General features: G+C 41.8%; 1 protein-coding gene across 1 annotated transcript; it reads right to left on the bottom strand.

The window, feature by feature from the left end:
- Window positions 1-2,390: 2,390 nt before the first annotated feature.
- On the bottom strand, window positions 2,391-114,834 carry iglon5 (IgLON family member 5). The gene is made up of 8 exons (XM_020633524.3): window positions 114,219-114,834; window positions 30,229-30,307; window positions 26,038-26,270; window positions 24,195-24,314; window positions 15,478-15,609; window positions 15,096-15,216; window positions 13,756-13,907; window positions 2,391-10,127 (listed from the first exon to the last, which is right to left on the bottom strand). Exons 1-8 carry the CDS (start codon window positions 114,277-114,279, stop codon window positions 10,024-10,026), a joined length of 1,002 nt encoding a protein of 333 aa, XP_020489180.1. The 5' UTR covers window positions 114,280-114,834; the 3' UTR covers window positions 2,391-10,023.
- Between the last annotated feature and the right edge of the window lie 29,345 nt (window positions 114,835-144,179).

Below are 144,179 nucleotides of genomic sequence, written 5' to 3' on the forward strand. Positions count from 1 at the left end.
GGACAATGGCAGACATAATGGTGATAAATGCAGGTTGTATGGCCGCCCAAATATGTCTTGCGTGGGGCCCCCAAAAGTCTTTAGAATCGCCACTGTTGGGGAGAGAGTATAGTTGACAGTCAGCAACAAGCCAATGAGAACGTCCACCTCTTCACTACAGCATGCTTCAACCAACTTAGCTATACAAATTTGTAGACTTAGTGCTATAAATGCTAAAGGATTAGTGTCAGTTTTCTTAGGAACATGGGCTTTCTCTTTTCTTATACAACTTCAGTAAATACAAAGAAAAAACTTCATGGGAAAAGTCTGCCTCAAATGTGTTGTTCTGAATTTTAAATTTCAAAGGGAGTCAGTGTTAAAAATGCTGTGATTGCATTGACATAAAGTGACATTATGTCACCAATTAGCTTGCCTTATGAAAATTTAATGAGCGATAGATGTGACCCAAGTTGACCAATAGAGACATATTTTTCTGCACATTATAATTTAAATTAAGAGAGTGCAGCAAGAGAGAGTTTGAAAGCCAAATAAGTCAAACCCTGGTGAACTATTGATGACAATACTGCTACTTATCAGTGCTCTTTAATGTTCGACTTTCACATTGTCCTTTAGAAATACAGAAACTCTTTATTATGTGTTTTATTACTGGTGTTTGTCCCCCTTTCAGATCCCCTTTCAGATCCCCATACAAATCCGATGAAAGCACTCAGTGGTGATTTCACTATAGTGTGAATGAGTCCTCAGGAAACCCAAAGTACGCTTACTTAGATATCTAATATTCTTAGTTCAAATGTTCTTCATTTGTTTTACAGGAAGATTTGAAATTTTCTTGAATACAGTATATTACACATGATGCTTACATATTGCCAGTTCAAGCCGTGATAATTACACCCCCTGTCATATCTCGTCTTGAATGTGTAATGTATCCCTTATCAGTGGTGTAGTGGGGCACGAAGAAGAGGGTATACTCTTGCTTTTTTTCCAATATGTTTTTTTTATGTGTCCCATCCTGCAGAGGATAAACAGCCTGTAACATGTACGACTGCTCTTGCATATTTAGTGAGTGTTTACCAGCAAGGAGGAAAAAGGAGGATCATCCCTTTACTGTCCTAGAAAAAGCATACTACTTAATATTGTCAATCAATCAATGGTGTGAATGTAACAGGTGGAAGACATTGTAATTGTGTAATGTTGGAGCCGGAAGGGCTGAACTGAGCTGTGTGTTTGTGTATGTCTAAGTGTGTACATGAAGCTCCTAGGGTTTGTTTAAATGTCCCCTCTTGTTCTTTCGCAACGCTGTAATGCATTGTGAAACCAAACAAAGGGACATCAATTTAACAGTGTTGTGTATGCAGTGTTTAAGTTCAAAGACATAATGTTGCTGTTGCAGATTTGCAATGTGCAAAGGGGCTACAGGAAGTACATTTTCACCTCCCATAAAGACTTGTGCTTCTGGTACCATTTGTCTGTTTGTCAGCAGGTTAACACAAATCTAATCATGTCTTATTCATGAAACTTGGTAAAACGATGAAGCATTGGATAATTAAGAACTCATAAAAATATGGACTGTATCCAGATCAGAATCACCAAGAAATAGAAACAAATCTGACTCACAGAACGATCAAAATATCTTCCTGAACATAAAAGTTTTTTTTACTAAAAAGCTGCCATGTTAACAGTGTTTTTCAGAACATGCATTTCATATTTGTCCGTAATTATATGTTCTTGGTTTTCACAAATTTATGATAAATATGTTGGGTCTTTCCGATAAAAGTACAAAAAATGAAGAGGAACGATTGTGACACTTAATTTGAGCACAACCATGCAAAGAAATGTTCACATTAGCTGATCACTTGTCTAGCCGTTCTTAAAACAATCTCTCTTTACTTTTTTTCTTTTTACTGTAAATTGGAGCTACAGTAAGCTTCCAAAATCAATCATCACTCATTTTGTCAATGAGCATCTTAACATGTGGAGCTGTGTTGAAGCTGAGGATGAGGAGACACAGATGTTTATCATTGACAAGAGGAGGACAAGTGGAAAGTTTCCTGTTGTGTGTATTGGTTCTTATTCCCAGTAATTAACACATTTCACATTAATGAATGGTTATTACTTCAGATCTTTATAAAGTGTTCGCTCATTATAACTCTTCATTTGTTGGAAAATGATTTGATGTGAGCTATTTATTCTGTCAGTGTCTCCTCAAACTAAATATTCACTCATTTAAATAAAAGCCTCGGAGACAAACCTGCAAACACAACAAAAGCAAAAGGCTCTCTACTCAGCAGGAAACAAAGAAAACGCTGAAGCAACTCGCCTGACCTCACGTCCTTTGTAACCACAGGGGCCAACAGAAAGCTGCGCTTTATTAACAAATCGCACACAGTGAGTTTGTTAAAAACAAAACCGATTTTTATTTTTTTGTCTCCCTCCACTTGATGTGATTTTAAACTTGTGGAAACAGACACACTCAGAAATAAAAGCAAAAGTTGACAAGTTCAGCAACTAAACGAATCAAAAAGAAGTACAATCATCGCCTCAGCACTGAACATCTGTCAGAGTGGAAGACAAATGTTTTGATCCTTTCGTTGAATTTCTCTTTGTTGTCTTTTTTTGTGTGTTTACATCGATGAGATCTGGAGAGGTGCCTTTAAATCAAGTCTTCGTTATGAACTCAACAAACACACCTGCACACAAAACCAAACATACACATGTTCTGTTTAATGCCAGTTTATGAAGCCCCTTGAACTTCTCATGCGCATTGTGGAGCTCAGTAGACACTTGCACACAGACGCACACAAAAACACTCGGGCTGTCAGCATTAACTAGTTAATCGTGACAAAGTAAGGTCTGAAATAAATTAATTAATTTTTTTTATCGCAATTAATGGCCTGCTATTTTGAGATTAAAAAATGTAATTGTTTTGACAGCCCTAAGACACAAACACGTACAAACACACTATTAAACACACTATTTCAATCAGCAGACTGGGCGATCCTTAATACTGACGAGCAGGAGGGCATAACATTTTACTGGTAATCTCCACAAAGAGAGTTATGGAGAACAGGGAGAATGAAGCTTAACGTGTGTTTGTAGAGAGGTTACTTGCAAAGGAACGAGAGAGAAGGAGAGAGAGATAGTTTCCATGTTTTACCATATTTACATGGCAGCTTTTTCCCCCTGAATTCAGGATTGGAGGCTAAATGCTGCTGTAACGTTAGTAGTTTATTCCAGATTTTCCTGTTGAAAAGACAATTTATGTTAAAACTCAGCGTCTGTTTGTCGGGAGGTCTAAGGCCTGCCTCAGCTCCAGCAGTCTGTCGTTAGGTTGACCTAAAGTTAGCCTGACCTAAAGTTAGCTTGACCTAAAGTTAGCTTGAGACAGAATGTCTGATATTGTGATCACCATCGATTCAAAATTCCAATTAGTAACAAATGGGTGAAGTATGTCCATTTTCTATACAGTCTATGGCTACAACTCTTGGACTACACATCAGGTTAAAGTACAGTAACTACGGCCTATTCAACACTCTATAGGTAATGTTGGACTGGGTAGGGTTACACCATACAATAAGAAAGACACAAGTCCTACCTCAAAGTAATTTTTAGCAAGAAAATAGTTAAATTCACATGTTAGCTGTTGTTAGCTTAGTTTAAAAAAACAAACATATTCATGCTCATAAGGACAGCTAAGGTAAAGAAGCTAACATCAGCATAGAAACAATTCCTGGCTAACATTAACTGAAGCTAGCTAAAATCCAGAAGGAGTTCATGTTTTCTTTTTATCTTGCAACACTATAAAGTAAGCTAGGAGTTGAATTAGAGGTTGTGACTTATCTGTCAGTTGCTAATGAGTTTGTAAAACAACATATTTCGGAGCTCACGGCAGCTAAGTCAAAACAGCTAATGTCAGCATAGAGACAGTTCTTAGCTTAGACTACCCGGTGCTGGCCAACATCGTAAATTCAGAGTTAATGTATTTTCTCTGAAGCAGTAAAGTTATATCAGGTTCCATTTATCTTTATATGATTAGAACACCTGGAACACATCTGCACAACATAACAATAGCATTGAGCTCCCCACCCTGAGCATGAGGTCAGAGGAAAAGGCAGCTGTGTTACTGCGGTGAATTTAAACGCAAACCTATGCAAACTCGTTCTTCTGTTATACATTGAATGTTCTCATCTGGTTAAAATTGTTTGTTTCATAATGAGACATTTCCATCCATCTGCAGTGAGGATTCCTGCAGTCTCCTCTTATCGCCCTCTTCAGGCACACGCCACGTCACCAATCCCCTATCATACATCCTGTCATGTTGTCTGCCTCCAACACACCGCACACGCTAATAAGACACTTGTTGCCTACATCGGTGACTTCACCACATAGTCTGGCATCCCTACACCCCATAACTGCTATATAAATCAGCACAAAAACACCAGTTAGCACAGTCACTTGAGAAAGACATCCAAGTTCCCCCTGTCAGTCCTCCACTCCACAACCAATATTTACCCCTACGTTGATTGACAGGGAAAATGCCAGGCGTGGGCCGGTGATTCAGCGAGGCCAAGTAATGGGACTCTTTCTATGTTGGAGATGTGAGGTGGGCGACTTAATGACAAGGGGAGAGTTGGTGGGCGAGATCCCTCCATTGTGTTGCCATGGTCCTGTGTGAGCGTGGCTGCTGCTCGTCTGGCGGAAGTGCGGCACGCTGTTAATTAGCCAGACGCCGCTCTTTCTTAGAGGGGTGAGTGATTGACAAGCTGCCATCTGTGGTCGCAGCGAGGGGAGGGTGACACGAGCGGCACTGTGGCCCAACATATTTGCTATATATACAGAACACCTTAAGTGAAGGATATGTTTGAAGAATCTATCTATCTATCCATCTATCTGTCTGATTTATTAAATTTACAAATCTGATGCATCTGAAGTGTTCTCCTGCATACTGTTATGAAGACCTGTCTCACTACAATCCTCGTGTAGCTCGCCGTTTACTAATGCACTCATTAGCTGTAGTAATGGAAAAGTACTGGGCCTTAATAGACTTGCAACATTGACTCTGCCCATGAGGACTGAATGAGCCTGTAGATGGTTGGTAAACAATGGATAATTAGGATAAAATATGGGAATTAGGCGTGCGTTGCTGTAAAGGACGTGAGCGGGGGATTTAGAGCAATGATAAACATTCATGTATATAATTTTCTCTCTGTGTAGCATATATCCTTTTGGTATACTGACTCCTCTGCTGTAGCCTGTGAAATATGTCACATTATTGCATTAAAATATCTTCTTTATAATTTCATACAATTGTATTGCATGCTTGCACCTTATTTTTGGTGTATTTTTACACCCAGACATAAGCCTGTAGATAAACAGAGTCAATAACTGCTGACTCTGGCTACTTGCAAAATGATCCATGTTGCATCTCTATCATTAGGAATGAATATAATGCCATTGCAAAACACACCAAATAATGCATCAAGTAATAAAAAAAAAACATGGAGCATGTAAGGATAACAGTACATTATGAAGCAAAACAATCCAGCCTGGACTGATTTGAGAAGAAAAACAAGTGATTAATTCTTCTCTCTGTGGACGTGGAGCGTAGCTCTGAACACATAGTTTACTGAGCTGACATTACAGCTTGCCCAAATAGTTCCAGAGATGGGCTTAAAATCGATGCGCAATTAGGGGTGTCTTGTATCAGGCATGATGAATTATGCTCTCTGTTCTAAGGCCGCTCTATAGACACTTGATCAATTCAGCTTGCAGGGACCTGGTAGGGCAGGCCGGAGAGAAATTGCTCTATTCTCAAGCCATTCAGTCGAACGTATTGATTAACCATTGCAGTCTGAATTGAAAGTCTATCCGGGATCTGTTCCATGGTTGCAGGAGAGGCTGCAGCCTGAGCCTGCTACATGCTCCACGCTCACTCTACACTTCTTTTTCTATTCTACCAGTCTACCGCATTAAAGCACCATTATTATTTTATTGTATCACAGCATCAGTTCAGAGTTAATGTACTAAGCGTTTTTCTTTAAAGCCTAAGGAGCTTCATTGCAAGAGATCTCTGAACAAAGGCACATTGCTCTGAAACTGTTCAACATATTTTGAGGAAATTTAACAAACCCTGTCATTAAAATCTGTCACAATCCTGAATGTTTACATAGAAAGTGTCGATCATAAACAGCTATATAAATAAGTCTTTACCAGCCATCGCCTTAGTAATTAAATCTATCAGCAAAGAAAGTGCAAAATAATTATATGTACTATAAACTTCTACTGCATGCTAGTTTGTTGAGGTCCAATTTATGACACCTTATAAACAAAGTTTCTGTAAACAGATCATCATAACCTTCAACTGCAGGAGCCAATCAACACTTTCTCATCAGGGCGCACAGAATGTAATTAGGGGCCGAGCAGACGTCTTGTTTATATCTCTGTAAACTCATTGAACCCCAGTCGTGGTGTTATTTATACACTTGAAGTAGGGCAGATTGCGTTTGTGATCAAGGCGGCTATGTTAATGCTATTCATATTACATAGTGCAACCATAAATAGTGTGTGGTACACCTTGCCCCCGGGAAAACACCACAGCGCTCAAGTTTGGAGATGCAATATGAGCGTCTGAGTGTCTTCTGCTACCAAACGTAGGGTTCACTGTCTGGTGAGTGTCATCCCATCTCCCCCTTGGCTCTTAGATTCAGGATCTGCATTGTCAGGGTATCCTCCCACAGGCCCGTCACACCGGGTGCAGCATTCTCATCTACCCTCCAACTGTGCACCCATGGGAGCTGCATGCCTCCTTGCACACACCCTCTCCAGACCTCCTCCACTCTCTCTCTCTCTCGCTCTCTCTCTCTCACGCACCAGATGTGTGACTCATTAACATACATCATGACTCATGAAAAAAAATGTTCTTTAGCTGCTTGTTTATACAAAAATGCCCATATTCTGTCATTTCAAACACCACAGTTTCAAATCATAAAGTCCGATTCCCCTCCATCTGGACCCTCGACCCATAAACCTGAACACAACATACAATGTTTGCTTTTTTTTTCTTTTCTTAATCCACCCATACACCAACATTGACGTGCTTTTTTTTTAAAACCCACATTGAGAAACATGACAGTGTGTTATTTTTTTTATGTGTTTTTTTTTTTCTCTTTTCATGTTTTCTTTCGTTTTTTTCTTGGACAGATTATGTACATACAGATGTTACATGCCACTGACAAACCCAGTGGGGACTCTGACATGGAACATAGTACAGTACAGTGTGTCAGTGTGGGAAACAAAGAAAAAAGAAAAAGACAGAGGATGAAGAAGTGACCTAGAGAGAGAAAAAAAAACCCCCCAGAAGCAGTGACCAAACGACCTGCTCTTGTGCTTGAAATGGAATCCATCATTATTTTTGGAGCAACACAAGATGCATACACAAACAGCGTGTGTTCTGTCACACAGACGGTCTAAATACATCGCAGAGGGCAGGACTAATTGAGTACAACATGTTGTATTTTTCAGATTCGGGCCATTTAAACAGAGTTTCACAATCATTTCAGAGTACTGCACACATTAAAAGTACAACAACAGACTCATTTGATATACTGCGTTAAATTTTTCAGATCTTACACAACAGCTTTAACCATATCTGATACCTCTTGCACAGTAGAGTTAGGGGTTATTGCTGGTTTGAAACAAAATCAAACAAAAAACACATTCAGACAATTTAATATTGAGTAATTCCTCTTTAAGGTCGCAGTATTCTGGGTTCAGCAAGCTCGTCTCTCCGCGCAGGCTCGTTATGGCAAATTTGCATATAGTCCCTGCATGTGAGTGGAACAATGTTTCAGCGGAGAAACGAGTGCCATTGTGGTTGTAATACAGGCTTACCTCCCACTGTTTGTGCTGTGCGGGGGAGGTGGATGGATAATTGTGCCATGGGGGCTTTTTTAGTGCCCATGCCTGCATGTCACAGGTATACACCAGAGGGGGAACAGGCGCTACCCGAGGCGACGTTGTCCTTGAAGAGGATTCCTGTCAGTGGTAGGATTGAGCTTGATTTATGGGGGCCATCACAGGTTGGCAGGGGAGGGACAAACGGGGCCCAGGCTCCTTCACTGAGCCAGCCACAGGTAACAGCTAATTACATCTTTATCTCTCTGCGGTCTGGCCGAACAAGAGCCGCCTCACAGCCACAACCAGAGGCTGGCACGGATCTGAATCATTTATCTAGCTGGTCAAAAAAAACAAACACTTTGATGCATGGACAAATATGCTGAATGTGTGTGTGTGTGTGTGTGTGTGTGTGTGTGTGTGTGTGTGTGTGTGTGTGTGTGTGTGTGTGTGTGTGTGTGTGTGATGCAGTTAACAGCATATGAAAAGGAGTCCAGTAAATAAACTGTTACAAATGATAATTTACATCATCAGTCACTGCTCCTGGACTCAGATGAATTAAATCCTCAGTGATTTGAATGCATTTTTTCAAAAGCCTGTCATGGCAAAATAGAGCACATCACTTCGAAAAAAACTTTACATGTTTTTTTTTTTTGATTGATTTTTCATCCCTCAATGTGTGTGACTTCTCCAAGTTAAGTACAAAAATTATTTTTCCCCACGCACAGCTCATTACCATCATTTTGTTTTCTTTATCTCACATGGAATTACTATTCATAGTTATTCAAATACTTATTAACATCATCATCATCTGTACTATTATTAACACCAAAAAAGTAAAAGCAGGTAACCTTGCAGAGGAGAACAGACACAGTGCAGGGAGGGGGAAAAGGAGGGAGGGGGGGGGGGGGGGAGGTGTGGACTCACAACAGGAACATCTCTAACCGGTACATGCTATCAACAAGCGACAAAGAGGATGGAGCCGCAGCAGCTTTGAAACAGAAGATATTATTGTCACCGGACAGTCTCTAGCTGCTTCACAAAACTGGCGCGAAGTCGAGGCCGATGGGAGATGTTGTTCAGCACCGGGCGAGTTGAGGTCGCCGGCATGGCCTCTATACTGCATATATATTTACACTGGGGGGGAGGGGCGGGGTTGACACGCAGTAGAGAACACTAAAGCGATGCAAGGGGGGGGGGGGGCGACTAGACAGAGCACGTAGAACAGAGAGGGGGTGAAGAGGGTTAAAAAGGTTTGGGTAGTGAGGGTGTCCACATGCGGGACCTTGGTAATAAACCCCCCGAGTTACATAAAGGGGTCTTTGAGACTGACGCCATCACCACCCACCCTTTTTTTTTTTTACATTTTGACATCATTCATAGCAGCTTCACTGCTACACATTTAAAAAAAATCCATACATGTGTGTGTAGGTGTGTGATCAAAGGGTGACACTTCACATGGCCACCAATTCCACAATTTCCAAAAGGTCACAAGACCACCGGTACCACATTAAACCTATAATTTCCATAAATATCCACCATAATATTGTGATCTTATGTATCATTTCCATAAGGCAAACATTGTTGGTCAGTCATTAGTCTGTGTAGAATATTAAATAAATGATCATCCTGTTGTTAGATTACCTATGTTCTCATTGATCACTGACACAATAATCATTAATTTACACTCTCTATCAACATCAGCTGAGTGGTGATAATGAAGGGTGAGGAGGGGAATGTCAAGTCAGACAAATCTGCAAGGCATTCTGGGAGACAAAAAGATCGAGACAGGCTGTGTGTAAGAGAGAGAGGGGGGGGGGGAGGAGATGATGACAATGTTTGACCTCGAAATTGAATTGTGGGTGTTTGTTTTTTTTTTCAAGCGGGGAGTGATGTGGTTGGTGTTCTATGCGATGATTCAATGGCTCCTGGATTAATGCATATTCTTTTTTGTTCACAGTGATGGGTTCGTAATTAAAGAATTTAATTTCCTTCTTCCTTCCGTAGAGTGGGAAGAGCGAGAGGCAGGGAGGGGTGAGGTTTCTGGGGCGGGGGAGGGGAGGGCAGGGGGTGGACGGGGCGGGGCTTTCACAGACGTTGAGGGTTGACTATTCCAGGTGGAGCTTGAATCTTTTACACCTTCAGCAGGAGAACAGCAGAGAGGGAAATCCAAACACACACGGCGACACTCATTCCTGCATGTAAACCGGTCCCTCGCCCCTGTATGGCCCCCGGCCCTGGAAGAAAAAGAAAAACAGAAGGACGAATAGGAGAGAGGAGAGCGGGGGAGAAGGAGAAGTGTGTTATAAACACGTAGAAAGCTTCCACTGCTACGATAAGGAGTGTCTGTTTGTGACAGCGTGTCTACATTTAAAAAAAGAATATGATTAATTAACCAAATTTATACGGCAACCTCGGCTTAATTAGCCTAAACAATTAACACAAATTCTGTGTTTTACAATAGTGATAATGTGGTTTTCAGAAACAGTTTCATTTCCCATATTCAAACAGACTCACACTCTTTGCACCTCATTATAAACATCTGAGCCAATGACTGTATATAAGAACTGACTGCGAGTCTCTGCCTCCCCCTGATGTAAAATAAGAAGTCAAAATACTCCGCCGTAATGACCAATGCCGCCGGGGCTCTTTGTTTAGCTCATTGTGTAAAGCAGGCACACCATATACAGAGGCTAAGGTCCTCGTTGCACTAGCAGGTTCAATCCCTGGTCCTGACGCTGTCTGGCGCATCCCCCACTCTTAATCCCCATATATCCTGTCTCTCTCAAATTGTCCTTTCACAGTAAATGTGCCAAGCAGAGCTCTACAACTCACTTGTGCATTGACATTATTTCATTTTTTCAGGTCTTTGCTAGCATTGCAAGTAAATAGTAGCTGAATTACTGTTGTAGTCAAGACCACACTAACTGAGACCAAGACATACCCGAGACCAGAGTGCTCCGAGACCGAGACAATACCAAGACATTTAGGGATCAAGACCGAGTCAACACCAAGACGTGAAGGTTGCTGCCGTAACCGGAGGATAAAAATCAAACTACAAATAAATTAAAGTAATTTGTTCTTTTAGAAAGGGGCGTTTTCCTTCTAGTCGTAGCAATGACATGAGAAAGAGGCTATCAGTGGTGGTCTTGACCGGTCTTGATTTAAAATCCTGAGTCCGCCCAGTCTGAGGCTGAGACAAGGCAGAGTAAAAATGCTTTCGATTCCGAGACCAGACCGATAGTTTCAAAAAGTGGTCTCAAGACCGAGCGATTTTGAGTACTACAAGAGCACACATGAAGGTCAGCACGAGGTCAAGCATGAAGAGCGTTTTAATGCCACATTGTTTTTTTCAGACTCCACCTATCCATGCTGCATGCGTCCCTGCCCCTTATAACACAAATGAATCACGGATAGAGTCTAATTACCAAAGACTTTTAATACATCTCATCCTTATCAGGCATATTTCAAATACAACCTCAGCTCACCAATAATTAAGTCTCTTCTGATTGAACTTCATATACCGCTTATCATTTTGGTGCCACCCAAGAGAATGAAACAAAGATCCTTGAGCTTTTTTGCTTGAATGTAGTTTATCTCCGAGGAATGATCAATTCTGTGTTTATTTCAACAACATTGAATAACATTTATAGGGGCCATATTCTATTGACATGCATGTGCCAGAAATCTGAATCAGTGAGCCAGCACTAAAAAAATGAAGCAGCCTGCTACTTGAGCTCCAAAATAGAAAGTAACACATGTGTGTGACCTGTCTACATGTCTTTGGCAAGAAAAGTCTTTTAAATAATATCAATAATTACGTTTTATTTTTTTTTAGTTGAAAAACTATGTATATGGGTTATAAGTAGAGCTGTTGATCAATTCAGGTCAAAATCTCGACATTTGAGTCCAATATATATATATTCAACTAATTGTGTTACAAGCAGGCTACATAGCTGCTGCCCTCTAAATGGTAAATAGTATGTACACTTGCGCTTATATAGCACTTTTCTAGTCCTCTGACTACTCAAAGCACTTTTACACCTAGGTCACACATACACATTTTACATCACACAGTGATGGCAGAGGCTGCTTTGTGAAGTGACCATCAGTAGCTAATCCCATTCATACACATGTTTAAATCGCAGAAGAAGCACCAAGAGCAACTTGGGGTTAAGTTTCTTGCCCGAGGTCCACATTGAACATGTGACTGCAGGAGGAGCTGGGGATTGAACCCACGACCAACTCTACCACTGAGCCACTGCTGCCTACAGGTTGAAACCCAGCTGCCACTCTGTAGTTTTCCCATTGGCTGATCTGGAGGCAGGTGACATACTGTAAGTGGTGCCTGCTTTTGTCACCAAACCCTATAAAAACTTTGGCTCACCTACGTCTCTTTTCTCCCTGTGCTAACATTTCAAACTTATTAGGCTCTGCACTGCCATGGTCGTGGCCTACAGGGGACTCTGGAGGAGAACAGTCCTGGACTTCAAACCACACATCTGTCATAAAAATGTTATTGCTCATAATCAAGTTGTCACTCCTGGCTGAATAACCAAGCTAACCAAGCTAAAATTGCTAATCAGTTGGAGTGAGTGGTCTTAGGTCTTCAGCAGGCAGAGCCCTTGAGCAGGACCAGCTCATGTTGGAAAGACATCCACCACGACTATGTGGGATATTACATTTCATCAGGACAAGTGCAAGTGAATCTCGATTGTCCTTCTTTCTTCCTGTTTGGTTTTATTATGCGGTTTTGTACGTTTCTAAAATCTAACTGGGATGCTTTAAATGTGACAGAGCGGAGTAGGAGTAAGCACGGGCCGCCAATGGTCTCAGTAATGGGCTCATTGGTTGAAGGTAATTACAATAAATGTGCCAATTTTGATGTGATAGTGGGTTGCTGTTGTTAAAATGCTGCATGTGGACCCTTTAAACTGCCGAACAAAGGAGGTGCAAAAGCTGGGAAACAAAGTCAAGGGCTGCAGCGGCAGTGAGGGACAGCATATGAATAGAAATGCCACAAAAGTATCCGATTATAGTGCGTTTTTCCGTGCCCGGTCCAGCGCAGGAGGGGGTTTGTTGTGTTCTAATGATGGCAAGAGGAGATTAGGGAGGAAAGAGGAGGCAGAAGGACAGATGATGGAGAGATAGGCTGACAGAAGTGGCAGCAGTGGAGGAAAAAAGAGAGCGGGAAGATGTATGGGTCTGACGGGGGAGTGAGTCATTGAAGGGAGACTGGCCGAGATAATGGGTAAAGGAATGAAAGAAGAAAGGGGGGATAGATGAAGGACTCACTTAAGATGGAAATGCTGAATGCACTAAAGGGGGGGGGGGGGGGGGGAGGGGGGGAGGGTGAGGGGAAATGGAAGGGTAGGAAATCGCTCATTGGGGACGGTTAATGTGAATTGGGCTTGGAGTGAAATGACAACTTCTTGCGTAACGGGACTGAGCTGAGCGACAGAATGTGTGTGTGTGTGTGTGTGTGTGTGTGGAGGGTGAGAGAGTGAATGAAAGAGGGAGAGAGAGAGAGAGAGAGAGAGAGAGAGAGAGAGAGAGGTGGTAATATAGGAAGGCAAAGCTTTAATGGGGCGGAGAATAACGAAAATGGGGAGTAGGAGGGAGGAGAGGGCTGAGAAACTGCTGTACTGTGTGTGCACAGCGAAAAAAAAAGGACAGGATGGGAAAATGTGTGTGTGTCACTGTATGTATCGTTTTCTGGTCGTGTGTCAAGTTTGCTCAAGCTCTTGCACGTCGATTGACAGCCACACCAGATACTAGTGAGCATGTACTTCTGAAAACCCGGGGTTTCCCCAAACATGTGTACGGCGCGGTCGCACCTGCATGTATGTCTGTGCGTTAACTTACGAAACAGCAGCATGCTGGCGTTGGAAGCCCCCAGACGGTTTGAGGCGAAGCAGGTGTAGTTGCCAAAGTGTTTTTCTGTCACATTGGTGAACAGCAACAGCGAGCGTGTCTTCTCGTTTTTGATCCTCAGGGTGTTGTCACTCTCTACGGGCCTGGGTGGTAGTGGTTGGGAGAGCGAAAAAAGAGAACGAGAGAAAAAAAGATGAAAAGAAGAAGAAGAAGAAAAAAAAAGACGTGACAGAAAAAAAAGAGTAAATACAAAATAACATCACACCTAGTGACTCAGCCTGCATAAGAGGCTTTTTTTTTTCTCAACTCTCCAGAGACGTCCAAGCCCCCACTCCCCCCACCCCCCATCCCCCTCCTCCTCCTCCTCCTCACACCTACTCTGCCTCACCTTGTACTAATAGTGAAATCTAACAGTCCATAAATAACAGAGGCCTCCTGCTGGGGCCCATTATACTCTATTAACAGCTCTCTCTGGCTAGCAAAAGCTTGTCTAAGTACTTCTGCGACTTCCTTTGCCTGATGCCAAATCACCCCGACTCTCCGAACGCTCTCTGGGACCTTTTACAAACTTGTAAGGACAGATTATGTGAAGATAATAGAGAGCAACTACGTTTCCAACCAGACAATACGTCTCCAGAGATGACAAAAACACACACAATTATCTCAGACCTAATGTAAAAGGGGTGAAACAGCCAAGTCTGCGTCTACAGTTAGCCGGCTGGATGTGTGAAAATGCTGTGCATGTGTGAAAAATGATTAGCTTTATTGTTTTCCTCGCTCATATGCCATCTCATCTCAGCGATCTATTAACAGTCTAACATCTCTCTCACTGTTCTTTTTTTAACCATGGAAAAATGAAATGCTTGTTAAGTTGGCTTCTAATCGCCTTTTCTGACTCATACCCCACGACATCGTTTAGAGGTAGTGACAAGATCTTCATTTTAATGGTCAATCTTTTCGCTTGGTTAATGTTTTTTAGGGACCCCTTTGGTGGGTCATCAAGAGGCATCAGTATTCATTGCAGTCTGTTTCATAAGTCCTCTCAGGAGCTTTAAGACGCAGCCCAGGCTTGACTGAATTTTGTCACCTTACATCTACAGCCTCAAACTGTGTCAGAGCAGGATTACAACATCATTCAGAGGCTCATTTTTTTTTTTCAAAACAACAGTAAAATGCAAAGCCTGTGTTTTTCTCTCTTGGGCATTTTTCAAAAAGCTGCATTCTGAGTGTAAGAACATGTGCTTAGTGAGGACCAAAGGCCACAGAGAGAAAAAAAAAACATGGAACCGGATTGGTGTGAAAATAAGCGCTGAACTCTTTGGTGGTCTCACCTGTGGTCGTCTCTGTACCACTCGAAGGCAGCTGGTGGGACCGCCATGGCTTCACAGCGCAGGATGGCTGTTTTACCCAAATGAGCCGGCATGTTCTTCATGTCTGTGATCATGGGAGGGTCTGGCGGAGAAAATGAGAGAGGAAAGAGGGAATACAGCAATTAGTTTACATCTGCATCCCGGGAAAGGTCGAGTCAGGTCAACGCGAGGTTGCAAACAACGTTAAAATAACCCCGGAGAGAAGAAAATTAAGATGTATAAATTCATACATAATGATGCATCTAGTGCATTTACATACATTATTAATACACCATTGTGCTATAATATGGGAGGTTGAATTATCACCTCTGGGCTGATGTGTGTTGCGTGGGGGAACACTTACAGTTCACCGTGACTTTGACCTTGCGTTGATCAGGCGGAGCCACTCCATTGTTGGTGATGCATTCGTAGTCCTCGGCCTGCTGCCTCTTGATCTCTGTGATGTCCAGGAACTCCCCGTCACTCACCAGCCCGTCTATCGACATAGTACAGAGGTCAAGGGTCGCTATAAATCTAATGCTAGGTGACTCAGGATGCTGATTTAAGGCCTATTATATGAGAGATACTTCTGCAGGAGGACTGACACACAACTCAAAGCTGAGATGGTTTAAGGGACGTACAGAGACTGAATGAGTGAAATATACTAAAACCACAGTAAATCTATCTGTTGGGGTTTGAATTCCTATTTTGAAGCCTCAAGTTAGGACCTTGCCATCTTGGTTTTTTGGAACTAGAAGTAGCCAATATTTTCATGTTTTGACAGCAGGATGGATAATCATAGCTATTTCCCTGTCCTGTTTGGCAAGCCACTGTTGTAGCAACTTGCCAATCACAGGAAAACCCCATCGTTGCCTGAAGGAAAGTTGCTTCTATTCTAAATGGGACCAGAATTTACAGAATTAACATCATGCTGTATTTAAAGGTGCACTATGGAAATTTGTACCAAAATGTACAGATTGTGGTATATGTTCACAACTCTATACACAAACTGTCCTCAGAGGAAAATGTGGTCCCTGTAACACTGTTTGAAGATAAAATGCTACATGGGAAGTTATGGTGTTGGTGGGCCCGCAACAGTGAAACCGTAACTCTCTTGGTCGCTTTTTAGCTCCAAACAGTGTCCCAGGGACTCATTTTTTTCTTTGAATAAAGTTTGTGTATTTAGTTCAGAAAATATAGCATATAATTGTTTCACTTCTCCAACTTTCAAATTTCACTACCAAATCTACATAGTGCACCTTTAAGAAAACTTAAAAAAGTATTTGAGACCATAAACCCTTTAGAAACTGTTTACTGAGGTTATAAATCAACTGAGAAGTAGAGCCTATTCCTGCCAATAACAGAAAACAAGATTGTGATCACAGCAATTTAAACTGAAACAATTTGTTAACAAAGTTAATTAAACTGGATTATTTCTTAAGTGGAGAGATGTTGAGTTTGTTTTTGAGCATCTCTACAGCCTGTGACGCTACAGTTGTTTCATTGCTCCACAGCCAGTGGCCTTTGGGCTGAATGAATGGTGCCCATATTATCAATAAATCAAGTGGGGTGTGACACCTGTCACTCATTTACACTACATCAGTATCAGTAACAGAAGAAGATGCTCGAGTGCTTGGGCTCTTAAAAATAAGCCAATTTAGAGACATTGAGTGTGTTTCTTGTATCTATTAGTTTTGGTTGCTAATCTAGATTTCACCAAAATGTAAAAGGATCTGTTGTTAGTCATATGAAGAATAGATTTTTCATCCGTATTACGGTATATATGAAAGGAATACAGCCCATTTATAGCAGCCATCCCTGCATACCATTTTTTAAATGCATAGTTAGATACTAATTTGTAAAATATTCTCCAGTACTGTCTTCAGGGCAGGGTGGAACGGTGGAAAAAAAATCATGATATACGACTGAATTTCAGATTTCAATTTAACTTTAAAATGTACATGATTCATATCATAATGCAGATTCACGTTTCTCATTATGTTTATTACTTAGAACAATTAGCATTTTGGTCGTATAAGTTAAGACAACAGAAAACAAAAAAAAAATCCACAAAAAAGTGGGACTCCTGAATGATTGACATCTCATCCTGAAATGTGTAATGAAGATAAACTGATAACACTTCCGTAATCTCCCTCTCATGACCATCACTCTGGGCCTCAGGCTGACTTGTTTGATAAATAATGGGTCAGTTGGTGAATATTTTTATGAATGCAAAGTAAGTAAACATGATTTGGCAGCAGAGACACCATTACTTTACTACTGTCAGGGGAAATTGTAAGCTCTGCTTCCAAGCGGTGGCCTCAGCAGGGGGTGACAGCTATTTCACTACATTACGCGGTGAGAAGAAATATTTGGCTGTTATTTGATGTTGACAAACTCCCAGGTTCCCTGAAAACCAAATTAGCCAGTCTCACACTCTCAGTTTTTCCTCGGGCGACAAACAGCCGCAGAATCTCGTCAGAGGAAAGAGTCGACGGGACAGACTGCAAGTTATTGCTCCTGCATGTGAGGGAATGAATGTTGGGGTGTTATTGGATCGACGGCAGAAAGATTAAAAAAAAACAGCAAGAGAAGAAGAATGAGAGTGAGAATGCCCCCCTCGTCCCCCCCTCTCGCTGCAAGCCTTAGCTGCCAGCTGTCTCACAGCCTCAGAACCATTAGGCCTTTTTTTTCTCTCCCCTTTTTACCCCATTAAAGAAGTCAGACTGTGGAACACGACATAATATATAATCTCACCACTAACAAGGGAATCCAGCTCTTAAATTGCTGCTCACTTTTCCCTTTCAAAGCCCCCCCTCCCTAAACCTACACACAACCGCTGTCAATCAGTGAACCTTCACTTCCCCACAAAAACCCACAAACGGCTCCTGAGCACAACACCGATGCAAACACACACACAAAAAAAAGACACTTTACGCCATGATTATTCCTGTCAGAGATTAGAGCGGCGCTTCTAATTGAAGATTATACTGAAGGATTATTAGTGCGGCTACTGAGCTGGAGACGATTATTTGCAGCTGCAGTGGCAGAAGTTGAGCGGCAAGCGACAACCGCGCTGATGGCTGCTTGTGCCAACCGAGCGAGTGCAGGCAGGGAGGGAGGCAGGCTCCGGTTGATGGGATTGGGTGGTTGCAGTGTAATTCACTCTTTCCATTAGTCTAATAAATACAGCTCTCTTGTGACATCTCTGTCTAGCAGGCAGAAAACCTAACTTTGCCGGGGGGCGACGACACTATGGAGACATAGAGGAGGGAAAAAGGGGAGAAAAAGATACAATCGGACAAGTAGTGCTGGATAAATTATACACAAGCTGTTGTCAGATGACTTCCAAGGAATAAAAAGGACAAATAAAATCAAAAATGAGAGCAATTGAGCGCAAGAACGCACACATAGAGAGTTGTAATTTGCAAGAGATACTGAGCAGGAGAGTGAAAGAGATTCAGAGATATAAAGAGAGCAACCGCAATCAAAAGAAGGAAACGCAGAGATGACAAGTCAGGGTTTTTTGACATGGTTGGTTCATTCATGGACTTTTCATCCCCAGCACCTGTGTGTGATGTAATATGACATCTCTTTCCATTTCCCTCTCCCCACATCCATCCCCTGAGATTTCTGTCCCGGCATCGCACACATTGCTCTACTTTGGTGGGAGATCATATCTGACTTGAGCTGGCCTCTGGCACTCCTACAATGGCCTGTAAAATACAGCTCCATCAACCACTTATGGCTTTTGAAGGAGCCTGACTCCTGACCACTAGAGATAGTTGGATTGCACCTGAGAAGAGAGGGAGGTATGTGAATGAAAGAGAGGGAAGGGGGGGGATCAGGGGTTCTGGTCTGCCCTACAGTAAAAACTGCTGCTCTTTTTCCCCGGCAGCACTTTGAGCCTGACTAGATCATCAGGACACTTGATTTCTCTGCTCCACTTATCCATTTTCATTTAAAAAAAAACACCGTCATGGTGGTGGGGTCAGATGTCGGGGTACAACAGAGATGAGCAGACAGCCTGACAGACGGTAAAAGCTGTCATTTAGTAGAGAGAATGCTGGTAGGTGTTTTGATTGAGCTAAATGATGCTCCTTGCCCATCTCACACACACCTACAATTACTACAATTTAAGGTTTAATCACGATTGAATTATTATTTCCTTGGTCATTGGCGTGAAACTACTGGATTTTTTTAAGGCTGAATCCATACCCATGTTCTTTTATTTACCATTTCTTGTGGTCAAGACATAGCATGAAAAGACGTGAACCACACACCGATCCTCATAACTGTCTCGATTCAGGGAACACCTAATGCGTCACAGTGACGAGTCAAAGGCTGTCCCACTTCCACGACTCCTCAAATGTGGCTGACAAATGCGTCCTACTTATCCCGAGCCACGAAGGATACTGAACGTCCATCCTTCATGGCCAAGCTTGAAATTCATTGATCAACAATTCAAATGAGATGATAGACTTTCAAGAAGACGACGATCAGACTGCCTAATGCCAGAACGTGGTTTCAACTGAGTTAGCGAAGTAAATGTTGAAAATCCAGTGGGGGGTTGAAACAATACATTATCTTACAATAATAGGTTAAGTTACATGAGGTTGGCTATGTAAGTTCTGATGCAGTCAGGTCAAGGTGCTTGAGCTTCGAAGGATGGGTCCTTCTAAGGATGCTCGCCACAGAATTGAGACACAGCAACTGTCTGTGCAGCTCAAGGGTAGTTTATTGCATGTAATTATGTTTCTATAGACCTTCAGTATTGTCCAATAACTATGAGAAACACATCAGTAGTCCGCACCTTTGCACTGGGTGACGTTACATCATTACCTTAAATAACAACAGCTCCTGTAAATACCCACAAATAGTTCTCACAAATAGTACACGTCTGAAAATAGTTCAGGACTACTATATAAACATTTTCTGAATTTGGTACCAGGGTTCTATATTGATGTCTTCAGCATGAATAAATGAACTTTGGGACAAGATGAAGTGGAGGGTGGTTGACTGGACAGACTGTCGCTCTATTGGGTTTGTCCATTTTAAAAAGGATCTTATTGAAAACTTAAATCCAGCCTTAACCTTTAACATAAGCACATAATATTTCACATGAAAACCAAGTTACATTTATTTTAATGTAATTAAATTTATTGAGGTTTAAAATATACAACGCTATCTGGTAACCATACTGACCTTGGCTTTTGGCTTTCTTGCCCTTTTTAGTAATCTGGCCTGCAGACATTCTGTACATCATCCCACCCACTCATACAAATTATAAACGTACCCACACACAAACACTCATCCTCTTCTAGTTTATGTTCCCTGCTGCAGCTTTGGCATTAAATCTCCTTATCCTACCTGTTGATTATTTCTGCCTATTTCTGTTTTTCCCTCCACCTGCCTGCTGTTTGGATTTTACCAAAACCCACAGCTAATCTTTCCCCAACCATTTCTTTCTCACTAGCTCTATTTTTGAGTCAAGCCACACAACACATAAAAGGTTTGAACCCAAAATTCCTTTAAACCAAAAAAAAAAAAAAGCTTCCCTAAAATGTGTCCACACTATGTTCTTATCACCACAATGTTCGCTTATTTTCTAAAAAACACATTCCTCCTCATCCACATCCTTTCCAGCCTCACAACCAACCGTTCATTCATTCAAAGACTGCATGCCTGCGTGTGTTTTAACGGATGGCGTGTCAAACGATAAGGCGCTGATGCGCTGGTGTATTTAACTGAATGAGACAGAAAGCCTGTATGTCTGTGAGCGGGTCAACTGATGGATGCCGCTGAAAGAGAATGGCTGCGACAGATTGTATCTTCTATCTGCTTTGGTGAAGATGAAGGAGGCGGCGCCTGCAGACAACAGTGCCGGGCAGCATCGCTATCTGTTTGAGGTGAAGGACTCTGGGAACTATGTGGGGAAGATACAATGAGGTCTTAGGATTTTAGCAGGTCTCTGTGTCATGCTACTCCTCCTGACACACACACACCCATACACAAACACATTTTTCATGTTCACTCTTCCCCTCCGTGTTTCTTTACGCAGTCTTTGAGTAATGGGGACAGATGGCTGGCAGCTTCTTGCTGTTTCTTTGGGCTCTTCCATCCCTCCTTCTTTCTCCATCGCCCCTGGTCTCCTGCAACTGATGGCTTGGTTGCAAAGACTCCCGTGGAATAGCAATGCAGCCCCTATCTCTCTCTCTCTCTCTCCCTCTCACTCTGCAAGCTGAGGGGTTATGGGGTGGCGGGTGGTGGGAGATAGCGGGGGCGGATGGAGGATTACTGCTGACGGAGAAGAAATGCTATGGGCTTGCTAGTGAGGACAACTGCACAGTTCGTGATGTAAGGTGTGTGTTTGCTGCAGGTGTGCGTTCATGCATGCTTTTCTTGTCTCTCCTCTCCTGCCTGTCCCTGCCTGAGGTACTGTACTGTGTAGGTTCACGAGCTATAACTGTGCAGGGGAGGACAATGCAAGCACAGGGACAAACAAAGGAGGAACATACCTCTGAGCAGGCCTACAGCTGTCTGATACTACGGTAAAACAGTAAAAGCTGTGCATTTATTGGCCTAACAGGATGATTACATCATGTTGAGTAGTTGTTCACACTGACCTATTTATTATTGCCGTCTCGGTGCTGCATTTGATCTGTGTTGTTGATGCTGCTGTTGTAGTAAAGCTGCAACTCAGCCAGTACTGGTGTGTGTGATAAAAATGCTTCAATCAGGATTTTGGTGACATTGAGGCAATGCTAGCCCCATGAGGGGTCTACTGTCTGACTTTCAAAGCACTTACCAACCAAAGCCCCATGCAACTAAAATAAGCAAGAGGCAACAACAACTGAGACAATAAAATAGAACAGAAAAGGAAGTACCAAAAACTGCAGTTCCTTCACTGGCCACTTGAGGCTATCATAAAAAGCAAGTCAATTGCCAGAGGTTTATGTTAAAATGCTAAATTTGACAGCAGAAGTAAACAGGTTCTCAGTGGGGTCCAAAGACTGAGTGAGGTCACTTTATTAAAGTTATCTTTGTATAACTACGCTACACGGGATACAATTTCATGTTAACTCAACCTTGATGGGACAAAGAGTGGCAGGTGAACGAAACAAACCATAATAAAATAACAGCAGCCATACAATAAGCAATATGTCCAATAATTTGACAGAAACATTTCGAAAAGCCACAAATGACAATATTCAAATTGTGGCCATTTTTATCCCCAGCATCACGTTAATGATGAAAGGCTAAAATACTATTACGTCATACTGCTGTGTTTCTTGTTGTGAGTGATTTAAGGTGAGGGTTTTATTAGCCATTAGCCTTTTCCTAGCTAACGGTGATGTTAGCTTATAAAAATGTATTGTTAGATTTTCTAAGATCAAACAACAAAACAACCTAAGGACCCAAGACTGCAACATTACAAAGACATTTGAGCTTCACATGATGTCAGAACACAAATCAGAAGAATATTTCATATGGTAGATTACCACAATCACAGCAGAAATTTAAAATTCAGTGACGAGCATGGTTCACTTAGAAGAAACCTAGCATCCAGAAAGCTTCCACATGACTGTTCGCTAGGAAATACTAACTAACTTCACCTTTACCGAAAACATGAAACACATATGTCATAATAAAAGCATTTTAGCCTCTCAACATGGCTGTGATGTCAGAGGAAAGTGGCCACCATGTGAAAATGGATAGTTGTGGCTTTTTGAAAATTTGTCTTGCAAATATTGGACATTTGGCTATTTATACTGTTTCTCTAACATCGCCCTGGTTTCTTTCAATTACCTGCCACTCTTTGTCCCACCTGAGATGTGTGCAAGATGGCATCAAATCTGCTTCAGTCCACAAGGTCTCTTAGCTTTTAAAGTCTAATTAATGAACAACTCTGGTCAGGTACCAACATGAAGAGAACATCGTTCTGTTGGGAAGCCGTTTGGCTATACATCAAATAAGCCAGCTACTTAATTAGCATTGCGTACAGACTGGATAACTTAGATAATATAGATTCTGATAACCCTTTACTCATCCCAATCTCTGCCTGAGTTTGGTCACATTAGGCCAAAAAAAACAAAGATGGCTGATGCTATATTGCTAAACTTGAGGATTCTTAACAAAACCAATTTATGTCACGCTTATTTCTTATATAAAGTTTATGACACAAGGCCTACTTGTCACTGAGAATTAAACAACTTCTACATCTATGACATTTAGCTCCATGCACATGGATAGCTGCAAGCGTAAAAGCCCCCCCCCCCAGTTCCATTACAAGCCCAAACAACAGAAACAATAAACATTGTGTGAGAGAGCTACATGGGTCAAAAGAGACGAGTATTCTTTGCTGCTTGAATGCCAACAATTACTGTGGTATAAATCACTCGGGAATATTGAGTCAGCTACAGTACATAGCAACTTTTCTTGTGTGCCAAACAAATGAAAAAGCACTACCATTAAAGTTTATATAAAACATTCAATCAAACTATCCCTAGAGGCCAGATGTCCACATTTTGGACATCAGTGATGACAGAGTTGAGAACTGATTGGAAATAAAGGTTGAGCTGATCAAACAAACCGGTTTCGACTGCATCTATCAAGCTGTGTTTTCTGACCACCCTGAACCAGTTTTGATTCATCCCACCAGTGGAGGCTAAAAATAGCTGATATAATGCCAAAAGCGGCTGTTAGCGTCAGTTGGCACCGTGATGCAGGTTGACAGGGTGGATGAAGACAGATGCTGATGATTACAGGTGGCGCGGTGGGGATAATTATGTATAATGTGTGGTTATTTGGGACACAACATTGGGATGTAGGGAAAATACACGGCACTATGAATTTAAGATGGGGACAGACTAAACAGCTGGGTTTAAGAATGATGACACAGGAATGGGGGATAAAGACGAGGACATGAGCCGAATGCTGATAAGGCAGTAGGGTGGAAGGAAAAGAAATAAAGGACTAAACAGTGATGTGGATGACTGTGAAGACAGAGGAGATATAACTGAAGCTTTGAACACGAGATCTGGATCTCTGAAGACAAGCAAAAAAGACAGGGTGGCTTACATTTCTGGTCTTTCCAGGTGACGGTGGGCTCAGGTCGACCGACCGCCAGACAGTAGAGGTTTACATTCTCTCCTTCGTTCACCGACACGTTTCTCGAGATGTTGACGATTCTGGCCGGCACTGGAAAACAAGAACACGCTATTAAAATATGACCTCAAAATCCCCTTTTGATATCATACATTATTGATGAGGTATGGCCTTACAGCCTGTTAAGGTGTTTAAAGTATGATGCAAATCCCTGCTCCTAAGACAGACAGGCAATCAGCTGATTAATGATCTGTGCCCGAGTGCTTACTGAGCTGTGCAGCAATATGCTTGACCGTCTACTTAAAATGCACTGAATTCTAAATGGCTGCAAATGGGCATTTAAATCTCCTTCTCCTGACATCTAATCTAATTTGATCTTATAAAAAAATACAGAAGGACGTGTAGAAGTGGTTGCTGGAATGTTTTACTTCAACTTTTTCAAGTGAATGACTAACCCTGAATATTGTTTTGCCCCAAAACTTTCAGAGTTTGAGTGCTATGCATGTATTTAGTCTGATAACAAGATGACCCTTGAATTTAAATGGCCCATTATCATTGTTTTTAATGAGCTTGGCCCTGAGATTGCTTTTTTTTTCTTTTAAGAAAGCCACACACCGAGGATGGTATTTTTCTCTATCTTGCTGCAGTTGAATACTTGCAGCGATAAGGCACAGATTGGAGTGGCGCTGAAGCTGCCCCTGCTTGATTTACTGACTTGAGGGTGTAATTATTTTGTGTGATATCAAGCTAGGGCTGAAATTGCAGGCAGCTTGGAATTAGGTATATATGGTCAATCTGTGCCAAGCTTTGGACCCTGCAGAAAAGAGTGTTTGTTTGGCTGCAGTGCGATGTGAAAACTCTGTTAGTAAGCTGCTGACATTGTCTCTGCCACCTGTGAGTCGTGAGCCAGGCGTCGTGTTTCCCATTTCAGCAGAATGTACCTAATATATCCTGTTAAAAGTTTTCAGTTCCATTCTGCTGGTGATGCATGACTGCAATCTGCAGCACACAGACTCCAGAATATGCATACAGACTGACAAATGCAGGGGGAAAAGGTCTAAGATCCATCTTCTGGGCACTCCTCTGCCAATACGGGGTGTCACTCAGGATCAGTCAGACTCTCACTCACTTAGTGGCCGACTTGATGACTGAGACCCTGTCCCGGTCCTGCACTGTCAGTTATTTAGTTCGGCAGTTGGACAGCCCCCCTGTGTACCTTGTCTCCTCCAAACACATCCTCATCCATCTGATGTGCCTCACTTTCAGTTTGTTAAGACAAGTAACCCAAACTCACCACATGGAAATTAACAATGGGATGGGACTTTAACAGACGTTCTGCTTATTTTCCACCTGCAGTATGCATGCTCCACTCACATAGGCTAGCTGGACTGTAAAGATTCATTCAAGTCAACACATTTTGATCAACTTGAAATGCTCTAAACTTCATAAAAAAGTTAGCTACTTTATCGTCTATCTACTTTGAGCGTGTTTCATCAGAAAAGCACCGACAAAATGTTACCACATGAAACCTTAATTGCTTCCTCGGATGTCAAACCTCAATCACACCTAATAGACATTGCTGCAATTGGTTGAGTGAAGAAAAATGCATAATTAAGCCTTTTAGAGGATGTGTTTATTCAGCTACTTACAGTACTATTGGTGCACACATATTTTTTTGTTTTTGCAGCCGCAGTGGAAATTAAATCTGCACAGTCTGGATGAATCAGTGAAATGAGCCAGCTCCTAAACTTGATACAGTAAACACCTCAGAGTTACTTCCATCAGACTCCTATTAGGTTTCAACTCAGCTGCTGACCTTGGACGATGAGGTAGACGTGGGCGATGCGGGGCTTGTTGTTGGCCTGGAAGGTGCAGGTGTAAGGCCCCTCGTCGGTTATTTGCACGTTGTCGATGTGAATGGAGAAGTCACTGTTGTTACTGTTGGCCAGCGTCACACGCTTGTCCAGCGACCACTTGTCTGTCCCTGTGAACAGGATGTTGGAGCGGTTCAGCCAGGCCTTGTGGGTCACCTCCTCGTCGATCCGACATCTGTGAAGGGACAGAAAGTGTTCATTCTGTTGAGGACTAACAGTAAATGTTACTGAGGGGTGAGTTACCGTTGATAAGACTGATTGACATATCTCTCAGCCTTTATTATCTGACTGATATGGGTCTGTCAAACAGCAGTATTGGCATATCTTTTTCAGATCTGTGCAGGTTACCACAACCTTTTTACAGAATATATAATACAGAACAAAAGACATTAGGTGACTTTCAAATGATGTCATCATGCAGTTTGCAAAGGGCACTCTGTTTGCATAGTTCACAAAACTCTTAGCATTGCTTAAGAATTTTTTCTTTGTTTAAGAGAGCAGCTTTCTGAGTACTTTTGCAAAATCCTATGAATGCATAATTGCAGCAAAATTGTGCACGACCACAACAAGACTGAAAAGAGACAGAAAAGTACACTGACAAAGGTCTTGTGCTGAAACGCATCCGTTGTTGTTTTGTACGCTGCTGCTCTTAGCTGATAAAAGAAACATTAAGGACATTTAGTGTGCTGACCTTTAAATCTCTTTTTAGAGTCCTAGAGCCACCAAATAAGTTTTTTTTAGAATAAATAAAAAGTAATGAAAAACATTTCCCCCCCCAAAAATACTACATCCTGGGCTTTGATGGTAGTGGCAAGGCCTGTCAATCAAGTCAGCCTAAAATCTCCAATAGTTGTTCAATGATTTGGAAATACAGGCCACAGTTTAATTCAAGTTATGATTCACATCGTGGGAACCCCTTATGCTCTTCACTGTGAGAGCAAAACTGCACTCTTTATTGTTCTGCCCTCATTTATGCTATTTTTTCTTAGTCATCTGTCTGTAACCTCTTGGGTAACACAAATTCTTCATTTCGGTTTCACAGGTGGAATAAAATAGGTCATGTCCTTAAAAAAACACACATTGAGATCAGTTGTAGAAAAGCATGCAAACAAAGCAGCGAATAAGGGTTCATTATAAACCATTATTCCCTTTGATTTCACATGAAAGATTACAGCTAAATGTTAATGAAGGCTTAAGACACTAAAAGTCCGGAGGTATTTCAACAGTCCAACATTTATCCATAAATAGAAATGGAGAAAAATGTGTAGGAAAAAGAAAAATGCTTCCAAACAGGAACTTAAGCCTGAATATGTGGCTTCAGTTCTTGTCTTGGCCACTAGATGTCCTTACCCAGCTTCAGCCAGCTGTGAGTACATGCCTCTGTAGACTTCATGTTTAATTGATATGACCTGGATGTATTTCACTTTTCAGGTACACCTTAGATCACCTGCCAAGTCTGAGGAAGTTACACCACAGTGCATAACAGATACATGCAGGTAAGCCTGGACGTGCTTTACAAATAGGCACTGAGACGCTGGGCTGATATTTGAGCCGACATTGACCTCAGGGCCAAACCACGTAACCACACTCAGAGAAAATTAAACAAAAGAAGAAACAAACATTAGTGTGATTAAGATTTTGTTTGTAGCTGGCGGGTTTATGTGAAGAGGTAAACAAAAAATCCTCTTGTTAAAATGTATTATGTGTGTACAAACAGTACTAATCTATTTTTAAAATTAATCACTTCTTCACTCATGATGCTGCTACAGGATTGCGAGCCCAGAGGAAATGAGCACCATAATAGCATCAAATATGGCTGGTCTTAATGGCCCGCATCAAAGCTAAAACACCAGCATTGTCTCATTCCCAACTCAAGTATTTGTGCCACATGGGCAAAAGTGATTTTACATGAAAATGGAGTTTATTTATAAAGCTCTTCAGTCTTTTGGTTGTCAGCTCTTTTCCTGTCCACACACATTTGACAAAAAAACATCAACATCACATCTCTGCTGATGAGGCCACACTCAATATGCCGTGAAATGAAACTTCTAAAAAAAACAAAGGAGTTACTTTATGTTCAGTCTACAGTAGTGCTCCCAATCTACTGTATAGCTGGAAAACCCAAAGGAGCTGCAAGCTGCACCAGCCCGATGGGTCATGAGCTGGTTCACAGGACCGTAAAGCTGGAAAACATGTGTGCCACAAAAAGACAGGTCTTTGATTTAATCTTTTATTTTTTTTAACTTGTAAGTTACTGGATAATATAAGCCTTTTTGAGCTCTTTTAAAGTGTTCTCATGAAAACAAACTCAGAGGGAATAATTAGCCTTTGGTTGAACCTGTAGACAAAAAGTATTTGGCAGTGTTTGATTTAAGCAACCCAAAAAGTTGTGGAAGGGGATTAGCACTAACATGAAACAGACATAATGTTCTGTACAGCTGTAAATCCAGGAAGCTGGCCTCATTTTTATAGCATTTTTAAGAAAAAACAAGAGACGCTTAGGCCTAATCTAAAAAAAGTCCTAGTTGGGTTTCCCTAAAGCTCCTGGAGCCCTTTTCAGTTTGTGTTGATTTGGCGCCCCTTGTGGTCAAAGATGTCCATCTATCTGACAAAAAAATATAATTCTTCTGTCGTTTAACACACAGTTGCATCACTCATTGTTAATCTTTGCTGTGGTCGTTTTGAATTGTAGCATACTGTTAACCACTACATCTGACAAGCACTAAAAAATACTTCATAATAGTCATTGCTGATGGTCTTGTTTGCTCTTTTAGGTCATGAAAAAGCAGAAGATTGATTTCAGTTTCAAAACCAGCTAAAAGCCCTCACAACACATGCTTGATAATGCCGAGTCATAGAGGGTTGTAGCTCTGAACACCTTTGGTTGCTCACGCTGGACCACTTACATCTTCCTGAATCCTTTGACAGAAAAGATATTATGGTGGGTTTGAATCAATATTTTACTCACATTTGTTTTTTGTGGTGGCATAATCTTAAACTCATATCACTCTCAAAGTAATAGGATAATCAGGGTTGTTTGTATTCTGTAGTTTTTTCTTTACTAGATGCTAAATTACTGGTAAAATGTTAGCTAACAAGCACGCGAGGTAGGCAACCGTTTTAAATATTTGAAATCAATCTGTGGTTGTCTCCTGACTTTACTGTTCAACTGGGTTTACAGTCAGACTTATTTGTATCTTAATATTTTCAGGTATCATAAGGAAACTAGTTAGCTAGTTTTCACTCCAGGCTGCTGTTGTCCCCGTATTCTTCGCTTCCCTTTGCTCTCTCTGCTTTCTCCTGTATTTTTTTCTCTCCTGATGTTACAGAACAGTTCAGCTTTCCTGACACCAAACTGCAAAGGCGACACTCAACATGCAGATTTTAACCCCCCAGGTGCATTCAGTTAAAAGTTTCAAGTGTGAAAACAACCAACTAAACTCTATAGATTTGACCTCACCACAGCATTAATTAAACAGCTTCAGGCTACACATCTTGATGACATTATAGATCCACATCCTTTGGGTCTTTGATTTTCAACTTTGAGACTGGCATGTTGTTGTTAACAAATATTGGCAGAGCTTTACTTGGCGTCACTAATAACATATTTGATTTTAGTTGAAGGTTCACTCTGCTTTCAAGGGACAAAAACAGGGACTTAACGAGGAATTTGCGCAGAGATCCTTAGATGTGTTGGCTTAAAGGTGATGAAGGTAATGTTTACTTGGATTTTTTTCCTTTTCTGTCAAGCCAGGTTGCATTGACGCAAAGGGAAAAAAAAACATGGTTGGCTGTTTTTCTGCTTGATTCTGAGAAAGCTGTGACTGTACTGCTAAAAGTTAGACAGCTGACATCGGTTTGTCCAGGCACCAAACTGACCCCTGCACCGCTATTGTTACATGTAAGCAAAAGGAAATGGTGAACAGACCGGAGGACTGCAGCGTCATCCGACAGGTATTAGCATGTTTAATTAGCTACAAGACAGACAGAGCTGGAAATATGGCACAATGTGGGATGCCTAATTGAAGTTATGTGACAGAGAATTGGCAATTAAAGTGGCAGGACAGGTGGGGGAGGAACACAAACATGTTTTTCATGTAATTAGTAAGTGCAGGTGTAGGATCAACAGTTACCTCAAAGTGACGCTTTCTCCTTCCAACACTGTAATGTTGTCCGGCAGGTGTCCGTATTCTGCTGCGTGCACACTGGACCCTGCCAAGAGAAACAAACCAGAGAAAAGAGCAATGAGTGTCCAATAATGACACCAGACGGTCGGCGGGCGTTCATCAATCTCAGGTCCGGTTCTTGACGTAGACTCCCTCATCAAACAGGGGGATGTGCTCTGCATCCTGCTCACTTATTTCGAAAGGGAAAATAATAAATATACTGAACAAAGGAGTCACAATGTCTGCACTGACCCCCATACTTGAATAATGATTTGGTTTTACCCTGCATTCTGGTGCGCTGCGCGTTCATTGAACAGCACTGATAATGAGCCAAGGGAAGAGGATTCACGCAGAGCTGCCGGAGCGTGAAATGAAGGGACAGCTACGGTAACAGAAGGGATGCTCATCCTGCCTACAAATACACACACACACACACACACACACACACACACACACACACACACAGACACTCACACACACACACACACACACACACACACACACACACACACACACACACACACACAGACACTCACATACTCGGGGGAAAAAGAGGCACATGCTGACAAAATCACAAACACACACAAGTACAGACATCCTAAGAGCCATTAGCTGAAGAGGAAACACAAACTTTGCATCTGTGAGGTGTGATTCACAAACTTTTCATTTATGTGAACCTGCTTGGACTGAAAACAAAGATAACCAAAGACCTTCTATTTTGGCAGTAATCTTTCCTGCCGACGCTCCCCAGTAAGACACCTGGCTCTGTCCATCTCGACTCTGCCAAATCACCGCATGACACCAGATACCTCAGCTTGTGTCCTCTCTTTATCTCCCACAATCTCTGTCTCCCTCCGTCTGCAGGATGACCTCAATATCTCAATAGGCTTCTGCTGTGGTCTAGCCTTAAGGTTTAATAAATGGTGACTTTATGAAACCAAAGCCGCTGCAGCGAGCAGCTAAGAAGCACCTCGAGCTCCGTTAAATAGCCGCACGAAGTGGAAGACACGTTAAGCTTCACTGACTGGTAATCGGCTGAGAGATGAGAGCCAAAAGGACGGTGGTGGCACCGCTAAATGTGCAGGAACTTTGGATTTGAAATTAAAGGGACTATGTGGAATCATGGTCTGATTACAAAGAATAATTAGAGAGGATTCAGAGTTAAAATGCACATCATGGACCGGAAGATTTTCAAACTGCATTGCAGAAAGTTCTGAGGATCGCAAACCACACTACATGCTAATTCATTATCCCTTAACTAAGGACTAATTATGCCTGTTCTCTTTTTCTGCATGTTTGTATACTATAGTATATAGGCTACAGTCATGTTTTTGTATTCATATATTCATGACTGTATGCGTGTGTTGCTTTATAGTTGCATCTATAAGCTGTTACAGAATCTAGGTGTGTGTTGCTCATGGGTGTGAATGTGGATGTTTGTTTACTGACATACCGGTGGAGAACAAGAAAAGAGGACAAACTAATGACGCCTCAAAAGAAAACTGGCCCTGAAAATCTCCCGCTAAAAGCTGTAATCGCATTAATGGGCTCTGCTGCTGCCACTGCTGCTGCTCTGCTATCTAGGCCGGCCAAGGATCCCAGAACTGGTTCCAACTCTTTCTCTCTCTCTCTCTCTCTCTCTCTCTCTCTCTCTCTCTCTCTCTCTGAAAGCCTTGGGGGAGGGGCGTAGCACATTAGCTATTGTGTCCAATGTTCAAAAACTGTCACAGGCCTTCGTTTATCTTTTTTTGTAACAAACAGAGCACTGTTGCAAATAATTTCTGTACTCATGCTTCCTGTCTCAGACTCAGACACTCCTCTGCTCAAGCCTTCAGCTGTTCCCTTTCAAGTGCTCTGTACTCCACACACAAGACTTTATTTAGGTTAATTCAATTCAGTTCCAGGGCTCAGGGCTCGAAAAAGAGTGTGACATGCTGTCATAAATACACTACCTCGCGCACGCAATTACAGACGCACACGCAGAGGAAAGACGCTCCCCATCCCATAATGCAACCAGAGGGACAAACAGGCCTCGCACGCATTTTGATTGAATGAATGATGAATGCCTACGCCGAATGCTGCAAACAACATTGCAAAGGTTACAAAGCAGCGGGGAGCTATTCCCATTTCCCTACTCAATTCCCATTTTCACAGCTCGATTGGCACCTCACATTCTAAAACCTGTATCACCCTGCCTCCGCTCCCAGGCGCCGCACAACATGATAACCAGGTCAACACATTCAGCCCACACTTCCTCTCCCACAATGAATATCACAGACATGCAAGTTAACACAATCGAATGCAAACACCCTCACCGACGAGCCAACAAGCAGGCCGGGATAAAGGCTTGTTCCCCGATTTCATTGCTACAATGAACAAGGCAAAGATTCCCCTGACAAGCAAACACAGGAATGAACAAACAACACACAAATATCTAGCATCATCTCTTTACAATACATGCACGCACACACATGCACACACTACTGTGTGTGTGTTGTGTTGTTTTGACCATTTCTCAGCTTGAAGTGATCGATATAAGTGAAACTATTTAGGAAATGAACAAGTGAGCAGAGCAAACAAACAGGATCAGCGTCTGTAGCTGATAGATAGGCGACCACCTCTGGTGTGAGACTAAAGTGTCCCTTCAGGACGATGCTGTGGTTCATGCTCAGTTCTTGTTGTTGTTTTTTTTGTAAAAGAAATATTGCATGAGAGACAATCTGTTCCGCTTTTTGCTTTTCAGCTGAATTATTGTGTTTTCTCCACACAGATGATTTAAAAAACCTAAAGCAGACCAGGATTTATGCAACCTCAGTCCTCTGGAATGTCAACTGGCTCTATGCCTGAAAGTGCCTGCATATTTATGGTTGATGTACATATTTTTAGAGCTTAGGACCCCATGGACAGCTGTACGAAAGTGTTTTTTCTGAAAATATTATCCAGATGTTCATTCTAGATAAAAAATGTGGACTCACTGACTCATATCGCCATCTTTACTTCCAGTGGAAAGCAAAGAATGTACAATACAAGTAATGACTATAATTTCTCCTTTGTTTTTCTTATTATTTTGGTATAATTATGTGGCTATCCCAAGGCCTGGAAAACAAAACAAACACAAAAAACTGCAGTTTCTTAAGTGGCCACTTGAGGCTGGCATAAAAAGGAGTCACTCTCCATCAGGCCAGATAAATAAAATAAATAGCTTTGGATCATGATCCACTGTCCTATCCTGACTGTAAATTCCTGTTTATTTCAACATCCATGGCAATTAACTGTGACTGTCACCGCCAGAAATGCACTTCTCTTGCAGTTTCATTCATGGCAACTGTTCAAAGTAAGAATTCTGTTGTGAATATACAAAAAATGTTTTGTAAAGTGAAGTACTGTTAAGCAGGCATTGTTGAACAGATGAAGAAACCAAAGATTTTGCATCTGCAGCATATCATTACAGGGATGGTGGAAGAGTAGGGTGTGAGACAACAAAATGTTATCATCATCTGGCTGCAAGACAGCATGTCTCCCTCCCTTTGATGTGATCCACATTATTTATCCCATCAGGCGATTAATACAAATGTTGCCGGCCAAACACAGCGGCCCTGATCAAACAGAACAATAATGAGTCTAGAGTGCAACCAGGCGAGTGCTGTTGCATGGCCAAAACAGAATCTTCAGACATCGCTTTCAAATTCTGGGCTACTTATGGCACTATTGATCTCTATCAGAAATTCTGCTTTTTCTCGGCTCCGTCCTGGGGCCCAGCGTGCAGGCGGATGAACCGCACACACCAGGAGGATTCAGGAGCCGTGCCCATTGACACTCTGGAGAGGAGGGAGCTTGCCAACAGGGGGGAGGCTTTAACCTGCGTCTACCCTGCAGGTTTTGAATTCAGAAAGCACAAAAAACAATGTGACTTCCAAAAAATTAAGCTTTTTTTTTCTACTTCACCACAGAAAAAAATCTAGAACATATTTTAAACGCAACTGGGCTTACATGAATTAATGAACTGAAAAATAAGCATTAATCAGTTAATTTGTTGTGCACTTTTCAGACAAGTAAAAGTCCTTTGCCTCCACATAAACACACGCGCACACACACACAAAGCAAAACATAGATACATTACTCTATAATTAATAAGCACTCAATAACGGCAGCATGCAGTTAGAAAATAGCACTATAAAAAATCAGGAAGTGAGGAAATGGCATCATAAATCTACTAAATGTACATTTTTATTCATCGCTCCCGTGAGTGAGAATACATTCAAACAGTTTTCACATATGCACTTTGAAAAACTGCAAGAAATTTAAGGCAGGCTGTCCCTGAATTTCTCCAGAGTTGCTTGTTCACACATGAATCTCACAGAGGGAGGCTATCCATGTCTGATGGAAGGGGGGAACTCAGGAGGTTAGACATGACTTAAACGCACTAGTGGTGGACGAAGCAACAGAGTCCTACGCTCAATACATGACCTTCCTTAAAAAAAGAGTGGAGAAGAACAATGATCATGTAGTGCCAAGACACATCACCAACACCGCCTGCTGCTTTTCACCTCAGCTCATCATGCCTTAAAATGGATGAGGGGCTTGTAGGAAACAAGTCCAGGACTGGTCAGAGTGAACATTTTTTCGGTTATATGTTCATACACGCAGCATTCCCTGAAAATTTCAGGATGTTATCAGGAGTTTTGTGCAACAGTTTAAGCACCATATGTAATCTTATACCTGCACATATTAGACTTAGAAGTAAATCAGAGTCAAATAAATCAATATGTGGAGAAATTGATGAATAAAACCAGATAAGTAACCAGATTAAAAGGGTAAAATGAAGTAAAAAAAAAAAAAGCTTGCTTAAAAGCAGATTAATAAGTTACATTGATGTACATAAAGCCATGTTTGGCATATTTGGTGGTGAACGCTGCAGTGGCTACTGGTGTTAATGGGGACAATGGCTTACTGAGCCCCTCTGTCCTCACTATTGTGTACAGCAGATACAGTCTATCACGGCCCCCTGTATCTCTTGTCCTTGCTTTGACCTGCTCTTCTGGCACACAAACCGAGCCCCCCCATTTCCAGACTATGCACGCACACTCACAGACACACATACATTCTTGTATGCTGTCCAAAACGACCCCCCCCTCGAGCCCTTGTCTGCACAGTGTATCGAGCCTCTGGTCTGGATTAGTCTGACATTTTTAAGAGAGTAAAATTTTATGGACATGCCTGAGGGACTGCACACAAGAAACCGTGAGCCACATAGCAGACCATTAATTCACCTGCACTTTAGCTCTTCCTTTCAGCTGTTACACGCAGCCTAAAAATGCATAAAACTGTTTTGCTCATCTGTGAATCAGACTTTCACTACTTAAGGCCTACTGTAGGTAGACCCTTGCAAGAATCACTTTACCTATAGTCCAATGTTTTTGTATCTTTACTTTCATCCATTGTATCTTTGCAAGGCTGCCTGCTCAGTGCCCATGAGACATCTATTATGTGATTTGTATTCTCCTGACTTATACATGCGCCTGTTTGTAATTGCACTTGCTGCTGGCAGACACTTATGACTAGAGCTCTACTGAGCTGTACAACTTTAGCCTGCATAGTCCTTGCAAGGCTGTCTTTGTACTGTTCATCTATTGCACATTGCCCTTGACGATCAAATAAACACAGAGAGGGGAGGGGGAAAGGGGGGTGGTGATACTTTTGAAAGCATGATTGGCGTCAGGACGGATAACAGCAGAGGCTATAATGAAACCCATAACAATAATCCGTTTTAACGGAGCCTGCCGCAGTTTTAAAATTGAAAAGAGAAGGAGAGAGGCGTAGCACAAGGTTAGAAGGGAGAGGTGGGAAGAGATAGCACGGGTGAGGTGAGGTCCTGAAGAAAAAAAAAGTCACGGCGAGAAACGTAAGTGGAATCTATAATTACTGGATACTGTGTAGCAGACGAAGCGGTGCTTAAGCAGTTGTAGTAAGAGTATTGTTGGGTGATAATCGCAGTGCTGTACCGAGAAAGGAATAGAAGAGTATCATCAATATAAAGAGAAGAGAAGTGTGAGGACGCAGCCTGTGATGCCGGGGCACAGAGTAAAGCAAAGGAGACACAACCGCATAATTAACACCGGCATGCTGCAGCCAATTAAATATTTACAGAGGCACTTCCCTCCGACACCTTGGTGATGAAGAACGGCAGCCCAAGGATTATCAGATGCTGGGAGCCTCAAGCCGGAGACAAGAGGTTGGTAGTGCGGGATTAAACATTAACCAGCACAGATATCCCTTTCTCTTCCTCGTCTGATCCCATTAACTCTGGATGGCCCGAATCCAACCTTGTGTCCACCTCGCCAAAGCCCCATCTTCTCCCTGCCGCCCTCCCTCTTCTTCCTCTTCACTACCCATTCAGCCGCTCTGCTCCCTATCGATGAAAATCCCTTACTCCCCTCCTGACTCCAGCACCACCTGTCAGGCAGGGAGCAACAGGAGAGCAGGAGGAGAGCGATGGGCGAGGAGTGAGAAACCACCTGGACGCCTCGCTTGCACTGCGCAGCAAGATGGATATGCAGGTCGCCAGCTCTCCACCGTCGCTGGTGAGGCAAAATGAATGTCGATGGGGGTTCCACTTGACAGGAAATCTAAGAAATGTCACATAAGTCACGCTGAATGAATTGTTTTGAATCTGTATGGTCATGTCATTTTTCTTCCCACTCAAGCCAACAATGTTTTTTTGCTATTGGAGGAATGTGCCGGAATGTATAAAATGTGTCTCTTACGTGACTGATGTTTATGCCAGAAATAACTACTCTTGTGAAAAATGTTCTTAAGCATCAAGACAATTGGTTGTGTGTTCAGCTGCTCGACATGTAACGTCATAAAGTGACCTCGGCCCCAACAATTACACAATACAGACAGTTGTTTAACAGCTAATGTTTCATGCAGATTAATGAAGTTCTAACATTTTTACTGATTTAAAAAGCTACATAAAAGTAATGCTTCATCACTCACGAGAAAATATTATTGAGATGATCATGTTTGCAAAAAATGAGCAGCAAATCATTCTCATGATCTCAAAAAGGAGATTGTCTACATCCTTCTGTGCAATTGATTTGCAATGAGAAAAAAACAACAATTAAAAAAGTCTGGATAACAAAATGTTTCATGAAACTCGCTCAAAAATCCATTGTCTATTCTTTAACAAGAACGTGATGTGCGCCAAAACCCAAGCCAGAGACATATTGCAGGACACAACATGGAACACTGAGTCCAACATTTCCAGGGACGATGTGTTAGCATGCATATAAAGAATATCACTGTAGTCAACCACTGATAAAAACATTGCTTGAATGGCTTTTTTCTTCGCAACAAATGAAAAACAGCTTTTGTCTCGGCAGAGGAAACCAAATGTTACCCTTTTTTGTTTGTAAGACACTCAATATGATGATAAAAAGTTGTTTTTTTTCATGTTGCTTTCATGTTGCCATAGTTGCAAGACGGGTAAAAACATCAACCAAATATTCTGTTGTCAGAACCGAGGAATCACGATCCAAGAAGCTCGCCAAGACCTCCTCATGTACAGAAGGACAGAGCATCTCCCTCGAGTGCCTAACTTGGCCTCACCAAAGATATGACATCTGCCCCTCTTTATTGTACAAATGCTGCATCCGCAATTCTGCCTCTGGCCGCTCTGCCCATCCCTCCCCTCATCCAACATCCCCTCCCCTCCCTCCCACTAATCCCTCTTCACACATCAATCAATAGAGCACTGCAGAGTGCACACAGCCATACAGTACTCAATGCAGCAGTTGTACAACTTCAATGGGCAGCCACAGACCTTTACCATCGAATCAAGCGTGGGAGAAAAGCGGAGCGTGCTGAAACCAGGGACGAGCCCCACTCCCTCTTTCTTTTACCCCCCATTTTCTCTGGACTGACGCCTAAACCCCTTAGCACTCTTGAAATCAATACAGTAGTTAAACTGTTACTTCCTCTCCCAGTGAGTACACACACACACACACACATGCGCCCGCCTTACACAAGACCCTGTAGACTCCTCCTAAATACACCCTATGCACTGGTAATTTGACAGATTTGTGGGCAAGTGCTGTCACTGCTTTAAGAGAGAAGCTTTAAATACGGATCCACACCGAGTCGCCCTGCGTGTAGCATCCTCCGACAATAACAGGCTTTATAAGCACAGCTGAGTTGTAAAGTCACATTTTAGAGTTTTATATTAATAAAATCACACAGTTAAGTACAAAACATGGACAGACTAAAGTATTTGCAAGAGATAAATGCCTCAGTGTCACTTTATTCATACATTTTCCACTGGATGTGATGATACAAATCTGTATTACACTGAGCTGGCACTCCAAGTTGTTCCTTGAAATAAATGTTTGCATGCTAAATTGTATTTGCATGCAGTATCTCCTGCCAACTGCAATGTGTGTATTCTTGAGGTCCAATGTAATGTGATTCATTTCATTTTTTAGAGAACATTTGCAAAGGCTGGTTATTGTTTATGAACGTGTATTGTTAACATCTGTGTCTACATGCTAGCAATCATTTCCTTCCTGCATTTTGCTGGTTTGACTACTTGTGCTGTTGAATAGTTTGAAATAAATGGCAGGAAATTCACAAGAAACAGATGCATCGGGTGATTGATCTTCTTTTTTAAATATTATTTTTTGGACAGCTAAGAGAGATAAAATGTGTGGAGAGAGAGTGTTGGCTGACATACACCAACTATTCTCAGACACTGCAACAATGAGTGTTGTCTACATGTCCATAGGGCACCTGCACCATAAACTGAGCTAAACCAGCTCCCTAGGGTGCCTGCTCTGGATAAAATAGGATAACGTTGGATTTATAATAGTCCTGTAATCACAACATTAAGACATATCGACACATTTCCATATCATACATAAAGCATACAAAGTATAAAGCCCTTCAAAACAACTGAATAGAGTCTGAACTGAAATGCCCTACAACATTTTCAGTGGCTTCACTGAAACCTTTTTGTTCAAGTCTTGTAAAGTTTCAAGAAGAAAAATTGCTTGGGTTCTCCAAACATGACCACAATCCTTCACTGACCTTGAATATGTTGACATTTGGTATTAAACCTGGAATGAAAAGCTGCCTCACTGTCTACAATTCTTCTTGGGAAGAGAGATTTGCAAAAACACACAAAGTGAAGGGGTAATTTCATTTTCTCGCTCATCTCTATAAGTTGGATATATCGCCTTCAGATGTGTCTTGAGGATAAAGCGCACGACATAGCTGCACAATTGGTAGCTCTTCTGGCAACTAGGGCCAAAATTTGACATGTTTGGTGGCTCAAAAGAACTACTGGCTATTTCAGCATTGATTTCTTTGCATGTTATCTGAGAAAGAATGTGAAACTACTGGCTAAGCTTGGCCAGAAGGAGTACTCGGCTTTCTTGGAGAATGTAGCACACTGAGAAAATATTTACCCATGTTGACTGAATTTACCATCAACACTGATTGTACATCCCCACAAAACATGGCAGAAATTCCCTTCAATGTTCAAAGTAAAGTCCAATTTTGTGCATAACATTGAGGTGTGTAAAATTTCAACTTAATCAGGTATTGCTTGGATTTACTGATTTGAAAAAAAGGAATAGCTCATCTTTAAGTCTATGACCATCATTTTAAATTAACCAACACCATCTTCCATCCAATATCGATTTCTATTTTTCCCATTCAGGGTCACGGCGAGCTGGGACGGGGTACACCTTGGACTGGTCACCAGTCAATCACAGAGCTGACACACAGACAAAGACAAGCAGCCCCACTCACATTCACACCGACTGGGAATTTAGATGCACAGGAAGAACATGCCACACAGTCCACACAGAAGGGCACCTGCATGGTCAAGGATTCGAACCAGGTACCTTCTTACTGTGAGGCAAGACTGGCAACTGCGCTAACCACTGTGCAGCCCCAAACACTGTCCTTCAATTTCTAAGTAAATAAAATATGTTAAATACAGATGTATGACAGGTGAATTTGTTAAGGATTTACCTATTTCTATTGTTTGTGCTCTGCCTGGTGCTGTGAGACTGAACTAATATTTCCAGCCATGCGGTTAAGCTTCCAGCACAGTGTTGAGGCTTACCCTATAGTTTACACTTGAGCCTCTAAGAGGCTACAATAAAAACAGCAATTACCGGGCGATAGTGACAGGAGACAAAGGAGTATAATAGCATGGGAGCAGTTACTTTCGATAGGACCATTGGCTATAAAGTGGAGTCAAAAAGAATGAGGCATCAAAAAGTCAGCCTAGTGTTGGCCAGTATGTGTGTGTAAAGGATGACCAACCAATACAAGCTGCCAGCGGTCATCTGTGACACTTTAGAAGAGTGGGACTAATGAAAAAAACACAGTTTAACGAGAGTTTCAGAACTGCCACTGTTGTAAATGTGGACATTAACTTACACTGAAAGCGCTGCAATCTTGCAATTTCCATCAAAGACAAAAGATTGATGTGCTGAAAAGGCATTTAGCGAATTTCCAAAAATCTCAATCTGGAATGGAATAAAAGATCTCGTTCGGCTTTTGTTTCGTTTTTTATTTTATTTTCGCATGCATAAGCCTTTAGAGCTCCACCACTGACTTAGCTCATTAATTTTCTCCCCCACCATTCATTTCTGACTGATAATGACACATGTCTGTGGAAAAATGCAAAATATGTAATATACTCAAACAGAGTGATGACCATTTATTGTGAAGAGTGAATGGAGTGCAATTAGCCGCTGTCTGAAGCCGCTAAACTAATGAGCAATCTAAAATAAGTCATTCTCTGTCTGGGCCTTTTTGCAAACCAAGAGGGAGGAACATTTTGGCTCCAGGGGTGCAAGAACATTTTCACAACGACACACTCAATCTCAATAGAAACACAAATAACCGAGAGAACTGCTGGAGTTTGTTGGCTTCTAGTTTAGTCAAAGCACATGAGTGTGTCCATGAATTCATGTATGTGCATATTTGCCAGCATGTGTGTTTGGGTGCACATTTTAAAAGAGAGCTATCTTTGTTATGCCCGTGTGCGTGTGCGCGCGTGTGTGTGTGTGTGTGTGTGTGTGTGTGTGTGTGTGTGTGTGTGTGTGTGTGTGAGAGTGTGTGTGAGTGTGTGTGAGTGTGTGTGGGCTGGTGCAGGCTCAGAACCACTGGGCTTCTCGTCCAGAATTTTTACCTGCACCATGGGGGCAGGTAAGAGAGTGAGGATGAAAGGAGGAGATCCAGTTAGGAAGGGAAGGATGGAGGCTCCAAGGGGGGGAGCAGGGAAAGAGATGGAAGAGAGTTGGGGGCAGGAGTGGGGGGTGGAGAAGGTGAGGGCCAGAGCCCAGGGGTAAGGTGCTGTCAGGATAATTCACAGCAGCAGCACTTGCTGCGGAGAACAAAACAGAGCTACCAGAGGGAATAGAAATCAGCTAACACCTGCTTAGGAGGGAGCTCCTGAGGGAGGGAATTGGAGAAGGAGGTAAAAAAAAAAAAAAAAGAGAGAAGGGAGTTATGCTGCAGTGCTCTAAGATGCTGGCAAGTACAGATGAAGTAAGCATCAGTGTGTGAGAGTGTGAAAATGAAGCTGCATATGTGTATTTGCAAGCGTGTGCAAGACTGTTTGTTGTGTGCGAGTTTGTGAATCCATGTGTGCGTGCATGAGCGGGTGTTTTTGTGCATGTGTTTGCACTCTTCCGTCTGTTTGTGTGCAGTCAGATTCCGTCTGGCTGTGCCCGCGGCCATGCTTACAGCTGCAGTTGGGCTTCATTTGCATTCTGGAATCACAGTAGCTCTTGCCATTGTTGCACCACCGCTGTGACTCGGCACCGCTAGCTCATGCACACATGGCCGCCATGCCAGTTATGTTTGGCTGCAGCTGTGCTGGAGAGCCCGTGGCTGGGAGTCAAACCACCACCACATGCCCAGGCCGTGGTCGTAAAAGTTGGAGAGTTTGGTTGAGGTCATTTGTCCTTTTGTGAATACCTGCTGCTCTCTCATTCAACAAATCCTGGAGCTCCCCTTTCTCTCTCTCCTTCTGCCCTCTCTAACACCAGATGGCAACAGGGTGACACCCAGGCTAGCTTTTTGGCGACGCTGGCAAGCAGCCACTGCTCAATTGCAGAAAAGCACCTTCCCATTCCTTCGACAGCGTGATAGCCTTGCTCTCACGCTCCCTTGCTGCTCTCTTCATCTTGTCAAGAAGAGATGAAGTTAGAAATACACAGAATGTGAACACTTTTCACCCTCCCAACCCCTTCTTTCAGCCTGGGTGATGACATGCTTTCGGTATTTCTTTGGAGAGGCTGGTGCATTAGAAAAGAGCAATCGATAGAAAGCCCATTTAATCTTTGCAGCTGAGCACCGCCGAGATGGGTCTCTTGTATGACATGCAGAAAAAAAAACAGAGAATGAAGGAAGGAGAGCTGAGAAGAGAGGTAAAGGTGAATTAATGTGTCATGGTCTGTTTGAGGAGGAAACAAGCATGCAGCCTGTGACTCCGGGCTAAACTAAGCTGTGCATTTATGTCAGCCCTGGTGGACTGAGCCACTGATGAATCTGCTGGCTCATGTTACTGATGAAGCTGTTTTACCAAAGCCGGAGGCAGTCGAGGAATATGAGGAAATCAGGGGCATAACTAAAGCTGTGACAGAAGTAAAGTGTAATTAAATACATCGCCACTGGCTAATTTGCCTTTCATTTATCTCTACACATCAGTTTCTTGGGTGTTTTGTCATTGTGTTCCCTTGCAGAAAGGATTGTGTAAGTCTTATTGAGGAGGTTATTAATCTTTCAGTGCGCTGTTACAAACATAAACAAATTCCTTAGTCACCATAAGTTATTAAGGGGCCGTCTCCTCGGAGCTGTTTGAATTGGATTAATGCTCCTTCATGTGGAGCACTGAAAATGATCTCTGGCTCTGCTCTCCCTCATGTGTGAATGAGCTGCAAAAACAATTTTACAACTGTGCTACAAGCACAAACGAGCAAAGAGAGACAGCAGACATTCCTCATGCATGTGCAGATACTCCTGTTACAAAATGCTAAAGCAGGTACTTCTTAACACATTCACACAGGTGGGCACAGGTAATGAAAAAAATGAACTTAGTTAACCATTAATCCCTTAATAAAGTTTTTAATTTTGACTGCAGTTAATCAGTTAATTCTGTTATGATAACGGAAGTTATTATAAAATTAAAAATAAATCCGATTTTTGCAATGTCAATAGATTTGAGTTGTAAGAGCCCGTGATGACTCAGGAAACTCTAAATTACACAAGTCTGTATTGAAAATCTACAAATAATGGAAACTTTTTTGCTCCGTCTGTCTCTGCGGAGGTACCTTCATAAAGCAATGTTTCACAAAAAAAGTGACCTTGTCGAAGCGGGCATTTCGGCTCATTATTCAATAAGCTCTCTAATGTTCAGGAGGCGCTATGCTCTTGCATCAGGTTGTCCTCGATCCATCGTGCAGGGAAGATCCGGGTTTGGACGTTAACGGAAACAGAATTCACCAGAAGTCAAAGGTTTTCGAATTGTTTTTCCAAATAAACTTCCACGTTAGAAATCAATAAAAAAAAAATAACTAAAAAGATAGTTAACAAAAAATGGAAATGGGTCCAGCTCTGCATATACACACAAACTCCCTTCTCCCCTGCTTCAACCTTGACAGTGGTAACTCCAGTTTAACACATTAAAAAGTCTACATAATCATTTTTTTTGTTCAAATGTCCTACTGTAAACGTATTCCACTAGAGGAATGAGGCTCAATACTTGGAGAAATAAATGAAAATATTAATAATGAAACAGCTGCAAAGGTATTTTGCAAATGTTAAAGACAGGAAAAAAAAGTGATAACTAATGTTCTGCAGTAAGGAACATTTACCTACAATGGAAAAAAAACAACAACTTTGGAGTTAGTTTTATCCTTTTAAGCTGCATGATCATGTGATTAAACATGTTTTCATAAATCTTGAGTTGTAATATAAACCTCACTTAAGACTATCAGACACCATCTTTAATTAGCATGTCATTTATCACTACTCTTCAGCGAGCAGGCAGGTGAAAGTGTCACAGCAACATCGCTTTCTACCACATCATCTCTAACCTTTTTCATAAGCTGTCTCATTATCTTTTCTCACTCCGTGCTGCAACACCACCGACTTCATCTGCAAATGACCCGACAAAACATGAGCCAGATGTTTGTTCTCTGCGTTTGCACAAGTGTCTGGAGCAAAGGATTAATATCATACCCCCCGACATGCAAGTTAACCACCACCAAGACACGCTTGCGCCTGACTCAGTAAATTCAGGGCCTGATTGAACAAACTGTTTGAACAAAGAGAAGATGATGGAGAAGATTAGGAAGGAATATTTCCAAGGAAAATCCACCCACGGATTCTTTTACACCGCCACATATTTGATCAATTATCTGTGAATTATTTTTGGGGGTGTTTTAACTGTGCTGCAACCAAGCACTAGTTATTTCATGTTGATTCTAGTTTCTCACTGCTCTAGCTAAAGTTAGTTACATTTTTTAAACCTGCTTTGCATTTTGTTCTACTGCTGAGGAGAAGAAATTCGATGTCTTCGTCATAGTCTAATCCATTCTACACTGAATTTCCCCTCTAAGTTTGTTGGATTGAAACCAAAGCTGCAGATTTTTCATACAGTAGAGCTGAAATTAACTTATGCAATGTCACATCAACATTTGTCGAGACAAAAAAAATCAAACTACGAAACGGATAGTGTGCATTTGACAGAATTAATAATGTATTTTTCCTTGAAGAAGAGGAGTATGTGAGCGAATATCTGACAGGAAGATGAGGGATTTAAAAAAAGAGAGTGAGCTGTCAAAGGAGCAGCTCATTCCTGTTTTAAAAAACACCCTTTGTGTCCTTTACACCTCTTACCAGAAGCTCAGTGCCTTTATCGTTGGGTCTTTTCTATTTAAGTCTTTTTTTAAAGTCTCTTTATGGGCTTGGAATTGGAAATATTGGACAAATCTAAATTAATTTGGATGTTTTCCTCTCCCTATATTTGATCTCATATTGTTCTATATGGACTTGTAATTTCCATAGACTTTCACTCTGTGTCTGTATGTGACTGTCAGTCTTCATGTTGTTTGCCAAAGGCTGCAGTTTTGTTTGCACACAATGTTGTGAGCTTGCACGCAGAGGCTATATGTACTTTTGGTAATGCACAGCAATGTCAAACATACATAAATCTGCTGGGTTGACAGATTGTCAAATATCCCTGAACAACGATTGTCAGATAATAACATAGTAACTGTATTTCTCCACATGTTGAAGCAATGGGAAATGCACAGGGTTGTAGTATCAGCAATATTTACATTGCAAAATATTTCAATGTTTTCTTTCTTTTTAGACCTTCTTTAAAAGATAAAATATATTTGGAAACAATAAAAGTCTGTGGGATGCAGTGTTTCCACTACTTAATGGAGTTGATGAATGCTAGACAGATTAGCTCGCTCGGTACAACCGTTTTCTATAGCTTGTCAGTTTGCTAAAGCAAAAGTTTGTGGCTAGAAAAATTGAAGTTCTTCTATCTAAGTCTGTATGAAACCAAAAGCAAATGATTTATCAAAAAAATTACCAAACATTTGAGAGATAAATGGCCATGGTTGTTAAGCTAATCTGGCGTAGCAACTTTAAGAGCTTATTTTGTTGGGCTTTCCAAATACTTTGCTCATCCTCCCTGACAATCCTGACCTCACCTGTCTCCTCTTTTCTCTCTTTCTGCCATCTTCTTTTTCAGCCCCCTTCCCTCTCTCCTCCCTACCTCCTTACTTTCTTATCTTCTCACCTCCTTGCTCATCTCCCCTCGCCTGCAATGCCACAGCTGATCTTCTCCACCCTCTAATTCAGCAGCTTATCTGAGCATACAAGTTCCACAAAGCTGCATGATCCCTGTCACCTCGCGGCCCCCGTGGGAATCATGAGTCAGAGCTGCAGAAAGATGACAGCGCAAGGGCTGAATGTGAGGGGGGGGGGGGGGGGGTCATGTGTGTGTGTGGCGGTGGGGGGGGGGGGGGGGGGGGGGGTTGGATGAAGGAAGGTAGGAGGTTGAGGAGGTGTAAGAGGGGAAAGCGCTGAAGTGGTGAAGCGCAAGAAAGGAAAATGCAATGAAGTGCAGTAAATACGGCAAAGATGATATAAATCTGAGGGATCACAAACAAAATAACGGCTCTAAGATGGAGAGACAAAAGAATGCTGTTAGATTAGCAGGATGAATCCATCCACCCGCTGAGTTTTCAGGATCAGGACCTGTGCTGAATTTAATCTGCTCTCACATACTCCCTGTCACATATCACCGCAGATTACAGCAAATAAAGCATGAAGCATTTAAAAGAGAGGCGAGGGAGAAACAAAAGACGTGGGTAATGGATTCAGATTTAAAAAAAAACAATCACGAGAAAGTGAGTGAGAGACACTACTCCCCTGATAAAGACAGAGACAGACATTGTTAGAGCTTTAGTACAGATGTGTCACACAAATCCTGATCTTTAGTCGGAGCCTGACAAGCACAAAGAACATCTCGCTGCCACACAGGCAACCCCCCCCCCCCGCCGCCCCATGAGTACTGCTACACCTCCTCCCCTAGCCTCCTCCTCTTCATCTCCCCTCTCCTCAGCTCCTCTCTCTGTTGTCATTTCCTCTCCGCCTCACTTCTCCATTTGCTCCACTCCATTCCTCCTGTTTTTCTCTTTAGCTGTGCCTCATCTCTCTTCTGACGTTCTCTCGGAGCAAATCAACCTTCTCGACTCTGTTTTCAAAGTCCCACTCATTCCTTCCACTCTTCCCTCTTTTTTTTATTTATTTATTTATTTTTACTACTTTTCAACATTCTTTTTGAGAGAAGTGTGTCATTAAAACGCTTCAAAAACCTTTTAAAAGTTTCTGGTGCCCCGTCCGTTCTTGCCATCTTGGTCCAAATACTTTCCCACCTTGTCTTTTTCTCTTACTGTGCACCACTCTACCGTTGGATTTTTTTGCTCGTTGTGTCTCTTCACTAATGAATTTTGGGCACTTCGCAGCCACAGATGGTGCAGCAGGCGGCCGCTGGCGGCAGGGCTTTGCTTAGAAAAGGGGGAAAAGGGAGAGAGAAAGAAAGACAGAGCGCTGTAGCTGTAGTCTGCCATCACCTCCTTTAAAAAGTCAGCTCACCCAAACCTCACCTCTTCCACTTCCTTGTTGAATACTGGCATACCAATTCAGCCGTCCACAGCAAGCACACATGCTCACCTACTCTCTTCGAATGTCTCTCCCCTTTTTCTCTTTCCTACTCTCACCACCCATCCCTTTTTCTCACTGCCTCTCTCGATAATTGTGAAACCTTGTTCCTATCGGGCAAGTTTGAAACCTCTTAACTGCAAGGAAGCCAAAAGGCAAGGAAACCAACACCAAAATTATTTCACATCCCTATCTTTTCAACCAGCACCACACCTTTAAAAAAATATATATTTCAATTAAATTCTCACACGTTGCCAAATCCAGTGCTTAATTATGTCTGCCCTTGGTCTCTGGCAACCTTAAAAAAAAAAAAAAGCTCAGAAGACGTCGTAGTGGAAGGCGGCAAAAGGTGAGGGAGGAAGCAAGGTTAGGAAAGATGATGAAAAACATTCCAAGTTCTTAATGAAAAATGGAAATATACGCTTAGAACGGCTCTGAGTTCTTTTCAGGTATTTGTGCATTATTTTTATCATGACTAAACTGAGTTTACAGGAGTTATATCTGACAGGTGGGAACATGGCATTCTATAATTTAATTAGATGATGAACATAGCATTGGTTGGACCCTCGGGGGGGATAGCAAAATATATCTGATGAGTCACACGGTAATGTAAATGATAAAAAAGAGAGGAAAAAGCATCATAAGGGAGCATCATTAGCAAAATGTATTTATGTATTTTTATTAAAAACTGCACTCTTTTGCCTCTTTAATGTTACTAAATGGAACCGTCTAAGAAGAAGACTATTACCTGGTGGCTATAGTCACAGCTCATTGAAATTTCACAAAAGGCTGCAAGATGCAGTGTGATGATGTAACACTTCATCATGAATAGAGAAAGATTGAAGCACATAATTATATTTTTGAGGTCTTGGATAAGCAATACCACTAGCCCCTTGTATCTTGTATTTTCCATAGTCTGTGTAAAATATGGGTCAAGTCTCAGAAGCCCAACAATGGCGTCGGCATTTTGAAAATGCAGGTCTTTTTCAACTTAGGGCGCCCACACACTGGGCCCAGTTGCCCCCTACCATGCTGAAGCACGATTGCCCCGCCTCCCAAATCCCCCCCCCCCCACCCCGGCCTGCACTCACACTGCATCAGGACTAACCGGGCCTGAGCACGGTAACCTCTTGTACATAACGTCGTAAAATACAACAGATGCATGGCTTTATGTGATCATGAAGCGTGCTTAGTTTACAAGACAAGGGGACTAAAAATTATGAAATTATAAAAATGAAAAGGAGAACAACACAGAGAACATGACAGCTACTTTCTGGCTTATTTTGAGCCATTTTAGTCAGATACAGCCATAGCACTCCGGGATTTCTCCATAATGAAGGCAGGGATTGATTATATGTTCTCTTAGTGTAACCGTTCTTCTGCTCTGCATTCAACTACATTGTGCCAAAGGAGACCTCTTCCAACCGTGCCAAGGCCAAGGAAGTGTACTGTGCTACCACAGATTGGATCACTCACTTGTCAAACAAACTGGACTTTGAGGATGCTTAGTGTGAGTACGCCCTTACACACTTTCATGGCTTCATTTTTCAACACCGGAGGTTGCGGCTTTGTATTTTCTTCAGCTATTGTGGATGGAGCATGAAGGTTTCACCTTCACTTTGAGGAAATTGCTGAAGGTTATAGCAGGAAGTATGGCGACCCTTTTATTTCATGAACTTGATTTCCTATATTATTAGCCTTTTTTTCCCCTTTGTCTGTGGGACTCTACTGTGTAGGCAGGTATTCAAACCCATCTCGGCACTCATGTTTTACTAAATCGTTAAACTTATTCTTGCAAAATTACAAGTCATCTTATTTTGGAGTTGCAGTTTATTTTCATGCCAAAATCTGCACATAGTGGTGATGTGAGTGAACTGCTGTGACTGAGTTTGCGAGCACAAATAGTAAGTCACTTTACTCGTGATATTACAAAGGTATGGAAAGGACGTTTGCAGGAGAAACCCGGTGAACGTTTTGTTCTCCACAGCTTTAAGCTTCTGTTGCTGATGGATGGGGAATAAAAATCCCTAAAGAACAAAAAGACAACACAGAGTCAGCCACATTACACAGACATTTTATGAGATCAAAATATAAAAACTGCTAGAAGCCACCGATGTGATAACAAAATCTTAAGGTAAAAGTGAATGTGTGTCTACCAAAATATACGTTTGTGGGCGAGCAGAAGTTTTGATGTCCAAAGCTGAAAATCCCAAATCTTCCACGTTTTTAGGGGAATATCTTAAAAAGTGACCAATTCTCAAAAAGAAATGCCTAAGAAATCAAAAATGACTCATTAAAAAAAGTACTCTCTTGTATAATAATATCCTGAGCTCAGGTGTATTGGCCAGGTGATCATGTTTGCTCCCTTTTACCTTCAGTATGAACATGGTACTGTAAATAGAGGGACATTAGAGAGAAGACTGTGTATCTTGTGTGGGCGTCCCTATATGTCAGCACATCCTGAGGTAACACTGAATGATTTATGAATGGTGGGAGATTTAACACGCTCAAATGGCACTACTCTACACTTTTCTATGTAACCTCTGAAGAGAACTATGTATAGCACCAATGGGTGTATAGGTTAATTGTGCTAACTCAAGGGCATCCCAGCTGTGCTGCCCTTGAGGGTTCCAGCACTTTACATTTTAAGGCAAAGCAATCCTTCCTCCTTTCTCCCACTTTCGCGCTCTTTTTTTACCCTTCATTTTCTCCCCATTGCAAACAAACTGCCTCGTCATCATCACCATCTCCCCTGACAACGCTGGTTGCTTTCACTGCCCCAGGTGAAAGCTGTTCTCCCACGCAAAGGTCACAAGTTCAAGTTCTCTGTCTACTCCCAAACTTTTTTGGGGGGGGGAGGGGGGGGGGGGGAGTGGGCAACATCACCTTGCTGTGCTTTTGTTCTCCTGACATTTTAGACAAAGTTCTTTTGACACAAAAGTGAGAAAAAAACCAAAAAGTTCAACTGAGGCGTTTTCTGGATGTGCAGGGGGGGAAAAAACAGAGAGTTGATGATGTAGGCTTGATGTTGTGTCTGTTCTCTCTGGTGTTACATGATTTCCTGTAAGGCTGCTGCAGTCTTTGAATCTCACACCTCTACTGAAGCTTTACTGGCTGGGTTAAATGCTGAAACATTAACAAACATCTTATATAATAATCTTATAAATATTGCTATTGCACAACATGTTTTGCATCTCTTTAAAGGGAACAAGAGTTAAAATGCTGCAACCAATAATCACAGTTTAAAACCTGAACAGACTGCACAGTGGGCTCTTTGGATGGAAGCCATGTGAAGGGTTTGCCCAAAAGTTCGTTAGAATACATATCTAAGATTAGATGAGTCTAGGCAAGTTTTCGTTGCCTAGTTATAGAAGGAGTTTCACTTGTCCACAGATGTCTTTGAGACATACAGCCTTCCCTGTAAAGATGGTGTCCTTGTGGGTAACATCTGCTTGTGATGTAGGTTGGGGGTTACAGCATTTGTTATGTGAAGCGAGTTTCTCCTGCGTATGTCAAATAAAGCACAAGGATGTTGTGGCTGTACAAAGTGTCCAGGACAGATCTGGTTCAAGAATTGCAGTTTTGAATAGAACTGTGAACTGTGTTTGCAATCTACTTGATACAGTTACCTGTTTACAAAGCTTAACAATGAAGTCTCATGGGATGTACGACATTAGCCAACTAAACTGTGAAATCTCTGGCTATTCGGCACCAACATAAGTAATCTTGTGTCTAAGCTGTACAAACATCCACCACTAGCGGGCTGTAAGTCCGGTTAAATGGGCTGCTCTACTGCCCAGATGTAAACTAGCACATTGAATGGACTGAATTCTAATAAGGGATGTGGCTGAGTCAATAATTGTGCCATTTGGGAGGAAAAGGGCAATAAATTCTTCATCATCAAAGTTAGTGCTAATTAGCTAACATTAGCTAAATGTTACACAAGGACAGGATCGGGATCACTGCCAGTTGTCACTCCCCCTTCCGTGTTCTGTGGCAGTATAACGTTTAAAGAAAGCAGTAATATTTTGCTCAAGTTTACACGATATGTTTCCGGCAGCATTGGGAGAAGCTTGTTAATTTTTTCTCTCGTGGACAGCGGAGCGTCTAAAATTCTGCAATCTCTTGACGCCTCTGTTCACAAGTGTGTCTTATCAACTTATAATCACCTGAAATTAAAAATTGTTGTGGTTTGTGAACTCATTAACATTTTATATCTTCAGACGAGTGCTTTTTGAGTTTTAACACTGAATACCTTTAAATACTACATGCAGGTCTTTAAAAGGGCAAAGGGTTTGGCAAATCTCTAACTAGTTTACAAATCTCTGACACCTCAGGATATCTACTGAACCAAACACTTGTTCTTCTGATAATGAGAGCAGAGAATACCTTTTCTTCATCTCCCCTCTCGCTCATATCAAAACATCATCATCCTCACTCGCTCAAACAGCCCCTGTCCCTCCTGCTGTCTCTCTCCCAGAGGAATAAATAAACCACAAAACAAGTTTGCTCCAACTTTTTTCCCTCCTCCAATTCATCTCTCATCATTGCTCTGTTACTCTTCCTGCCTTTTTCTCCCTCTCTCCATCGTTCCCTGAGGTAGGCGGCGGTGCGGGGGAAACTGACAGCCATCATTGCATCGTTTGTCGACTCCGCTGCTAATCTGCATGGCGTTAATAATTGATTGAAGCCTCCAACCACAGATCTCTGATGGACTTTCTCCCCCCTGCATCTCTCTCCCTCTCGTTCTCATTCGTTCCATCTTTTCTACCCCGCCTCTAAATATACTCCCACTTCACTTCCCCCATGCTATCAAAATGCATTTTTCGAGCATTTTTCTTCATTCTTTCTCTCTCTTGATGAATCTACTGAAGCATCCTAATTCCTTTTCTCACACTCTCAGACTCTCTCGCACATGCACGAACCCACTGTGGGCCCTCCTCTCCCTCGCTGCAGAACCTTAACATCTCCGTCGCAGCTTTTCATCCACCTGTTCAGTTTTTAGATGAAGCCTTTCTAAGTTGTTCAGCTGTCTCTGCCTTGTGAGCCGGCTTTTTGTATTCCTTCTCCGACAAACAACCAATGAACAATGCTGTGTCAAAGGCTCGCCACCTGTCCTACTCTAGGCAGCAACACGTTACACACATACAGAGACGCACACACACACTCACCTTTTTTTTTTTTTTACTTGACAATGTAATCCTGCCATGCTGCTGTCTGTGATTTATGAGACCCAGTTAAAAGGATGTGAGGGTTTTCTCTTCCCTTCACCTCCCTCTCTATCTTTCTTTCTCTTTTTTATATCTCCAAGCAACGTGTGTGTGTGAGCACATTTATGTGCATGTGTGTGTGTGTGTGTGTGTGTGTGTGTGTGTGTGTGTGTGTGTGTGTGTGTGTGTGTTTTTGTCAAGAAGGAGCTGCATCTATATTAGACGCAGGGCGAATCAAGTCACTTGCGCTCCCCCCTGTGATTTCTAACCACAAGCTTTTGCACCAAAGCTCTGCAGTGCTCATCACTCACCGGCCTGGTATGTGTGTGTTTGTACACAAACACACACACACACACACACACACACACACACACACACACACACACACACACACACACACACACATCCAACACTAATGCATATACTGTAAAAAAAAAACACACACACATTATCAACACTACTGTCAAAAAAATACACAACCAATTCACAGAAACAGAAAGATCTGCTGAAGACCATGCATACACAAACACACACACATTTTGCTGTCACTCCAATCTGTCCGACTGATTCCGGTAAACCAAGGTTGCTTCTTATGGATTTAGTCTGGATTAGCCACCAGCTGAAGCAGGAAACCGCCCTCGGGGTTACAGACCCTCAGCAGCCCTGAAGGCCTCAGGTTCAGTGGGGTAATTATTTTCAGGATGAATTGCATACACCAGACAACAAATCTTTGTGACCTCACATGTCCAGCCTGATGCCTGATTACTTGTTGCAGCAGGTGTCATCTTACATACTGAATATTTAAAGCTACTGTGAGGAGTTTTTTTATCAGGTTATGAAAGAGAAACACTGATGTCTCTTTATGCCTCACAGGAGCAAAGGAGACCATCAGTATAAAGATTTACTATTTTTTTCTATTTAGTTCTTTTTCATGTCTGAAACCAGTGACACGGGGTCGGTCTCAAACAGTTTTCTGTTCTGTTTTCAGGGTTTGTTTGGTGTTGTTTGTTATTTGTATTTGGAAGCTTTAGTCCTTTACACTCTGAGTAGGAAACTAAATTAAAGTTGTTTCACTCTGTGATGCTCTTTATAGCTTTAGGAGCTCCAGCGCTTTAATCTTACAGCACAGTGTCATAAAGCAGCCATAAATCAATATCGTGTTTGCTAAATCGGTGACTTGGTATAATCTCGATCCTATTTTTTTTTTCATTTTAGTCCATATATAGCTACAACAAAAACAGTTACAGCTATAATATTCCCCTTTCACAGATGTCCAGTACATGTTGCACTTTAGCACCAGCCTCTCACACCCAAACAACTTTAAATGATTTTGTGACGAAACGCTGCCATTGTGCTACTACCTACTATATAGATATTAACATGCTTTATTGATGTTTAAAGTCTTGCATATACACTTAAAGAGGAAAAAAGGATTACATTTAACGTCTTGGAGTTTCTGTTTACATCTTACCAAATTATTATTATTGATGATATGGTTCCTGATGCGAATGAGTTTTGCAACTCGCGAGGCGTAAAGATCTTTTTTAGTAAGAACACTTTAGGTTTTTTGTGGCCTTATTTAATTAGAAAAAAGAGTTTGTATTCATTAACTGTTTAATTTATTGAGTGTGTGCTATTGTGCACTGATGTTTTTTCTTTTTCTGTTTTCCTGATACCGAGGGGAATTCAAACACTACACAGCAGTATACTTATTAAAGTAAGCCTCACCTTTACAAGCTGCAGAAGTGAGGTAAACATTTATGCATTAATATTTAAAACAGAATAATTTAAGACTAAACATAATGCAGAAAAAGACCCTTCTTATGCTTGGCACTTGGCCTTGCGTTCACTAGAATTTTTTTATTTTTTTATTTACTTATTACTGTGTTTCTTCCAACTTTTAATTCATACACTGAAAAATAATTGTTTCCCTCTCTTTTCAAACAAAACTCTGTCTAACTGTTTTTCTAACTTTATTCTAACACAAGGCGTGTTTCACATTGTACAGTTGAGTATTGTCAAATTACAAACTGAGTGACACAAAGCCAGACCTTGGGCTTGAATCATTTCCTTTTTATTTGCAAAATGGTTAGTTTCTTGGGGGTTTCTTAAAAAAAAAAATGATACAGCCTGTCTGTCATTTAAACTTTACCTGAAGGATATTCAAAGTCAGGAGCTTATTTTTGCTCCTGAGTTCCCCTGCAGGATAATATAGTCCTGGTTTGGCATTTTCCTTGGCGTTACCATACAGTACATGTTCTTGTCCTACTGCATTTGTTTTTCACAGCAGCACAATCCATCTCATCCTTCCACACAGGAGCAGTCCGCACATACATGTTTTCTTTACACACAGAAATCTCTATACCCTAGAGGTACATCAACTCATAATCACGTCTCAAGGCAGCCATCCAGAGCAGCGTAAACACATTTAGAAGAATCTCAACAGTGGGAGACCCAGTGACGTGTGTGTGACTGTGTACGTGCGAGTGGATGTTTGTGTGTTGTGTGGTGTGGCGTGCACGGCGGTTTGGCTGGGGCCGGGTCTTTGTCAATCTGCCCAGGCTGTTAGTCACGACGCCGTGACACCCCCCGCTCCCAGGCACTGCACGGGTCATTAAGGAGCTGCAGCAAAGCCTGAGGATGACCACGCATACACACACAGACACACACAAAGAAACACTGACATACATAAGCACACAAAAAAATATTGTGTTTATGTGCTTCCAGGGTGGTTAAAGGGGACAGAGGGATGGATACAGCACACACATGCAAACCCACTCCCGCTACTTCAACCGCCGTCAACAGGGGGAGCCAGTGAGGCAGAGGACAGCCAAACGAGAATCAAGTATTCAATTACTTAATTAAATCCCGAGCCCCAAAGCTCGCGGGTGACTTGGGAGGCAGCTAATTGAGAGGATGGGATTCTCCGTGTTGCTCTGCTTCCTGACCCCTGCCACTGCATGTAACAGAGGCCAACGGGAAGGAACAGGGACAGGACCCCCGATATGATCTCCAGGCAAGACAGAGTCAAGGCAAAGAGGGTCAGAGCTGGATGAATCAATGAGATAAGTGGATTACAGTTGATTTCTTCTTCCTTGAACTTAACTTTGAACCTGAGGTGTTGTAGCAACAGGATAGATAATCATGAGTAGTTGTTGTAGCCATATTTATCTCCATTCAGACCCCCAGAGACAAGTTGTTTTCCACTGTGGGAGAAAGAAAAGCATTTTATGACCTCCTTTTTGGACTCTAATCGCGCTGATCTATAGGTGTAATAAAAGAAGCTGAGAAATAATCAGTGTCCAAGGGAGTGTTGAGTGGTTCCTCGGCCACCAAAGTGAGATGCTCCCCACCGGTGGGGAAAGTTGTTTCTGTTAAGGGCAGTGAAGGAGGGAGGGAAAAAAGTTAAATGGCTTTTAATTAAATTTTAATCAAGAGATAATTTTCCCTTCTCTAAACCAGTTAGGAGGAGGAGATGGATAGAGCCGAGTAAGAGGCGAAAGGAGAGGGGCACCGCTGCCTTGATGGATTGGATGTTTAAACCCTGCAGAGAGCCCATCACTGGTGCCTTGTTAAAATTTAATCGATCTGTTGATTCTCAATGATCTTAAAAAGGAGAGGGCCACTATAAAGGGTGAAATGCCTTGTCTTTAGAGACCTGAGGATAAATATTCTAACCTTCTCAGGGAAGAAAAGGGAGCCTACAGTTGCTTTTACATCAGGTCAAAATTTCTGAAAATGTAAAACCTATTTATACTCTGAAAATGACTTCAATCATAGTTGACATCCTCTCTGGAACTCAGACATTATTAGTGATAATGCCACAACCTGTCCGTCCAGTGCTTTCACTTGGCCGCCAAAAAATGACCCGACCTTTACGCTAAGCCTGGTGCTCAATACGACTTTATTACTTTATTGACTTGACTGGCTGAGCAGAGACGGTGCTGCACAGTAGACATTTCATCCTGAATGTCAGACAAGTGATGTCATAGTTGCCTAGGAAGCTGGACCACAAAACCACAGAGCCATGTAATCATCTGAACTTCCCTCTCGCTTAGCTCCACGCTCTGCTCTTTATGAGAGGCTTGGTGGGATGGGAGGGTTTGCATCCTGGCCTGCAGCCTGACCACAACGTTGCATTCTCCTCACTGATGTATTGCAATATAAAAAAAACACCAATCATCACATTATTATATTCACGCAGCATCTGAATGCTGTGAATTATAGAGGAGTGCTGACTAGCTACGAGCTGGATGTTGCACTAGATTACATTTCAGATGAGTGTTTCCTGCCGTTATGGCTAGCTATTACTATTATCACTTTTCCTTGCTGGGCAGGATGGGAGCACAGCAGCACATAAAGTGAAAATGTCACAGAGGTTTTAGGAGGTAGACATAGGTTTTTTGAGGGGGGGGGGAATGTGGTAAGAGGCTCTGGTGCACAGGGTAGAGTGTGTTTCTGACATGGTGTGTGACGAGGGGCAGTGCACCGACCCCTGCTCATGAATAAGACATGGGCTGAGGGGGCTGCCGGGGCGCCCGCTGTCCATTTGCCATTTGCACGCTTGGCCAAAGCCATGGAGGACGACTGGTGAGGGAGTGCTGTATGGAGCCGCTCTAGGAATTCAGCATGGAGATACCGAGTACACAGAGGAGACGGCTGCATGCAGCTGCTACATTTGTGGATTGAGGTTTTGAGGTCTACTACACAACCGTAATTAATGACTGGCTCGCCTGATTGCATGGGCATGAACGGCATGTCAATTTGATTGTATTTTTAAGGGAAAGCATCTGGGATTCTGATTTGTATGGCACTGGGTCTCCACATTGCTTCCCTGTATTGGCATCACATATAATAAAATAAAACATATTTCTTTATAGGGTGTTACGACCATGTGACGCCAGATTCAGAGACACAATAAACATAGAGAAATAGCCGCAGGGGAAGATTTAGTAATGCAGTGCAGTACATCCTCACTGCTTACTTTGGATACAGATATTTGCCGTTATCATTGCTAAAGTCGGCCTTGAGCTCACAAATTGATGTCCTTTAACGATTTCCAATAACTACCAGCATCTCATGGTCACAGCATTTGCAAGTTCAATACAATGGAGGACCGCTGAAAATTGCATGGAAATCTGAATGTTGATGTAAACTATGGAATTTAATAGAGCCAAATCGTCATGATTATTTATTTTTTAATCCCTGGCTGGAAAACCAGAAATGGTAAATGGCTTTCATCCTTATCACATCCAACCCATCCCCCCACAGGAGGTCAAGCTAACATCGATCCACTGCTGTCCTCCCCATCTTTCTTCTTCTCCTTCTTTCTTCTTCTCCCTTCCCCCCGACCAGAGCAGATGGGAATCAATAGAAAATCAAGGAAAAGGCTGGAAAACTGGTTGGTTGTAAAATGTTCTAGTGTGAACTTTTACATCAAAGGGAACTCTTGAAACGAGAGAGGGAGATGAACACACCAACCACAAGAACTTTGAAGCCAGGGCCTGGTGGATGTGAAGCAGTAAATTGAGGTGAAGGGTCACAAGGCGGATACTGGCTGCTCAGATGGAAGTTAAGAGGTCAAAAACACTACAGATGAATGGGACAAATAAGTGCTATGCTGTTAACACAACCTGACACCTGTACAGATAGGGTAAGCCTTGTTCAACATGACTGTTTTTGACTATTCTCTGGACAAAGGCCTATCAAAAGGCTTAATGGTTTTCAATAATCAGAAAAGCAGCACAGGTTTTTCCTCTTCTGTGTTTTTCCTGGAGCACTGATTAGAGTCTACACAGCCCTCCTATAAAACAATGTTAAACCTGCCAGCTCTCCTCAAGGCTTTCTCAGATGTAAACAACTCTGGCTGGTTGACACAACCTTTTAACCTCCAAGCCCATGGGTCTCCTCCAGCTTTTAATATACCTTTCAATTGAAAAAATGTGGATTTTGGGAGACAGCCGGATTGTTCATGGGAGCTGTTAACCACTGACCTTGGGGCTCACTGTGCCTGTTAGCAGAGTTACCTGTCTAACCCAACTTCACCAGGCTGCATCTGCCAATAAAAAGGCAGCAGACTGCAATCACCTGCCTGAATACTCCAGCCACAACAGCTTTAGGTTGACATTACATTTCCCATTCTTACCATTCTAGCAGCCCTGTGGAGAAGTTACAGGGCAGCTGGGGAATCATAGAATAATATCTCTATAATGAAGCGCTGAAATGGAAGGGGGGGTCTATTTGTTGGAAAAACACAGGGTTGATTGTAAAACCTGCAGCATGCAAACATGTAAACATGCACTCGCACAAACTCAGAATTGGGATTTGTTGCATAGTTAAACCCCTTTTTTGGAAAGGGAACAAATATGAACATTTGCAAAACTACACGACTACTGAGTGCGTTGGAAAGAAGTATATATTATGGTTGGCAGAAAAATGCAGTCCAATCATAACTAAAATATTATGCTATAAAATAGATATACATTATCTGCTTTGAGGTTTCTCCCTTGAATTAGGCATTTGGGTGAAAGGGTGGCAAAGTCGTTTTTTTTTACTTAGACGACAGTGAATCACAATGTTAGAACACAACAATGATAGAACACACAAAAATACATTGAGGTATAGTAAGATCTGAGTCTTTTTTTTTTTTACAAAGAAAATAAAAATGTACCATATTCCAGCTTTATTTTAGAACACACTAAAAAGAAAAAAAGCTTTTCTAAATGCAAACAGTTGCTTAAAAAAATGCATTATTCAGGCTGGAATTGACTAAGAATGGATTGGAGCCACTCAGAGCTCCGTGAATTGCATTTCACCTGCCCTCGCTCTTTGCTCTTGTGTTAGGTATAGGTTTAATTCGCTTAGCATTTTGCCCTATGATTTTCAAGCGCACATCCCCACAAAGTTGTGTTGCTTTGTGTTTTTTCTGCTCCTAATTTGTGTGTGAAAGTGGAGTAGAGCTGTCAGCATCTCTCCTGCAAAAGCCGCACAACCCTTTTGTGATTCAGAACCTGTGATTTTGCTGAACTCGTAAATATTGCTCTAATGTAAGAAAACATTTGGCAGAAATACCCATTAGAGAGTGATAGGCGTTCATTATGTAACTTATACGTATTTAATGAGATCATACTACATTGCTGTTATACACTCCATGAAGAGGATGCAGAGTCGCAGAAAATGGGTGTTCATATCAGAGAGCCTTTAATTAAAGCTGAGTGGGAAACATTGAGAGGAAAAGGACGCTGGCTCAGCAGGGACTCAGCTTGGACTGGCTCGGCAGGGGGGGGAAATTGAAACAAAAAAAAAAGAAACTGGTGATAATTGCAAACGCGTTGGAGATGGGTAAACTGCTGTTGGAGGATTGATAGAGTAGGTGGAGGTGTTAGACAATCAAGGGTTGTAGCTCTGTAGGAGGGAGAACTTTGGCGCGGTGGGTAATTAAAGGTGATAAAGGCAGACTCTTCTAAGTGCAGCTCCTAAGGGAAGCAGGTATAAATTGAGGCGCAGAGGAGCACAGGTGGGTGTGGAGACAGGTGGCGGGGTTGGTGTTGTGGTGTGGTAATTGGTTGGCGGGCAGCAAAGCTGAGATGATTTCAGCACTCTGTGGTAGTTTTAGGGTGTGTGTGAGTAACTCAGTGAGCCACAAAAAGAAAGAGAGAATTGATCATCAGATTTGTTCATTCCTGTGGAAAGGCTGGAGGCAGGAGAGGGTACCGGGGGTCAGAAGAATTGGGCTTTTCTAAGTCCGATCAAGGGAGATCAAAGGTAAACAAGGGGGACACTGAGCAGGAGAGAGAGAGAGAGAAAAAAGGGAGGTAGTAAGAGATGAAATGTAAGGAGGGGAACCAGCTGAAGGAACATAGAGGGAAAGAGAAACAGTGACTCGTGGGAGGATTAGGAGTCGAATGCAGTGGAGGAAAAATAAGAAAAACTCATTAAAGAAGCCGGTCAGAGGCATCTTCAAAGTTTTTGAGGTATCACAGAATTTCAAGTTTGCCAGCCAGATACTAACTCACCGGAGTCCACTGAGAGCCAGACTTTCAATTCAGGGGGCTCAGACAACAGATGTACATTATGGAGTTGGCAAAATTGTACGTCCAAGACCAATTCACTTCAATCTCTGCTGTCTGAATTAGAACTGTAACTAGTCTAGTGCTGCTTTGACATTTCTTTAACAGAAAAGTCAGGAGATTTTCTGCTTTCTCCCAGATGCACTAAAGAATAACACAGCTGTTTCAGAGCTTACTGAGAGATAAAAATTGAGGTAGGTCTAGAATAAATAAAGCTTTTTCTCCTTCTTAACCTGGCCACATTTCCAGGCAACAATGCTTACATCTGCTGTCAGTGGGCAGCACTATAAAGTGTTGCAAATGTGTGTCTGTGCAAGTAAAATGTCTGAGTCAAACCTTCAGAATCATTGTCAGTTCTCACCTACACAAACTCCACCGTGTGAGCCGGCCGATGAGTGTGCACTCCTGTAAATCCACCAGGAGAAGATGGAAGTGCAAATCTTTTGAATTAAATATCTTTAAACGTGTGTGTGTGTGTGTGTGTGTGTGTGTGTGTGTGTGTGTGTGTGTGTGTGTGTGTGTGTGTGTGTGTGTCTTGATTAACACTAGAACAGCCATGACGGTCATTTTCACTGTTTTGAAATTTAGATTTGCAATAATTTTGTTGAATTAAAAAAATACAATTCTGCTGGAACCTGACTTTTCCTGTGTCTGAATTTTCATTTAAAATGTTTTGTCGCGCGGTTGGAGATGCATCTTGGTTGCTTAGCAACTATCTATGTCTCTTTGTCGCCCGCGGTCTGGAGTGCTAATTTGTTTACAGGTTATTAGAATTGGCTAATCAGTACAAGACATCGAGAAATTGTCTGCATTGTAGTTTACAAGGAGCCTGTCTAAAATAAATAGAATGAAGAGAAACATTACTGCTGCCCAGGCCTTGGAGATGCTTCAGAACTTGGACAGTGGTGATTCTGAAGTAAGAAATGTCCTAATTTGAACGTTAATACAAAGTAGGCCTATTACTAACAATTATTAAAATTTAATTTTAATTTAATTCAAATTAATCAATAGATACAGTCGGCATTGCGTCATAGTTGGGGGGCGGGGCCTCCCATGGGGGAAAAGAATCAAAGAAAAAAAAGAACTGCAAAACGATTACTCAAGTACTCGCTTTAACAATGGGACAGTAATCGATTAGAGAAAATTTTGCATTTCTGTACCCCTAAAATGCATTGATCTCTCAATTGGGTATTTATCATGAGAGGTTATAGTTTGGATTCTAGAGGTCAAAATGACGGCAGTTCTAGTAGTTATGGGATTCCAGCACTTCTAGTGTTAATTAAAAAAAAATAAAAAATCTTCATTTTTAAAAGTCATGTTTCTATGGGATTCCACTCGCATATGCCAATCACAGTTATTTTGAAGTATATAGGCTGAAAGACACGTAGGAAGAAGGAAGGGTAAGGAGCCACCAATGTGTGTGAAAAGGAACAAAAAAAAAGCAGAAAAGTAAAGGTAGAAGAGACCAGAAACCAAATGTGAAGAAACTTTAGGAAAGAAAATTCTCTGATGTTTGTCGCAGTCACATTGCAAATCTCTCCGGAGAGGAGGTGAGATGAAGGGAGAGGAGAGGATGACGATTAGGAGAAAAAATAATATTGCACTAAGTAAAGCAAAACCAAGGTTAGAAAATGGCCTCCAGTTTGTTCGCCAGTTCTTCTGCCAAGCTATCAGCCTGTCCCCTGCAGGCAAAGGCTTCCCAACACAAACAGACACTCACACTCAGGGAAATAAAACAAACTCATAATCAAGCTGTGGTTGCATGGGGCTGCATTTGTAATGTGGTTTTGCATGCTCAGGGTTACAACTCATGACTGGAGGATTCTAAAAGCACTTACACAGCCGTGGTCACTCCGCTGTCAAGATTATAGGTGAGACATTGATAAATCTTCCATGAAACCAGCTCAAAAGCGAGTGGAATAATTCTTTAAACCCACAAAGAGGAGGGGGAAAGAGGCTTGGTGGTGAATTTCAATGGGAGAGAAGGACAGGAAACAGACACACTGCAAGAAATGAGTAACAAGCCTTCTGTGTCAGAGCACTCTTGACCTACATGTCAGGCCTTGAGGCTGAGCTACAAAGCACCCGCACCCATTTGCATTGCAATGAATTTTTGGCAGCAGATGCCTCAACGCCAATCATAAATCTTGATGAATTTCAATAAACTGGTTCAGCTGAAGGAGGAGCAAAAGCCAGGAAGATGGGTAGACAGAAAGCACAAGAGAGACAAACTCTATGGCATGAAAGAAAGGATGGGTGAATAATCAGTTACTATTGAGACCATACACTGAACTAGCAGGCGTCTCCTTCTCAAAACGTGCCCCCACAATGGAGCCAACATCTTCAGCTCCAACTCCCTCTCCAGTACCCCTGACCACCAACCAAGTCCACCAACCATCCCCCTTCCCGCCCCCCTTGAGGCTGCTCATACTTCCTGTAAGTTCCCACTTTTCAGTGCCAGAAACTGGAGCTTGTTGCCATAGAAACAGCCTTGTATAGAAGGGGAGGGGGGGGGGAAAATCTCTGCCGCATTGCTCGACTTGGATGAGTGTTTTGTACGTGTTCATGAGTGTGTGTTTGTTTGTCTGGTAGAGACCTTATGAATGAGTGTGTAATCAGGCACTTGTGGAGACGTGGATGCTGAGTGTGTTTGGTGTATGTGAGTGTGTGTGTGTGTGTGTGTGTGTGTGTGTGTGTATATGTGTGTATATGTGTGTTTGAGAAAAAGAAAAAGAGATAGAGAAACAGTTTGCACAGTTAGCGTTTCAATGTACTTTTAAAGTTAGATCAATCATCAGCCGTCCATCAGCCTACTTTGTATTCCTTGTATGTCTGTGTGGCCGTGCCCAACATTGCACGTCTGAATGTGTGTTACTGATCCAATTTCCTGCTCATTAATGTAAATCATTACTGTAAATGACACAGGATGTTTGATTGGTGACATCACTTACATTTGCTTCATGCATGCTAGCCTCATTACGCACCACAGCCAGTTTAACGCCTCTCAGGATTGCTGTGGTTGAATTGAATCTGTTCAATTTGCTTCTGGATTCCAAAGACCTTAAACGGTTTTTACTGTTGGCAGGCCCCTTCCCCCCCAGCTCCTCTTGCTCAGCCCCTATAGTGACTGAGGTGACATATTGTATTAGACCATCAGAGGAAAGTTACGCAGCCCTGGTCTCCATTCTCATTCAGTCTGAGTCTTGGCCTCCCTTGCCTTTCGAGGCGCTCAGCAGCCTGGCTGGCAGCTCCGGTCCTCTATTGATCCTGCAATCTCATCAAGCACGTTTCCTTGAAGATGCAATTTCCAGCACATCAACACACAGGGCTGGGGCACTTTGTTCTAGCCTCGCCCGTTGTGTCATTGATCTAGTTCGCTGCTTGCTTACTGGCTCCCCATCTCCTCCTCACCTTCCAGACATTATTGCACTGCTGCCATCGGCCCCATCCAGCTGCCAGCAGCCACCCCACCAAAACAGACACTCCCACACCTTCCAACGCCCACTGCAACACACCTCTCCGCCCTCCCTCCACCTGAACAGTCCAACCTGCTGTTCACTTTCCACTGCTGCCCGATGCTTTGACTGAATGGGGTTCGGAGGAGCAATGAACCATAGCACACCAGCAGACACGCACACACAATGCTTATGAACACACAAAATAACACACAAGGGCAGGCATATGCCCCCATCAGAACTGTGGCAGCAAAAGCCATGAGGGACTCAATGGGGAGGTTGATGGGTATCCTGGTGGTGTAAAAAAGAATCCTCCCCTGAAAACTGAGTCACACTCAGTTAAACCTTTACACACAAACATCCGCTCTCACACACTGTATTTATACAGTGCAGCAGACACAACCACCAACATCAACATTCTCTGTATATTTGCTCCATATCCCGCCCTTATTCCCAATTGTCTGTCTATGTTACTCATACATCCACACACTCTGTAGTACATCCACACATGTATGTGCACAATATCCACATATATTCACAAACACACACCTCATCTGCTGGGCTTCAGTGGTGAGGTCATGGCAGTCTAAATCTACACCCCAGGGCCTCCGAGACCTCATCCAATTCCTGCCTCCTCCCACGACTCCCATTTCTCCTCCCTCGCCCCTCTGTAATCCTCTTCCAGTTTTCTTTACGTAATCTTGTCGCGAACGCATTTCAGATATGATGAACACGTCCTCCCGTCCATTCCCCTTTCCATTTCTTACACCCCTTACTCGCCTTCTTTCTTTAATTACCGAGGAAATCATGTTTACCGATTCCCCCCACTATGTGTTTATCCCTCCCCGCAACTGTTTGAATACTGAAAATGCAGTATTTATTTGTCTTCTCTACTTTACATTCTCACAGAAAAGGGAAAATATAAGACGGCATCGTGGGGATTTAATTGAGTGGGTCAGTGGCTTAGGGATGAATTATTAAATGTGCAACTAACATCGCTTACATGCAGCCAGTGGCACAGGCAAAATTGTGATTTAAACACTGCATGCTTGTTTTGCCTCCTCACTCTGCCCCCCCACCCCCCCCTCCTCTCTCTCTCACCTCATCCCCCATATTGGATGTCAGAGCTGTCTGTCACAGTTCTTTTTAGCAGGCAGACAAGGCACAGACTTTGCGGCAAGTGGCCTTTGAGGCACTAATGTCAGTATTTATTTCCCGGTGCCCACAATTATTCTCCTCGACATTTGATGACAGTGTCACCTTGAGTGATGCCATGGAAAGAAGGTGGGACAAACATGAAAGCAGGTGAGAACTCAAATGAATGCTGAATATTTTTAGGTACATAGTAGACATGTGGGTGCAATGCATGTCTACCTGATTTATCTGCTGTCGTTGGACGACTCCTAACTGATGGCCTAGAACTCCAAACCAGACAATAGCTCTCTAGCTCACATATCTACAGTTTTTATAGCCTCTGACAGGATATTTTATAGAAAATACAGTGGGACCAATTATCAATCAGTGTTGTTAAGCAGCAAGAAAGGCATTGCAGGGTGAAATAAAGGAGAAAGACAGTACAGTAGAGATGGCACACACAGAATGACGGTCTATTTAAAGGGTAAAGAATATGACTGCGGCTTTGATGAACTGGAGTCACGTCGCAGCAAGCTGCGTCCGCTCTCTAAATTGAGAATCATCAGCTATGACGCCCGCTTAACCGGACCATCATCAAAGACTGTCTGTTGACACATTTGGCAATCAGCACAGAACCCCTCTGGAGGTTAGTCTGATTATGCCGCAGGGGGGAATGACATTTCTGAGTGTAATTAATCACGTGTCAAGCGTCACTTTCCTTGTCAGATGTGAATCATGCCAGGCATAGGTAGCAGGTCCATTTCAAAGAAGACACCCAGTGACTGCTTTTCCAAGCTCGTGTTCCATTTTTATCAAATTACCGCGTCGTGGATGTGACACGCACAAGTGTGCTTCGTTTCCAAGAATCCATTGACCTTGTTTCTCCTTGCTTATGAAACCGAAATTAGAAAGCCTCCACTGTCTGACCATTCCCTCCAAGTGTCTCGTTGCTGTGCTTCTCTTGGTTTTAATCAGTAAAAGGATGGGACTTGCTGGCCTGTCTGAGGTAATCAACATCAGGGGCCATAAAGCGATGCTAATTGAATGGTCTGCTCATTGTCATGCACAGGGGGTATCTCTCCTCACTCTCTTTCTCTCCCAGTCCCTCCTCTTTCCAGTCTAACTACCCCATCCCCTTTTTCTCTTGTATGCCTCTCATGCAGGTCCCTTGGAGACCCTCCATCGCTGGCGCTGGCTTTCCCACAGAGAGCTCTAAGAAAACAGGCCTTGTTTGAAGTGGATGGAGGAGCTGCTGAGAGAGTTTAGCCCCTGTTTGGGTCCAAATTTAAAGGGAGAGGGAAGTTTGCATTATTCTTTGTTTTTATTTTTGTCTGCTATTAGAATTATTTTTCTGCCTTATGCCCATTTCTGGGAAGCACTTTGTTCAGCCCACAGTCTTTTAAACGTGATAAATTTGACTTGACTTAATTTGACTTGAAGCAACTGAAAAAAATTACATGATAATTCAGAGAAATCCAACAAAGTGGGATGCAGTTGGTGTATGTCAGATATTCACAACAAGTGCTCCTAGTTTTTATAAAGAATAAGAATTCCAAGAAACAGAATTAGTTTTCAACTAACTTCTATTTTAAAGATTTCTGAGAATCTCAGCAGTGTTTTAAGAATTCTACTCTTGCTTTGCTAAAACTGTAAAAACCATTTACTGGTTTAAGCGTTCTCCCCAGAAATGGCCTCTTGCTCCGGACCTACCCTGTGAATAACCATAGAGACAAGCCAGGACCGTGACCGAGCACATTGACTAGAACAAAAGGCCACTGATTTCATATCCAGCCTTGCAGATGAAAGGAATTAGGCTTACATCACGTACCAGGGTATGATGGCACATTGGTGACTCACATTGAAGCAAATAATGTGGGAGGATATGTTTTTTTGCTCCAAACATTGTTCGACAAATCCATGTGGTTGCATAACAAGTCCGCTTAACCTGAACAAATGCTGTTGCTCACACTGAGATCACTGCCTCTTCTGCATATGGAGGCGATCCCCCATTGAGACACTTTTCCTCCAGGCTACCATTGCAGTGGGATGTCATACGGGAAAGCCTGTACCCCACTTCCAAAACCTGGCAGTGTTCTCCAGCGACAGCTCCACAAAGATGAACCATCGACACAGCACCTCCGGTGACAGAGCGGAAACCACGCAGCAGAGACGATGCCTGTGTGAGTGTGTCACACAGCAGCTCAGCAGGCAGACCATAGCATGCTGCAGACAATTGATTTTCTTTAGTTTGTGCCCATTTTCACCTGGAAATGCAACAAAACTGTAATCATCCACACGCTCCCATCTTCCTCCCTTCCCCATCACCACCCACCCTACCGCCCCCCAGGCAGCTGCTGCTCAGGCTGCCATCTGGAGAGAGGCTGACCACCGCTTATCAGCCCCCTGGCTCATCACACAGCTGGCACAGTGGCACAGAGGGAGAGAGAAAGAGAGTAACAGTGAGAAAGTGAGGAGAGAGACAGTGACAAAAGAAAGGAGTTAATGAAAGAGGGAATGATGGTGAAAGAGATGTAGCTGTGGAGAGACAAAGAGGCGACAGAGGGAGATGAAAGGGCAAAGGATGTAGAGGGACAACAATAAAATGACATTAGAAGATGGAGGAGTATTTAAACAGTTTAACTGCCAAATCAGGAGACAAGGCAACCAGATGACAATGAGGGAAATCAGAGGCTGACCTGTGTAAACGCTGGAAAAATTGAATAAAGAGAATCAGACTGGGGAATGTCAGGGGCTTGGGGTGGGTAGTTGGAGCTGAACCGGTTTCTCTGCCCTTTATGCTTCATAAATTGCCTTTCAGAAAATCATTGTCGAGGCTATTGATCTGCAAAAGACAAACACAACCCCCTCAGGGTTGGAGAGATCACTTGTTACCTCTGTCGACAATATTGTTGCTCATTCAGTCTTTCAGTACCCTCCATTCACCACTCAAGCAAAAGAAGAGCGATCTTTACAAAGAACTTCCCCCATTGGCCTCTTAGTATCCTGGCCTATACGCCTCGAGAAATGTTTGGACAATGGGAGGCTCCAGGAATAGCCTCGTGGGCCTCCTCTCTTTCCCTACCTGTAATGAGACTTTGTGTTTCTGTGAGTCACTGTCAGTCAGCTCACCCGTTTGGCAGTGTGTCTGTCAAAAAGCCAGTGTGAATCGGGGAGTGTGTCATGTGGGTTAAATGGTACACAGTCCACTGTATATCCCCACATCAGCTGTCATGACATTGACGAGGATTAAATCAAAGCTGCCTACGCTCCGTTTCCACCTAAGAACCCTCGCCTTGTTTATGAATCCAAGGGCCTCTCTCCATCATCAGGAGGTGGTTGTTGCTTGGTGCTGTGATTTCCCTGGAGGATGGAAAACTTGCCTTGCTCTGCTGTGATCCTCCTCCTTGTTACTCAACACCTATTTACATCAAGGTACTGTTGGAGTGCTCGCAAAGTACATGAAGGCCTAGTTCCTCTCCTGCTATAATTTACGATGAGATCAGTGAGCAGGACTGATGAGAAATATCCATATACCAACGGACGTGGACGTAGTCTTGTTGACATCACAAATTGGTGTTGCGAAGCCCTTCGATGTCAGTCAACTTGGTGTTGAATACATCTTACTTTAAGCTGATTGAGAAGCAGGCAAGAGGAAGAGTTGAGGCAGGCTAAATGTAGGCTCTATCTCTGTTGCTGAAACGTGCCCATCTAGCTAGTATCTTCCAAACGATTAAAATAACAACAAAAAAGGCATCAGTTTAATGCCCAGACCCCACTGCATCATTGTGCACTGTGTTCCATCTGTATTGTGATTTGGCTCCGTCCGAGCAGCTGATTTTCCAAGTTTACATGATCACAGCAGAACTACAAGAAAACGCTTGAATAAAGATAAAAACAGACAACAGGTTACTTTACCTTTTCAGGGTGGATTTGTTCTTCATTCTGTGCCTATTTTGACATTATATAGTATTGGGATATACACTAAGGAATATGTTTACGGTGTATTACTTTGAAATATATAATATATATATATATATATATATATATATATATTATATATATATTATACATAACTCTTAGCCTCAATCATATCAAAATGGAGACGTTATAAAAACACAACAACCCCCGAACAGTTTTTACTGATAAAAATAAAGAGCTATATAGAAAGAATGGTTTTGTAGATGTCTGAAACATCATTATCTCTAATTGCAAAATTGGCATTTTAAGATTGAATCTATGGGGATTCCTTGGTGGATACTTGATACACTGCAGTTTTTTTTTTGCACTTCAGCCATGGCTTTAGTTTTCAACACAGGAGATTGCAGCATGAAAATCACATGTTTCATATGTATTTCAGGTCATATGATTCAACCATCCAACTTAGTTCTAAATTGGTCCTCTGGAGGCGGGATCTCCCACAGTCCGCAGCTGTGGGAGCATGTTGAGACTCCGTGGGCTAGATCCTTTCATTTCATTGGAGGGGCGGGCCAACACCAGGTGGGGTCTTATCGCCTCCTGAGAATCCAACTGGCTTACTCATTCACCTATTCCTTGGCATAATGACCAAACTGAACTGGTCATTTGGATAATAACTCACACTGGCTGTTTCATTCAGTTTTTAAGTCTTAGAGACATGTTCTAATGAGCTGATAATTAAACAGTATCTGAACTTGCCTGCCCCCGAGCCAAGTGACATTATCTTTTCTCTAGGTTACAGTAGATCAGTGTGTTGCTGCCGGAGCTCCCTCCTGTCTTGGGGGCAGGGATAAACTCCAGTAGTTGACAGACAGGCATAGCAACCTGATTAAATTGGGAGATTTATTTTTCTGTGTTGCTCCCTATTGCCTCTTTGTTCCAGTTTGCTTCCTTTCCAGTTGCTTCTGATGGAGATGAGGGGAAACAAAAGGAGCAGCAGTAGAAGCTTCTGCTTCCCTCTAAAGGGATTATAAGAGCTTGTGAAATGACTTCAAGGAAAAGTGCATGGAATTGTCTTTCCTCACTTCATATCAGCCTGCAACCATGAGCTTGAGACGGCTTTCAGTGAGACAAAACGGCTTCAGACATCTGACCACACACGGAGTTACAGCAGACAATGGACCAGGCTTGTCTTAAGGCTGGTTCCCTCGCTACTGGAACCATCTGGATGGTCTAATAGCTTGTTAGCCTGAATCCAGTGGACCAGTCAGCGTGCTTGTGTAGAGAGCAGAGTTCAGAGCTGGTAAAGGCTAAAGGTCAGTGTTGGATAGGACTCCTCCTCTAGGCATCCACAGAGATGATATAGTGATCCCTTTAATTAGTCTGTTCCAGCGTGGTACTGACCCCGCCATGCAGAACAGAGATGACTTATTTCATGCGCACTAGAAAAACAGCACCAATGAACTGCTGGCTTGGATTTACAACATGTTTAGGGCTACTTGATTGTGATGAATATCAAGGACTGTTTAAGACATGGACATAGTCTCGGGGAGATCAAACATCGGTTTCTGAGAGATATTTTGAATCAGAACAATGGACGTCACCATATTGGGAATGAGGACTCTACCAAATTACCGGTCAATCTTGTAACAGACACAGAGATGAAGTTCAGGAGGGTCTCTAGCAGCTGCAATAGCCCGCCTGTCAGCCAAATTAGCCAGGCCCTTATTATTTAATATGATGCAAAACTCATTGGCCCTGTGTCCACCTAGCGTTTTTTTTTAATTCAAAAAAGCTCTTGCTGTGCGCTCGGGAGTGTCCTGTATCTATGACAACAGTCTGTTGACAACAGCCGCTGTCTGACCAACACTGTTGCATTGCTTTCTTGCTGTATGTTTTATATTTGAAATAGTTTTTTTCCCCTCACTTTGAGCATCAAACAGAGGATGCTTGCCCTCCTACTTTGTCTGGATGATGAGTTCAACAATAATGACAGCCCTGGTATCACGGCTCCAATCAGACATCAGACCCGATCTACTATATGATTGGCAGATTGAAAAGAGCGCCAGTGACGTCAACAGTGGACTTCTGAGAAGTTGAAAGATTTCCACGTTGAAGCGTTAGCAGGTGCACAAAAAAGGCAGAGCGCATGGTGGAAAAAAAATGCTAGGTGCTCCGCTTTTACGCAAGACGGCTGCCTACTGCTGCAAACACTAGCTCCTCATTGGGAACAATAGAAAAACAAATGCTGGCGATCAGAAGAAAACAATAGGTGGACACAGGGACTAATCCTAGATATAATAAAAATGGATGAGTTATAAACAGCCCTCCCTTTACAGATTTAAACAGTGATGAAATAAGCCACAGAGACAAAAACAATTCATTTGTACCAGACTTAAAACTGGTATTTAAACATTGACCCTATAGTGGATTCTTTGGTTTTTGGAGCCAAGATTTATTCACTTCCGCAATGTCTTCTTTGAGATTTTTGCCTGGTGATTCCTTCATTTAACACTCTTTTCTACCCTTATTTTCAAATTTTCTTTGAATATGGCCGGACACAGACTTGCCATAATGCAAGAAGTTAGCATTGGCAAGTTTCCAGAGCTCATCAATCATTGCTGGCGTTTCATGATGCCCCCTGCCTCTGATGCTACCCGTTTCCTGGCTGATGCCTGCTACGCCTGAACCACCATCCTAAGGCTCTCCCTTGTGAATTGCTCACCCAATCCAAAGTGACTGATCCAATTCCACATGTGATAAAAAGTCTGGTTCTGTATCGATGTGTGGGCTCTACTCGCTCCAATCTTTGAAAGTCAATTGTATCACTTACTCCCCGTTCCTTCTGTCCTGTGACAGTCATTCCTGCTCGGTGGAAGTTCTAATGAGTTTTTGGCACGGCTTTGGGCTGATGCAGGAGGCACTGATATTGGAGGAGACTTTGATGCCAGGTGGTGAATTGTTCTGTGAGGAAACATTCTTAGTTGTCCCTAGAAGAATCATATCCAGCTGTGTAAATAAATGAAGTTTAATGACTTCTGTTTATTTTGGAATTTTAATTAAATTAGATTGTGGAAATGTTCAAACATATGGCTCTGTGCTTAATTCAAGGAATTATATTGGAGTGGCATCCTCCTTCTCCTGAAGATGACAAGGTTTTTGAGCGTAGAGAAACTCATATTACAATGTTGAATGTTTTCAAGCTAAACCCTTTGCGAATAATCAAATTATGCAAATTTCGAAACAACAGATTATTTAAGCACGGGTCTCCTTGAAATTCATTTTTTTTAAATGTAGAAGCAATCATTTCTGTGTAGACATGTGTATCATACATTTGGAAAAACACGAATATCAGTTACTGATACTATGATATTGGTAATTATTACAGTGGATAATCACCACTTCTCTGTTATAATTAGCTTATTTGTAAGAAACTGAATGGAAGCAAATTTGCTCTGATAAGCAGAGCTATAGTTATATGGTGAATGAGGATTTTCTACTGCAAAGAAATACTTTAGATTTGACATAAATATTTACACAACAACCCGTACGCATGCAGATGAACTCTTGTCAGGATAAGGGGAAGAGGGGATATTTCTAATTACAGTTATTAAATGCATGCCTGTCAGTATCAGCATGCTAGGAGGCCAACATGATGGGCTTACTGACTTACAGAGGGAAACCACTTGATTTGCTAATTATCCGAACAGCCAGGGCCACTCATACTGCGCCATGAAAACACAAGTGCCCGTGTCCATCACTGTCAAAAGACGACCAGAGCTGGTTTTTAGTGCATCTACCATGCTGGGTCATGTCACACTAGTAAACTTTTAAATGTCATCCAGACGGGTATATCAACGCTTGTTTTAGTTTTATGGAGCCATAAAAATACACACTGGCCTGCTGCTTGGTTTGAGAATATAAAAAAGAAGAAGAAAACTGTCAACGTGAGCGACAGCCAGCGAGCCCGAGCCGACGCATGATTGCTTTCCACAAACCACCTTCTGGTGAAGGGGTCAAATGAGACTGGAATCCTGACTGGAATTGTTGAAGACAGCGGCCTCATAACTCATAACTAAGTATAATTTAAGGAAGACAACAAGGGCTGCAGCTGAAAATAGCAACTAATGAAACAGGCCCTGGAGTTGTGTTGTTGAGAGAGTGACAAAGTGATGTTAACTCGATAGGACATGTGATGGGAAGGGAGTTAAAAGAGAAAGCAAGTAGGAGGAAAATGCCACTCGCTTTCCTTCTCTCTCTCTCTCTCTCTCTCTGTCTCGATATCTTTCTCATGCGCACAAGAGAACACTGCTACACACACACAGCACCAGCACATATTGGACAAGTCAAGTAAAGTAGTCCCACTGTTGCCCTGGGTGCTGCCCATCAGAGACAATTAAATGCAGTGATCTGTGACCCTTCTTGCCACTCCATGTCACTGGTTGCCTTCTCAGAGATACACACAGGCTCTTGGGTTCCCCCGACACGCACTGAGGGCCACAGTCAAATCAACGAGAACATAAATATCTGCAGTGGTTCATATGTTGTGTTTTCTCACTCTTCACCTTCCACTGAGAGTCTTGCGAATTCATTTCAATGTCACGAGTGTTCACCTCTTTCAGTGCGAGAGCATATAATTTAAAATCCAACAGGATGAAAAAGAAAGGCATGTTTTATGAGTGTGCTCCAATTAGAAGTCAAGGCAGAAATGCAAGTTAGAGTTGTTAGCGCAGAACATAAAGAAGAAGGGAAAATACTCTGCATAATGATCTTTGGGTTAAGAGTGAACAAGAAACAATGCTGCCATTAGATCATGTCACTGTTGTGGTTGTTTTTTCTGTTGCTCTTTTTATATCTGCTGTCCATCATTCCCCCGGCACCCTAAATGCAGCACCCTGACATGCATGCGAATTGGCTAATTTGTTGCCGGATCTTTTTCCCCCCAGACTCATTTGTGAAGCCTGGCGTCTGCCGAACACGAGCTGGATGCACACCAGCGGGTTCACAGTCAATTAAACAAAACACAATGCTACAATGATGAATGGAGAGCAAATGGATTCGACAATGATTTGTGCCCTTGTAATACCGTTTGTTAAACTTTACTCCAGGAGAGATCTATGACGCCGTCACAACCAAGCAGAGAAAGAAGCAGTAAGAGCAAGAAAAGGACAGATTCCATGGAGCTGCTAGCATCAGCATTCCACTTGTATAACAGCCAGCTAGTTATGAAAAGCCCGGGCGTGCGTGGGTGTTCTGCTTTTAGTCAAGTGCAAACATTTTAGCCTTAAGAGGGAGTCCGCTGCCAATATGAATGCACTATCAACGCCCACTCCATTTCTAGTAACTCAAGTACACGCCTCATACATATGAACAGAGCAAACACACACAGAATGAGCTCTCCACATACATTTACACTCATGTGGTACCACTTCTATTCTCTCATGTGCATTCCCACATACCTCCGTCGTGTATGAACATACCAACAGGCCCATGCACACATTAGGGTAATTAGTGCACAACACACAGAGAAAGAAGTAAATAGTAGAAATTGTTAAATAAGATGCACTTTTTAACCCCCGAAGCAATTTGCAAAAAACCCTAAACCAGACCGTCATAGCATCAGACTTTGTTGCTTCAGAATCGAAGGGGTCGATTTCTGAAGAAAACTTCTGTACTTTTAAATGAGTTTTTCTTCTCACACCCACAACAAACTTTTCAAAAAACATCAACAACTTCTGATTATGTTTGAGCGTTTTGTACTGTGTCAGCTGAATCACCAGCTGCTCTAGCTATGTATAACAATTGTACCAAAAGGCTTCCTGGTTTTGATAAGGGGGCTGGTTTAAAGAGACTGTGATGCCTTTTGTGGTGAAATAAAGCAGTATAAGCGTCTTCATTTTTGACCCATAAGCATAGAGTCTTACAAATACAGGATATGACTTGTTCAAAGGTTGCCTGTGACTTAAAAACAAGTGGAGGATTTACTCCAATGAGGGAACTCTGGACGCCCTAATAGGTCTGATGAGACGATAACACCTGCTGTGTCATTTTTAAGTCAGAGACTTTGAATTTAAAAAAATGAAAGTTTGGCTGCACCTGAAATATAACCTCAAACATTTTTTTTTTATTGAAAAGTCTCTCCTGCTCCGAGATTCTCCCTCCAAGTCAACGCTTCAGGAGGCTCTGTCAGTCAGAACTGTTTGCAGCTCACTGCTGGGAGAGTTTTATCAGGGAGAAATCATCAACGAGGACAGGGAGGAACATAATCTGCATTTTGTACCTAGACTTGTAAAATTATGTATTTTATGTAGGCACTGAGAGAGCCATCACTTTTTACCAAATATGACTCAGGGAACACCATGTGATGAATTTTATTAGTCGATTTGACGGCTCAATTCAAAACGCAAAAGGACGGGATGGAAACGATCCTTTCATGCTCCAAACCTTGTAGCTGACAACACCATCATGCACAGGTCACTTTATAATAAGTACAACAACGAAAGAAATCTCCAGCATATTGCTCAGTAATGAGGCTGATAGTCATTCGGGGCTGTCATGTGCGAGTGTCCGTGGTGCTCCCATCTGTAGCCGTGAAGGTCATCGTGACACGGCGACAGACAGAAGCTGCAAAAACCTCTCACCCAGTCACAGCTACGAGCCGGGGATGCTGCTGGTTCCCATTACAGATCACCTCCTCGCTGATTAATTAAGCTCATTCTGCTAATTGAAAGTCACCCCTCACCCAATGTTCAGCTGTGCGAGGGCAGACTGAGGGAGTGTGAACCGTCCCGCTCTGGAATGGCGATCCACTGAACTGCCATGGTTTATTAAATCAACCACCCTCACAGCCCTTCCTCCCCCTTTGTGTGTGTCATCATTCTGTACAACTCCCCCCTCTTTTAACATTTGTTGAGGCCTCCGATGAATGACAGCCAGCCCACACCGGCCGCCCTGGGAGCAATGGGCGTAATAAGCCAATTAACTAATTAAGTCCTCATTTAGAGGCTTAACGAGGAACACGGACACTCATTTGTGTAAATAAACAGGGACTTTTTTTTTTTTTTTTTTTTTTACTGCATTAGGAGAACTCAAATGTATTCTTGCAGCGAGGTCAATAAATGAAAAACAGAATAACAGACAGTGTACACAGGTTTCTGCCAATCGACGCCTCCTCCTGTACGCGCCAGGCGAAGAAGCAGAGACAGTGCAATATGGTGATTCATTAATTCTAATGATACTGCTGACATCAGCCAAGCAAAGGAGCGGATCAGAGCTGTCTAATCGCAGCAGAGAGAAGGGAAGCTCTTAGCCTTCTGACTGTCAACTCATTGGCAGCCGTTGTATCGGAAAAAGCGTGGCTGCATACCAAACTGTAAACAGACGCGTGCCTGCATAGTTACTGATTCCGCTGTCGTATAGCATCAATCTGCATCAGGAGACATGACGCGCATTGATCTCGCAGCCGGGCGCGGGGCTCTGATGAAATCGCTCTATAAATTAGGACCGTTTGATGGGAAACTAAATGTGTAATATGCTCCCGCCTTGCTTATTGGACAGTGAATATGCAATGCATTGAATCACAGAAGCTCTTTATTAATGCTGCGAAACAGGCGGCCATTATCAGGGGATTTAAAGCTGAGAATCCTTTTAAAATTCCAATAAAACTTCTGATTGGTTTGATTTGGAAAAAAATTGGAACATAGTGACTAATCAATCAGGCAAATTGGTAGGTTTATTCTCAAAAATGTATGTATCACACCTTTTTTTTTTCTTCTTCTCGCAGAGAGGTAAAATGTGAGATATTCTGGGAGCACATGTGCATGCACTGTGCACAGCAGTGGGTTGGCTCTGTGTATCTTTCATGAAAAGAAATTTTGCTCTTTCTCTTTGAAATCTGTGATCGGTTAATATTTGAAGAGTTCTTTTCCAAAGTGTAATCCATTTTGAATGAGGGAATAATTATCTGAAACTCATGATTAAATACCTCTGAAATACCAAGGGTACAGCATGTTAAAGTATCATTGTCTTCACAGAGGCCTTCATTTGTTTCATTCAGTACACCTATGAGAGAAGGATGTCTTTTTCCCTCTCCAATGAGTGATATGTCTTTGTAGTGAGCTTCTCCACAGATTTCATGAACTCGAGTATTTTTGTAACTTGCACCTACTGACTTGAACAATGTGACAGCTGGAGGGTAGCATGCAGGCAAAGACAGATGATGGGATCAGGTAATTGGCACATGACAAAACCTTTTCAGGTTGTTTTATTGGCAGTGCAGAAATGATATTTGATTTACGGGCCCTTTCTTTGCTGAATCTCTTCAAAAAAGAAGACTTGCTCCTTTGAAGCATACAATGGGCAGTCCAGCTTGGTTTTGTAAAGCTGAAATACAGACGTCAGACTCAAGACCCCAACATGTGTGTTATCAAGTGTCTGGCGTAAATCTTAATGCTGCAGATTCAACTGTGGCAACCGCAGCGACTCTGATCAAGTCTGTAGCTAATCCCCTTTGACTGAGCCTCCAATATGGGCTACAAACAGCAGGGGGGGGGAAGACAGAGAGAAATGGATGGATGTTTGATCGTGTGTGTTTGTGTACACAGAGCAGTAGATGTGCAGAGGGAGGCAGAAAGGAGCAGATGCAAAGAGGACCGAATGAAAGATAGATGGGTAGAAATATGAGCTATGGGGAAGGGGAATTGGAAAATTGGATCCTGGGATGGAAAAAAAAGCTGAAGAGGGGAGCAAACACGAGGAGGAGAGTCACAGCTGATATGGGAGGGAGTGTTGTCAGGAGAGAGGAGGGCGAGATGGGAAATGGCATGGTATGATGGTCTGGAAGGAAGAAGGGACCAAAGAGTGCAGGAGTGACCTGTATTGTTGATGGTTGTGATAACGGAGGGGTGAGGTGGGAAGAAAACAGCTGAGGGTTGGCTTTTTTTTTTTTTTTTTTTGTGTCCCTGTATTTTCTGCTGGGAGTCAGCAGGTTTGGGTGTGGACTGCGGGTGAGCGGATCGATGAAAGTTTCTATAGCCAGAATACCCTCCTCCATCTCTGACAAACACCGCGACAGGCTGATAGACCGGTGGGCCGGAGGAGAAGGATGGAGGCAGCAAAAATAACGGAATGGAACAAAAAGATGGGGGGGAGTGAGAAAAATTGTGACGGAGTGCAAAACCATGAAACTCTTAAAATAAATCCACAATTTTCTCGTTTGTTTTGAGTAAAAGGTCATTTCACATTTTTTTCTGCATTCCCTGTCCACTTGAGGGCAAAGTTACACACATTCTTTACTTAACATGTAGAAGTACAGTTAGTTGTGTTAATATATTAATTATTTTTCTGCATACAGAAGTACTGCTTTCAGTTTCTTGCTGAAGTAAAAGGGAAAAACTGAGTAAAAGAGTAAGTAAAGATTTCCCCTTTGATGGAAACTTCTTACAGCTCTTCTGTGGCAAGGATAACTCAAACCCCACATCAACATTAATACACTGATTGAAAGTTAACCATTTTTAATTCAAATATAGTACAGAACATTTTCCTAACATATATGAATTTGCAGCAATGTGCAAACCCATCACCGCTGCGGCAGATGTCTGTTCAACATGAGTCTGGTTCTGCTCGAGATTTCTGCCTGTTAAAAGGACGTTTTTTTCCTCTCCACTGTTACATTTAGCTTAATGTTGTCAAGGGCCATGCTCATGCTGGATTCATGTTGGATCTTTGTAAATAATATGACAAAAAGGTAACAAAGACACCTGCTCTTTTTGTAAAGTGTCTTGAGATAGAGTTTGTTAAGAAATGGCAATGATATACAAATAAAGACTGATTGAATGATTGATTGATTGAAATCAGTTGGATGAGCAAATTTCTTGCTGCTCTGAAGTCATCGGCCTTGTCGGCTGGTTCACTTTCGTCGCTGAATTCCCCTCTTATGTTTCTATTTGTCCTAAAACAGATTTTCCAATTGTTTACCTCGAGTTACGTCTACATGCTTCATATGCACCAATAGCTATATGCCAAAGAACTGCATGTAAAGGTCCAAACTATTAATGTTGGGAAAAAAAGTGACAGAATAATGAATAAATGATTGTTAAATTTCCAACAAATTCTTTAAAAAGCTAACGTTACAAACCTGTTTTGGAAATCTAAAGAGTAGAAAGTACGGATAAGTTTTGGTAATATGTAGGCAGTTAAAGCTCTGTTGAATTTTAGCTGTTTGAAACAGACTGAAATTAATACTGATGCCTTTACAGTGTGTGACCTTCAAACACGACAACACCAGAAGATAAACAGCACGCTAAAGTTAAAGACACTTTTCATGACATAGATTCTGAATAAGGGACAAACTTAAGTGTTAAAAAGCAGGATGAGATTTATGTTAGAAAACACGTCTTACACATGTACAGGACAGGATTAAGACTAAAAGGCACAATTTGTCCACAGGGGGCTCCAAAATTGACAAAAATTCTTAAGAAAATTTGTTTTTTTATTAAGGTAGAGAAACCTGAAAGAGCTGACTGATTTAATAAACCATGTAGACCTCATTACTTCAAACCTTTGACTGCCCATGATACAGTAGATTTTTTTCACCTGTTAATCCACACTCACACTGTTCTAAAAAGAAAGTATAATTGTTACTGTATGTCATTCTCAATACTCACTGTAGAGAAAAGTCTGGCCTTGCCCTGCCAGCCCACGAGTTCACAGGCTGTATTAAATGAGTGAGAGGAGGGTCACCATACAAGGATGAACACGCAAATCAGGACTTAACATAAACAGGCAAAACACTGGTACACACACACATAACCACCTGATAACTCATTATCCCCGTTCTGCCAGCTCCTTTATATGTGATGTTAATGTTAAGCCACGACTCTGTCATTTACTAGATAGCGTTACGCTCAGGCTTAGCTGAGCCACTGAGAGATTTATGTTGGTCTTTATTTCCTTTGCCACCTCACTCTGAGACTCTCCACTCTCGTGCAGTGTGATATACTGTCCAGTCAATAAGAGAGAAAACAAGATATGAAAACAAAAAGCTGTGTTTTGGACAAGAACCAGGCCTTTCAGGACTGCAAATAGGTTCTGAGGCACCCACTGAAGACCGCCAGCGTGAAGTAGCTCTCGCATCCACTTCACACCAGGGGGGGAGAATGAGAGCGTAACATGAAGAGTATAAGATAGAGGATAAGTTTCCAAGATGAGGGAGTGTGTTACAGTGACGATGCCCTTCAGGAAGGTCCTTAACCTGGCCCACTCAGGCAGTACTAACTCACTAATGTGCGCTGTATGAGAAATGTAAGTGGCTTAAATTGCATTAGATTAAGGCAGCCATGAAGCGAATAAGTGACAGAATAAAACAATAAGTCTCAATGGGAGTAGCACCAGCCAGGGGGGGAAAAAAAGAAAAAAAAGTCATGTGGCATGTCGCTTTAGTCCCCGGGCCTTCTGCTCCACGCTGCTGACAGCCGCTTGGACACGCGCCATAGCCAGGTGTAGGGGATTTTATGCTTGTTACCTTGTCCTCTGTGCGAATATTGAGTTAAATTACAATCCCATAACCTCGAATTTGGTCGAGCGAGTTTCGTTTTTTTTTTATTTATTTGCTGTCCCGCTACAGCAATTTATATCAGAGGCGCACCACGAGCCCGCGCGACACACCTGAAAACGGATCAAAGTGCTGCATTGCATTTTTCTTCCCGCATGCTTTTAGTTTTTCTGCAGTGCCAAGTAGAACTGTGCTTGGTATATGTATGTAACGCAGCAAATCATAGCCAACTTGGTTTCTCATTGTCCCCAGCTGTGTCCCTTAATCCCAAACTGCTCTGCACCAAGTCTTACAGAAAGGAAACCTTGAGAGGAAGCGCAGGATTTGCTTTCCAACATACGTACGTGAGCAGTTTTTTTATACTCCCCTCGTCGACCCTGTGTGCCTCACCTCCGGGTTACAGAAGCAGAAAATAGATCCTTCAGAATAATAATAACAATAATAAGCTATGCTGTCTTTCAAAGCATGGCTGCAATGTGTCCGGGTCACACTGGTGTTAGGCACAAATAAGTATGTCAGTGATTCATCTCCACAGCAGCTCTTTGTCTTTGCACGTGTCTATAGAATAGGGACATGCACAGTGCAAGGAGAAAAGGCAGGGAGCTATACATAAATATAGGACATTACAGTGTCAGCTGCAGATGGGAAACAGTGTGACTTCATCAGTGCAGTGAAGTATGAGAGTTTTAAATAAGATCAAACAAATCAAAGAGCTAAGAGGATTTTACAGCATTGGTATAAAACCCAGATGTTGTGTGTGTCTCACTGTTACATGACGTGTGTGCACACAATTAATGCAAACAAAGGAACACCTCTGCACATCTACATCTGTATGTTTCTCAACTTTAAACTGTCTGACATATCAGGAGACATCTGGCCGCTGCAAAGAAGCCGTCAGAATCAAACAAATATGTTTCCGTCCCAGCTTTTGCTGGCCTACAAATGACAAAAATAATAAAGTCAATCCTCAAAATAGAGTCTAGTAGGTTAGTTAATTAGAGCAGAGACCCAAAAGTATAATTTACTCAAGAGATAATATATCACTGAATGTCATTTCTCCGTCTGGCTCGAGATTGATGACGTTGCTTTACTGCATATTAGTTTTCACGAGAACATGTTGAGTATCTTACAGAAAATCTTAAATTTGTGCAGCTAAAAAAGTTAGCCAGCGACACACAATTTATGACCCGTCTGTGCCCTTTAACAGTAAAAATATTTATTATCCAGCTTGAAACATAACTTTTAAGCATAAATTTATATAATGCATTAGTATAAATTTGAATGATTTGACGTTAAGTGTGGAAAAATGTTGGCAAGGGCAGCCGAGAATGAAGAGCGTTTGGTTAAGTAGGCCACGGAAGGATGCTCCCGCTCACCTTGGGGCGCTGTGTGTGTTTCAGTGGAAGCCCAAGGCCTGCCAAAGATCCCCTATCTCCAGAAACAGAAACAAAGCCCTGCGGTCATGACACTTGTGTAACATGTAACCAAGAAATGTAACTGAATAATAAACAACACCCTGAAAAATATCAAGTGTATTTACCATGCAAAAAAAGCAGCAGTGTTTTTTTTTTTTAAATCTGAATAAACTGCTGAAAAAATGCACCAAATAAATAAAATTACCATAATCTTGCTCCCTTTGGAATGCTGCTCCAGAGGTTTTTATGTTTTATCTCAATATTTACTTTAGTGATAACATTCTCTAAATATATTATCACTGAGTGGAACTATTTCAATCTAATGAGTCGATATTAAGAGAAAAAGTGATTCATCAAATAGATTTTCTGTTGCGCATCCTCCCGTTCATCCGACACTGAAGTTGTAAGTCTTGCATGTAAATAATGATAACACAATCAGCATATCAAACAGGATACCAAGCACAGAATTTGTATTATCATTAATGTCTCTCCGAGTGGAACGGCTTAAGCCTTGATGATCTGATGGTCTGAAATGATCCTCTCCTAATGCGCCACTCATAATGATCCCGAAATGCAGAACTAGTTGTTTGTTTTCTCTGTGAGAAAAACAGCACAATGTTTCTGTGTTCAGAATGCCACCAGGGCTTCACTGATCTTTGACTCTTATTAGAAGTTTAGATTACAAACACTTCCCAAGAGAGTCAATTCCTACTCTCTAAAATCTAATTGTCTAGACTTTACAGCATTAGCACACTAGACATCTGCGAAGGCCGAGGGCTGTCCGAATTTTTTAAGCCCATCAGAGAGCATTCTGCAAACTAAGATGCAAAGTTCACCAGAAAATGACCTATCACCCACAGAAATATGGGTGTGATTTTTGATAACAAACGCACTAATAACAGTGTATAATGGTTAACACATCACCTCTCCTGTTGAATTGTTTTGTTTGTTGATAAAGCGAGGTTTGGTAATACACATGTGAATATGCATAAGCTGAATAAATTAGATTCTGGTTGTAAAGTCAGAGACATTATAAGACACTCAAAGTTTGGCTACATAAGTGTGAAGATCCTCAGATGAGACACTGCGCATACATAAGTGACTTTTCAGTGAATCTCAAATCCAACAAATCCGCTACATCACCCATTGTTTTCTAATGAGCTCTTATGTAACCTACTGATGGCGGTCGCCATATTGGACTCCGTTGACTTTTGGTCAATCTAGTAACAGGCAAAGAGGGTGGAGCTGAGGCGGGGCTAAAGCCTCCTTTCAAACAGCTACAACGCATCCACCTGCCAGTCAAATCAATCATGGCCCTAATGATGCACTCCAAATGGATGAGTTATTAAAACATGTTTACCACCTGAACGGTCTTAACCAATAAAGAAATCATCTGTATGTTGACCAAAAGTTTTTTATTGCACCAGGCTGCAATCATGTTTACTTCTGCTGTAAAAATGGGCATTTTAATATGGGACCTAATGGGGATTATTTTGCTTTTGAAACCAGCCTCAAGTGGACACTAATTGGCTTTCTTCTTTAACCCTGGAGGCTGCAGCTTGGTCTGAACCATCTTTAAAGAAGTCCTTGAATTCAGTCTGTTTTTTCTTCTTTTTTTTTACTTTCCCCCCCAAAAATCCTCCAGACTCTCCCCAGGCCCGCTATCTCCACACCCACTGGCACACCTGAGTTTCTTTCCATCATCCAACATCAAACATCAATCATCAACCTCGTTCCTGCCCATAAACAGCAGTCCTCTGCCGGAATTTCTTGTATGCCGCCAACAAAAATTCCTGCCCCCATTCTTTACGTTTCCAGTCTTCAAAAGTTCAAAATTTTATCTATTATTTTCGGCACGTTGATCAAGTCAAGTTATTGTAACTTTACCTCCTCTGCCTCCACCTGCCAACCAAAACAAATCATTGATGTTTTTTGGGGTTACTATCTCTGTGTATAGAGGCTCTGAGTATCGATCCAGATGTGTTTGTAGCACTGAGATTTAGAAAACTATCACGTATCGAATAACACCACCCTGATTTTTAGTCTCTCATTTATTCTCAAAGGTTTCCTGCTCTTTTAAGCAAATGTCTTCAAATGTTGATGCTGTAAGCTTTTGTTGTCGGAACAAAGACGACATAAAACATTTCTCTTTCTTAAAGGTCAGCATATTTTGTCAGATCAACCCAAAGTATTTGTCGAAAAACATCTCAGTTTAAGGCGCTGAAAGTATAAAAGGACTGTTTGGTATTGGCAGCCAAACTCTGGTATTGTTTGTTGAAATAATTCAACGATTAGACAGTCCTACCCAAGCCCCATTTTTCAGGCAGAACAGGCCTGGCAACACGCATCAAAGTCTGGGGAAAAAAACAGCCAAAGAATTTAGCAACATATTTCTGACTCAATAAACTATTCCTATGAGATGTGAACAACTGTGCCGAGTTAACTCACGGTACAGTGTTACCTATCAGAGTTGCTCTGTGTATAACAACCTTTAAACCGTGTATAAAAACACTTCAGTCTCTCTCACATCAGCTCTGCCGCAAGCCGAGCACATCTCTCAGCACTCATCTAATTATGGGGGTCAGTCGGCTCTGCAGACGGAAGAGGAAAACTTGACAGATTTGCATTCATGTCATGAGTGGAGTTCAGATCATTTGCAAAGCCATCAACTGGATGTCCTTTCATATCCTAAGTCTCTGCTGTCCTATCACTCCTACACGCTGGGGATCTTAATGATGGCTCTCTTATTTGCAGTTATTTCAGGAAATTCAATGACTTACTTGCCAGGGTCATGAGCAAAATGAACAAGACAAGCATCTTTGAAGATTATGATAATGGAAACGGAGGGCAAAATTGGAATTGTTTTAAAATTCAGCCGCACGTTCCACATCTTATTATCCTTCCACTTGGCAGCCACCCATTTTCAAAGGCGTGATAAAAATACACATTAGATCCATTCACTGCCACTGAGATGTAGCAGAGGATTTTATGGCCTGGAAAGTTTGGCATTTCAGAGTGAGAAAAATAAACACTCTTCATACCAAAAAAACGAAAAGACACGAATCCTAGATCTACAGGGAAGACAGATGTTAGTCTACGAACAAAATAGTCATTACGTTTTACTCAGCAAAGCAGATGAAACACAGTCCTACATCATATAATTTGGTCTCCTTTTTGACGCTCACTTCTACAGACGCCCGAAGTGAAAAGAAAATTGAAACCTTCCGTTCTTAGTTGCAGAATGAGTATTCAGTGCTTGATACAGCATTGAACTGAGGACCAGATGGTGCAGACTAAAACACACTTAAAGAGGGAGGATGTCTTTTCAGAAGGCAAACTCATGCAAATCAGGTCCACAGCGAAGCTGTTGACTCATGCAATTTCACAGTGTTTACCAATAACAAATTGGGAAAGGAACATTAATAGTGCTTTCCGAGCAAAACACTGGATAAGGCTAAATGTTCAGAGAAATTCGTTATTATGGCTGACCCCAGAGCCGAAGTGCTACATTAGCAAATTATTAAAGGTTTTAGTAGGTGAGCTGCATGAAACGACTGCAGAGCAAAGGACACAGCGCCCTCAGAAAATACACACACATAAAGAAAATGTCAGTGATGGTCTTTGATCTCTGTGAGCCGAATAAGAAGTGACTAAAACATATGCAATTACATCAGCTGGGCAACCTCTGAGGCCACATGTTCAGCAGTGTCACAGACAGGCTGCTTCGCTGCAGAATTATTCATCTCATTCTGAACCTGCTGCTTCTCCGGTTCATTCTTCCAGACAGTGGTCAGGATGAAACAGAATGCAGTGTTTGCATACTTTTAACATCGGCGGAAACAGATTTTCATGTAAGTCAAAATATTTCAATAATGCAGCATGTACCTGTAAAACCAGACAACATACACAAAATCCCTCCCGTCCGACGTGGACATCTGGAGTGCAGCAGTAGCTAAAGGAGTTTGGAAGGACACAGCAGACTGCAGAGAGAGACAGGAAGGTGTACTGTATGCGTGGGCGTGAGGGAACCAGGTGCTGTGAAGTGTGAGGCTCTGCCCTCCCAGCTGATGATCAAAGACAGCCATAACTGCCGCTGATGACCATGGCTGCTGGCCAGACTGATGCACACTGAGAGCTATGACGCCTGCACAGAGATGAGCAATGCCAGTAGCAAGACAATGCCAGCTAGAAAATACTATTATTGTTGGCAATACAATACCAAAGTGGAACCACTCGAGAACAAAGACTGAATAATATCGCTGGATCAATTATCCATCAAATCCTTTGTCTGGATTTACTAACATTCAGTTTCCTCATTTGGAGGGTGATGACCGATCTTTGTTAGCACATTTTGAAAAGGTTTTTATGAGAGGGGATTATTCAGGACGTTAAGGTGGAAAAAAGAGAGCGAAGACTGCATGTCCCTCTAGCCAGTCAGCCAAGATAATGTTAATGAGGTCTTGTGGGATCCTCCACAAGAAGGACTCTTGATCTAGATCCACGGGGATATTCTGCGACTTCTGGCACCATTCTGGGGCTCCGGATAACTCCCAGTATTAAGTCCCCTTTAATAGAATTACACCCTTGATAAAAAAAAAAACCTTTCCACAGGACCATTATCTATCATGTCAAGCTATGTGAGCATAGGTCTTCTCGGGTATGCATAGGGAGAACATTTCCCAGACGGCAGATACTGAGAGAGCTTTGTCCGGGGGATCTCATATAGGAGAAAGGAACACTTTGCCTGAATGGGAGATAGTTGTCATGGTGTCCCAGTGGTCTGCTGTGAAAAAGCCACTCTTTGGACCTCATAAGACAAGAGCATTCTTTCAAGCGATCGCAAGGCATGATCTTCGGTCCTAAATGCCTCCATATCAAGGAGCATTATATACCATAACTGTACAGTCAAGGGTATTTCAGATGCAACAGAAAGAACCCTTTTGTTTTTGTTGCCATTGGTCCTGGTGTCGTCACATCTGTCTTTTTGTTAATTCTAGTCATCGCTCTGTTTCTGTCTCTATCTCTCTTTCTCTGCTTAACCAGAGGCAGCGAGGGTCTGTTTAAAAATGAGTCTGGTTCTGCTCAAGCTTTCAGCAGTGAAAAGGAAGTTTTTTCCTTGCAACTGTTGCCAAGTATGTGTCCACTGGTGGACTACTGTCTGGTATCTAACTTCTGTGGTGATTAGGGGCTGTATAAATAAAATATGTTAGATGGAAGCATATTCCAAAACTGCAGAAACTATACACCAATAGGTCATAACAATATGGCCACTGGGGGGTCCGCCAGTATGTAGAATATGTGAGGCAGCAAGTGAACATTTTTATGCCTTAAACTTGATGTGCTGGTAGCAGGAAAAATGGGCAAGAGCAAGAATTTGAGCAACTTTGACGATGGCTCGACAACTGGATCAGAGTCTTTCCAAAACTTTGTCTCTTTTGTTCCGAGTCGGCAGAGGTCAGTACCTACCAAATGTGGTCAAAGAAAAGAAAACCTGTGAACCGGCAACAAAGTCATTGGTGTTGATGACATTGATGCATGTGGGGAGCGAAGGCTGGCCCACGTCGTCCATTACAACAGAAGAGCTGCTAGAGCTCAGATGATTAAAAACATTTTTCTGCTGGTTCTGATAGAAAGGTGTCAGAAAGAACACCTGGTGCCTCAACGGGTCATGGCTGTTAAAACAACCATCTTTTAACAAGGTGGTCATAAAGTTATGGCTGGTAGGTATATATCTATTGTGGCAGGTAAACATATTTGTGTCTTTCACAGCCTGTTTGTTTCATTTGCAATGCGTTTCCAGATATTACATTTGTTTTGGATGTTTGCATTAGCTTTTGAAAGTGCAGCATTTCTGAATATGCTGCGTGTTTCTCTAAATGTACGTCGTTTCAGCTTTTGCTGAGCCTTTTCGGCAGCAGCCGTCTCGCCGCTATTTTTTTTTGCCACTATCAGCTTTCTCCATAGAGCCTGTTAGCATAGCTTCCAAGCAATATGGTGGACGTTAATTTTTGATTCTGGGAGTGAGTTCCCACCCACTGATCTGTGATTGGTCTGTAGCTCCAGTGGTCAAAAATATGAGGAACTAGAGTTGTAGTTTCACCCTGCTAACCGCAACCGCAAAAATTGTCATTTTGCGTCACTGGAAGCTCTTTTTCAGACTTAGAAATACAAAGATTTCCCATCTCAGGGGAAAAGGAGGGCGGGATGCACGACCATTCAAAAATACTGGTTTCTAATGATACAAAGCTTAATGCAAATGGGAGAAGTATCCCTTTAAGTCTTGCCCTGAGACCTTAGAATAATGTTAAAAAAGTACTGTACATTATCTTTGACCATTAAACTCCATTAGCAAAGTCAGCAATTCATACAGTATTCATGTGACATAAAGACATATTGACAGCAATGCCGAACATTCATAGTGCAGCCTTCACTTTGAGGTAACAGTGAAGCATGTCTTAAAGCCATGCCTGGCTGTATTCCATTGTCAAGAATGACATCCCCTATAGTGAAAGCACTGAGAGATCAATGCATGCAGGGGCAGCACCTGTGCTGCCTGGAGCCCCACTAAAAGCCTCAGCGTCTCGTCTGAAGACAGAGCTGGTATCCCCGGGGACTCGCCTTACAGCAGATAGAGGGAAACCCCACCCCCGACATCATAGCTGTGGAAAGCTGCATCATACAGTTATCCACTGCTGGGAAATCAAGGCGACTCCCACTATCTGCCCTGTTTTTTCCCCCCTCTTTTTTCACTTGTGTGGTTTGAGCAGGCCTAATTAACTTTCTCTAACAAAGGGCTCTACCGCTGCTGCTTCACAGACTTATTGGGCCAGCTAGCGGCATGATAGTACGAGCTGAATGTCACGCTCTCCTTGGGCCGATCAATCCAGGCGATCAGATATCAGACACCTGAGGGATGGCTCTAGCCACAGATCACTCACGCGCACGCTCACACGGGCACACAATCGGAAAGCACATTGTCAGGGAGCGTTGCAGGCACGCACACAATCGCAGGGAATCAACACAAACATGCACTAAATCACGGCTGGGGCCAAGGACGAGAGCTCACCCGCAGACAGACGTGCTGAGCTGAGAGCTTTTTTTTTTTCCTCCCAAACATTTTGTCTCTCTCTCTTATTTCAGCCGTATTATTATCTGCATGTCAGCTTGATGAGATGACTCCCACATTGAGAAGACTCTCTGGTTAACGCAATTGCTGCACTTGTCCCGTGCTCACTGAGTGAAAATTGCGTACCTTGCTCAAGGTCACAGACTGTGGTTTCCCCCCAGGGAGGAGAGAGAGAGTCAGACGTACAACACCCTCTGTTCGCATGTCTACGTCTTCTCTCGATTTTCTAATTGCCTCTGCGAGAGGTTGTGGCCCGTGGGGGGAAATGGTACTGACAAAAACAACCATTTTGTATTTGCCTGTATTAGTCATTCAAAAAACAATCAGCAATGGTAAACACGCAGTTTGGCCTCCCTGGGAGTGTTGATGACAATCATTCTGTTAGTAGATCATCTGCCTCTAACCTGGAGGGATAACAATCACTCCCTTATGTAATCCTATGAAGAGATGATGTTTACAAAGTTAGGATTATATACAGTGCTCGGGAAAACTCACAAGGCTCGCGGATGTTTTTCACTGTGGACAATAAATGCTTAATTCATCTGTAAAACACTATAGTCATCCTCCCATCCATCTGTTCTTGGTTTCAAGATAACCAGTAGTTCTCTTTTTCCTACTTTCCCTGCTCAATCAATACAGTCAGCAATAATATATGAGTTGAGCCAACCTCCACTTCAACTCTCCTTTTTTCTTAGTATCCCTCTCTGATTCTTTCTCATCCTCACTGTACAATGCAAAGCTGCTTTTTCAACCCTGACCACCTCATTATCCCCCTCTGTGAATCCCCCCCCCCCCAACTCTCATTTGCACTACTCTCCAGCAAGGCTAACAATGCTCTTCAGTGTTTCCATCATCAGCAGATGTTTTCCCTTGACGCCCCCATGACTTCTCGTCTCCATTGCAACAAATACTCCCATTATTCTTCCTCTGTCTTTCTTTCTCCCCATTCTCCACTTTCTTTTATTTTCCCCTCTTACTCTCACTCAGTTTTGTTCCTAATAAAATAAAGCGTGGTTGACGGGACCGCAGCCATTCTCTGTGGCGCGTCCGCGACCCCTCTTGGCATCAGAAGGCTACCGTGGACAGGCTTTGGCCTCCTACTGAGCAGCAGCTTTAATCTGCCTGGGGAATCACATCAGATAGAAATGCCCTTATGTGTCAGTTATAGAAGAAAACAAACAAACAGAAGAATTATTTATTTGCTATACTCACACGACAGGAATTTTCCTCTGACATCAAAGTCAGGGTGGGTGCCACAAATGTTTTTACAGTATAATGTTGTATTATCGTTGTAGTGCTTGCAGATCGCACTACAGCTACAATTTAACTGAAGATTCCCCCACCAAATCAACATAAATGATGCACTAGTTGGACAGAACCACACAAACCCATCAGTGGAGCTCTTAAAAACAGACATTAAGGTTAATTTGCTTGGGTTTTCAGGATAATTTGGTGACCAGGGAAACACCACGGGGTAACAAGCGCTCCAGTGACGCAAACTGCCAAATCAATCCCAATCTGACCATGTCCACTCACTCTCCTTTATACTGCGCTGCCAACGTATTGAGCAAGCGTCTTCCTGAATACTGGAGTAATCCAATCAGAATGCATCATGGGGATACCATTATGTGCTCATTTGTACAGCTGCGAAGCATTCTCTACAAGGAAGTATGCTGAAATCAATAACTCAAACCCTGCCGGGTCTTAGCTCGTTGTGTTTAAAAAGTTCAAATTAGGTTTGCAAGGGAAATCAAATGAAAGTTTTTTGTTTTTGCTCTCACGGCTGAAAAGAAAAGCTGTGGCTTATCTTAAGAACAACATTAGAGAGAATAAGAAGGTCATATCATTCAATCGGAGCTTGGGATTTTGTAACATAGTTAAAGTGGAAGAGAATGAAAAGGCAGAAGATTGTGTTGGAGTACGTATAAGAGATGCATCATTTTTTTTTTTTTTTGCTTTCTCTCGTTCCCTTTCTGAAGGGAAATGGGCTTAGGAATTCAATCAGCTTTGAGAGCCAAAGCTGTATGTGATCCAGCTCCGCCTCAGTGTCTGTGTCCTGTGTGCAGCAGTGAAAAGAAAACTAACAAACAAAAAAGATCAAACAAAAAAAAAAAAAAAAGAAAGGAAGACATTCAACTGGGTGGCAGTGGAGCGTAAACATAACGCAGCACCGTTTCAGGAAAGCCAAGGATGTCCAGGCAGCGTGCATCTAAATTACAATTTCAGGAGATGGAAACAAAATTAAACCTACAAAACTTTTTTACAGGGCCCATGTCTTCTTGCCATCTGGCTCAAGCACTTCAATCTCGGTTACACCTTTATGCTGTTGGCTGAACACAAGTGAGTGCTGTGGTATTGATCCAGTCGTACACCCCTTTTATTATCTCTTCTACCATCCAAAGGCAGCTTTCCGCTTTGATAGCACCACTGTCGCAGAAAAGCATAAATTCACAAGCCCATTTGCTGTGAGGGGGCGGATAAATGGATGTGAAATCGAGCCATGAAAAGCCAACATGGCATGGTGGAGAATTTTCATCCTGAGCTCATTAGAAAATGCATGTTTCCTTAGCTGTGATGTTGCAGGATATGCGGATAGGATGTTTTCTCTTCTCTCGGACTCCCACGTTTTCATGAATGCCTTTTAATTGGGAATGTTTGTTTGGGCTTTTGTGCTGCGCATATTCTTTGGCACACGAGGCGTGGGAGAAACCGAGCCCTTCTTTGGCTTGTCAAACTAACAGTGGGCCATAGAGGAGGTGAGGAAGAGGGTCCTGCGGCCTCTCCGTGCTCTGTGAGAACAGGGGCAGCTGTGCGTCTGCGAGACCAGAGTAAATAGGGCTGTGTGCAGTCAGAAAGCTGTATTGATCAAAGGCGTCAATCTCAGTATGTTGTCACTGATTCCTGCAGACGGAGGATAAATAAATAAGAATCGTAAGATGCTTCCTGCAACAGACGATTACTTGCTATCAGTTTGTTTGTGAGTCTGGAGGTGCAGCTGGGTTTAACTACCCCTGCAACCCTATTTTGCCTCTAAGATCCACTGCTGCCTTTTAAGTTCAGAGAAAACGCTACCCAAGTTAGAGATGCTACAGCAGGGGAACAGCGCCTGTTGTTTTGTACCTCCACAAATATTCACCCACCTCTATCTGCTCTTTCATATGTTTGAGAAAACGGCACACATGAAAAAAGGGCGCTGAGGTGCGTTCTTCCAACAGGTATGCTAATAGGATTCACTGGAAGGAGGAATTTATCTCTTAGCTATCTTTCCCTATGCATGTGCTATGCCTCAGGGGACTCCAATGCATGCATTACATTACTGCTCATGGATTAGCATGAGTTTGTGTAGGGATGCATGTGGGAATGTGTATGTGACTCCCTATTGTACAGAAGCCCCAAGCGAAGTTCCCTCAAAGAACAACAGATATGCCTAGACATACTGAGATACTATAAGGTCTTAATCTTCTTCCTCCTAATGTTTTATACCCGTCTTACATCTCCTTAGATGTTACCAGAGCCGCAAGCCATCTCCAATTAGTAGAGCTACACTGGTCCCACATTGCAGACTGCGTCCAGTGTGTACACCTTGTCCTCTTTCCCACACGGTGGGATCCCAGTGAGGTGATGCGTGACTGCTCGTGATTGAGCCCTCTTTAGCTAACAGGTGCCATCGTCTCTGCAAACCTTCACATTCAGAGTCCCCACAAAAGGTTTAAATGGAGAACAAATGTATGAATTATCTGATCAGAAAGAGAGGCGCAGCATGAAATCCCAGACGGAATGATAATTGAAAGTGGGCTTTTGGACTTCAGGAGGAGAGCAGACAAAAAGCTGAATATCAGAGGAAGAGCTGGTTTCCTGGATTTGTGCAGGTAAACCTCTGTGATTTGTACAGCTCAGCTGGCCCATGCTGAATCAGTCTGACAATGCATTAGGTTGAATGACGCAGCCCAGCTTTTTGTTTGAATTGGTGGAGGTATTAATCATTAGTTCTATAAGTTAAAAATCATTAGAGATGAGGTGCTGGATAAATCTTTTACGATGGCTGGTGAGAGCTTGGCTCTCTGTTACCTGGACAAGGTTTAAGAGCTGCCTCTCTCCATGTCCTCCTTCTTATCGCTCTCTCCACTTCCCTACAACATCCCCCTCCAGCTTCCCTCCCTCCAAATCACAGTCTTTGCACCTGTAACCCCTGGGTGAAAGATGATTACACCTTCCAAAGCAGAAATTGAACCGAGTGCTTGGTCCTGACCTCACTCGCACACCTCTGCCTCCTCCTATATCGACTAACAACATGTGGAAGCAGCAAAACAACCATTAAAACAGGTGTACATTTGCTAAATTAAACATTTTTAACATGACGCTTTGAAATAAGGAATCATGTTTTTAAATCTGAAAAAAAAGATGTATAGAGCAAACAGGACAGTGGACCAAATGCTGTTATTTCTAATTCATACAGCCAAGAGTCTAAATAAGCAGTAAATGTCGGTGTCTACCACAGAGTCGGTAACAAACTCATTCTCCCCACTAGGATCACAAAGATTTTTCCAGCGAACTGTGAGACGGGAGACGTAGAAAAAGGGCGATGTAGGTATAAACAGCAAGGGGAGATTGAGGTTGAGGGCAAGAAGAAAAAAATGGGGGAAAGATGTGATGGATTGAAAAGAAGGGGAAGGGCTGTTAGAAGTGAGATGAGATAGCGTCAAGGTGGGGGGAAGAGAGGGGAGAGCGAGAAGGAGAGGGAGGGAAGGGGGGAGAGGGGGGACACTGAGAAAAGCGACACACTTTCCGGGCTTATTTACACGTAGCTGCCAGTATGACAGGTAATTTGGGCAAATTCTCCACAGAGCCTGCAGCAGACGGCGGGGGGATAAAGACGAAAGGAGAGAGCAATAAGAGAGAAAAAAGGGGAAGGGAGGAGAGGGGGGGGGGGATGAGGGGAGACGTGCTCAGACTACCTGACACGGCCTGAGCTGGGTCTGAGACCAAGACAGCAAATGGGTTTCCAGATTCCAATCAGAGCAGAGGGGTAGGAAAGGAGGCGGGGGCAAGGAGAAGGAGGGAGGAGGGTAAAAATGAGGCGGAAGTCATCCTGTTGACAGTCTGATCATTTTACTTATCTGCAGTGAAGGAGAGATATCAAAAGCACTTTTTAATTCAATTTCCCTCTTCCTGTTGAGGCTGAAAGATCAAGCAGAAGGCAGGAACGGATGAGGCAAAAAGAAAAGAGTGAAAAAAATACATATTCAGATATCCAGATATACTCAGGCTCTGATTTATTCACTTGTTTTTCTAACTTGTGTTTCATGTGTGCGTCTGTGTGGAGGCAGGTGTGTGTTCGCCTCTGTACACTTCACAACGAGGCAAAGAAAGCCTGTTAGACTGTATTTATAGAAAGCTCTTGCTCTTGTACGGCGCACGGCTGTCTGTCAGTATTCAGAGCCAATTAGAAAACACTTGTTAATGGAGCCGGCGCTCCCCTTCCCGCTACCGTGTGTGTGTGTGGGTGTGATGACTTTATTCTCCCTTGCAGTGACAGCAACAGAGGTGCAGACGACAGTAAGAGAGATAACGTTGAAGAAGATAACGAGGTGTTTGCCTCTGTGGGTGGAGGTCCCCTCGGGAGGGTGGATGGGTGCACATGACACTGGCTGGACCTTCGGCTGGCTTCCTCTTCCTGTGGTGAGTCACGCTTTAGCGAGAGAGGAGAGCTTACCCTGTGCTGACCTTTTAACCCCGCCCCCCTTCTGTGCTCAAAGACCTAAGGCATCGCAGTCCTGACCCATCCTTCTCACACACACACACACACACACACACATGCTGTTTCATGCTGTAATCAGACATGTGAATGTTCCCCTTATCAGTCCTGTTGCAGAATTCTGATATCACTTAGATTCACACTGAGAATAGGCCTGGTTATTATGGCTACACACATGTTCCTTGTAAAGTGCCAACAGAAACAAAGTCTGCCCTTCCATTTCAAGTGCTTGTAAGCACGATACACACCGTCTTCATCCCAAACAGCTCCACACAGGACAGCATGCCTGCACAGCAAGCTTTGAATTTTGAGCACAGTAATGATGTTTTCACATATGCACAAAAACTCATGTGTGAATGAAAACAGCCACATTTTTCACCCTGACTTTTACCTGCCAGGCCCCTATCATATCCAAGTGAAACCAGGTTAAGCTGATGTGTGATTGCAGTATAATATTCAGAAAAAAATCACTACAAGCAGGTGGTTTAATTACATATATATAAAATATCATGTTGTTTGTTTGTTTATACTGTGAATATGCAAAATTACACAAAGCATTGATTTCAAGGCAAAAACTTCACGCTGTTAAGGACAGGTGAAAAATAGTACTTTAACACAAAACCCCTGCTAACTTCCTTTTCTTTAGGGTGAGCTGCATGTACTCTAAATTTGCACGTGAACTAGGGGTGAGCTGATGTGAGAACCAAAAAAATATTCAGGAAAATTCACCACGAGTGGACGGGAGGGGACGTTGACGTTTATATCCTGCGACCACTTGCAGGTTTTGAGCATCATGGGAAGAAGAAAGAGTGGGAAAATGTATTCCGGAAAATGGAAAACAGATTTTTTAAAAGAGAAGAGTTTCATAACTGTTGGCTGCAGTTGAGAGCATTTCAAGTCAACTCCATACATGGAGTAAGAGGTCCCCCCCCCCCCACCACTATAGATGGAGAGCAAATGAAAAGCGGTCAGAACAGATATCCACATGTAGGATTGGCTTCAGATTCCAGAGGAGGGTGGAGGAATAGGTTCAGGGTGTGCTGTGGGGGGTGGTTTGTTGAGGAATGAGTTCTATGAAATAAAATCAAAGACAGTGAGAGAGAGGATTACCTCTTTTGCTTCAGTGGAGTGTGTAATCGGGGCGGGGGATGGAATAAAAAATACACTATGACTCGCTGTGACAACAAAACACAATAGTGCCGCAGAGCTGAGCGTGATGCGGGGAATTAGCGGCCGTGATAAAGATGGTGATAACAGTGAGGAGATAGGAAAGATTGGGCTGATTATCAGTGTGGATGATAACAGTGTTGGTGGTTATCATAATGAAGGTGCTGAGGATCAAACGAGGCATAATGTCTTGATGATATGACAAAAAAAAAAGATGACTTGATTAAAATTGCTACTGATGCCAGTGATGATAGTGGTATTTTGTTGGCACAATTTTAATCACAGAGATTCCAGATTTTACATATTCTGCCATAGTTCAGTATAGCAGGGAGGATAGTTTGCATTAAATAGATCCCTTTGGGGTTTTTGTGCATTTACAACAAATATGACTTCATGAATATTCAACTGCAAATACTGCCCTGCGGTATCAACACTGGTGTCAGTCACTTGCTTTTATTTTAAATCTAGTATGACTGCTAACCCTTAGAAATTAAATTAGGCCTACATGGCCATTTTTACACCTACAGAGGCAAATTATTTTTAATTTAATTAACTTTAAGCTTTTAAGCTTGCCCACCCGTTTCTCCCTTTCAGTCGGTGAAGGTCCCACCTCAACCCTTCTCACCCATACTGATGAGCTGTCTACTATCTCGCCTCAGGCTGAGCTAACCAGCATCCATAAAAGTCCAGCACAGGTGTGGAAGAATGAGAAAATGGAAACTGGCAATACAGATGAATAATTAAATGTTAATTAATGACTTCTGTGTGGATATGTTTTGCAAAAGTGCCAAAGAAGTGGTTGAAGTTTTTGGGCTGATTCCTCCTAGTGGTCAGATCCAGAACTACATCATTGTCAGAGTGTGTTGCAGGCTGATTAGAGGAAGATCTTTCCCCTGGTCCCTTGGTGTTACAGCAGGGTTATTACATTGTGTGGTCTGGATCGTGGATATCAGGTGTTGTGAGTGGGGAGGAACTTGTGTTTGTTAATGTCTGGGTGTTGTAATATGATTATTGGATTCCCATACATCCAGGAAATCCAATTCTGCTGTATATGAAAACTGGGGCTACACCTATAAAGGTGATGGAGGGCTGATACAGATAACACTGGCTCTGTTTGCTTCTGCTTGATGATTTATTTCCCAAAGATTACACTGTAGCAACCAATTAAACAGTATCTATAATATACTGTATGATATATCTGCTATATATAAAAAATAGCCAGCTGTAGTTTACCTTTAACTGTTAATCATTTTTTCTTTATCATAAATCAAATATCTATTAGTTATATGTTTCTTTTGTCCTTTATTTAATGTTTCTGTTTTTTGCTTGGGTCTATATCAACTATTCCCGTTCTATGATATCATATGATATGGTTAAGTGCACATCAATATTAGGTTAGCCCAAGTACAAGCATTAACACAATGCTGGTCGTGCCACTTGGGAGCAATTTGGAGTTCAATATCTTGCCCAAGAACACTTCGACATATGGACCAAAGCCGCTGGGATCAAACCACAAGTCTTCCAGCTGAGAGATGGCTGACTCTACCACTAAGCCACAGCCCCCCATCCCCACCCCCGTTTATGAAAAAAAAAAAAAAGCTGGACAAATACTTGAATGACTTGTAACAACAAACACATCCTTAATGTTTCATCAGTAAAAAAAAAATCAAATGTGCACATGTACAAAGGATCTAAATGATCTAAAAGCACTGATTTTATATTATCTAAATGTCAAAATGAGCATGTTGTAGGTGTTGGATACACATGTACCAATCTGATTATGTTGTCTTGCTACCACTAACTAGAAGTCCTTTATACTGAGTACCATACTAGCATAAACAAAGGTTTGATTAACTGGTCTTTACTCTGACCCCAATCTGGAAAAAGCCCAGATATGCCCTAACTCTGCGTAGCTTTACACAGGTAATGTATGGCAAGGTCATCCGTCAACCCGGTTTAATTAACAAGGTGGCCTGAAAACGCGCCTTAAGGATACCATTAACCCGTGCTAGCCTAACAAGGCTGTGCAAACACAGACTAAATACGCCAGCAAACACAGGAGCTGAGGAGCGACTGAGTGGGAGAGCAGAGAGGAAAATCCATTTCATGAATATTGGATTTCATTATGAAGGTGAAAAACAGCTTTGCAGAGGATCATTCTTTAATGACCCAAAGTCCACACGCATGAATCTTTTAGCAGTGGCTGTCTGTTTGATAAGAGGAAACGAATAAGAGAAAAAAAGAGAGCCGTCTCCCCTGTGGGTTATGACAGACCGAGAGACGAGACCAGGACTGAACTCCTGGATCATGGACTCAGACAATCTTCTGGACAGGTAGGTCATCCTGGAGCAGACACGGAAAGAGGCTAAATGAGGTTTCAGTTCAAAGAGGCACTTGTTGCAATTTCTCATATTTCTGAAAAAACCTTCAAGGAGAGACAACAGATTGTGGGTCCACATTGAATGTTTGTGTCAAATCCTTCGGCCTGACTTCTTTATGGATGCTCCGGGCTGAGCCTATTTCTTTGTTTATGGTTTGTTTTCAATTTGAGGGAAGAGGCTTGCAGCTGAGAGGCTCTCATTCCCTCCAAACTGATCCTCACTGATTGGCCAAGAGGTCAGACTCCTCACTTTACCCCTCTGCTCTCTCACGAGCCACAAGACTCCTCCACACATCAGTTCGGTTCCTAACTAGCAATTTAAAAACATCTCACCTTTTGATCAGGGCCACATTTACCATGAGCTGACTCTCTGAGCTAGTGACACAACCGAGGTGTGAATCTCATTTTAATTCAGCTAATCTGGATTTGTTCTTTGTGCCTCATGCTGGAAAAAGAGCGCTATCATGTTCAGTGTTTTTATTTTCGCTCAAACAAATTCTCGTTGAATCAATCATTGACTCAGAGGTGTTTGACATTATGGTGAGTAACTGATGCGAAATAGCAATACAGCGAAAATGCTTGGGAACATGATGTAAGTAAATATTAGTCAGTGCAGCACAGCTGAAATGATTTTTCACAGTAAGTCGTGACTCAAATCAGGACTTTGTAGTTTAATCGAGGTACATTTATATTCAACAAACAACCCAGAATGTCTAAAAGGTAATATGAGATCAAAATTCAAATGTGTGAAGAGCTCAAAAGCTTAAAGCTAACATGGATAAATTAAACCCACTATAAATCACTTGTAATTACAGTAAACACCATATTGGTTTTCCTTTATTAATTTGTTTTCTGTATTTGGGGGAAAGCAAATGTTCCCCGAATATGAAGCCACTTAAAATTAGCAGCCCAACCGAAGATGCAGGTGGAGTAACACAGGCATGAAATGAGTGTGGCAACCAACCTGGCAGAGCTAATAAATAAAACAACCAACCACAGCCAGACAAAGCCCCCCATATGGTGCACTTCTGCCTCAACCAGCTCTATCTGGCACATCCATCCTTCATGCTAAGTCCATCCCAGGAGGTTCCTTACCCTTTCTAAGCCCCACCAATTAGCTGATTTAATGCAGGGCCTCACTGATTTGATGCCTCACCATCCACTTCCTGGTATGTAGAAGCCACAGATACAAGTCTCTACCTTACCTACATTCATTTTGTATAGCCTACTCTTTCTTTTTGTGTTTTTATGCCTTCATTGAGAGGACAGGAAATTGGATCATGTTGGAAACAAGGATGAGAGAGCGGGGCATGACATCATCAAACCCAGGACCCCTGGACTATTGCTTCTGTCGATGGGATGCGTGATTTAACCACTGAGCTTTACCCCGGTGGATGCTGGTTTGTCAAGGCCACTGTGGCGTTGGTCTACCATTAATTAATACAAATGATGGTTTACTTAGCTTTGGGGATTACAAATTGTCCTTCTCCAATACCTTTTGTCACTTCCAACTCCAACAGATAATGCATCTGTTCCAATAAAGATGTGTCCCTCACTGACCTCAAGTCACACATTTAACATCTGTTCAAAGATAACACCAGCAGGACCATAAGATTCCAGGAACACCTAGGGGGTATTTCTTTAAATTTGGTACAATCATCCATGAGGAAGATAACAAAAGGTCAAGATGATTTCCATCTCACAAACATGTTTTTTTGCCCTTACTAAAGAATTCACATATATATAGAGACCAAATTTAACACATATTTATTGGGATTTAATGATAAAGTAATGTCATTTGTTATCCAAAAAGTCAAAGGTCAACTTCACTGTGACACTGTAAAAAAATTCCTTGCCCTCATCCAGCTTAGAATCTGGAGGGGATATGTGAGTGTATTTCATGTATTGTTGAACATTCAATTGGCGACACAGATAGATCTTGAGTCCTCACTTTGAAACCCTGGGAAGTGTGTACAGACTGGTTGAAGCAGAAGTGTGTGAAGCAGCACATGTTTTAGAATTTATAGCATTTTTCTGTGGCAACATCAACATTTAAAGCGTTTTCTACTGTCACAACAAACACAACAACGTTCCATCAGAATCCTTTTTATCAGCCAAACAGACTGAAGACAAAAGAGGATTTTTTCATTTTTTGCACAATAAACTTGTTAATCTACAACTTCACAGGTCGCAGAGATATACAACTATGTGGCAATTTTAGTAGTTAAACATGTTTGCTATCAACAACATCAAGAAAATGATATCATCCTGTCATCATGGAATTCATAATTTGGATTTTATAGGGCATCCTTTAAGTGCATGACTCCAAATAAGCTATTTATGATTGGCATGTTTCCTGTAAATGGTCTCAGAGGGAGTACCTTACAAGGGGCTCCACAGCAGAAGATGCACTGCTTTTATAACAAGATGTGAAGATGTGGTGTTCCCCAGGTAGTCAGGGCAGCCACAGAGGGTTGACAACTCTGATGGCACCTTTTATCACATATGTCCATATCCCTTTAGGCAGGAGGTTGCCCCAGATAAAAAATAAAAATAAAAAAACAGATGGCTGTAGGTTGTGAGTGTGTGTCTTTATGAGTGAGCTGAGAGCAGGAAGAAGGATCGGGTGAGTGGGCACAGTTAGAGGGGCCGGGGGGATCCCGGGGCTGCACTGTACAGAAGAACGCATACAGTCTGGATTTTACATTACGATCAATTCAGCTCTACTGCAAAATAAATGATATCCAGCTCTACGTTTGCCTGTGTAATCACTGTCCTCTGGATGGAAATGTTGCCGTTTCAAAGACAAAGAAATTCAAAGCCGGTCGGACTATGTGACGAGACAACTTTGTGGTGTGCCGTCTTTGCTTTCACTGTTGTGAAAAGAGAATCTCTGCTCATTTAGAAGTCCATGCTTTAAGAGGAGAATTGCTGTGCTACATCAAACTCATGCCCTGTCAAAATGCTGACAACAGACATCTCTATACTGGAGAATTAAAACCTCTTCTCTGCCATGAAGGGAGCAGAAATGAGGCCTTAAATGACAGACTTGGGCTCAAGTTTTTCAGCACATGATGTCAGATGGCGGTGGGAAACATAGGGCAACCTCAATACAATAAAAAACACAATACAGTATGATTCACATGATGACAATAAAATCACGATACTTAGATTCTGCGATTATTAATCTTTTTCATGAATATCATATAATGATGGTATCTAATTAATGGAAGACTATAATGTCACAGAGCAGCATTAATATATTAATTTGCTGCAATTCGATATCAGTTATCTACTCTTATCACACTTCATTCACCAACTTCTTTTCAACGCTGTGAAACATTATCCCGCTGTCTTCTTCTTCTTCTTCTTCTTCTTTCATCCTGCTGTCAACTTCTTCTTTGGCCAATTAACTTCCTCTCATGTTACCCTCATTCATGTCATGAGCACCACTGTGAATACTCGTGAATACTGACATTATTAGGCAAATTTATGAGAAAATCTGTTTAGAGTGTTGTGATTTTTTTAAATGAAAATGAAACGTACAATATGTACACATATATATATGTTTATACAAGGTTTACATTTAAATAACTAAAGTAATGGACTAAACCTAAAAACTGCCTAATGTTAAAAGACAAAGAGTAAGGTATTTTACCTTCTTTTTGTAAAGTGTCTTGAGATAACACTTGTTATGAGTTGACGCTATACAAATAAAAATTGATGTTGAAAACATTTTTTGTTGAGTACTTTCATAACCTCCAATATTTCCAACAGTTATCAAATCCAGAGAAATCTGTTATTCTATAGTTGTAACGGGACGTGTCTTGTTGTGGCGGCCGCCATGACTTACCCGCCATTACAGACATATGTACTTTTGTCGTGGAAACACTGGATGTTACGTCAAAGACCGCTACGTAAGGAAGCAGGAATTGCAACTGAAAGCTGCCGTACTGTTACTGCATGAGCTGCTGTGATAAAAATGTCATGTAAACGATATTTGGACACTTTGTCGGTAAGGTCTGCTTCGCTCGTTCACATTGACTACGGTCAACTCGGGAGCTGGTTTTCATTGGGGGTTGGGAGTATAGCAGAGATAATCAATCCCATAATTCCCCTCTAGTCTCAATGTAATCTTTTGGTATTGTTTTGATTGAGAGCCCCCTGGTGGTGGAATTTACATACTGTGCCTTTAAAATATTGATATTTGCCACCAACCATTTTGATAATTGTATCACACGAGTCAGGACGACCATAAATTGCATTTAATATATTTTTTCCCACCCCTAATGTCAAACATATTTGCATAAGTGCATCATATTCAGCTCTTTTCTTACCATGTTTTTAGACACGTTTGAATCAAGTGAATTATATATTACACACATGATATCTCTGCTTTAAGTGTCTGGAATAATTGAACCTTAAGGCAAGGCTTCTCCTGCCATCATAACTGCATTCACATTAATTCACCACACTAAATCAGAGCAGTAAAAAAAAAAAAAAAAAAAAAAGAGAGAGAGAGAAGAAATTTAATTAAAGGAGAATCAATACCACCAGTCGAATTCTGTCCGACAATGTTGGATTAATAAATGCTCTGTAAGGCTGATTTGAAACGCAATTATTTGCTGAAACTTTTCGCGCTGTAGACGCCTGGCTGCTATCTCTCTTTTCTATCGCCTGTCCAACAAAAAAAATAAGAAAATCTTAATAGAAGCCCAGTGTCAATAAGGCTTGATCATGATGGATTCAAGGGAGGATCACTCACGTCGGCCTGATTGAGAAAACACCTGCACCGTCTGCCCCACATTTGTCATGTCTGATTTAGCTGCCTCCCTGCAGTATACAGATCAATTCTGATTACAGCTGTCAAAGCCCAAATAACAAACAAAAGGTAACTGCAGCTTTGATAAAGGAGGTATTTATGATAAATCTGCCAACATGACGCTTAATAACAAGCCTTGAAACGGGCTGTTTATATCTCATGGATCAGATACGGTTGGATTTAAATCTTCAATATTTGGGGTCTTGCTCTGACATCTGTCTGATACTGATTTTTTGTTCTGTTGTTCTGCAGAACTCCAATATTTTTTATCTTGAACCTTCACACTTTTTACTTTGTATTGATGGCCTCTAATCACATCATCACTCAGTCTAGGACGGGGCATTTCAGTCCGTACTACTGTTTAAAGGCATATCTATCACAGACTTTTCTACACTGCAGAAAAACACAACAATTTGGAGTTTAAAGCGGCGCTGAAACAGGCTAAGGGACATAAATCAACACATTTATGTGCATAAAGTCAGCCGTTCCATTAACTCTTTTTGTCTCTCAAAGTCTAGAAGTTGTTGTCAGGTACAGATATTGACTTGTCAGCAGAAGAATGTTGTATTAGAGTACTGTTGTCCAACATTAAGCAGCTAATTGCCCTTTTCTGACACCTTCATTATTTCTTAATGGGATCCGAGGTCTGTCGGCCAGATAAAGGTCACGTCGATGCACTCGGCTCCCCCTTGATGTGGAGCAAGTGTGATGTTTTGCTGCTGAGACAAAATGATTTCACAGACCCATTTCTGAGGGGAGAATTGCTCAAATGTTTGTTTCGTGTTTATGCGCTGAACCTGCTTGGCTCTTGCAGCACCATATTTGATCCGTACATCAAACACAGCATTAACCCAGGACACTGCGGATGACAGGGCGAGTCGGTTTTCTGGCAATAATTTTATATTGATACATTTACATTTGTTCTGCTCGTGTGCTGTGACTGGGATTCAAAAGCAGCTCCACAAGGACAGAGTGAAGAGGAATTTTAATTGGAAATTTGACTTGAATCTCTGGGATGATATTCATTTTAATGAGTACAATTTGGCCAAATTCCTTCATGTTTAGTGCTGCTGTAACACCAGAGAGAAGAAAAAAAGTGTTTGACATGTGTTTTCAAAGTGATCCACAGCCTTGAAATGTCTAAAGAAAACAATTTTTGATCAGAATTTTGGAAGTCACAGAGGCACCCTAGGAATGATATTACACAACAAATTAGACGGCACTATTTCACCCATGTCCCCCCCCCCCCCATGAATAAATGAATAAAATGTGATTGAAGCACAATTTAAAAAGCACACCATATCCTAGAAATGTCTTAAATAATGTCTGAGTAGAGTAATGCGCTCACAGCCACCCCCAGACGCTAATGGAATTTCTGCATTACAAAAGTGGGTAAAGCAGCGCAGGCTTTTAGCGTTATCCAGGCCCACATCTAATTAGTGAAATATCATAATACAATAACACAGCAGTGTCTTCTCCCAAACCCAATTAATGGTCTATTGCAGCACAAATGTTTGATGAAATCTCACCTAACATACCAATTATCATAACAGCATCACAATCTCGTAGTGGATATTTTGTTCAAGAGAAACTCCTGTGATCTTTAGCTTCAAAACATGTGGAGCAGTTTCCAACAACACATACCCTGAGGAGATGAAAATCTTCCTCAAACACTGTGAAACGTTTTCCTGGAGGTCCATTTATGGGCTGTCACAGCCTTACGCTTGGTGAGATTCTGCTTAACTGGGACTTACTGGCAGGATGTGGCGCTAAAATGGACGTTTTATTACAAGGAAATCCCACCGGCGCCTTCACAGCTGGAGCTGGAGCTGGAGCCACGAGCCGGCCTTCAGTGACAACAGAATGGTGGAATATCTCTAAATCACAGCGTTACACATACACAGTGAAGGGCAACAACTCCGCCAAGCACCGACTACCGCTGGGCATCAGCGTGGTGTGTTCTTACCATAATGCTTCTCGCAAAATTGCAACAGAAACATATAATGATAGAATCTGATTGCTGTGCGTGTGACAATTTCTAAGAGCGTCTAATATAATGTTTCTTCCAACCTGTGGATTCTTGACAAGCTCTAAACCTGGCTCTGATTAGGACATGGACACTACTGCATGAGCGTCTTATTAGCGGTACGCTCCCTCGCTGCATTGACTCGCTAACCAGTGGCACATCACATTAGCCTGGCTCCTTAACGACACAATGTCACACACAACAAGTGACCCTGAAACAATCTGACGACTCCCACTCATGGCAATATTACCCAAACACAGTATTCATGTTTTTTTTTTTTTTTTATACCAGCTAATCATTCGCCTGCAGAATCAATCTCTCGATCCCTGCCTGTTGCGGCTCTTTGAATCCCTCCTCCCCTTCTCCCCTCACACCATCTGTCTCTCTTCCCTCGCCTCCTCCCAGCAGCCCTCCTTCAATCATTTTTTTATAACTTCTCCATCTCTCCAGCCGTCCACCCTCATAATCGCCCTCTGTCTTTCTCCCCACATGCACACTATCCACGTTAAACATACATATCACACCACACATAGCCGCACCTTTAATGTCAAGTCTATTTGTGTATGCTAATGTCTTTGCAATGTGAGAACCCGATCAGCTAATGACTGGCACGCGGTGGCATCCACAGCGGCCACACTTGATTCCCAACTACATGTTAGCCAAACGCAGCTACAGACCGGCTCATTATCATTTAGAACTGCTCTCTGCACAAACTACACAACCACAGGGTCTGACGCTAACACCTGACAGGAATTTGAATTACGAGAATGTCAGGAAGAGAGACATTCTTACAGTCACTATTATGTCGCGCCAAAGTCCGGGGACCCGGCCTCTCGTATGTGGGGTTTTTTTTGTTTTTTTTTTGCTGCCACTGGAGACAATGTTGGTATGTGATGCTCATTAGCACTGCCTGTCGCTTCTCCACCCCTCACTCATCCCTTCTTTCTCTGTCTATTAAAGTCTGGGACACAATTATCCCCATTCTGCGTCTCTCTCTTTCGCCCTCCATCTCTCTCTTTGAATGAGAGTCTGGAACACTATTACCCCTGTTCTCTCTCTCTCTCTCTCTCTCTTTTTCCATTCTTGCACTTTATCCATCCCTCTCCCTCTCTCTCTCTCTCTCTCTATCAGCCTCTCATGGCTTCAGGAGAAGTCTGTGAAGGGAGCAGCTGCTGAAATATTTATTGATCTGTTTTCCTCAGTTTTATTTATTTCCCTCTCTTCCCTCATGCCCGGTCTTCCCCTCCGCACAGACCCAGAAACACCTCCGGCGCCGTGAGATGTCAGAAGCGACGGTGGGGGCTGAAAATCCACAACATGAAACCATTATTAAGCATTTGTTGCACCCGGTAGTTTTACCTGTGTAAACAACAGTAGAGTGTGGGATGAAGGTAAATGTGAGAACAACAGCGGCATCAGTCAGAGTGAGAACAAATGCGGAGCAGATTGAGCGGTGAGACAGGCGGGGTGTTCGGCGTATTCTGATGCCAGTATCTGCCGCAGGGGGTTGTTGACAGGAAACACTAAGCGGCTGCTCTTTTTTTTTTTTTTTGACAGTACGAAGGAAGTTGTACACAACTGGCGGATATTGAAGTAGTTGTAGTCATGGTAACAATGCCCTAAGCAATTAAAATAACAATAATAACAGCAATAGCCCCATCCTTAATGGACGCACCGATGCATCTGACGTTATCTCTGCGTAATTAAAGGGCTCCCGTGCTATCGTGTGTCCCCTTGGTAAACATCAGCACAGTTTAGCGGGAGTTTCGAGGTTACTCCATTTGCGAGCCATTCAGCAGTCGTTTGAAACTGATGTTTTTCTCCAGCCTTCTGTCGTAGCCCAAATGATTAAACTTCTACACACACGCAGACACAAGAGAAAGATATCACACATGAGTACACTGAAACACACACACAAGGCTAAGTCCCATCACCAGCCATGGCCTGCATTAGCGCCTAAGCCTTTCCCATTGATTTGCCGGCGAGCTCCTTGTCTTTTGGTAATGAGGACAGGGAGAGAAGCGGGACCCTCGTCCCTCCCGGCTCCCCTAGGACGAGCCGCCCGCACTAATCTGAATTGTGTTTCCAATGATGCTAACTCTCTGGCACAAAAAAAGACTAGAAGGAAGGATAGAGAGAAGAAAATCACACAGCGCTCTCTCCCTCCCTCTCCCCCTCTAACAGTATTCACCCGTCTTAAATGTGTAACATCTGCACATCACCAAACAAGAAAACATCTCTTTCTCTCTGTCTCTTTTTTCCCTGCAGACAGTTCAATCTGCAGCCTTAACCAAAGGGAAGAAATTGCGCTGAGCTGATACTCAATTTTCTCTTTATGAACGCCATTGAACAGAGATCAATGGGAGTTATTAATACACACTTTGATGTTATATATATAAATGTATATATATAAATATAAAAAGATGTGGCCTTATCTCCCTTGTGGCTGAGCTCCAATGGTTTTCCATTGATTTACGGCTCACGGTTTTAGTGAGGGAATTGTTGAGATTCATCTTCCCACAGGTTCAGGTGAAGAAGCTATTCCGCAGTGTATGCATGCATACGTTTATTACCCTGTGTGTGTGTGTGTGTGTGTGTGTGTGTGTGTGTGTGTGTGTGTGTGTGTGTGTGTGTGTGTGTGGGTGGTGGTTGGTGTGAGTACACGATCCACTACTTCTACCTGCTTCTAAAGCCACTCTGCTCCCTCTTGAATGATCCTTCCCTGCACTAAATAAAACATAGACCTTCTACATTTGTTACAGTGAGAACCCGCAGCTTTAATGTTAATATTCACAGCCAGACCGACGCAGGTCTTTAAGCTGGGACTGGGACTCGGTAAGGACGAAGTGGGGGTTGTAACGAAGCGAATTACAACAGTAATTAAACACAGCAGAACTACCTGTCCTGGGCTGAAAGCGCCACTGGTCCCTTTCCATCAGGCTGAACTCCATATATTATAACTGTAATTATAATTGCAAACAAGCCTAGCTGTAATCATTATTTATGATACTGACACCATGTGTAATTGCCAAACCCCCCGAACCAATATGTGCGGCTCGATGAAGTGTTTATCAAAACAGACAGGAGGAATCTCAAGGGCATGGAGGTGGTGCTCCTCGTCCACACCAACACTGTGGTTAACCATCCCCTAAAGATTTGAACCCGTGACCTCTCAGTCACTGCTCTGGCCAGATAGCTGCTAATGCTACGAGAGGCAGAGTTCAGCTTCAGCTTCAGCTTCTGGTGGGTCACAGGGTCAACAGCGCAGGGGTTATTCATCTCTGTCTCGACTTTAATTGGAAATGCTGCAAAACCCACAATGTGAGGGCGAGATAATGAATATCACCAAACATTCCTCTGTGTTGCGGTCAATAGGTGTTTCCACTGATATCTGCGGATCAAGACTTCCAGCTGCTTCCTTCAGAGTCGTGCAGATTCCCAATGTCCAGGGGTTGGGTTGTAACAATCCAGTCATTTTAAAACGTTGATATAATACTAGTAAAAACCAAGCCATATCAATACCTTCTTCAATAAGACGGGAAAAAATTGTCCCAAACACCCAAAATATGTTAATTTGTAGTTTTTATTTGCAAGCAAACATACACTGTCTAAATAATATGTCCCTCCGGGCTTGCCTTGGCAACATCTGGCCAATGTATTTGTGCAAATTAGACACTGTGTTTGCTTGGAATTTGTTGATGGATTAATTCCTCTTCTATGCATCTCTCTTATGAAATAGATGCAGCTTCTGTATTTTTTCCATACTATTGATGAGTATAATAGCATAGTAGTTGCGTATCAGGGTATTTAAAGTTTGGAAAACAGTATCAAGGTGCGCAAGATTCAAACAATCCTTTAAGTTCATGCAATATGATCACTAGGGTTATGGTTAGGGTTAGGGTTACAGCCTTTGTAGTTCCCTTAGAATTACTTTTTACTGTTATTCAAGCTCTCTCCTGATTTGAAGGTTTTCTTCATGTTTTACATGAGAAAGGGTCTGATTTGTTGTCTCTGGGAAATCCATATAAAAGTCCTGTGAATTACATTAAGAGCAGACGTTAACTGGTTTCACTTAAATGTTCTTAATAACTTGCAATCTGGTAAAAACATCGGTTTCTTGGTAGGACATGATTCTTTGACATTGTCTTCAGAAGGTAGAAGTCATAGTAAAGTGTTTCTGCTAAAGATTCAGTGGGTGTTTGACTCTTTTCAAAATCCTCTGGCACATTTTCAAACATTTCAGTGGCTTTAGACAGATAACATCTAATGGATTCTTACTCTGATGGCATAAATGTAAGAGCCCAACACTGGAAACACTATACTGCAATATGATTTATTCAGAGTTCTGCCTTGATGGAAACATACTTTAAAGCCTTGGGAAATTGGCCTGGAAACAGTAAAATGCAAATGTGTTATCAAAGTAGAGTCTTATTTAACATTCACAATATTCTTTAGAAGAAAAAAAGAGCTCATCGTTCAGACCTTTTCGAAAGACTTTGTGGGTGTGGTCAATGACATTTTGGTTGACATCTGCTGTGACCCTCACACAAAGATGGCACAATATAATTAGCTTGTAACAGCAGGTTGAGGTTGTCTTATTCAGAATCATAGGAGAAAGCAGATGTCCTGACATCTGAAGATATTCCTTTCAATCATTCATTGGATTGGTCTGTTGCATAATGCTTTGGTAAATGCTAGCACATATGATCAATGTTACCAGAGAAGCGCCAATTTGTTCTTGTGTTTAATTTAAAAAAAGCTAAATCAGATATTTTTAAAAGAATCCGTAATGAAATGTTGGCTTTTGTAGCGTGCCATAGAAGCACATTATTACGTTTCTAAACTCCCTCGTGTGATGATCAAGACTTGCCAACAAAAAAGATCTTTGAACAGTCTGCAGCGGGAAAAAGATAACGCTGTGGTCAACATTCAACAACCAGCAGCCATGAATAATTAACAGTTTATTCTCAGGCTTGGCGTAAACAGCCACTTGGTAATTTCTTTGATTGGATAGGGACTGACTGTTTAATTCTCGTAATACATCTCTGAGCATCATCCCACAAACTTCCAAACCAAACATCTGAAAAAGTTTCAAGAAACTTCCATTACAGTACTTAAATACCTTCTTATACTTTTAAGATTCTTACAGTTTGTATGTTAGACACAGAATTGAAAGACTATTGTGGATTTGGGATTCCAGTAGCCAGTATCGATTCTTGGAAATGAATCAAAACGGAGTATTTTAACAAACACCAACTTCATCTCTAATTATTCTTCAACATGGAGCCCATTTTATACAAGTCTGAGGGCAGAACACATCTTGTTTTTCTCTGTGTACTATCTCTGCTCTGCTATGTTTGAGAAAGAGATTCAGTGGAAGATGTAGGAGGCTCAGCATCACAGGCCACCACAGAGCAGCAACAGTCATAGAAAAAGTGAAACCCAAGGGGGAAACTTTCAGACCACAGACCCACTCCAGGCTGGTTTTACCTCCAACCCTTGTCCCTGCAGGCTCTCGAGACCAAATCCTAGCCCTCTCACTCAAACACTTGCAGAAAAATAAAACCTGCCAAAATGGTAGAGCATCTCTAAGCCAAACATGGAGAACAACAGCCCACAGAAACCATGGATTTCAAAGGGAGGGAAAAAAAAGCAGGGGCCCCTCCAGAATAGGAGCGCAAGGCATCTGTTGATGCTGGCATCTCCCTGCTCTTCATCTGCAAGCCAAGGCTGCTGATCCAGTCGAGTGTGTGCATGTGTGCGTGTGTGTGTGAGGGGGGCAGGGAAGAAGGGTGGCTACGTGCTAACATGTGCAACAAGCATTGACCCCACTTGGCACCCATATGTTGCTGAAACAAGAAGGATGGCGGGCTACAAAGTGACCCCGCCTGCTTTCACCTGTGTACCTGCCCTGCACACTTCCTGTTACCAAACCCTCCATCACAGCGGTGCATGTTGCAAGGAAGATCCATCTGTTGGACTGTTGGACCATTGGGGGCATACATGTGTGGTATATAGCATAGTTTGCCAGTCAGAGTTCCTGCAATAATTGCATTAATGGGTGGCCGTGAGGCATAAATCTGTTCCTCATAGACCTAAATATAGCATTCAAATAATATCCTCAAATGTAACCCTACACGCCCTCCGCTGCGACCCAGGTGGCATCGTAAGCAGAGGCAATTTCTCTTGTCAGCTTCACTTTTCACTGAATCAATGACAGCATTATTCTCATCATCAGATCTTGCAGGTTTCTGTCATAACAGAAATCCTTTGAGTGGAGACTTAATTGTTCAATTTTTCAAGGGGATGAGTGTGTATATATGTTTTTTTCATCATTATCCACAAAGCAGCAAAGCCTCACAGTTGCTGGTATCAAAGATGAAACAGGATTTGATTCATTGCAGACAGTTTGTGTTCCAGAAATACACAGATATTTCACTCTATGCATGAGTGGGTGGCTATCCACCTTTCCAGAGGTTTGGCTCTTGGATATTCTAAGTGGAAGAAAAAGGGGAGAATGACTGAGGAAGTAAAAAAGCATGATGGCGTGCCAGGAGCTGGACATAACATCCATGGATAGGTTTGTGCTTTCACACGCCAGGCCAGTCAGAAACCACTGACTGCTCTGATTGTGTTTTACAGCAAAGAAAAGGTGCTTTTTTTTTTAAACCTGGTTGGAATGCTTAAGCACTATTCTGAGACACCTTCTAATATCTGTTTCTGAGGGTGTGCCAAATCAAATGCCACTCTGACTTCATAAATATGTGTTGTGCATGACGTCAAGAGGTTGAGTGTCAAGATGAAGAAATGTTGTAAGTTGAATGAAGTACCGTGCAAGCATTCAGTGACTGTGTCTAATACATCATTAAACTGTCAATAATACCTCACAAACATTCTGCTCCATAGTATTGAGCATATGAGCCTCACTTTGACACTGGTTGGACTTTCAGGGCTGCAGATAAGAAGGATTATTCCACTGCTGCATGATTCATCAAGAAACAGACAGTGGCCTTTTAACAGCCATGTTCTTCCTTCATAATGCATGCTTAAAGATGGACGTGTTGTGGACCTATACAGCTCCTCAGAGCAGCAGGCTGAGATCCCCTCTACGTGATGGGTCTGATTCACATGTGCTGAAATGTGCACATCAATATCCAATCACTCTTCAACTGTGGCTTACACGATTGGCCACACCGTCACATCCCCCCCCCCCCCCCCCCCCCCCAAACAACCCAACAGGTTACAAATTCAGAGAGCTGAGAGCTGAAATGAGTCTCAGTGTGTTTGTGGTTGGTGTGGTGCTGAGGCCCTTTGTGTTGGTGAGGTGTGTGCGTCCTGCAGGGCTGTCCGTCTGCTCTCCGCCTGCTGTGGAGAAGGGGGCTCGCTGTGGTGAGCCAACCATGACCAGCTGGGTTTCTCCTGCCCACGAGGAGCTCCGGAGCAGGAGGCTATAGCCCGTCTGCATCTGCAGGCTGTTAACCTCACATCTTATTGCACTGACACATCAATTATTGTTATTAAGGGCCGGAGTAATTTATTTATATACTGATTTCCCATAGGAGAGAGCTAGGCACTAATTGAGCCAGGTGCGTGTATGTGTGTGTATGTGTGATACGTGATACATCAGCAGGGGGGAATCATGTCGAGAAGGCCGTGCATAGCTAATATATGGTGGGACATCCCATGGCACAGTGAGAATATTAGAGGATGAAATGATGAAAAATGCAAGAGGGTTGTAAATAGTCCCTGGTCAGCATTCTCTGAGGGCAGTCACAACAACATAACAATTTCTGTTTGGGTTTTTAAACATGAAGCAGTTTTAAAAAGCCATCTGAATGCTCTGCTGGTGCAATTTATCTGCACGCTGGAATAGGTTTAATCCCCAGGAATTTCTGATCTGATGAATTAAATGTGCGTGTCTCTTTCCTTCAGCAGTAGGGAATATGTTTTATGTTGGATAAGAGAGGGAAATTAGGCTTGACAACACACTGCTAGTTTGACCCCCCCCCCTCCCCCCTCCCCCCTCCTCTTAGCCCCCCCACCGTCCATCCTTCACCATTTATCTCCATCTGTCTCTCTCGACCTTGGATTTGAAGTGAGAGAACACAACATTGTCTTTCTCTCCTGAGTCCCCCTGCATTGCTTCTACTCGTGCTTACGTTAACCCTACCACCACCACTTCCCACAACCTCCCCCCCCCCCCACCACACACTCGCATTGCACTGGCGGTGAGTCGTGAGCGTGGGCTCCCGGGCCATTCACGTCACGTAAAGGAATTTTCACTGAAGACTGGTGGAAGGGAGTCTGTGTTTTGCTGTATAGTAAACAGCTTAGCATGCACCACTCGTTGCTCCTAGTGAACCACGAGGTTGGCTTGGAGATGAACCTGGCACTGCGCTCACATGCACGCGCTTCTGCACACACACACGCACACACTTGCAGCATCTTTCTCTCTGCGTTTGTAAATCTGTGTATGAGCAAATGGAAAAACTAGAGCGCAGTGGCACAGCAGACACGCGTGATTCACAGGCAGGTACCCCCCCACCCCCCCTCTTCTCTTTCTCTTCATCATCAGTATTCACCTCCACAACCGATTTCAGAAAATGAAAGGCGATACATGCGCATCAGCACAGAACCGCGAACACATCTCTAAAGTAGCTGGTAAGAACTTACCTTTCGACAGCAAAACCAGGATCAAACCAGCAAACGCGTTCCGCAAGAGGGGGCAGCCCATGATGGAGTTCTGATTGATTTTCTGCTTGTTTTTGCAGCCAAATGTGTCTTGGTATTCCTCCCGTATGGTGCCGTTGCAGGGAATCAGTGTATTTAAAAAACGACCCAGTGAATAAATGTCAACAGCAATAGTCCCAACGCTTCTTCTACATGTGACTGGACGAAAACATCAGTCTAGTCCACTTGACTTTTCCTTTAGAGGGAAAGGTAGACACAGAGGTGAGCTGTTTGTCTTATCCTGTATGGAGTCTCTCAGCCAGAAGAATATCAGCGCAGATTAAAAAAAATAAAAACAAATATCCCAGACACTTAGTTTGTCTCAGACTGCCTTTAAGCAAAGAGACAATCTTTTAGAAAACGCATCAGAACAAAAGAAGAAATTCAAACTGACTTGACATCAAGATGTTTTTTGTCAGAGAACAGGAGGGGGTCTGTGCGTCCGGACCAGTCGCAGATCGCCACTTGAGCCTTAATTAGCCTGCTCCCCCTGTACGTCTCTGTTGGTATGCAGCGCGTCTCGTCGCTCCGCACTCCGCGCGTCGCAGGGAGCAGCACTGAATGCGAGGCGCGCAAGAAAAAAAAAAAAAAGAGCATGATTGACAGTTCAAGGAGAGCCCTCTTCCCAATCACCGGCCCTAAGGAAGGAGGCGGGATTTACGATTGCACCGATGTCCCGCTCGGAGAGGCTGGCCAAGGAGCCTTTTCAGCCAATCGCAGGCGCGCGCTGGGCGGGCAGAGCGCGAGGCGAAGCACGGCGCGGTGATAATGCAATGTGATTTATAGCCAGCTCGGTGTTGCTGCAGTACTCAGAGAAAACAGTCCACAAGGGGACAGACGGGCATAATAACTACAGGGACAGAGGTGGGGAGGGTGAGTGAGGGGCAGGTGGAGCCATATGGGCCCCGGTGCACGCGGGGTTTTGAGAGACGATGAATGAAAACAGAACGAGGTGGAGGGACAGGTTGTGCTGCTGATGAGCAGATGTTAGGCTACTCAATTGCTGAGAATGGAAATTGTCAGACCATGAGGAGGAGAAGGCTGTAAGGACAGAGTGGAGATTTCCCACATAGATGGAAGTTCTGGGAGGACTGGGAGTGTCAGCAGATTGTTCCAGCACTGCAGAAAACACCATCTGACTCAATCAGTCTGCTGACTTAATGGCAGGCGACATAAACCCATGTAGGAAGACACGTTGTATCTATGCAGAGGTACTAATGAGCCATTTATAAACATGTTAGTCTCAGCTCAGCGTCTGCTACTAAAAGAGTGAGAAGCAGCCGCATAAAGTGAAGCTCTAATTTTCTGTAAAAGGGTTCTCATGGGGAGCTTATCATACAGCTCGAGACGTGCAGACTATAGCTTCTACACAGGAAGCTTTGTAACAACCAGAACAAATTATTGCCAAAATTATTAATTCCTCCCTAATATTTTGGGACTCATTCCAGTCATCTTGCATAATATCAAATGTCTTAATCAGTCAGAAACACATCCTATAGCTCATGCAGGAGGTTGTGGATCCAATTTAGTTTGATTTGCTGCTGAGGAGCGTTAACCTTGTCAATTGACTACTCATTATAGTTGCTTATTTGCTTTTCGAACAATATAATTGCATATATAATTGTGATTTAAACATTAGAGTCATATTTTATTTTGTATTTTAGCAAAATGTGGTTTGGTTTACAGCTGAAATCACAATCAATCCTGGGCTATAAAAGGAAGGACTTGTTTTATTTTTAAATTGCTTCTGTACATTTTTGACACTCTTCTCTCCTCCCCACATGTGTGAAATATGCAAAGGCAACGCATCTGTCATAAGAATTGTCCATTGCTAAATGTGAACAAATGTTTCGAGATGTTATATGCTATCTGAGGAAAGGTTCTCGCTGCAGTGGCCCAACCTGATTTGTGGAAAGTGGTGACTGATGGATATTGTGTACAAAAGCAAGTATGATGTCGTGTTGCAATTATTTATATCATTTATTTTTTTACATTTTTGTAGTGATCATTTTTTAACAGTCATTTGAATTTTCCTGACCATCCTAGTTTCCTCTTTTTTATTTCTTTCAAGTGTGCAGGGTTTTTTTTTTACAACTTAGTTTATGATGTAATTGGTAGCCTGCATGCTCTCATAAAATCCATAACTCTGTTTTACTGCCTGAGCTGATGAAATATTCCTTTTTTAACTTTAACATGTGTTCCTTCTTTTAATGCTTTATGACTGTGGTGTACACAATCAATAAAGCACTGTTTGCTTTCTTTTTTTAATGGTTTTTCAGACAACATTACAATGGCTACAGTTGAGGAATTTACTATATATCTTTCTCAGATAAAAGATGAAGAAAGATAAGCGGACATAAAACCCCAGGACTGACTAATGAGTCAGCTAATCAAAGCACAGCATTTGTTACTCAGTGTTGGACTTGTTTGTAAATGCTTATTATTCACTATTAATTAGATTTGACACAGTGGAGTAAATCAGGAGCCAGTCATTTTTGGGATGTTAGCCAGCAGCTCATTAGGCCGTTATTTTAGAACTGTACTTTATATTCTCAGCTAACTGATGCAAAGTTAATGATTTTTAATAAATGGGAGCTAGATTGATACATTCAGTACATACTTAGCCCACTGGTACACAGATAGCCAACACACATACATACATTAGAAATAAGTGTGGCGGCTTGCGGCCAGATCGGTCACGACACTAATTATCCAAAACTTGTAAAATCAAAAAGGTTGAGCGTGTGCTGATAGAGACATTAACCAACCACATCAACTTTGGAGATTTGAATATGGGGTGTGTAGGTGACATCCGGGTCTTTTGGACCCAGCCTCAAGTGGACACTCGAAGAAGTGCATTTTTCTTGCACTTCCACATTGGCTTTATTTTTCAACACTGGGTGTTGCTGCTTGGTTTAAAAGAGTAGTAAAGTTTGCATTTTTTGGTGTGTGCAAGTGTAGCCCTATGTTAGTCACAGAGGAAAACCTGTAGCTGTGTTAGGAGCAGCCACATTTTGACTGCATTTACATTTACATGTATTGTTATGGTGTTGTAAGGGGTTAGACTAATGTTTTTTTAAAGTAATCAACTTGAAAGTGAGATATATTTTCAGGTAAATTATGTATTAATGTTACTTGAGTGGGCTTTGTACTTTCTTCTAGATTTTAATAATTAAATGTCAGTTGTCCTTGAGAAGACATCAAGCTAATTTTCTTGGTTATTTCTCCGTTTTTGTTGAGGGGCGTAATAGTTGCACATACACAGTACAAAACTGCGGTTTGTTCTGAACAAGCAAATTAAGCCTGCTGTTAGGCACTGTTCTTCTGATCAGCATGTCCGCCTCCTCATCTTCATTTGGACATACAGTATTCTAACTGAAATGCTGCAAGTTATAGACACAAGCCTATAGCAACATTACTTCGACATGGTACTAAAAAAAAAAAATGAAACATGCTGTTGTTAAGTTCAGAAGCTTCATTAATGGTATTCATGATTTTAATCTGTGAGCCGAGATACCGCTAACTCAAAGACATTATTTATAGACCTGTCACAAGCTGCTATTTGTTTGTACTCGGTTGTTCCAAGTTGTTTCGTAAAAGTAGAAACACCTGCTTAAATGTTGATATTAATTTGCATTTTGACTCAGATTTTACAAAGCCAATTACCCCCAGACCTCGTCAGCTCCCATCGTGCTGCATGACAGCTTGAGCGCAGAGGAAGGCTGAGGCAGAGGAATGTTTTCTTCGTTTTGCCAAGACATGACATGCATCAGCATAAAGCAATGCAGCCGCTTTGCATTAAAGATAAAGGGGGAAAACTAATGTACACGTGCAACATTTACTGTACACAACACGCTGACACGTTCATATTATTGCTTTAAGAGTCTGTTAACATCAGCTCATCCTTTAAAGTTTTTCTTTCCTGCACTTACACAGTGCTGATATGTGTTTGGAAAAACACTGGGGTTGAATAATAGATGTATATGAAGACAATGGGTCACCACTTCCTCCCACTATATATACTATAAGTAAAGCCAAATAAGCAGGATTGGACAAGAGCCATATATTATCTCCTCATATCATCCGACTGCTCAATCTAGATACATCTTGGCAGCAACGTCTGCTGTAATGTTTCAACTTTTCATTGATTTATTGTATACACTCATTCGTTTTGATCAAAAAGCTATATTGTTTTTGTCTGATTTTGACTCTGAGGGAAACTCTGTGGCAAAGAGGAACAAGAGTGATCTCATTCAATATCATATCAATGTGCTCAAGAAATAAATATGAGCATCAAGCTGGACAAAAGAGTTCCTGAGACTTGGAGGATCCGCAGAGACTTGCTAAAGCTTTTTCATGAATGCACTTCTGATTCATTTCTGGAAAATTGCAGGACAGCCTGCCCCTGAAATCTTCCAGAGTTGTTTATTCACCCTCACAGTGTGAAGTTTCCCCTTTTGGACGGGAGGGGGGGGGGGGGGGGGGTGTCCAAGGAAGCAAGACATGGGGTTTAAAAAGAGGCAGAGACGTCACTATAGACACCATCATGACAGTTTTTTCTGCCTCACAATGCTTTGTGCTATTGGACGTATTCACACAATTAACAAGCGAGTGGAAAAGAACATACCAGCTAGCAGAAAAGAGCAGCTTCATTACATTCACAAAGATTGCGCACAGCACTTGGGTGATAATGTCATCATCCCTTTCCACTTGCTTATTGTGAATTTTCCTGACTTCTGCCTGCTGCACTCACACAACGGCTTCACACGGAATGTTTTACCGAGGGGCTGGCAGGAAGGAGTCTGAGTTAAGTCCGTAGTATAGTGCACGTGGGAAAACACCCTAAGAGGACTTCTAGAGAATGAAAGTGGGGCCATTTTTGAGACTACATGTGGGAGGAAGCCAGTAATTGTCGAAGATGGCAAATAGAGGAAGAAAAGCATTAAAAAGAAGAACATGTTAAATTGCTCACAGAAGGAAAGTTCATCTTCAAGGTCATTTCAAATGTGGGCTTAAGGCAAAGCATTGCAAAAGAAAAGTGAAGAAATAAAGGGGGGGAATGAAAAGGATGGACAAAATCATCTGTTAAAAGGAAATGATACAATTATAAAATCCCAGAGATGCCAGATACAACTTCCTCATAGAGCATTATTATTCAAAGAGGAGCAGGAGATTTTTCCTGAGGAGGTAGACCTCATCTTCTTGAAGCTAACACTAATTAGCGTTGTCATCTTACAGCTCTGACCTTTTGTAGATTTTCACATATTTTACCATTGGTCCTTCATTTCTCTCTAAGTGAAGGCTCTTACAGTCACAGCTACCAGTCAGTCTGACATGTTTTTTGGGGGGTCTTAATTTGTTTCTCTCTTTATTGCCACCAGACACTTCAGACAAAAACTGTGATTTATGTCATAACGCTAATAATTGCAGCGAGGGGAAATTAGTTTTTTACAGTCTGTCTAGTAAACATGATACACAAACATAGGCCGAAATACACACACATGTGCCTTGCTCAATAGCACCTCGGCAGTGGACAGGCACCTCCACCAGACCAATTTCCGGTCCGGGTCTTGAGCCGGCGACCCTCCGATTCCCAATCCAAGTCCCTACAGACTGAGCTACTGCCGCCCCCCCCCCCCACTCATTTCTCATATTACTCATTTCATTCTAGCTCTAAATGACCTCTTAAGTACCTCAGAATCAGAATCAGTTTTATTGGCCATGTATGTCCCAAAAATATAACATTGCCTGGGTTCCTGTGTTGCCTGAGTTATTATGAGTTATTATGTTGCTCGAATTCTGATGACATTTGGGTTCTGATGTTGGTGGGGGCTTCACTTTTGGTACTTATGATGTGTGGGTTCTGTTGTTGTTGTTTGTATGTCTCATCCACTTTTGTTTTTAAAAATGCCATACAAATAATAATTATTGACCCAAAACTGTGTTGAAATAATCTTATGTATATTCCCAGTGCGTGTTGGATTCAGGGTTACCGATATTCAACAGTCACAGTTTTGACACTCTGTGACTGTTTAGCGTTCATCAGAGTGACAGCCTGGGGAAAATACTGTTCCTGTCGGGTTGTTTTGCCGTACAGTGATCTGTAACGCCTACTGGAGGGGAGGAGTTTAAACAGTTTTGTGTCCAGGGCTGTGAGGAGTCTGCAGTGATGCTACCTGCCCGATTCCTGACCCCAGAATGGTATGAGTCCTGCATGGGGGGGGGGGGGGGGGGGGGGGCAGGTCGGCACAGATGATTTTGTCTGCAGTGCTGGTTGTCCGTTGATTCAAAACAAACAGTGATGGAGGTGCAGAGAACAGACTAGTGGGATGCTTTCATCAAAACAGTGATAACATCTCTCTTTTTTTAGAGTGTCAGACTCTTTTGTTATAAAATGGGTTCTGTCTTATTTTCCATCATTTCTGCACCCTCACATCTCTGTTCCTTTCATTACTTCAGTGCGTCATGATTTTCTTGTAGCCCTTCTTGTACTGGGCTAACTAGCTTTGCTGCGCTGTCATGGTGCTGCAGCAAAATATTTGATTTCCTGAACTCCTTTGGCTTCCTATGAAGTTAAATCTCTGAGTCACTGGATTGTTTGATGTATGATGGGTTCATGATGCATAGCAGAGTGTGATCGACTGGCCACAATGCCACTGAGTGCATCATTACTCACCAGGAGGGGAGGAGCAGAGAGGTTAGTTTGATGGATTGTAACTTAACCACACTTTGAAGCAAGCTATTTAAAACTGTGCAAGATAGATTGAAGCATGTGTGTGCATATGCTTGTTTGTATAAGGTTCTAATCAAACGTCCAGTAAGCCTGAGACTACATACCCTTCATCCTCCAGTCTGAGTCGCTGTTGACATGTTGAGTGCCTGGGCTGAAACTACGGTGGTCATTTCACATCCAATTACTAGAGCATAAAGCAGAAGTGTATGATAATGTCAGATGTTGGCACCTTGACTGTAAGGACAAACACAGAAGGACACCTCGCTGAGCTTGTTTGAAGATTGGGGCGGTTAATGCAAACATGTCTGACTTGGAGTACGAACCTGTCCCTGAAGTGTCTGCTGTAGAGCTGCAAGTCGGGCTGAGACGCCCCACCAGCCTGTTTAGTATGGTAATGTATGGAGATGTGGGCACGGGCACTTTTCCCCTCTTTCCCCTTGCTCCGTCTTTAAGCCCCAAACATTAATTGGCATGGCAGAGGCGGCAGTCACTCGGTTGTAATCACTGTCCCTCAGAGAACCCCACTGAGAGGGGATTGAAGGGGAGAGGGACGGAGAGAGAGCAAGCGAGAGCCTTGTCCTCTGAGTTATGTTATCCCAAGAGGGGCAAGAAAGCAGAAAGACAGAGAGGGAGAAGAAAGAGAGGAAGATATGGAACAAGGAGAGAAGGATCTGGAGAGGAAATTGTGATGTGAGCCCCCTTGCTTCCAGAGAAATGGAGGACTACAGATGGAAGGAAAGGAGATTGGACGGGAGATTCATGTAGGGGATTATGGATTGAGATTGATAGTTGGATCAGTGGGGAAAAGGAAGGGGGGGGTCGGGCTTAGGATGTTTGATTGACGTGAAGAAGATGAAAAGGAAAAAGGAGGGAGAGGCGGGTCAGAAAATGAAAGAGGTCGATTGACAGGAAAGCCCCACCTGTTGTAATTGAATTGGTTTTCCAGCTCTGTAAACTTCCCAAACGGAGAGAAAGAGTCAGAAAGGGAAGACGCCTCACATTTCTAATTCAGGGAAATTGATTTATTAACCATAACCTATTAAATTGGTTCATTGCCGCTGCTGATACAGCCCTTGCTGCCAGCGCCTCACAAGTTGATGTTGTTACATCCACTTTAAGCACACAATTGTTTTTCACTGCTGATTGCTGCTGCCACAACACGCCACGCTTGTAAAGTACCTTGAAATTGAGGCACTGCATCTGAATCTGAAGAGGAGACGACAAAGGGAGGCTGCCAAGAGATGGAGGAAATGACGAGAAGTCAAAGAAGGAGAAGACTAATTCAAACTATGTATGGTAAAAAAAAACAAACTGAAGGTTTCTCCCTCTCAGGGTCAAAATGTAAATGTTGTACTCCATCTTGGTCAAGGCTGCTAATTGCTTTAACCAAAGGATAAGGGTGTGGGTAAGTGTATGTGGGCGTATTCAGGCATATGTACATGAGTGTGTTTCCCCATAGGCGTAGAATGATGGATAGTAAATGAATGATGAAACACAGAGCAGGGAGAGTCACCTTTTAAGAAGTGAATGGAGCCTGAGCGCTTCACAGAGTGCGGCCTTGAAGCCAGATCAAAGCCACGAGCCGAGCTGTAATAGATGATGGAATTTAATCATGTCTGCTGCCTAACACTCTCTCTCTCTCTCCCTCACTCTCCCTCACTCTCCTGCTTTGTCTCTCTTACTCTTCATGTCTCTGTTTTATGGCTTTCAAACTGCCATTTTTTGTTCATTTTAATTTGCTACTTTGTCAACTCTCTCTACCACTGCAACTCTCTGACTTCCTGGATGCAAGTCACTGACATATATACTCACACACACGTAAAAAAAAACCCAGTATAATTACTTTATTAGCGCAGACTGATGTAGTATCAGCCTGTCTTGTTTCATGTCACATCAGCGCCTTAGTTAGCGTCCGCTGGTTGCCTTCAGGGCCACGAGTAGGCCTTTGCTGCTGAGCTCTGTCCTTTTCTCTGTGCTGCGTCTCACTCGGCAAACCATCCCCTACTAATTAAACAAATCTTAATGATAGTGCTTCGAGAGAATTCCTTCTGCCATTAATCATCCACATATTCCATAGATTTTGAAACAAAAGGGCTGCAAAAAAAAGAAAAGAAACCCTGAATTTTCAGCAGTGGGAAAAAAAAAAATCTCACTGTGCTTCATAATCATCAAGAGTACTTCTGCATTCATTTGTATCCATAACTGTTGCAATTCAAGCAGAAGCGCATTAATCAACGATACGTTTGTAGGGTTTATTGAACTCTGACTCAGGCACAAAACTGTCGCAGCAGAGGGTTCAAGAAAACAGTTTGGTGTTCAAAAGAAGTCCAGTCAAAAGCATTGATTGTATTTAAGAGGTGGACTAAGCAGGTGCCTTTAAAGTGCCTTAAAGATACCTTCTGTCTAATGACCCAGGGGTGGGCTGTACTAGTTGCAAAACGACATCTACTTCTATGAATCAACAGGGAAAATTACCCATCTTTATTTTTGAATTATAAGCTTATATATATACATATACAGCAGGATGTTAAATTCTGAAAAGACAGTCATATTTCAGGTGAGACCTGAAATAAAGCAGGATGTTCTTAAGGGTGTTGCTCCTAGGAATGTTGTTAGCCGACTAATGTCCAAAATGTTTCCTAAATGTTAATTCATATCCAGATTAACTAACTAGTCTAAAGATAAGAAAGCACTCAAAACAGTCAAAATTAAGCACAATTAATTTAAAATTCAAGCAGTTAAACTATGTTTTAACCAGTCTTCGTTCCTTCTTGCAGGTTAATGTACACATGCCTGTGCTAAATGTGGTTATGCATTAGTCTGGTCAGTATGCCAGCTCAACCTGATACCGCCTACACACAACTTATCTCAATTTAATAGATGAAAATACTGCCATACTCACTGCTCCCATGAGATGCTTTCCGTTCAGGGCGGGCAGTAGAGGATAAGGTCAATTAGCCGTGGTTAAAGCCAGTCTGTGCATCCCATAGTTTTAATTGTCTGTTGCCTATTGCCCAGGATAGAGATGTAGCAATGCACATCAACCCATCTTCCAATTATGGTCACTGATCATATGGCCACAGCTAAAATGCACTCAAGGCTTAAAGAAAAAGGGTTGACAAACTTAAGACAAGGTAATACTTTATTGATCCCAGTGGGGAACTTCAGGTGTTATTATTATGGTGATGTCACTGCAACTACTTTCTCTTGGTTTGTATTTTTTTTTGTAAAAAATGTGAATGATTTAAAGTAAAACAGGATATGAATTAAGGTGTGGCTACCAGTGATTATGAAGTTGCCACAATGGCAGCCTGTCTATAGAGACCTTAATAATACAGATCCGTACAGTTGTTCATACATTTTTAGTTCCAAAAATCCCAATATGGCAACGACCAAATTCGCCAGACTCAAACCCACGGATGATGTCACAGTTGCCACATCCTCTTCTTGTATACAGTTTCTGGTCAGAGGCCATAAAGCTCTGGGAGTCTGAATTGGTAGTCTGGCAGCCACCAGCAATGTAGCATTGATGAATAACTTTGATCTGAAGGTTGATATCTATCATTGATAACCATGCCAACTGAGTGCTAAAGTTTGAAGCTCTGAGCAGGTCTGCTTATGACTGGCTCACACATCATCTTAGCCACTCCCGAGCTCCCTAATGGACTCCCTTCCCCTGTCATCTGTCTCTTTAGTCCATTTATCATGTAACCATGCTGAAGTGAATCACTCTTTTGTGTTTTTTTTTTGTCCTTTTTTTTTTTTAACCATGTCCGGTTATCCTCTCTCTCCTCTTTTTACTTCCATTCCCATCACCCATTAAGGGAGTTTTCCCTCTCCTCTATCCCCTTCTTACTTTCTTGGCTTCCCAGCCTCAATTTCCTTCTCCGCAGCTTGATTCAGCAGTAATGAGTGCAGCTTAAGGTGGGGCTGGCCTGGGGTGAGATGGAGAGAGGCAGGGAGGTTAATGAGGATAGCAACCTCGCTTTTTTGCCTGAGGTGTAAAAAGAGAGTAAATGGATGAGTGTAGAGGAGAAAGAGCAAGGGCCAGGAAGACGGACGGACAAACTGACAGTCAGTACGAACTCTTGTGATAATAAATTTAGCTGATGCACAAAAGCACTCCTGTCTGACAGTGTGACCGTCAGCCGAGGTCAGAAAGTATGATGGTTGGATTGAGTTATTTTTTTTTTCTTTACTAGTAATAACTTTTAAAAAATAGAATCATAAAAAATAAATCAAATGTTATTATATCCAATCATTTTGTTTTGTTAATTAATGTGTTTATAATTTAAACTTGAGAAACCATTTAGCCATCTGGGATGTTCAGAATGAGTCCATTAATTGCCTTTCCAAGGTTATTAAACATAAGAAAATTAAATATCAAACAAGGGCGCACAGTGTCAAACACACAAAGCAGCCCACACAACTCTGCAGCTCTGCCAAGACGAAGCGAGCAAATGATGCTGCTTCTTCTTTTTACTATTAATGTGGTTAAAACTCTGGGGACAGACTATGAGTTGCTGAGTAAGATTTAAGAAAAATAGCCAGAAGATGGAAAAAAAAAATATTGAACAAATTTGCAGAGTGAATGATGGAAACTTTTCCCTTCTCCAAGAATTAATACGATCAAACGCTGAAAATAATGCAATCAACTTCACCCAAAATAATTCACAAGAAGAATGACAAGTTAATGTTGGAAAATGATCAAATATTAGTTTAACACCCTTTGATTGACACATTGATTGATTCTCTCTCTATTTTTTGATGGTCTGTCACTCCTTCCTGGAGTTTCTAGTCATCTTTAAGTGATCAGAATGTTTCTGTCAATTTTCCATCTTTCCTCCTTCTCACTCCCTCTTTCCTCACATACTTGCCCTTGTTACTCTTTGTTTTACTCCTCAATCAATCGTTCTTATTTGGTGCAGAATTGATTTCACCATCTAAAAATTGTTCACGCAATCCTGCACACCTGCTCTGACTACCTACTACCTCAGTCCTATATTGTCCTCCATCTTCCCCTCTTTTTCTCCTCCTCTATCTCACTCTCCATCTATCCGGCTCTGCATTCCACTGCGGCTCATTACAAACAGCCTCCTTTTTTCTTCCTTCCTCTTACTCGGTAACCTCCGCAGACTTGTGGAACAATGTCTTGATTGGATGTGGCTGGCATTGCTAAGCGCTTGGTGCTGCAGAATTGGTGCCATGCATAAGATATTATGTTGGCAGCCAGCAGTGTATCATCACAAGGGACTCAGTTATATACAGTCCTGTGCAAATAAATTCCCAATCATTGTCACAGGATGAGTATTTCTATGTCATGTCCACAAATCTCAGCTTCCACATCTATGATAAAAAGTTTACATTTGAATACCTTAGATTTAAACAGGTGCTGTTCCATAGTTTTAAACCACTAACATTTGTTGTTAGCAGCAACAGTATTCTTGAACTCTTTCTGCCTAATTAAAATGTGTACACGATGCCTATATTCGCTGCAGATTATAATGTTACTCATACAAACAGTCTCAGAGACAGAGCAGCAGAATAATCACATTTGTCGACCGGGCAGAGCCAAAGAGCCCTCAGGGACACAGCTGAACTGTGGTGATTTTGGCAGAGTGGGCATAATAACAAGGTGCAAGTGCAATTTGTGTGACGCTCCAAGGCCCAGAGAGATTTATTCCCATAAAACTGTGGCACAAAAGAGACAACTGTGAAACTTTGATGACTATATCCTGAGCCACTTGTTCCAGAACAACTTTTACAAGACACTCCAAAAGCAATTTGTTTTTTTACTTTTTAATATGTAATTATCTGACAAAAAAACCACATGTCTTATAATTGGTTATTTCAAATCTCTACAACACTGGCCTCTTCTGTTTAACCAATTGTAAATTAATCAGTCTGGATATGATTGAGTTTGCATTTGTAGCCATACTGGCCTATCACAGGGTCAGCTGATGTCAAACATTCAATTTTCTACAGCTAGAGTGAAGAACAAGCTGTGAGTAGGTTGCCTAGTATGTGATGTATAAGACCTGTGTCCTCTTGGCTTTTGTGTTTTGTTTGGCTGTTTGTGTGAGTGTATGTACCTTCTAGTAAGAGTTTTTCACAGATAGATGTTTAGAAGACACAAATGTCTCCTATTGAATTCATACAAAAATTCAAAAGAAAATGGGCCCAAAAAAGAACCATGCGGAACCAACTCTTAAATAAGGTTGTCATCATTTTTGATATTCTGACATATTTTGGAAACACATGTTTTTAAATGATACAAACTCTGTTATTTTAATGATCGGTATTATCGTAAAGAAATAGCCCTTTAAAAATTAAAAACTTCAGATGTTTAGATGAGAGCGTAACGTTTAAACTGTACAAATACACTAGTCAAAAGTTTGTACACAAAACATTAATCATATTAACAATTCAATTTTAAGTTCAATTCAATTTTATTTGTGAAGCACATTTCATTCAAACATAAACTCAGTGTGCTGTACAGAAGAAATAAATAAACAAACACAATACAAACTCATTTAAAATAATAAACAAAAACAAAACAAATAACATGAAAAAACAACAATACAGTACACAATGTTATTTTAATATAGCTACTGTGAGATGTATTTAGGGCACACCTACTGATAGAAGGGGTTTTCTTTATTTTTACTATTTTCAACATTTTAGAATAAGAGTAGATATTAAATATATATACAAATTAAATTACATTGTCTCTCTTTCCCAATACCATTAATCACGTCACAATTTCCTGGGAGATTGTAGCCAGAAGACAGAATTGTGCAAGTAAAGCGATGCTAAACGGGGAACTAATCAAAGAGTCTTTATCATTATTCTATAGCCATTACACTGTGAGATCCACATAGACATTTTTACGATAACTTAAAGCAATTGCTACTTTGACCATGTTCTATGTGCCTTAACCCTTATGGCACCATAATAGCAATGTGGAGTCATTAAAATGAAAATTGGCTATGACAGAAAGAAGGTTATATCAGAGCTGCCAAGTCTCACCCATTGACCATGACAGTCAAACAATTGAGCACCTTCACACTGTTACAGGCGAATCCTCCCATTGTCCACAGTGAGAATCATAAAATACCGCTTTTATTTTTTCCCCTTTTAATATATTTCCTTACTTGCTGCTTGCCATACATTGGGCCCTTTTCTGCCTCTGATTGTCTCACACAGAAATCAACCCTAACCGATCAAGTCATCATGCTTAATTCTAACCAACCCAACAAAAGGCAACAAGTACCAACGTATCAGAGGAAGTGTAGGGCATGACAGGCTAGCAAATTATTCAAAAAACATTTTAAACTAAATAATGCTGCGAGCGTCTTTCAACTGAAGCAGAAGCAAGGGTAAGTTAACTTTAAACAGGCTGGTGAACAGCCGTGACCTGGCAAAAGACAGGTTTCTGAATGTGGTGGGTTCAACAACAAACAGCTGTGACTAAGAGTTATTTTTCATTTTAGTGTAAAGTGTCAGATTGGATTTAAAAACAGATTTGCTCATGAGCAAATTGATACTATGAGCTAAGGGATTTACAGGACATGGCTGTTGAAACTATGGAGGTCATTCCTTCACAACACACTAGACTTTTTTTTTTATATATAGATTTAAAGTTTATAAATATAAAAACATTTGACATATTTTACAATTGTTTTAATGTCTACTTTATGCTGGTCCATTAGGAAAAATCTTAGGAAAATGGGGTCGCAAAAATAATTGGGTGGGAGAGAGGGGCTGCCTGAAAAATGACCCAATAAGACTGAAATATGACATCTACAACAGTCCACTCTTAATGTAGACTATGTGTTTGAATGTTCTTTCTAGTGACTGATAATGTTTCTTGCATGTTCGCTGGTATATTCAGAGTAAAGACAGAGAGGGAGAGCACCAAGAGGCCAACTGGGCAGGGAGAGTAGCTGGCATGGAGATGAGTGAGAAACTGAGCAAATAATGATGGTTAAGATCAAACAATGACATCACAACAGTCTAATCCTTCATATTAATATCAAATGAGATATTACTCTAATGGCTCCATTTTTCCACCAGCTGCTGAAGTCTCATGCCAAACTTTTGGTGAAAGTTGGCAGCCCTGGTCATTTACCGTGTTGTAATCCTGGGTTTCATATTCTGCCCAGCATCATTTTCTCTGTCTGGTGAAAGAGTGACATCTGCAACACCTATCAAGGTGTGAAGAACATGGAATATATATATCAAATCTGTTTTCATCCTGGGTTTAAACAACACAGAAAACTGAAAACCAAACTCAATAAAAAAGAATGCTTACCAATGATACTGACTCATCATTTGGTACCACATTCATAGATTTAATAACAAGGGTCATCTCAGCTAACCTCTGTGCTAACTGCCAACTGTGATATGGACATTTTGTAACACGCTATTTCAAATGGCCGGGCTTCTTTAACCTCCTTTCATTCCGGCTCAAAGGACTCAAATGAACTGTTAAATGTTGCACTACAATAATCATCACATGCACCACTGCCGTGTGCCGAGCCGGTGAGAGGTCAATGAAAATGTGATCTGCCAAGTCTGCAGAGTCTTGAGAAATGGATGGAACAGCAAATTAGATTTTTTTTCTTAAACTAGGTTTTCTATCAGTGTTCCTGTGGATCCAAAAAAAGAGTCGTCAATTAGTTCAGCTTGAAAGTTGAAGAATACAGTGGTTGCAATGGTTGGCGAGGACCAACAACCATTATGAGGCCACTTGCAACTACATTTAAAACTTGGGAAACTGGAAATCAAAGCCATTGAGTCCCATATTAAATCTGCTGCAAAAAGACATTAATGTGTGGGCCATAAAAACGTCTTCAAAAGTCTTACATTGGATTTTAAAAAAGTGTGCAGAAACCCTGCCTGAGCTTATTGTTGAGGATACTTCATCAGACGCTCAACTTTGATATAATATATTCAATTTTAACATTTTAAGTCCAATGTCAAGTGGCTTTAAAGTTTAGAATTCCTACCTGTAAATAAAAGATTCAGCGGTTAAAGAGCTAAATGCTACTGCACTGGCATTTTTAATAACTGATACATTAAACGTCAACACCTTTTTTGTTTTTCAATTAAATTAAATTCAAACAACTTTATTAATCCCTCTTGGGGAAATTGGTGGTTTTTGGTTTTAAGATATTATTTTGGGCCATTTTTGCCTTTAGGACAGCTGAAAAGAGACAGGAACTGTTGGGAGGAGAGAGCGAGGGACACTCAAACCCACGGCAGCCGCGGTGAGGACCACAGCCTCCACACATGGAACGTGCAACACAACAGCCAGGCTACCGCCGCCCCTTAACATCAACATCTTAAATACAAGTCTCAATCCGGTTTTCTATCCGTCAATGTTTCTATATGTGATCATGGTTTCTGCAGTAATTGTTTCAGATTAAATGTAATAAAGAGGCTGAAGACTAAGAGATTGGTGTAATCCTTGAAGATCAGGATAAAGGATGGAAGAGTGGATAGAAAGATGAATCCAATGTTCTACCAAGTGCTTAACAGAAACACACTGAGGACGTTATAGTAGGACAACTTTTTAACTTACAAGTACAATACTGACTTCTGTTCTTTGTTAACTGAAAAAGTGAGTTTCTTTGAATACAAATAATGGCTTATAATATTTTAACAGAAGCGAATGTAACTACCTCAAGGGACCCTACAAGAACATGAAATATATATTTTTTTAAATGTCTCTTGGCTTTGTTTAATCAACCAAAGAGATGATTTCTACCGCTAGAAAATGCTTACACACCTCAACCTCCAATCTGCAAGCATCCCGTGATGATGACTCAGGCTCTCGGCATTCCAAAGGCATGGCCAACATGCACTCACTTGTTTTATACCATTAACATCATTGCCGCTTCATTGTTTAACAAACACCGATACAAGTGCGGGAGAGGGCAGATATTGATTCCTTGAAAGTTAACCCTGAAACTCTGTTTTTGAAGCAGCTAAATGGCTGTGCACATGAGTGAGTTGTGATTTCATTCTGTCTCTTTGATACTTGTCTCTCAGTAAGCCGTGGCAGCAGTTGCTTGGAAGCATTTTGCCCCCGAAGAAGTGCTGCAGTGCTGGATGTTTGATTGATGGGCAAATGAAAGGGAACTGATAAGCAGCTTTTGGTTTCGTCAGCCATTCATGTATACCAAAACATACACAGTCATAATCAGGTATAAACACCTTGTCAGTTTATACAGTAGATTCAAAGAAAAAAAAGATCATTATTTGATTCAAATTTTTACAATAGTGCTGCAGAAAAAGGAGCTACAGTCAGCTGTTTGTGCAGTACAATCAGACAAGCTTATACTGGTAGATTTATCTATTTCCCCTCGACGCACGGCTACATCCGTACAATGTGGCCGTCTCCAATGTATAAGCAGAGACCTATAATCAATCTGTGCCATGCTGTATTTCCTCAGAAGGTTTCTGCTGTGTTTGTAATGCTGCGAGAAAAAGGATTAGAGGAAACTAAGAGATGAAATTGAGAGGTGAAGGAAGATACAGATGGGGAGGTTCAGAAATGCAATCATTTCTGTGCACAGTTGAAGTATTAAGGGTTTCAACATGGTGGTGATAAGTCTACAGCGTATTAAATATATCCACAAAAACAGGACCCTGCACTCCTGAGAGTGAACTCAGTGGCTTTTAAAATTGATTATTTTCAGCCAGCCGAGTTGCTAAGTGGAATGGAATATACAATTAAATGTTTGATTGTTTACTGTGCTGCCATTCATTTTCGCTGGCTGTCTCTTAACCCATTTACCACCGTCCATCAATACACATTTAAAGAGCCGTACACCGGATATGCTGTTAATGCCACGGTTGTGGAGCATGTGCTTTGGGCTTGGACTGATTCCCGGGAACATCATTTATCAAAGTGAGACTGTCACCTACGTCGCTGTGATTATCACACACTACCCCAATTAATGTATTGATTGTAAACACCGCCTGGCTTCCTGACAGTTTGTGTGAAAGAGTCACAATTTTGCCCGTCCCCTCTGCCCTGTCCTCGTTTAATCTTCTTAACATACAGTGTACTGCTTATTTTGCCCATTAATTAAACATCCTTTCCCTTCCCAAAGCACGAGGGAACATTTGTCAATTTCGAATCGAACTCCGCTGTGCTGATGTGGAATCTGTCCCGGCTCTATAAGAGTGCCAATCAATGTCGCGGCTTCTCAACTTGTCCATCGTTGTTGCTCTGCATTTCAATCACTTAGCTGATATCATCATTATCTCTCGGCTCGATGCACATTGATCATTTTGAACCGGAACTCTGAGTTCTAGGTTGCACTTTTGAAACTGTAACATCATCGCTCAAACGGTGCCGACCAGCTTGGAGCATAGATGCATGCTGAGACTGCATGCTTTGTCTTGTATGATAGAGTCGTCACGACAGGTCGGCAGCTGTTGTAGCGTAGAGTTCACTGACATTTCTGAAGCAAACAGATTTGCAACTCAGTGTGAATCTCATTATCATGCATTTGCAAACTTGCATCACCTTTAAAGTAATCTACTTTAGCATCAGGACCATGGCAGTGTGCCACCTTTGAAGAGGAAACAGCCACCTTCCCTTGAAACCATGGTTTTTATTGATAAAATTACTTTAAAAAATACAACAGGGGTCTTATTATTACATTTTTAATGTTGTCCCACTGTGGAGAGGTCTCTCTCTCTTTCACTATTTCCCATCCCAGTCTGTGGCACTCCATATCTCAGCCCATATTGCATTAATTTCAAATGAAGATGTGAATCTTTAAAAAAGTGTCGCAATTAAAAGGTTTTATTAAAAAGAAGAGGCAGTCATTTTCTTTTTTCTTCTTTGTTTTGTTAAATGGCTCGAGGGATGTCCCTGTTGCCATAGGTACGGACTGACATATCTCAATAACTTCTGCATAGATTGTGATTAACTTCTGTTTAAACATTCCTGGTTCTAATATGTCCAAAAATCATTCATGTTCCTTCTGTGTTTTCTCTCATGCCACAATCACGATATCTTTGGTATGAAATTAATTTGTACAGAGAAACATTTTAAACAAATTCAATTTAGTTATTGCGTCAGTATCTTGGTCCTGATTGAAAGCCATCATTAAGTCAGAATTGTTGTGACTTAAACACAAAAAAAACATACCAAGTGCAAATCTACTAATTTAAATACACACATGGATGAATAGTATACAAAATAAATACACAGAACTAAATTGACGAATATGGCAAAACATTCAAACCATTTAATATCTGCATTAGCAACCTAAGGCCCGTGTCCACCTAGCTTTTTAGCTAGTTAGCAAACATTTAGTCAATAGAAAAGTGCATTTGTTGTGGACTGTCTTCAGAATTGAAATGACTGTTACATATCTATGGGAATGTTATATCATAGGTGTTTTTTCAATAGTCAAGGAGGTTTTAGGTGGTTTTGGACAACTATGCTTTAGCGTTGAGGAATACGATTTATTAAGCTTTAGTAACATGTGAAACATGGACTCAGTCTATTGTAGGGTTTGATCTCTTTATGGATATGTATACAAAAAGGTGTGGGAAAAAAAACGCCCGATTTATCCTGTTTTGCAGGATCTGGCAATGGCACAGAGATCACATAGACAGATTTTCTTTACATATACATACAAAATTCTAACTTTATTGCAGTCACCCACCACCTGTTTTACACAATTTCCATATTCATAGGCGTATGTGTGTGTTATGTATTTATTCAGCTGACTGTGACTCACATGAAAGTCTAATATCCATCATCCTGGGGAAAATACTAAACATGCAAGAAGAAAAAAAAAACAACATAAAGATGCCTCCCCGAGGGAGACAGTGGGTGAAACCTGATTGAGCCATTACAGTAATTACTCACTTTGGCCCCCTCTAAACTAGTAAGCATTGATATATTAATTAGACAAATAGCTGCACAACACTGAGACAGACTGACTGAATACATGTCAAGTAGAATTAATCTTCCCTCTTTATTTATTGAGTTTGTCAGTGCTTTCAAGTGACCGCCGGGAATCACAGTCGGATTCTTTGTGAAATGTGTCTTGCTTTGATCTACATCAAATGCAAACTAAACATGGGGAGGGAATAACCAAACGTTGTCTAACAGCTCAAAGAGGTATATCGGTGGAAAGTTTCTGCTGCAGCTATTGTTGCCGCTGCGTTAATACGAAAAAGGGCTTTTAGATTTTTTTACTTGCTTTTAGATTCAGTCTGCGGTTGATTTATGATGGGGTTTCTGGGTAAAACTCCTGGTGCATAAACAACTGTGGAGAGTGCTGATCAATGTAAATTGGAGTGTGAATGGGCACTGTGACCTTTAGAAAACTCCTCCCTGGGAAAGTAGAGGCTGTTCACTGATCTTTTTCTCTGTCCTTTTTTGCCCCAGCGGTGCTTTCTGCAAAACTCCTGCCACAGCAGAATCGCTCAGCAGCACTGTCTTCTGAGTGACTGGATAATAGCGGAGAATCTGGCTTCTCCAGGACTTGTCTGGGCCTTTGTCTTTGAAGCAACATGACACAGGGTCTTGACACTCTAAAAACACTGCTTAGACTTTGACTCGGTACCCAAAAGACGATGGCTCTGGCAGAAGGCGTCAGTGAGTGATGGCCCTCATGTTCAGTCCCAAGCACTTATCGCTCGCTGTGAAAAGCTCCTCACAGTTAAAAGCGGGGCCATGAAAAAGCTTCCTCTAAAAAAATCTCAAGCTTCTGCAGTTGCGTATGTTTTTGAAGGAACTGAGTTATCCCAGTGCTCTGCTGCATATGTCACTGTGACAGAAACCTCAAGACTGAAAATGTATGTACTTCCAGTTAATAAGGAAACAAATTTCTCTTAACTGTTTCACCCTTACTCAGTTTACCAAGTCACAATGCTATCATCTCTCTACCACACTGCGGTAAAGCCAAAAGATCAAGCTGCTATGAAAAAACTCTAGACTGCTCCACAGGTGAACTCAGGACAAAAAGCACCAGGGGTGAACTTGCTGAAGGAGGAGAAGATAGAAGATAAGTAAGATATGGTGACAGTTTATAGGTAAATATCATCAGCAATACAGATACAGTATGGGGGGGGGGGGGGGGGGGGATACTGGCAACTGAGGTGAGCAATAAAGAGTACAAAGCAGCGAAACTCTGCTCATGGTGAAAAATGTCATCACCCCTCCCACTTGCAAGGCTGCTGCGTTCCCACATTGGCTCACCGAGACTTCATGTGGACACCATACTAAGAGACTGGCAGGTAGTCTTAAAGTATGGATGAATGGATTCGAAGATTGGTGTATTCAGGAGACGAGTGCCTGTGTGAAAGGGGCTATACCCCACCTGGTGTCACCTATAGTTACCATATAGACCCCTCTTGAGGTAAAGCTCTGTATACTGTGTAACTATCCTGTTCATTTTGAACCTTCCAACAAGACAGCATCCTTTGGAGAGTGATTGCTATGAAGGTAGATAAGTATAGACTGCCCTGCAATGTGGTTACAGGAAACAGCTTCCAGCCTGCAGAAAGTATGCTCTTATTGGTATTCGCCTTGTTTTTCTGTATATGTTGTTATTTTTTTATTAATTGAAAAGCATTTCTACCCCACTGTTTTCTGTCCCTCTTCAGGTGCCCTATCAAAATTGACAAAAAAGGTTAAAACAACACAAGACACTTAGTAAAGCACAGTGCTGCTAAAAAAAAAAACGATTTTGTCACATAATCGTTGAGAAGCGTTTAGATCCTGATGGTAATTATAGTGTCTGATTGCACAAAAAAAACAGTGCAAAAACATAATGAAGACTACATTTTAGAATATTTTGATCTGTCTCTGCTCCAAAGAACTGTACCGTATCAAATTTGATTCCTGACGACCACTAATCTCCTGACATGTATCCTCCACTTCCCCCAGTCCATCAGATAACTCTTGACATCCCTTCACTTCATTCCCACCTCTCCCTTGGCGGATGGTCTGAACCGCTAACTAATGCCCTGAAGGGACAACATACACCTGTAACCCAGGACTGCAGCAGGTGTGGGATTTTGAGCCTGCTTAAAGAAGCCAAGTGCCCATTTCCACACAGTTAAGATTGACTGTGAGAGTGGAGCAGCATAATTCTAGCTTCAGGCACCTCTTCTGGGTGGCTGCTTCCAAAAGCTTAGCTTCAAGATGCACTGCTGGTCCTCCATCCAAGTGGGATGCATTTCTCTGCTTTGCACAGCTCCCTGGTAATTCTGCCTTCCTTTCATGAAGAGTGTGTGGCCACATACGCTCAGAGATAGCTGGTGAGTCATCCAATGTTCATTTTATTATATTTTATACGGCTGTCAGTTATATGTTAAACCAGTTTTGTGACACGCTGTTTAAATTCTGTGGTGCACTTCTGACTGTGTTGCCTAAGGATGTAGATATGAGACATGTTTTCCCTTTTACATTAAGCCCACCTAGTGCTGCTTATATAACACTTTAAAGCTGGATAGGCAACTTTGGAAAAACCAGTGGGAGCAGGCTAAATATGAAGTATATTCAACCAGAAAAATGTCACTCTCCCCACACACACACACACATGTGCACTGCCTCACTTAAGTTGCAGGACTGGCTTAAGAAAGCCTTGCAGGAATAAATCAATTTTATCTTAAACTATGTAAAACTACACTTATCTGCCAATTTGGTCCCGATTTAACAGACGGTATTCTCTTTGATTAACTGATACCTTGCAGGATTTTAAGAGAAGTCAAACAAATGCAATGAAAAATGCTCTTCAAATACTTCTCTTCTCTGACTTCTCTTAGCTTTAAAGATGCCCATTTTGTTCCTTGAGATTTAAGTTCATTTTGGAGGGAACATCATGCTGTTAAATTCTATATTCCACTTCATGAATACTACTTTGAATAGCTACTTTAACACAAAAAATTCCTGAAGTTTTTGGGGTGAGCTGCATGTGTGAACGCAAACAGCGGCACGTGTGATTTTTTTCTCTCAGACCTTATCCGGAGCTTCTCCTTCTAGTCCCTCTAGTAGAATTTCTGCTTGAAGTCCGAGGGAGGAGATGTGAGAACACCACAGGAATTAATTAGGAGAATTCAAACGCGATAGCATCGGAGGGGGTGGTGACATTTATACCCTGTGAACGACCGTAGACTGAATGCAAGAGATCTGGTAAGTAGTTCCAATAGGTTTTCTGTTCACCAGTATTTTTGCAGCGTGTTTTTTCAGGAATACATTATGTGAAAATGACCAAAGTAAGCAGGCCACTTGTGTGAAAGCTAGTTATCTTAGCACTAAGCTTTGTTTGTTGTTTTCCTTCAGGTCATATTAACTCCTGGCAGATCATCACTCATCGTCATCATCGTCCCACATTAAGAGAGAAGGATGTCTGAACACATCTGTCATACCATAGGTCCAGATGTGAGGATCAAATGACTCTCAGAAACAAGTGGTCCTGTAACTCAGAGTTTGGATAAAACAAAACACCAATTACAGAAACGAGTGATGTAAGGAGTTTTAAATCAAAGAGAAAAAGTGAACTTATAGCTTTCCAGCTGCTCAACCGCCTGTGTTGCTGCTGGCTGGATATGAAGTGATACCTGGAGCAATTCATAGTGTCAACCCTGGAGAACAACAGTTCATGGGGCACAATCAAAGCACAAAATAAGAAAACCTTCAATTGAGAATTATATATAGGACGGAGTAAGTTCAAAAGTCAAGAAATATTAAGAATATATTGATTTGATAGCCCGATTTAAAGCCTCATTTCTCTGCATTACAAGCAACAATTTCCATTTGACTTTCAGGCACAAAGAAAGTGAATTTATGATTAGTGACCACTGCCACAAGTCCAAAGCAAAAGCAATTTAACATTTCTTCTTATTGTTAGATTAACTCTGGAAGCGGCATATCAAAATGTGCGGAGATAATTTTAAAGCACAACAGTAGAGCTCTGGGGAAGGTGGAAAGCAGAGGAAGTAATTTTGGAATAAACGATCAGCTCATCTGTCTATTGGCAGAATGTTTTATCTTAAGCTCCGGAGATTTGACTAAAGCTCGACAGTGACAATGCAGGTGACACGCGTTGACACCTGTGCAGAATATTTCGCCGTGATCTCCGCTTGATAATGAATAGAAGTGACCCGCAAGGCCATCGTGCATTCTCACCTGAACGTCACACCCTGTCAGCGAAACCTGCTCTGCACAATGACAGACTGTGCCTCACGGCGAGAGAGAAGTAAAGCAGTCAAATAAAAAGATGAAAAACGGGCGGACGGACACTTGAAGCAGAGGCCTCTGTAGTCTGAACAAAATGTCTCAAAGCGCGGTGATGGAGGTGAAGAGAGGTCTGCACAAAACGGAGATGGAGACATGTTTAATAGCATCGATGATGGCCCAAAGTCCCTGAACAGTTTCAAACTGAGGTTTAAAAGTGACTTATTGGACTTGTGAAGGAGCGTCACTCACTCCTGCAGCAGTCAAGTGACAAACTCCTTCATCAGAAGTTATGCCTTTGTAAAGGTTAGTTGATGTATGTCTATCAGCTTATCTGCTTTAGTGGATCAATACATGTTTTTCATTTAGTATATTATCATTGAAGTATTTGTTCACTTGTTTCTGATTTGCATTGATTTTGACAATAGGAAGGGGGAGGATGCAATAGTTCCTCTTTTTGTATTTTGCATCAAACCAGCTGCAGTATGAGGCCTATGTCACACAGTATTTAATGCCTAAATAAAAAGATTGATGTTCCCAAAAAATTAAATAGCTTTAATCGTTTGTTGTACTTTACCCTCACTAGTAGTAATGCTTAGTATTTCCCACACAGACGATACCTGGATGGGCGCCAAAGTATAATTGTGGCTGGCCAAGAATATTGCCAAACTGTTTTTTTATCCGTATAAGATCGCCATCAATGAACTAGGGCCGCCACACGCGCCACATGTGCCTCAGGAGAGTGATCAGAGAGAGAGAGAGAGAGAGAGAGAGAGAGACGTCCTCTCGCCCGTTCCACCTGTCATTGCATCGATTGAGGTGCTTGCAAAACGAACTCTCACACCGCTGTTTGAATCATATTGTGCAGTTATTTGATTCTGAACTCTTAGTTTTGAAGGAATATCTAGTGACATTTTTGAAAATGCGACTTGCGTCATTTGGGCGTTTAAAAGTACATCTGGGGATGGCCTAGCGTTTATGTTGAGTGTGAGTGTGGATAATAGAACTTAAAGAAATTGAATAGTAGGATAAAGTTGTGGGTAAACAGCCACTTAAAATAGTTGGAGAACAAAGCAGAAACATTATTTAGACTGACCTACTGTAATATTAGGTCACCATCTACACTACAGTACAGCTTCATTATGTGGGAAACACTGATGTGGTGTAACTGATTTGTTTTATCTATGACATATTTAAAGGTATTGTTTGATCCTTGTGCCCTCTGTCAAAGAAAATAATCAGTAACATATGTGTAATGTGTCTCAGTCCTCTCAGGACCTGGGAAACAAAGAGATGGACTAAATCGCAAAAGAAGCGCTTCAGAAAGAGATCAATATCAAATTATCAAAAACAGAGGGGAAAGGCATCTTTAGGATTACAGCAAACAACAATGGAGAAATGTAACAATAGGCAGAAATTTACATTCAATATAAAACAATGCTGGTCAATCAAGAAGTACAGAGACCAATCAGACAAAGCAGGCTGGGAATAGGGAACAGCAAGTTATACAGAACACTTCACATAATAGGCCAAACCCCAGATGGGTTTTTATAATCAATGCAATGAGACAAACAGAAAACAAATATTCTGGTAACAGGCGCAGAATATACAAACTAAAGACAGGAAATGATGACCAGTTTATGGACCACAGGGCAAGAAAAGAGAAATGGTTTTAATAATGGAACTCAACTGGACAAGAGGCTATCTTATTTAGGAAAAAGGAACGTTTAAATCTGAAGGGGGCAGTAATAGCAAATACATGGATGGCCACTGCCTAAAAAATACCCAAACAAGAACACCCTCTTTGATTGTCGGCAGTAGACCCTGACTTTTATGTAAATGTCTGACATTTGGTCATGGTCTTTTTTTGGATGTATAAGCTACATGAAAAGGAAAAAATTATGAAAGTAAAACAGAGCTTGAAATACAGAGTTTCTTTTGTTCTTTTCAAGCGACAGCCTCTGGTGTTGAAAGATGAAGCTAATGTGGAAGTGTACATAACTGCAGTTCCTTGAGTGGCCACAAAAGCCAAAGAATCCCCATTAGGCCCCATGTGAAAATATATTTTACAGCAGAAAAATAAACTTTTACAGCCTGTTTTTGGCCTGTACAGCTCATTTCTTCATTTGTAAACATTGTTAAAGGGGGGATTCACGTATATGTCTATGGAAGCAATTAGTGATCAAAATTTAAATGATACAGCTAATTTGAAAATTCAAATGCATTAACAGAAATGCTTTTTAATTTTCAGAATATGAGTGTAATTTTGACTCAAAAATAAAATGATGATTAATTTATCTAATTTGAATTTTAGTTTTCAACTTCAAAAATGCACATTCTTTGACTGAATTAAAATGAAGAAAAATACATTTGCTTTATCATTTTCAAAAAATGCCCCGCTAAATTTGTATCATAATTCAAATGAAAGAGCTAATTTTAAAATGAAAATACAGTAAAAAAAAAAAACACATTTTAATTTGATCACTTTTTAGCACGGCAAGTTTGAAAAAGAAAAGCCAAAGACCTTTTCGTTTTCATTTGAATGATGTCATACAATATGCATACATAGAGAGTAAAAGTATAATGCAAACTGGATGACTTAATATTAATTTTAAATGTAGGTCAAATAATGCACCTATAATCTGAAAATTAAAACGTGTTTCTTTTACTGTATTTTCATTTTAAAATTAGCTTTTTCATTTGAATTATGATACAAATTTTTTTGAAAATGATAAAGCAAATGTAATTTTCTTCTTTAATTCAGTCAAAGAATGTGCATTTCTGACGTTGAAAACTAAAATTCGAATTAGATAAATTAATCATTATTGTATTTTTGAGTCAAATAATACACTCATAATCTGAAAATTAAAAAGCATTTCTGTTAATGCCATTGAATTTTCAAATTTTAAATTTTGATCACTAATGGCTTCCATATATGTCGTCCATTTTTATCATATTGAGTATTGCGTCATTAGGCTGTGTTAGCTGGCAGGTGGATGGTTTCCAGGAGGATAAAGGCACGCCTTTACTTCAACTCTTTGCCTGCTACTTCACTGACAAAAAGTTTGGTAGAGTCAGCTTTATAACACCTCTTCATATACCAGTGGGTTACGTAACTGAGCCTTCGACCATGTCTTGTATATTCTACTGTTCTTTGCTGTGATTATTTTGGTTTTCCAACCTACCACAACTGCTGGGCTACGACTTGATTCACAAGGTTTGAAATGGCTGATAACAAATTTAAAGTCACTTTTTTTGTTGTTGATGTTTCTGATGTTAATTAGAAATGGTTTTGTAAATTAACTCCATAAACTTGTGTTACAATGGAAAACAAACATCCTCAGATGCTTTTCATTTTTGAGACCGCCTATAAAAGCACACATGGATACACCCACAGCACAGATGGCACATTTAATGTTTTTGTGGTTTGGGCAAATACTCAGCATGGAATAGTTTGAATAACATATTGATGAGCCTTACGCTTTTTTAATTGATGACAGAAGGGATAAAGGGAGCGTCATAGGTTGGAAGTTGCTAAACGACTAGTCATTCTTCTGCTGGGTAATAAATCGGAACTCAAGGGGTTCATAAGGTGCTACAAGCTGAAAGCGACTGTGTGTCATGTCAGGGCCCTGCTTTGTAGCTTGTCATCAGAAAGCAAAGGACAAACAAAACAGGAAATTGTTGCATTACTTGAATGATACAGCTTAGAATCTCTGTGCTCGAGTGTGTGTGATTTCTCAATGCTCTGCTCTGCTGAATGCACTGTTTCTTTTTTTATCTGCCAGCTTTACTTCACATCCTGAAAGGAGGCTTTTGCTGACAACAGAATAATGCAAATTTGGGTTCGATGGCTTTTTAAAGACCATTGAGTCAGGCGAAGGTGTTGCTACCCTTTAAATATGTGGGAAAAATCTAAACTATTGTATTTTCGAGCTGTAAGCTGATTTGACTGTTCTACAGTATATATAGGTAAACATGCTTTAAGCAGGAAATGGGAACTTTTAAAGGCTGAGGGGGCCTAACTGCACAAACAGGAGAATGAAAAGCATTATTTTACTCTTTCTATCATCGCTAATCATAACTACGTTTTCACTGTGGAAAATATTGGCCACGATTTTTCATGAAGGAGTTGTTGGTTCGTCCTGTAACTAAACCAGTCGAGAACCATTGAGTTAGAGCACAAACAACAGTATTGCTCACTCGACTATAAAGTATCAAAGATTTGGTACATTAACGTCACAACAAATGATGATGAATATCTCGATCAAATAAATAGATTTTAACTTTGTGCTGCTCAAAGTGCACATTCAGTTGCATCAACTCGATACAACACTCCACAACAGAAATAAACATGATTTTGGTTCCATTCATTTCCATTTTAAACTTAAAAATGTTAGCCATGCAGGCAATTTATGTCGTATCTCAGCAAACATGAAAACATTGGATCATCTCAAGCCATTACTTGGGCGACAAAGGCTGTTTTTTCTTTTTTACATACCAATTTTAGGTTAGGGTAAGTGTACATCTTTCAAATATTTGCGACAGATAAAATATATAGATATTTAGTGAAACATACCCTATTTGGAAATCAGCTAGTTTCCCACATGGACACAGGTAGCCTACGTTGCTCAAAATGAACTTCCTGGTTTATATTCACTTCCTAGTTTGAATCCACTTCCTGCTTTTTTCTTGCGATATTTCCTCCAAAGCACCTTTCAATTTGGGGATACCCAAAAGATCACAGTGACATCTAGTGGCTTAAGTGGGAACATAGTTTGTTTCAATGGGCTAAACACAGTTATGGGGGGGGGGGGGGTTGATACTGAGTGCAGGCATGAAACAACATGATTATTGTTTTGAGCCATGTTAAGCCACCTGTTGGCTCTAGGCCCAGGTACCCTTCACTCAATCTTTCGCTCAGTTTTTTGTTTCCACCCACTCCTGCTGGAAATACAAAATCTCTACAGCTGTTGACTTGTCCTCTGTGTTTCCCCTAACCTGCTACTTTTTTGTCTGTCAACCATTTGTGTTCCTCAAAGTGACATCTAGTGGCTTTAGAGTGTAGACATTGTCTTCTACTGGGCTAAACATAGTTATATCAACCAGATACTGCAAACTGAATGTGCCAGCTTTGTGACCAACATTGTAAAACTTTCAATTTCAGCTTTTGTATTTGAATCAATACTAAATGTTTTAATACATGACAACAATGATTTTAAAAAGCAGTCTCCCTTTTCTATTCAATGATTCCCCGCACACTTTTTTTTTTTTATCCCTGTACCCGATGCTTTGGAATAAATGTACATCATGACCTGACTTTATTTTAAAACCTGCAATAACTTATATTCACAGCCTAAGTTACATTCACTTGCCTTATAGCTCTGTTTGTGGTCTTAACCAACTACTTGTGGAAATGTCTGTTTCTATAACTTCAACTTGTTTCACTTTGTAAACTCATGTTTGGTCTGTCTGCTTTTTAATGTGAGGTAAATGAGCTGAAGAACACATTTAAGCTCAATAGAGCTGAGGGAATTGTAATAAATTACTCATAGTCATTTAATCCATTGTTATTATTAAAAAATGGATCACAGATGCTTCGGTGTGCAGGCGCTCCCAGTAATCAGAGTTTAGCAAAATGCTTTCTGGAGAGTTAGTTAAACAGAGGGGAATATTTTATGGGAGCTGCAGATTCAATTCTCATCCATCTAATACCTCTAAAGATTTACGTCACACCGTGGCTCAAGGAAACAGTGGACAGGAGAGTGAACATTTTAAACCTTGAAAGGCTGACATATTCTGTATAAATCTACCTATGTGTTTTTTATTGTATGATGCTGTAGGACTTAATGGCAGGGTTGGCAATGTTCTCCATATACATGTTTTAAGTTTTGAATTTAGTTTCCTGAGAGAAATTAATAACTCATGTGCTCTGAAAAACGAACAAAGA

This window comes from Labrus bergylta, chromosome 8 (genome assembly GCF_963930695.1).
Source record: "Labrus bergylta chromosome 8, fLabBer1.1, whole genome shotgun sequence".
In the NCBI taxonomy this organism is placed as follows: domain Eukaryota; kingdom Metazoa; phylum Chordata; class Actinopteri; order Labriformes; family Labridae; genus Labrus; species Labrus bergylta.

What these genes read in the sequence shown, in the direction of transcription:
- iglon5 (XM_020633524.3), bottom strand. Translation starts at nt 114,279, where the DNA reads ATGGGCTGCCCCCTCTTGCGGAACGCGTTTGCTGGTTTGATCCTGGTT. An exon ending in CCTGGTTTTGCTGTCGAAAG is followed by an intron (nt 30,308 to 114,218) that starts GTAAGTTCTTAC and finishes TTCTCTTGGCAG; the next exon opens with GGTCCAGTGTGCACGCAGCA. An exon ending in TGGTACAGAGACGACCACAG is followed by an intron (nt 13,908 to 15,095) that starts GTGAGACCACCA and finishes ACTACCACCCAG; the next exon opens with GCCCGTAGAGAGTGACAACA.